A 144,179-nucleotide genomic window follows, 5' to 3' on the forward strand; every position below is an offset into this window, starting at 1 on the left:
CTCAGTCTGGCTTGGCAGATCATCATGTGAAATGGATCAATCTCACCACCTGGTTCCTCCCAAGTGCAGGTGCTGGGGACTTTCCCAGATTGACAATGTCAAGATCCCACCCTCCTGTGATGAGGATCCCAAGATTCCTCAACTATTAGAAAAGGTGAGGGCCCACAGGAAATGGCTTCAATGGTGCAGAAACTGGTGGGTTTCACTTCTGCTGGGAGATTTGAGGGCCAGGACGGGCAGCTGATGAAAGGGTAGAACCAGCAGGTGAGAAGCACGGCAGTAACTGACTCCTCAGCAGAGGTGACGACAGTGCTGCTCGGAGGACCCAGCTGGCGACGGCAGGGCCTAACATGCCCTGCTTCTGGGCAGCCTCTCGCTGCTGACTTTGCTCCTCTCCACATCTTTGCTTCCATCTCAGACTACTGATCTCTTCCAAAACCAACTCTTGCCTGAGTCACCGGGGACTAGTCTCCCTGTGAGCCGATTGGCCATGGCCTTTCTAGTATGCTAAGTCACAAACCTGACACTCTGCTTTCTCAGGGACTCCTCTTTGGGTCCTCCAAATCCCTTCTCTCCATAAAGCCGTATTTATACTTGGCTTTCAAGCTGAAAAACTAAACATGACTTTTTGTTGTTGGTTTTGTATTCTTGCTATAAAAACGTCACTTTTAAATTTTTCTTTTATCCTTTGTGTGTGTGTTTGTGTATGCGCACACACATGCTGGGGTAGGCAAGTGCTCTGCCACTGAGCTATGTCCCCCACCTCATGAACACACTAGTCAGTCTGGCTGACTAGGGAGTAGATGACATACAAGGAAGTGTTTAAAATAAAAGGCACAAGTATTAGTTTTTCAAGCTGTTTTCTTCCTACCCATAATCAAATGATTATAAATACAAAATGCTAGGGCTTCTAGTTGGGTTGGACACAGAATTCTCAGAGTTCAAGAGCTACAGAGAGGAAAACCACCAACTTAGAGGCAGGGACAACAGGGAGACCTTGCAGAGGAGGTGACATATAAGCTGGGTATGGAAAGGATAGGCAAAACTTTCCAGAGAAACAGGGATGTAGGGAGAGCATTCAAAGCAGCGTCCATGGCTGAAAGAACATGGATCAAAATAGGAGGTTAATTATGTACCAAGAACGGCGTTAATAAGTACTTTTAAATTATTAATTTAACCATAAAAACCACTTTGACAGCCACATTTTTAACACAATGAAAATGAGGTATAGAGGCCAGGCATGATGGTGCACACTTACAACCCCAGAGACTCAGGAGACTGAGGAAGGAGAACAGCAAGTTTGAGGCCAGCCTGGGCAATTTAGTGAGATCCTATCTCAAAATAAAATAAAGGACTGGGGATGTAGTTTAGTGACAGAGTGTCCCTGGGTTCAACCCCAGTACTTCTAAATACATACATATAGGGTTGGGGCTGTAGCTCAGGGGCAGAGCACTTGCCTAGCATGTGTGAGGTATTGGGTTCAACCCTTAGCACCACATAAAAATAAAACAAATGAAATAAAGACATGCTGTCCATTTACAACTAAATTTAAACATATATATATATATATATATATATATATATATATATATATACACACACACACATACATACACACACACACACACACACACACACACACAGAGACAGACAGACATAAATCCCATGCAGCCCGTCTTGAGGCCCCGAGAGTAGCTTTGTATGGCTGGTGGGAGATTCTGCTGAAGAAGAGAGCAGGAGAAACACCTCAGAGGTGTGTATGACATCTAGAGAGGACAGGCAGGCTCCTGATAGCAGAAGAGAATTAGGAAAAACTCTTAATAGATAGAAGATGCAATTAAGAAGATTAGGGATGGGAGAGGCAGGGTCAGAGGCAGAAACCAATCATCAGGAGGCTGTTGAAACAGCCTAGATGAGAAGTGACCAGGCCTGAAGCATAATGGCAGTTGGAACAGATGGGTTCCAGGAAGGTTATGTGGGTAGGATGTTATGAAAGATGTCCTCAAAGATGTCCACATTGTAATCTCCAGAACCTGTGCATGCCACTTTACATGATAAAAGGAACCTTGCAAATGTGACTAAGAATCCTGAGATGAGGAGATTATTTAGATTTTCTGAGTGGGCCCAATGTAATCCCAAGGGTCCTCAATAGAGAGGCAAGAAATCAGACCAAGTAGGAGAAGGAAGGGGACAACAGAAGCGAAGCTGTAGAGAAGTAAAGAGATGTCGCTTCAAGCAGGGAGCGCAGGCAGCCTCCAGCCGTTGGAAGGGACAAGCTGTAGATTTTGCTCTGGACCTCCAGAAGGAACCAGCCCTCCTGACACCTTGATTTGAGCCCCATAAAATTCATTTCAGGTTTCTAGCCATCACAACTGTAAAATAATAAATAAATTCATGTTGTCCTAAGCCACAAAATTGTTGTTACATCAGCAATAGGAAACTAATACAGGGCTGAGGTTGTGGCTCAGCAGTAGAGCACTCGCCTAGCACGTGCAAGGCCTTGGGTTCGATCCTCAGCTCCACATAAAAATAAATAAATATTGTGTTCAACTACAACTAAAAAATGAATATTAAAAGAGAGAGAAACTAATACAGGGGACTGGGGCTGTGGTTCATGTGAGGCACTGGGTTCAATCCTCAGCACCACATGAAAATAAATAAATAAAAGGCATTGTGTTCATCTACAACCAAAATTTAAAAAAAAAAAAAACTAATATAGATGGTTAAAATTTTATGACCATGTAGTTATAAAATAAAGAAAGGAAGGGATCACAATAAGAATGGAGGATGATGGCCAGGATTTTGGCTTGGGTAATGGGGCCAGAGTGAGACCATTATCATCAGGACTGGGAATAGTGAGGAAGGGGAAGTTTGGGGAAAATAGGAGGATGGTGTGTTCATTCTTGGACTTACCAAGTTTGAAATGTCCATGGAACATCCAAGAGAAGAGTTGGGAACCCAGGATGGAGCCCAGATGCCACAGGAGTACACAGGCTCCAGTATGAAAACTGTTGAGATGCCTTTATGGCCAGGGACACACACAGGTGGCCTTTGTGGGGCCCAAAGTCTCTCCTCAATGCAGTAGTAGAGCACTTAAGCCCCAGTACCAGCCCCCTCCTCACACATTTCCTTCTTTAGCCGTGGGTAGAAAACCAATTCCATATAGTAGAAGTCAAACTGACCCTTCCAAGGAGGAACCTTGTGTTTCACCAGCAGCCTTACGCCTGCCAGGGCCGACAGGGCAGCCCATACAGCTCTCTCAATTGCTCCTGAAGAGCCACCCTGGCCCACTGGTCCCTATAAAACACCTGTTAGCGTACAAGCCAATTTAACTCAAGCCATACTGTGGACAGCACCAAGGTGTTTCTGACACAACAGATGCCTCAGCAGCATCTCTCATGGGTCAAACTGAGCATCCAAACACAGAATACAAAGTGCATGGGGTAAAAGCTACACATCATTTTTTTAAAAAAAGAAGGGTGGCAGGGTTGGGGGTGGGGGGAAGCCTGCTCATCATGCAGAATAGGTGGAAGCTAAGGCCTGAGAGGAGATGAGATCATTCAGGAAGGGCCTGTGGCCTACAAGGAGAGGTGACCAGAGAAACTGATTTTGACAGGGTAGGCAAAGTAAGGGAAGGGGCACCCCTGACTTTCTCATCATTATATTTCAAGGGCTGACACACAGTAGAAACTCACGGGATATTTGATGAGTGAATTAACATGTCATCTGTAAAATATTAAAAAGGAATGAGAATGTGGGAAATGTGTCAATTGCACATGTCAAAAACAAAAATAAAAAAACAGATACATGTTTATTATCCAAATAATTCAGCATATGTGTGAAACTGGATTCTACTCAGGGCTCAAAATGCAAACAATGTGAGTGTAAGGTTGTCCCAGGAAAATGATGGTCAGACCAGTAAATGAAATAAGTGCAAATTTAATTATCTTAAAGATACCCTTATAGACCCATAAAACTAGAAATAAAAAAATAACCAGCCCAAGTAGGCCAGGCTGTGGAACGTGAGGGCAACACCAGCCCCAGGGGACAGCAACATGACGGTGGAGGACAGGAGTTGTACATGTACCCCTGACTTTCTCATCATGTGTGTATACCTAGAATAAGGGTCCTGAGGTTGCCCATAAAAGAAATCCACTTAGGCAAAATTTTTTTTTTTTTTTTTTTTTAAGGAAACAGAGGTATCTCAGAAGGCCAAGGAAGCACACTAGGCCTCAGGAGTGTCAGAAATGAGGAACTGGACGGTCAACAGGAAGCTCTTTATCTAGTTCTCTTTCTTTGTCTGGCCTTCACTCCTACATCTGCTTTGTTTCTCCTTCCTTGCAGATCACTCTTCTCTGTTCTGCAGGGCACCCATTCATCCGACAAATGTTCATTTGGTGTATGCCCAAACATGGTTGTTATATTTCTGTATTCAAGTGTGCCCAGTTAAGGCTGAGTTGCAGTTTGCAACTGGGAGAAGTCTGTTGGTCCTCTGCTACTTTAAGATGCTAGGACCTGGGGGTCTGGGGCAGTTGATTCCTCTAAGGAGGGTTACACTAATTCTGATCCCTTTTTCCACAGGAAGATCCTTCATTTCTATGTAAATGCATGAAAATAATAAGCAAAACTGGGGAGAGGGCACCCTAAGGTAGAGAAACAACATTCAGCCCTCCGAAACGTCTAAGCTCCAGGCTCTGATTCCAGCCAGAACATCCTGTTAAGCTTTTTCTTGCTTCCAAGTTCCATCCACATCCTTATTACACCTTTTTAAATTTTTTAATTTGCATATTTGTTTTGCAGTGCTGAGGCCTTGTGCATGCTCTGCAAGTGTCCTACCACTGAGCTACACCCCCAGACCTCCTTATTACAGTTCTTTTTTTTTTTTTCATTTTCCAAATAGAAGCCAGACTCATCTTTTAACATGCAAATCCAATCATATTCTCCTGCTAGGCAAACACACAAACCAAAAAATTCTTCAACTCCTTCCATTGCAATTAGAATAAAATCCAAAATCCAACAAGCGCTACAGGATCTGTCCACTAGCTACTTCTTTGACTTTGGCTTTTACAAATGTACCCGCTCAGTCAAACTGCTGGAGCCACACGGGCCTCCTCTCTAGTCCTTGACTATGCCAAGGTCATTCCCACCTCAGTGCCGTCACACTTGCTGTTCCCTCTTTTCCTTACCATGGTATGGCTGATGCCTCAATGCTTCAGGTGATGCCATCTCCTTAGAGGGTCTTCCCTGACCCTCCCATCTGAAGGGGCAACACTGTCCCCGCCCAACAAATCTATCCTGTGCTGTTTTTTACTTCGTTTGTTTATTTGCATGTTCTTCCTCTCTCCCTATCAGCACATCAACTTCATTTAAGCATGGACCTGGCCTGTCTTCACTCTTTGATACTTTCCCAGCAACAGAACAGAGTCTGGTACTTAAGAGAGAGAGAGAGAAAGAATGAACTAGAATGACTGCCTGAACAATTATGCTTCCATGTGACACAAGTTAGTACAACTCAGCACTTCAGAGCAGGCTTCTAACTCCCACCTGTGTGAACCTGCACACAGTGTTCAGCTTATCTCTTTCATTCTCGCCATATGCAAAACTGGGAGGATATGAGTACTCATCCATGGTATTGTTATGATCGAATGAGTTCACCCACAGAAAGAGCTAGGAAATGATTTGCCATAGAATAAGCACTTGACAGATGTCTTCGCTTTTATTATTCATTATTAATCAAGAGTCCATTCATTTTTGAATTCTTAAAATTTTAATTGTCCTGCTCTCCACAACTCCTATCTTATTTTCACCTGTTTATCAGTTTCCTGTGTTCTGGGAGACCATCTGAAGTTCATTTTCTTTACTAAATTGATCTGCTATGTCCAACCTGGCATTCATTGCTTCTCTACAGGTTTTACTTCAGCAACCACATCTTTAATCTCCTCCTAATCCTTCATTATCTCAGATTTTTCTGTTCACAGGATTGTTGGTTCTAAATTTATTATGAGCCATTTTGGAACTCCATTGAAACATCAGTCAGGTATCACCTACATTTTCATCTGTTCCTGTAGCAGGTCTTTTTTGGAGGTAGGCAGCCCCTCCAAATCTAGAGGTAAAGTATTCTCTTTGGATTTCTTACTTATCTAGGTTACACCTACAGTGGTCAATCCTCTTGGTTTATCCCTTCTGAGGGTTTTTCCAGAACATGGACTTTCTGTGCTCAAACCAGAAAAATCTCAGGCAAAATGTGACGAGTTGGTCTCCCGACCTTCACCTGTAGATAGCATCAAGAAAAGCTTGGTTACCAGGCATCGTGGTGCACACCTATAATCTCAGCTACTCAGGAGACTGAAGCAGAAGGATCAAAAGTTTAAAGCTAGCTTCAGCAGTTCAGCAAGGCCCCAAGCAGCTTTATGAGACCCTGTCTCAAAATTAAACAAAAACAAAATGGCTGGGGATGTGGCCCAATGGTTAAGTCCCCCTGGGTTTAATCCCTGGTACCAAAGATAGATAGATAGATAGATAGATAGATAGATAGATAGATAGATAGATAGATAGATAGATAGATAGATAGATAAACAGATAGATAATAAAAAGGGCTGAGGATGTAGCTCAGTAGTAGAGTACCCCTGGGTTCAATGCTCTGTATGGGGCAGGGGGCGGGGAATAGAACTGCTCTGTCATACTGAGACAGGTCCTCCAAATCTTTCCAAGGAAGAAACTATTTCTGGTAGTTAGAATACTAGCTCCTTCCAAAAGGCATTTAAACATGTGAAGAAGTTCTCTCAGAAGTAAAGGAAAAAAATCTTCCTTCAACCCTAAGCCTCCCTCTAGCAAACCACCCTCTGCTTCCTTCAAATAGACACTGTCACCACTTTCCTCCCTTTCACTCCTCAAACCATTTCCATTTTGTAACCCTCAACTGAATCTTCTCTAACCAAGACTACCCTTGTCCTCCCCACCAAAATCCAATGGATATTTCTCATTCCTTATCATAATATGGCCTCTCTCCAATTTCTTCCCTGTTGTCTACTCCCTTTTCAAAGCTTTTTGAGATGTTGTGTCTATGTTCCTCAAGGTTCTGCTCTGAACTATTTCTCTTCTCACTACACCCCCTGCTCAAGTGACCTCATCTTCCACAGATTCAAATACCTTCAATGCTGATGACTTAGAGATCCTATCTCCAACCCAGAATGCAATCTGGGCTCAACCCAAATGTCCAGTTCCTTACTATATTTTCCATTAGGATTCTCTGAAGACACCTCAATTTCAGTAAGTTCCCAAATGAACTCATCTTTAGCTTAAACCCACTCTTCCTCCAGAGTTCTCATTTTTACCAAATGATGTGGCTCTATCCCCTCAACTGCTCAAGTTAGAAACCTGAGCCTCATTTTTGACCCCTTCCTTTCCTTTACCACCATTTCATCAAGTCCTGTAAATTTACCTGCTAAATAATTTAACTATTCTGTCTCTAGCCAATCCATTCTCCCCATTGCACAGAATGATCATACCAGTAAACCCATCTGATACTGTTATTTCATTAATAGTTTGCAGGGTGCTCTGTGGCCTGGTCCCTGCACACCTTTCCAGTCTTTGTTTCCTAATGCTCTCCTACCTGGCACACTCCCATTATTCCTGCTCATATTTTCTTAGATAAATTTCCTTGAGAAAGCCTTCCCAGGCTCCTCTGGACACTCAGGTAAAATCAAGTATGTTCCCTGAACACCTTGATGATAGCATTTATCATCACCACCAAAAGCATGGAAAGCTTGAACTCTTTAAGGACAGGACTTAATCATTGACCTTAGCACTTCAAATGGTGAAAAGCAAGCATTTATTAAGTCTGCAGAGTACATTAACAAACAGATGTTCCTAATTATAAAGCTCTTATCTGTTTATTAGATTAGGCTCCCCAAATCCTCTACTTGCCTTCATGTTATTCCAGTTCAAATTACCATGCACCTCAAAAAAAAACACTACTTCAGTTGGTTGCTCATTCAAAACAGCTAGAAGCAGCCCAATACAGGAGAAAGAACACTCCTCCTAAACCAGGAGACCAAGTTCCAGTCACAGCTCTGCTACTATTTGTGCTGCTGCAAATCACTTAGCCTCTCTGGGACTCATTTTCTTCATGTGATGTTATATAAAGTGGCTAATCTAGTTAGGGATTCTCAAGTGTGTCCCACAGGGGAGGAGACTCAATCAGAGGGACCCGAGGACTGTGTAGCCCAAAGACCCCAAGCTGCTCTAATTTGATCTGTATTATACAGTAGTTTTATTTGGGGAAAGAAAAAAGGGAATCCATACATAAAATAAGTTTGAAAACAGCTGAACCAGATAATCACTGAATTCTCCTTTACACACTGACATTAAAAATACGGTGAGTCATGAATGTCATTAATAAGGTTGTTTCTGAAATGCACCTGAGGATTCTGATTGCAAGCCAGACCCAATGGCATGCACCCATAGTCCCAGCTACTCTGGAGGCTTAGGCAGGAGGATCGCTTGAGCCCAGGAGTTCAAGACCAGCCAGGGTATTATGGCAAGACCTCATCTCAATTTAAAAAAAAAAAAAGATTCTGACAGCAGAAGTTTGAAGAGGGTGGGCTGGCTCTTTCATTTGCCCATTTGCCATCATGAACTGACTGGTTCCCAGGCAACTCCAATCTCATTATGCAGATCTAGCAGGACAGAGACTCCCCCCCCCCACAGATAATACTTACATAAAACCTAGATCCCACAAACCCCTTGAAATTAATAAGGAAGCTCAAGCAGAAGACACAGGCCTAAAGGTTTTCCTTTAAGTCTTTTGTTAAGGCAGCCCATCACCCCAGATCTGGTAACTTCGTGTGACCCTTGCCTCACACCTGATCATGCACCATCTCAGTGACTTTGTGAAATTGGTTCCTTCCTTCAGAGGGCAAGTACTTAGGAGTTAGCATGAGTTACTAAAGACTGTAGTCAGAATACCTGGCTCTCTTGAACTGCAGCTCACTCTGAGTGACTATGTTGGACATCAACATTTGGTTTACTGGGCATCCATCTCATCCCCACCTGTTTCTGTAAAGCTGTTTGTTCCCGACCCCATTCTGGTCATACAGGGAGTTGCCATGTTCTAGAAAGTGGGCTTGCCTGCATCATCCAAGGGCAGATAATAGAATTCATCTCTACCAGTCTTTCCCTGGGATTGTTTAATCTGGTCCTCAGGTCTGCCTCTTTGCAGTAGGGAAAAGCTATGAGAAGCCAAGTGTAGAAGTTTCCAATGACCAGCTGAAGAAATCTGGTTTGCACAGAGAGAAAAATGAAGTCAGCATGCAGAGAAGAGAACCAGGGCAGAGACAGTGCTGGCAGTGTCAAGTCCTTGGTGGCAATTGTTCCCAAGGCCCAGCTGCACCCCCTGCCTTTCGGGGGGGCTCAAATATTTGACTCTTCCTTGGATACCGTGAGCCAATAAATCCTCCTTTATACCTAAATTAGTTCAAACTGCCTTCTTTCTGGTCCCTTACAACTGAAATAATATGAACCCTATGGTAAATCACTTAAATACTAGGAGTCTTGTTTCTTCATTTGTACAAATTACTTCAAAGGTTTTTGGCAAGGATTCATGAGATCTGTAACTTTGTAAAAACCCTGCTAAGCTACAAACCTGTAAGGGGTAATTATTGCAGATATCTGACAATGAAGAGGATGGCAAGTGCTACCTAAATAGGGTTTGGAATTATCTCTTTTTTAAATATTTTTTTAGTTGTAGATGGATCCCGACAGCTGGCTGGGCTGACTAGATGAGCTGGGTTTAAAGGAGCTGGCAGCAGCAATAACTAAGAAAACAACGAAGAAACCACGCAACACACGAACATGAGTTTCAAGGGTGGGATTGCTCTGCAACCCCAAGGGTCAGCTCCATGCTGGGCAGTGCTGGAAAAAGCAAGAGAGAAAGCGTACCCAGAACTCCCCTATTTATTGGGGAAAAGACATTCAATAGAATATTCAACCCCAATAAGGCAAGGGATAGGGTTTTGAAAGGTGGAGCCTAGCTTGATGATGTCTTGTGGTCAGCAGATTGATTGACATCTTGGCAAGTCAGACCCATCTCAGGTGCTGTGTGGGATCACAGGCAGAGGGAGAGGAAAGGCACACTTGCGACACATAGGCCAATCAGTGCACAACACCAGACCATTCCTCTCATATGCTCAAATGCACATAGCTCACACACACAGCCCATGGATGGCTCGTGACAGATGGACACAATACCTTTATTTTATTTAAGAGGATTGATTCCAGGGCCTCCCACTTGCTAGGCAAGTGCTCTACCACTGAGCTACAACCCCAGTCCCTGGACTTATCTTAAGCTCAACCCTGCTATAGAAAAACAAGTGACCTGCTACCTCACAGGCAACAACTTCACAGAAGATCTGCAATTTATCTATCTGCTTGCCCACCCCTCTTGCCAATCCATACACCCTTCTTCTGAGAATCACTCCACCTCCACGCCATCTATTTGGTTTCCATGGACACTGCCCTGTCTTTTCAGGAATCCATCTCAGCCTGGTTGATAGGCCTCACAGTAAGCACTAGACCCAGGCTGAGCTAATGGATCCTTTTCCTGGGACTTTTTTTTTTTTTTTGCCATGCGGTAAACCAGGCATGGTAGTGCATGCCTGTAATCCCAGAGGTTTGGGAGGCTGAGGCAGAAGGATTATAATTTCAAAGACAGCCTCAGAAACTTAGCAAGACCCTGTCTCTAAATAAAATATTAAAAAGGGCTAGGGATGTGGCTCAGTGGTTAAGTACCCCTGGATTCAATTCCCAGGACTGCCCCCTCCCCTACCCCACAAAGGAAAAATACATGGTAATTACACAAAAGAAAAAAATTACCATTTTTTAAAAAACTGGTAGTGGAGATTGAATCTAGGGGCACTCTACCACTGAGCTACATTCCCAGCTCTTTTAATTTTTTTTTTTTTTAACCTTCAGAAAGGGTCTCATTAGGTTGCCCAGGCTGGACTTGAACTTGCCATCCTCCTGCCTCAGCCTCTTGAGTTGCCGGGATTGCAGGTGTGCACCACTACACCTGGTCTTGGTAATCATCATACTATTTTCTGTTTCCATGAATTTGAAACTCTAGATACTTTATATAAGTGGAATCATACCATATTTGTCTGTGACTAGCTAATTTCATTTGACAGAATGTCCTCAAAGTGCATCCATGTTGCTGCATGTGTCAGAATTTCCTTCCTTCCTAAGGCTGAATATTCCATCATATGTACATACTACATTGTATGTATCCATTTATCCCTTAAGGGCCACTTGGGCCACTTCTATTCCTTGGGTATTATGAATGCTGCTATAAAAACAGGTGTATAAATATCTCTGTGAGATCCTGCTTCCTGTTCTTTCAGATATGCACCCAGAAAAGGGATTGCTAGATCATATAGCAATTATGATTTTAATTTTTTGAGGAACTGCCATACTGTTTTCCACAGCAGCTGTAGCATTTCACATTCTCACCAACAATGCACAGGGTTGTTCCATTTCTCCACCTCTTTGCCAACACTTGTTATTGTCTGTATATATATATATATATATATATATATATATATATATAGTAACCATTCTAATGGGTATTAAGGTGTATTGGGGCTTTGGGATTTGAACTAGAGAAAGCCTAGCACAACCTCTCTCCATCTGTCAAAGCTGTAAAAAGTGAACCTTGGGTGCTACTGGCAACCCTGCCTCTGCCTGGAAAGAGAGGCTGTTGGTAGTGAGAGGAAGGTGAGATGATTTGGAGATAATCGAGAAGATGTTTACACAGACAAGTTGTGTTTGGGAACTAGTTGCTTTTCTGTCCTTGAGTTTGATGAGACACCTCAGTGAACTGATTATAAATTCCCTTTTTTACTTAAACTAGTTTAAGTTGGGCTTGTTTCATTGTAATCATGAGTCTTTAAAATAAACATAGTAGTAGAGCAGTTAGTTCTTTAGAAATCTTTTTTGATTTTTCTTTCCTTAATTCCTTCTTAGAAGTAGATGGGGTGTGACTAATTCGTACATTTTTTAAAACCCTACAGGTATAACCCTTGGGCAAGAGGATCACAAGACTGAAGCCAGTTCTGGCAACTTAGTGAGACCCTGTCTCAAAATAAAAAGGACTAGGAAAGTAGCTCAGTGGCAAAGCGCCCCGGGGTTCAATCCATAGTACCCCAAACACACAAAACCCCTATAGGGATGTCCTTGGAGAAGCAGAGTGTAGTGGGTAGAGCACTGGGTTTGAAGTCAGCCTACATTGGCTTCAAATTCTAGTTCAACAAATGTAACTGCATGTGAACTAACTTGATTGTAATAATAATTTCATAATGTATAGGTATATCAAATCATCATATTATATGCCTTAAAATATATAAATTATTTGTCAACTATAACTAAACAGACCTGGAAAAAATGTAAAAACTGGCTTAAAGTGAAAAACAAAACACACACATGAAGTTCACTGAGTGCCTTTGAAATAGCAGGCACTGGCGAGTGCCAAGGATAAAGCAATGAACAAGGGACAAAAATCCCAGCCCTCCCTGAGCTGTCTGTCCAGAACAGAAGGACTATTTGCATGTCTACTCTATCCCTGCCAGGTTAAGCTCTCTATGTTTACACCTTTATAAGAGTTGCAATAATAAATTGCCTGGTCTGTTTAAGGAAACATCATAAGGTCTGCATTTGCTTAACATACAATGGTGAACACAAGCAAGCACTCCAGTGAAGAGCAGCCATGTTTAGCAGCAGTGTAATGCAGGATGCAGCCTCAAGTAGCTACCTCGTGTCCACTGTGTTTCACACTAGTCTTAGAGCATAATTCACATCCTGGTAGAATTTACTATCCAATGGGAGCAAGAGACAGTTAAAGGTGATATGTGGGCAAAACAGGGAGGTGGAACACAAACTTTGGAGCCACCTAGTTTCCCACCCAGCTTGCCCTTATCTACTCTACTCAATTTCCTCAGCTGTAAAGTAGAGCTATTAATAACAATGACAACACTATCAGAGGGCTGCTGAAAAGACTAAACAAGGCAGTATATGTAAAAATACTTATGACAGTGCTTGGCATGAAGTGATATATAAGCACTTGCTAATATTAATACTGCTACAGATCACATAGGAAGGAAAAACTAAGCCTCCTGGGAGGAGCCAAGGAAGTTTCTCTAAACAGAGGACATAAGACCCAGGTCTTGAAGGATGTGGAGTTTACTACTCTTCAAGTAGGGAAAAGGGCATTTCAGGTAAAGAAAACAATTCAAGCTAGTAGGCTGACCCATGGAAGAAATCCTATGTATTCAAAAGAAGAAACAAACATAACCATACAGTTGAAGAGTAGCTGGGTGGCAGACACACACCAAGGCTCCAGTTTTAGCTATTACTAGTCAGTATAAGTCAGAGCTTGCAGATTTTTTTCCCCCTGAGGTGCTAGGGATTGAACCCAGGGCCTTGTGCATGCAAGGCAAGCACTCTACCAACTGAGCTATATCCCCAGCCCTGATAGTATGATTTTAAAGAATTGACAACAAACCATAAACCAACACTTCCACAGTATTGACAAATTTTCCCCAATGAAGCAAATAAATCCAATTTATACCAATTGACTACTGGGCACCACAGTGCCAATCCAATATACTATTTACAAAAGGAACTCAGCTGGGCATGGTGGCACACACCCTATAATCTCAGTAAGGTAGGAGGATTACAAGTTGGAGGCCAGCCTCAGCAATTTAGCAAGAGTGTCACAAAATAAAAATTAAAAGGGAGTGGGGATGTAGTTCAGTGGTACAGCACCCCTGGATTTGAAAGAAAAAGGAAGGAAGGAAGGAAGGAAGGGAGGAAGGGAGGGAGGGAGGGAGGGAGGGGAACTTAATGATATGATATCCCCTGGAATGCAGATAACTCCATTTTACACATGAGAAAACTGAGGCTGCTTATATAATTTCCGAAAGGTTACACAGATAGTATGTTGAATAGGAAAGTATTCAGCTGCAATTACAAATTGTGGGGTTTTCCCCCTATAAAAAGTCTGGATGGGAGGCTGAAGGAGGAGGGTGGCAAATTCTGAAACAGTTTCAGCAACTTATCGAAACCCTGTATCAAAATGAAGGAGAAAAAAAAAAAAAAAGGCTGGGGATGTAGCTGAGTGGTAGTCTCCCTGGGCTCAATCCCCAGTACCAAAGGAGGAACAAAAATGTCTGGAAGTGGGCAGGTAGTCATTAGTTCAATTATTTCACAAGGTTACCAAAACACTTTCCATCATTCCTCCCCACCATCTTTTCTTTTTTAATTTTTTTGGGGATGGGGGTCTCACCATATTGCTCAAGCTGCACTTGAACTTTGATTCTCCTGTCTCAGCCTCCCCAGTAGCTGTGATTAGAGGCATGAGTCACTGCACACTGTGTCCAGCTCCTCCTCACCACCTTTAGCATATTCGCCACTGACCCTATATAGTCTCACATTCCTGGTAATGCTTCCCGCCCCGCCTCCCCCCATTCTTGCCTTAAAGTACCACCAGCTAGGATTTTGTCAAGCTTTACTTTCTGAAATATTTCAGAGGTCAGTGCATACGACTCACGAATTTCACAGATGGCAAAATAGAGATCTGCCCCTAGCAAATTAACAGAGCTAATTAGTAAAATGAGGTTGGAATTCAGTGTTCTTTCCACAATACCAATTTAGTTGTCCACCAAAATCTGTTCTCCCATTCTTTTTTGGCACATGGCTGGAGTCCATTTCTCAGCCTCCCTGGCAGATAGGCGTGGCCATATGACTAAGCTCTTGCCAATAGAAAGTGAGCAGACCTGGGAGTGTTACTGCAGGGTCTGAGCCTTCAGGTGAGGGTTGTGCCTCCAGCTCTTGCCTCGTCCCTGCTCCCTTTCCCCTTCCCACTTTCTGGGACAAATGATGCCAGCTTCAAGCACACAGATGAGGACAATGCTCCAGAGGATGGAGAAGCAACATGATACTGTGTCCCTGAATGACCATCTGGAGCAGAGCTGCCCCACTGACCTGGAGTGCTCTCTTCAGAAAGGCTAACTCCCCAGAGCTGTTATATGAGAAAGAATCAAACGCATTGTTCTTTAAGCTACCATATTGTTTGTTACAGCAGCTTAGTCTCTTACCTAACCAATACAACCTTGTACTTTTCTTTGTACACATGGAGAATAGCTTTACAAATGACCAGTTAGCCAACATTTTAGAAAATAGTTCTAACTACCAAAGTAGGTGATAATCAAATAATGAAATTTCTGCATGTGGCTACTACACTAAGACTTCTTCCTGGGTAAATAGTATTTAATGACTGAATCAGAGCACTTAGAGACCCACTTAGCTTTTATGCTTTCAGGAAATTAATTCAACAAATATTTTAATTATTCTCGGTGCTAAGGACATAGTCACTGGATTCATAAGCTTGTTTTCATGTCTCTGTTATTGCTGTTGGTTTTTAATGTTGTGTGGTTTGTTTTTGAGTTTTTATTTTGTTTTTGCAGTGCTAGGGATCAAACCCAAGGCATTACATATGCTAGGCAAGCACTCTACCACCGAGCTATATCCCCACTGCTTTGGTGATTGTGTGTGTGTGTGCATGTGTGTGTGTGCATGCGTGCATGCACATGCACATGTTTTAAATAGAAAAATTATTTTTGTTGAATGTAAAACTGAGGTTAAGAGTATAAATAATTTTTTAAAAAGAGTACAAATAATTGCTGAGAGCTACAAAGGATCAAACTGTGTATCTAGGCTATCAGCAAACCCTTTTCTTACTCAAGCCTAAAAATTAAGCAAAGTGTTTTAACTAAGACTCCAACCGGCTGGGGCTAGGGTTGTAGCTCAATGGTGGAGCACTTGCCTAGCATGTGTGAGGCACTAGGTTTGATCCTCAGCACCATATAAAAATAAATAAAGGTACTGTGTCAATCTACAACTAAAAAGAATATTAAAAAAAAAAAAGAATCCAACTGGCCAAGTAAGTGACAAATGCCTTAATCCCAGCTACTTGGGAGGCTGAGGCAGGAGGATCACAAGTTTGAGGCTAGCTTCAGCAATTTAGCTTTAGCAAGACCCTGTTTCAAAATTGAGAATAAATAAATAAAAAGGGCTGGGGATGTAGCTCAGTGGCAAAGCACCCCTGTGTTTAATCCCCAGTATATATTAAAAAAAAAAAGAACCCAACTCTTTCAAAGTATTTCTTAACTGCTTAAAACAACACTGTATAAACTGTAAGTACACAAAGCCTAAATCAAGATTTTTTTTACTGGTAGAAGCAGATGAACCTAATAGCTCATTCAGTGTTGGAATTAGTTACCAAAGCCATTTAGATAACACTCCTGGTGGACTGAAGACTAGGTACCTAAACTTAAGGAATCTGTTCATCTGGGGATTAGCTAAGGCAGATGGCACAAACGGGTGTTCCTCATCCTCACTCCAGCTGAGCAAAGAGCCCAATGTGAGATTTAATACTCCTTCCCAGATATCCAATGAGATTTGGTAAGAGATTTTGTAGTTGAGTGAAAAGGTGAGTAAAGGTCTGTCCTGGTTTTACCACAACTTGCTTTGTGACTGTGGTACATCCATGTTTGGGGCCTCAATTTCCCACTCTGTACAAGAAGAGGCTAAGGATTCTTTAACCTCTACATTGGTGATAATCACAAGACAGAAAAATGACTTTCCTTCCTACACTCCTCAGCAAAGCTATTTAGAGGGCAGAGGGGAAACCTATTTAAGGTAATGCCACACACCTGGACACTCAGCAGATTTCTTAGTGTTCTGCCTACCCCAGGTCCTTTGCTACTGGTGAAGGAATTCCTTTTTGCCAAACTTAACAGTTTCTAAGAATATACACAGTAGGCTTAACCGCGATGTCTTGAACTTAGCAGACCAGAGAATAAACTTGTTCTTTGGGGTTTTTTGTTTGTTTTTTACCAGAGATTGAACTCACGGGCACTCAACCACTGAGCCACATCCCTAGCCCTATTTTGAATTTTATTTAGAGACAGAGTCTAAATGTTTAGCAGATGCTTCATAAATATTAAGCATTTTGGTTTTTTGTCTTCTTCTTTGGGGGGTGGAGATAAAAACATTCCTGAATTCCAACTGTCAAAGAGATAGTGATGAAGTTATTGCTCTAGGTATTTCAGATGGAAGGATTAAAGGCTTTTTGGGGCAAGATTATTAAAACTAGTTTTTCCTGCTTGTCCATTGAGTCTTTTTTTTAAGCTTGAAAACTTATTTAGCAACTTGAGAAGAGTATTTCAGAAACTAAGCTTCCTCCCTCGAAACAGCTAGCTTAACACAAGACTTAACAGCTAGTGTCTTCAGTCTCACCTCAATTCCAGCTCTACTGCTTGCTAGCTGCACTCCTTTGCTGTCCTTGGTCTCCAACTGGTTCACAGCAATGGACAGCCTCTCTCACCCAGGGCTTTGGTGGGAAGATAATGTATCTCAAGTGCTTGGCTCACAAGAAGCACTCATCTTAGCACCCAGTGAGATGTGGCTTCCTACCCTGCTAGCACCCTAACAAACGAGAACAGGATGGGTTGGGGTATAAGGACAGTTTCTTCTCTGACCAGAGAATAAACTTGTTCTTTGGAGTTTTTGTTTGTTCGATTTTTTTTACCAGAGATTGTACTCAGGGGCACTCAACCACTGAGCCACATCCCTAGCCCTATTTTGAATTTTATTTAGAGACAGGGTCTCACTGAGTTGTTTAGCACCTCCAATTGCTGAGGCTGGCTTTGAACTCACAATCCTCCTGCCCCAGTCTGCTGAGCCGCTGGGATTATAGGTTTGCACCACCGCACCCAGAAAATAAATTTACTCTTGAGAATCAAATCAGTGAAAGGTAGTGAGGCTCTGAAATTCAGCACTTACTGATAAAAGGTCCAAAAGGTCCATCAAGTTATATAGTTCTTTCACTCTACCTTCTCTTCTATGCACAGATGACACATTTACCAAAAATTTCTTAAGATCCAGCAGAAATGGTCCTCCTTCTACGACTTCTTCATTTTCCCTCTAAACCAAAATTCTAGTTTTTATAGCTTTTGATTACTCTTTCCTAGACTAGTGGCTTATGTGTATGTACAATATTTACAAGATTTCTGAAAGCAAGAACCACATCTCATCTCTATATTCCCTCAAGGCTAGTCCAGGGCCTCTTACATAACAGATTCTGAACAAGTTATGAAGGGAAGAGTTATTGCTTATTGAATGCAGAGTTCCTGTCTGAAATGAAAAGGTTTTGGAATAGCAGTGGTGATTGCCAAAATAATGTGATGTATAATGCTGCTGACTTGTATGTCTAAAAATGCTTAATTTTCTGTTACAAATAAGTAAATATTTATATAATACTGTTGGCAGCTCAATAACTCCAGAAAGAGCACTTCAACTTGAAATAACAAATCTTCAATAAAAGACCTTCTCTGGATATCTTCCATGAGTAAGTGCTTAACAGATATCTGCTACATAAGTCTATGAATAATGTCAAATTTGAGAAAAAGTTTATCAAATTGATAACAGCATATTGTGTATGAAATGGATGCAGGCTTACATTTTTTTTTTTTAATATCAAAGAGGATTTCGTAAACTTTATTTGGCTTTCAATTAAAACAGAGATTTCTAACTCAACAAGAACACAACAATTATAGCAATTATCACACAGTAGTAGCTCAAAGAATTTCAAAGTCTTTAGTCTTCAAGTTCCAGGTAACAACATCAGTTTGATTCCCTCCTTCACTGTGGAATTCTAAGAACTTGTCTGGTTCACTTAATCATCTTACTGGGGATGGTCCTTTCCTGCCATCCACTCAAATCCAGAATTCCTGATTTGTGGCACACAATATCTCAGTCACCTACAGAAGCATCTGGAAATTAGAAATTTTATCCAGCATCAGGGATTAAAAAAAAAAAAAAAACAAAACTTCTTTTAAAAGATGTAATGAATCCTGGTGTTCACCACTAAAAAGATCCTCAAGTATAAAAATGTATAATCTGTGCTTCTTTTTAAAATAAAATCTTTTAAGGTTCAAAGAAAAAAAATTCCTACCCTGACACAACAGCCACACAAGGAGCTGAAAGACCTGCTGTTTCCATTACAGACAACATGAGACTTTTAAACCACACCACTTAATGAAAGAAAATGGTGAGGCTTTCTAAACAGTACTCCTCAGCCCAGATGTGGAGACAGGCACAGCCCTCCATCCTCAACTGTATTCCCACCACCTTTGCAAAGGCCACTGAACATGTCTCTTAAATGCTGGATTTCAGCTCTTCATCATTCTGCTGTGAGAATCCCTTCTCTTTAAATTCTTTGTCACAGTCTGGGGAAATACTCTGGCCTTCTGTGGTATTGACAGCATCTGAGTCCAATCTTCTTCTTTTCTTCAGTTGGTGCAAATGGGATTTGGATTTTATATGTGCTGATAAGACAAAGCCAAACAAACAAAAGCCTCATTAGGACATTTTAGAATTAATCCTAAAAGCAATTCAACTACATAATTTTTATTTTTAATAATAAATGACAGGATTGACAAATAAACTAGTATACCTGCTTAGCATTTTTTAAAGGAAAAATAATTTATATGGCCAGCTAGCTTACCAAGTCAGAAAGAACTTCCATGTATCAAGTGCTAGGTGCATCATATCACTAACCCTCACAACAATATTGCTTTTTAAAATTTTATTTTATTATTTTTGGGGATACTAGAGATTGAACCCAGGAGCACTTTACCACTGAGCTACAACCCTGGTCCTTTTTATTTTGTCTCAATAAGTTGCCAAGACTGACCTTGAACTTGGGAACCTCCTGCCTTAGCCTCCCAAGTCACCAGGATTACAGCAACCTTGCCCAGATCTTGTGCTCATTTTACATAGAGGGAAACTGAAGTTCAGAGAGGTCTCACAATTTGTCCAAAGTCACACAGCAGGTAAACTCTTTTGCTAGACCTCATTTTCCAGAATCAGATCTCTATGGTATGGGGCTTCCTGTTACAAATACATTTCAACTCACAAGGCTAGAAATCCAAATCTTTGTCTATGCCTCACGCGCTGTAGCACCAAACATATCAGGTGCCTCTCTCCCACTCCTGCCCAGCTCTCACACATTGTCCCTCTTGGTCTGATATCCTTAGTCCTGGATCAAATAAGCCATTTGAAGGACTAACCCACAAGGCTTCCATTCTGTGAGCATACAATGCTCCAGAGAGATAGTAAGGGGGTGCTGTCTCTGACCACCTCTTCTTTGAGTCCAGCAGCGAAGCTGAGCACACACTGTGGTGCTATTGCTGACCTCTCACCCTAGGACAGTTCTCACCTTCTGACTAACGCATATAGTCTCATTTTTCCTATCCTGTTTTTCTTCAAGAAAATGTCTCCTGGAAATGCTTAAAGTGAGGGACGACTTGATAAATTTATTTTATGCATAGTAAAAAAACTTTATCCTTAAGGGCTTAGAAAAATGTATAAGTAAAAAAGAGGTTAGAAGTCAAAGAACAGTTTTTTGGGGGAGAAAAGTCAGCTTTGTTCTCCAGCTAGAGCCTAAGGCTAAATCTGGGCTCTGGACTGGCTCTCCATGGCAGCAGGAGATGGGAGCAAGGACTTGACAGATGGCACTATAGAAGGGCTTACACAGCTAAGCTCACAAAGGCTCACAAATGTTGCTTCTCTGAGGCTCCCCCTGAATGACATTCGACAAATCGAACCACTAAGTTTCCTTTATGAAACAATCAGACACTCTCTTTCCCTTCCCCTTTCATCATTATAAACCAACGACAATCAAGGCTTCTTCTGCTGGCTAGGCAATCACAGCCATCCCCAGTCTCTGACAATGGAGTTCATTTTGCCAGTTACCAGTTAATAGACCTAATCATTCTATTGGTTGATATGAGGAGAAAAATCTACTTCTCTAAGAATCTAAGCAAAGCAGTATTCTGAACAGAAGGATTCCAGCCACTGGGTAAACTATAAGCCCCACTGTGCCTAAAAGAAGCTAGCCTTACATGTTTCTAGATTCAAAGCTTGGGGATGAATCCCCTAAGCTTTGACTAGATGACTACAGAAATTCACAGGAGAGTGATATGGAGGTGGAAGGTGATTATGGTGGGGCAAATCTAAGTTCTAAAGCAGAGATGCAGAGCCTTAGGGCAGGTAGCCTGGGGGTGGTGGTGTGCACTACCTTCTTCCTTCTTTATACACACTGTTAGTTTCTGTTCCGTCTTTCATCACAGTTGAGCCATTCCCACTAGCTCAACAAATTACCTTGAAAAGTACTGAAGAGATAACTATTTCTGAGGAATGTGCTCCAGAGAAGTAACTGCACTTCTGCTCCCTCCCAGCTATGCTTCTGCTTCTTCAGGTTCCTGGAGGAGGTGACTTGATTCCCTTACAATCATGTCACCCCCACTGAGTTCTAAACATGAAAGGCCAAGAAATTTCTCTCAGGCAGGATTTTGAAGTCAAAGGAGCTCTAGAAAGTTAACTGCAGATCTCTGAGTAGAAATTACCTATTCCAGCTAGAGCTGGAGGGTGTAAAATATGCCTTTACATTTCAGAATGCAGAGACAACTCCCCAGATTGGGAAAGTTTCCAAGGAATTTTAAGCACAGGCTCTTAGAGGAATCTGGCTTTCCCTTTACAAATAAGCAGACTCCAGCATTCAACCTACCAAAGACCTAAATTTTAAGGAAGGCAAGGTAACACACCCTTACATATTTCTCCATGCCTTTCCCACACTCTACCTGCCCATTCACGGTCCCCAATGATGATTCGATCACAGAGATCACACATATGGTAACTTCTCTTGTTCTCAGTTTCATTGAATGGCATCTTCATTGGAGCAACTGCAGGCTTGTGACCCTAAAATCAAGGAGGCAGAGAAGGGGAGAACAATCAATTCAGAGATTTGGGTATAGTTCTCTGATATTAAGGGAATGGGATTTTCCCAAGTTTCCTTTTTTCACATCCAGTGGAGCAGGTAGGCTGTGAACAAATTTTATCAACAGCCTTTCTATTTTTTGATACAGGGGATTGAACCCAGGGGTGCTTAACCACTGAGTCACATCCCCAGCCCTTTTTATTTTTAATTTTGAGACAGGGTCTTGCTAAATTTCTTAGGGCCTCACTAAGTTGCTGAGGGTGGCTTTGAACTTGTAATCTTCCTGCCTCAGCCTCCTGAGCTGCTGGGATTACGGGCGTGCACCACTGTGTCCACCTAGCAATAATCTTTCTAAATGTGAAAGTAGAAACACAATGACCAGGGATCTAAAAGCAGCCAGCCCTATCTGCTTTATTCCCTGAAAAAAGAGGTGTGTTCCCCCAACATAGTAACAAAAATATCAGTGAAGGAAAATTACAATAAACTGTTCCATGATTAATAATCACCTGAATAAAACTTTGCACTATATCAAGAGCAGGCTCCAGAACAGATTCCTTCCACTTTGAGATATCAGACACCTCTAGGCCATATACTGGAGGGACACTGGGACCAGGTCCTAAAGATGACAAAGAAAAGTTGTGAGAGGTCATCCTCCAAGACCCAATCCATTCTGTCCTAGGACTCTACAACCCTCAAGAGTAACACACAGGGCCAAAGAAATAAACATTCTGTCCAAACTACTCATCCTTATAAATATTAACCACAATCCAAGAAAGACCTATAAGGTTGGTGTTTTTGTTTTGTTTTATTGTTTTGTGTACTAGAGATTGAACCCAGGAGTGCTTTACCACTAAGCTACATCCCCAACACTTTTTATTTTTTTTAATTTTGAGACAGGGTCTCATTAAGTTTTTGAAACTGGTCTCAAACTTGTAATCCCTTGCCTCAGCCTCCCAAGTCACTAGGATTACAGGTGTGCCACACCTGGCAAGATCTTGAAAGTTAACTAGTCTGCAGCTAGTAAGTCTGGTTACATATCCAGAGACTCAGGTGCAGAATCTAGCTAATCAGTAAAGAAATCAAAATGGAGTAACAGCTCTAGTGAACACTGTATGGGCTACATCATAAAGACAGCACATAATAGAAGGAAATAAAGAGCTTTACATGTCTGAGTTCCATGTCATCTTACAATTATGGCACTCTGTGGCAAGAGAGTTCTCACCTTTCTTTGGGAGCGGACATTAGTCTCAGGGAAGACATATCCCTCTAGTAGCCTAGCATTCATGAAAATCCTTGATAGCATGCTGATGACCATGGGCTGGGAACAATAGTATGAGCCAAGAAGCTGCAGAATCTGGGAACTACAAACATGTCCTGGAATTAATCTAGATGACTCCCTTCTTTTAAGAGCCTATTCTAGAGGCGTATTCAAGAAATTCCCACTGGTAAATACTTCTGAATGGAGATGTGGCTGAAGATAGCAAGGAGTATAGCTGCAGGCATTTCACCCAAGAGCCATCCATGTAGCAGGACTTTAGTCACTGTTTGCTGGTAGCTTCCTCAGTCTACAGACAAACTAAATTGCTTTCTGCAGGTAGGTGAAGTCAGTTGACTAAAGGCAAAGAGCATCACCCCAAGGACAAAAAACATCAAAGGCATCAGAATGCCAACGTCTGGCAGGTGCTGGCCTTTTGATTGTGCCAACCACAAATAAGATTCTTTACAAACTAGACTGGGCTGCACCTGCCACCACACGGAAAGGTGAGACTGGGAGGGTGCAGGCGGCACCCACAGTACACCTGGCCTTGGCTAAGCTTTGCACCTGTTTCCAGGCCACTCTACATTTTCCTTTCTCCTCTAAGTCCTTTGTTGGGCTTCTGTGCCCTGTCTAAGCACCTTTCAACAAGTTCTCGGCTCCCAGCTGCTATTTCTGGCTTGGGTCCAAGGCCAAGCTGGGGTGGGGAAGTCCCTCTGGCTCCTTGCCAGAACCATATCCCAGCAGACCAACCCTGACCAATCACACGTGGGTCCTGACTTACAGAGCAGCTGTGCCTTTCACTCTAGCACTAGGACTGTGCTGGCACATACACGAATGAGGAACAGGCATATGACACACTGTGCTATCAACCCCTCCCCTCAGGGATAAGGGAGTGACTCTGGCTTTACCACAGGAGGAAGTTCCAAATTATTACAAACAAGCCTTTTGTTACTCTTATTGTCAGACTTGGGAAGAGAAACTGCACTTGAAATTTGCAGTACTAAACTTAAACTTTAAATGACACAAAGACTTCTCCTCTATCATGACATGCAGGTAAAGAAGGATATGTAGAAGACAGCAATCCAGTGGTCTACAACATGGATCAAGGTGTTTTATGTGTTCACAGAATACACACTAAGAAGCAGGGGTGAAGGTTTCAGTGGGCCTTTCCTGTAACTGAAAGCAAAAGTCAACTGGCAAATAGTAAATAAAGGATGAATCAATAGTATATTTAAAAAGTATCCACAGATAAAAATGGAGTTTCACTTAAATTAATCTCCTTTTAGCTCAAAAGTACACAATTTCTTACCAAGGCCCAATACTAATGTTGTCTAGCTAACAGTATAACTAAAAGAAACAAGAGTGTAGATTTTAAAGTCAGTCCTGCATTCAATATCTACTACTAGAGGATTTGAGGCAAGTTATTTAACTTCTTCAGGACTTCATTTTCTCATCTGTAAAAACCCCTACTTTTGAAAGTTCAATAATACATGTACATCACCAAGTTCAGTGCCAAAGACACAGTACAGAGTCAATGAATGAGAATTTTCTTCCTCTTAATTTAAGAGTTCTGCTCTACTAAAGTTTCAATTGAAACAACTTAAGCACCATGTCTGACTATAAAGAAGAGGCTGGAATAAGTGGTAAAGGTTTTGTCCCCACCCCATACTAGAGATTGAATCCAGGAACACTTCACCATTGAACTATATCCTCAGCCCTTTTAAAAACAGTTTTTTTTTTTTTGAGACAGGTCTTGCTAAGCTGCCAAGGCTGGCTTCAAACTTGCAATCCTCTTGCATCAGTCTCCTGAGTAGCTGGATCACCGGTGGGCATCACCACACCCAGCAAGGCTTACTCATAATCATCTGGCCCAAGAACCATTTTAATTAGGAAAGCTCTTAACAGAATTCTGATTGCTCTTCAGGTGCAAAACTAAAGCTAAAATCAGCACCAAACACCAACTCTGCCAAAGAAGTTGCTGTCTTATACCTATTTGCAGCCAGTACCATCTGGTGAAGGGATAAAGAATACTCCTCAATGGAAACATATTATTTTTTTCCTGAGGTGTCACAAAAAAAAAATCCCTGAACAATCATTTATGTAATACATACTCTCCTAGGTCAGGTCCCAAATCTTAGAACAGGTCTGAAACTAAATTTCACTTTCTGGGTGCTCAGAGTATACATATATTCTATTAAAAATGTGGGCCCAGAGAATAAAGTTAAACATGAGACTTACTGCTCAAAAACCGGTTTTTAACCCATCGGTTTTGCTTCCGGGCATATCTCTTAGTTACTTGTTTCAGAGCCTCAATACCTGAAAGATATGGTAGGTACAGAAACATTTAGGTAAGTATATCTTTCCCCACCAAAAGGCAGGCCCTCCCAGCCCAGCAGCAGAGAAAATCAGCACAAAGTTAGCTTTGAAGGATGATAATCTCAATTCTGAGCTGAAGGTAATTTGGGACTCTTCTAGCCTCAGCTCTTGCTCAGACCATACCAGCAGGGTATTCTGTCACCCAAGGATGTCCAAGACTAGTTAGATGGAGGAATTCACACCTTTCTTTAGAAGCTGGTTACTAGTCTCTGGTGTGCATTTTCCCTCAGTGATCAGGTACTCGTGAAATTCCTTGAAGCCAATTGATTGGAAGATACCATGTTGATAGTCCTGGCTGGGAACAGGAGAGCATCAGCAGATGAGCCATTGCCTCTGAAAGCTAGCAGGGGCCTTGGAGATGATCTAGTTGAGCCATTTCATTTCATTTCATAGGAAATTGAGATCCTGAATAGTTCCTGACACTGAAATTCTACCTTCCCCTCCCCACTGTCTCCCAAATTACTTCCTTGTATAGTAACTCCTTTGAATGTCTGAAAGATGAGAAAATTGCAACTGTAACAAGTACACCAAACCTCCTTTCAAAAAAACTTGCCAATGCCAAGGACAAAGGCTAAGAAACAAGTAGATCCAAAACCAGTATTACATCTATGGTCTTTCAACCACAGACAAGGGATAGAGAGTAAATCAGAGTAATAGCTAAATCCTCACCAATTTTCTGAAATGTTCTTCTGATTATAGCGTCTGTGAAAATCTCTTAGTTCCTCCAAGAGCCCAGCAGTAAGCATGTCATCCACTCTCTTATCCAAGCGCTCATCTAGAACTTGAATCAAATTAGCCCATGAACCAGCAACACATTGCAGGTACCTACTGTACGCTTACATGATGAATGAACAAGCTGTTATGAAGAAGAAAATGTGTTCAAATGGAAGAAAGAATTCAGACTTCAAAGATTTTATAATAATTCATGTAATATTTACTCACACTTCAACAACTCCAAATAAAAATAAAATAGCCAGAATGAATCACATATCTTCTCATTATATAAACCCAAAGCATAAAATTATAGATATTATGAAGGATAAATATTATTGTATGAAATTTATATTCATTTTTTTTAGAAGCAGGCAGCTGAGGGTCCCCTGGTTTACCTTTATTAATTTTGGTCATTGTATTTGCTCATCTAACTTCATATTACTTTCCATTAAGAACCTCCCAGATGACTAGAGAATATCAACCTAAGTAAATAAACCAATCCCCCAAAACCAAAGGCTGAATGTTTTCTCTGACATGCAAATGCTAATTTCACAGTAAGTGGAGTGGGGGGAGAATAAAAGTACTTTGGATTAGTAAAGGGAGATGAAGGGAAGGGGGGCAGAATGGAAATAGAAAAGACAATAGACTGAATCAGACATTACTATCCTATGTGCATATATGATTACATGACGAATGTAATTCTACAACATGTATAAGCAGAAAAATGAGAAGTCAAAATACAAAATATATTCCACTATCATGTATAACTAATTAGAACAAATTTTTAAAATATTTTTTAAAAATTAAAAAAAAAAAAAAAAGGAATCCCCCAGATGACACCCTGGATAAGAATGCAGAACTTTAATACAAAATCATCCTAGGTATATCTTGAACTGAGACAAATAAAGGAGTAAGGAATGAGAGGTCATAATCATTCAGATATGGTAGCCAATAACAGGTTTATTATGAATCAAATACTATTATTTTATGATGAATTATAGCACAGGCTTTTATTTACAAAAATGTCATTATTAAAAATTATCTTTTTCTATAAACTCAAAACTGAGAATAATTTAACAACAAATTTTCACCATTTCAGTTATGCTCTTCTAAATCTCTATCATTGCTAGTTCTTGGCTTGTAATAATAATAACCTTTCTTCTTCCCAAAAAATTTTCATTTATTGAGGACTTACCATGTGTACCAAGGCACATTCTGGGAACTTTGTATGTACTTTACTTATATACTCACTTATTTTGCAGTGTTGGGGACCAAACAAGCACCCTACCACTGAGCCATGCCCTCCCACAACTTTATATGTATTAATTCATATAATCCTCAATGGTGCTATAAGATATAAATATCTCCATTTTATAAGAGAACTGGGGCTCAGAAAGGTAAACCAACTTGTCTTAAAAACTCACATAGGTAGAAGGTGACAGAGCAAGAATCTGAAATGAGACAGTGTGCCTCATAGCCTGTGCTATTAATTACTATGTAACACTACCTATCCACATAATAATCTCATCTTCCGAGTCCTAGCTCATCAGCTACCTTTACAAATTGATCCCTGACTTCCCCTAGAAGAATGCGCATCATCCCTCCTCTGTGGTTCCACAGCACTCTTGAGTGTCTCTCTTATTTATCTCTGAAACCCAAGTACTATACAGAATATATGGGTACACGACACTTCACTGATGCTTACTGAATGTTTGCTGGATGAATAAGTTACTACAATCACAGGGCATTATTATACTTTAGCAAGAAAAACACATCAGGCAAGCTAACTATCATATTATCCATTTTTTTAGGCCTACTACTTCTAGAATAATTAGAATTCCAGTCTCCAGTCAACCCTGAGGTTAGACCTTCTTCCAGAGGAAGCTTCCTTCTTCTTTTTCTCCTTTGGAACTTCCCTGGTTGGCAGTTTATTTCCTCCTCCACCCATCCCCTCCTTTCTCACACTGGCATCTTATCCTAGTACCAATGCTGCCCTTTCCTGCCTTTGTAAACAGACAATTAGAAGAAGGGCATTGCATCTAAGTCAAAGAATTCAATCCCAGCACACATTAATAATGATAATAAACTTAGTGGCTAACACTAGTTTAGTGCTTATTATGAGCCATTCGTAGTTCCAAGCATTTTATATACTATACAGTAACTTAGTTCTACCTCAGATAGTCTCTAGGACAAAGGGTTTTACCTGTTTGGTCAGCATAAAGCCAAAGGATGCAAGGGTTAGGAAACTTTAGAGGACCTCCAAGAGGACCACCACCTTCCTCTGCATGTTGCCGATGAAGAAATTCACTATGAGAGATTCCTGTTTCTTCAAACACTTGCAAGCTCCTAAAGTTGTTTCAAAGGAGATGAGGGAACCCATAAGAACAATTAGGAAATATTCATTCTCAAGTGAAACAAGGAGAAAACCTGTATATAATAGAAAGCCTCACTTTCATTTGCACTGCATAAGTCCCCCAAAACAAGGTCCAAAGTTACTCTATTCCTATAGCTATGTAGAAAGAATTCTAAAGAAAATTCTAGGTAAATGAAAAATAATACTAATTTTCTACACATGCATTCTAAAATCAGTAAATAGGTTCAGAAACTATAGGTTTCTTCTACAAAAATAGAATGGGACTCACTTTCATGTGAGCAGTAAAAGAGCTTATTTGGGACAGTTTGAACAAGCTAACAAGTCTGGTCTCGCTGGAGTGCCTTTCCCACAGTATAAAAGTATGCTGTATATCCAGCTCATCAACTTTCTTCTTAAATATGTCTAAAATTAATGAGGAATGCTCCTGGCTAATCCAGTACTCTATTAGCACAAAGATCATTGAAGAAATCCACTTCAGTCTGGATCTACTATATTATGCAGCACAGGTAACTGAACTCCCAAATCTAGACTCCACCACTCTGGGTGATTGCAATTTATCAGCTTGAAAGTGATCCTTCCCTTCCTGACCCAATTCCACTTCCTGAAACCCAAACACAAGAGTAAAGACCCCTTGTCTTTCAGTATTAATGGTCAAAGAGGATCTATAAGAGAAAAAAAAAAATGTAACAGAGGGCTGGAGAGGAGCTCAGTGGTAGAGCCCTTGTCTGGCATGCACAAGGCCCTGAGTTTAATCCCAGAACACATAAAAAAATCAAAATGTAAAGAATACCACAATTATCTAGAGTTTAGACTATAAACTCAACCCTAAAGAAAAATAAAAAGTCCTTCAGACAAGTGTAATGGAGCATGCCTATAATCCCAGCTACTCGGAGACTAAGGCAGAAGTACTGCAGATTCAAGTCCAGCCTGGGCAACTTAAACCATCTCAAAGGGTTAGGTGTGAAGCTAGCCCAGTGATAAAGCACTTTCTAGCATGTATGAGGGCTTGGGTTCAATCCTTATTACTGCCAAACAAACAAACAAACAAAAAATCTGTCCTCCAATCCTCTCTAGAGGATAGACACTTATCTGGGCACAGTGGCACATACCTATAACTCTGGCAATCAGGAAGCTGAAGCAGGAAAATAGCAAGTCTGAGGCCAGCCTAGGCAACTCAGCAAAGCCCTATCTCAAAATAAAAAAATTAAAAGGGCTCAAGGTGTAAGTCAGTGGCCAAGCATCACTGGGGTTAATCCCTGGTACCACAAAAAAATAAAAACAAAAATAAACAAAGGAGAGATTCTAGAACTCTTCTTGGAAATTAGTAACCCCTAATATGGCACAACTCTCATTTCATTACTTGTTTACAGGCAGCAAATATAGAGAGGTGATAAGAAAGAAAAAACTGATTAGCCAAGGGGAGAATAATAAAAATCAAACTCATGTCATAAAAGAATAAAAAAAGAATATAAAAATGAATGTTTACCTTTGTGTTACTGAGTTTTATAAAAATTGAAAGATTTCTATTAAAATGCTTAAAATACAATGTTTGGATACTGCAAAGTATAAACTTGATTAATCTAGAACATGGCATTCTTATCAGGGTGATACTGCTTTCAAAGGGGTAAATAAAGCAAGAGCGGTGACCCACACCTGTAATCCCAGCAGTTTGGGAGGCTGAGACAGGAGAATCGCGAATTCAAAGCCAGCCCCAGCAAAGGGAGGTTCTAAGCAACTCAGTGAGACCCTATCTCTAAATAAAATACAAAATAGGGCTGGGAATGTGGATCAATGGTTGAATGCCCCTGAGTTGAATCCCTGGTACCAATTTTAAAAGGCAGTGGGGGAGGTAAGTAAAACTTACAATGGTATGTGCCCCTCCAAAGGACAACCCTACCTGAAAAGACCTTATTATTTGTGCGTGTATGGTGTGGGGGTACTCACAATTGAACCCAGGGATACTCTACCATCAAGGTATATCCCTAGTCCTTTTTAAAGTTGCCTTGGGATTGTAGGCATGCACCATCACACCCAGCTTCAAGACCTTATTTTTAGTGTAAAGTTTCTTTCAGGTGGGAGGGGAGGAGTTTACAATTAGGAAAAAAGTTCTAAAAAGGTTTCTGGGGGGCAGAATAATGAAAAAAGGATTAAAAAACACTGATCTAGAAAAATCATTTGAGTGGAAAACTTTATAACCCCCATCAACACCAAAACAATATCAATATAATATTTAATCTGTATAACTACCCAAATAGTATAGTAAGTCCTTCACTAGATGTTTCACTCTGTCAGATGTGGTAATCACTACCAACACTGCAGAAAAACAAAGCTAACAGATGAGGCTGCAATTCCAAATAACCTAAGAAAACATGACCTTATGAGTTCATTCACTACCTCTGTTCCCTGCAAAAGAAAGTCTCCATGTACAAAGGTGAGCTGAGCTATGAGACAGTTTATAAAATCCACCTCCCACTGGGAAAGCTGCTGAGGCAGAATTCAGCATTGCACAATCAATTATGAAACCCAAATCACAATGTAAACGGACTGCATGCCAGAAAAAATTTATATGAAAACTGTTATACAAGCAAAGATCAAATAGAAAATGAAGCAAGATTACATAGGCCCTAGGGGGAAATGATACTGTACTATGCATTTAAAACGTAACAACAAAGCAGGGTGCAAGTATTTATTGAGGGAGTTGGGCTGAGGCAGGAACTCAGGGCCTCCTAAACTGCTGAGCTGGAACAACACATCAATCTCCCCTAACTGCTATTACCAAGCCTCTCTGTCACCTAGGCAAACTGAACATCTTACTACCCTTCAACTCTAAAAGAATTCCAGGGCAGCAGGCCCAGTCTTTCTTACCTGGCCACTTTGCGCTTGTCATGTGGGTGTAACTTGGCAGCCATTTCTGGGTCTACCTGGCTTAGGCGTTTGTGGAGTACATAACCATCCTCCTTTTCAAGCTCCACTTTTCGGTCAACCCTTTTCTCAGTGCCCATCTCTTGGGACTATTAAATGAAGGTTTAGAGTAAATTTAATCAACAATTCAATAAACATTGAGATAGCATATATGCCAGGCACTTTACTCAGTGTTAGGAATACAGAATAGAGATGAGTCAGATCTTACCATACGGTGAGAGAGAGAGATCATAAACCCAAAATTCCAATAGCTATGGTAAGTGCTGTGAGACCACAGCAAACAAAGAGGAAGGAGGGCTTACTGTGTAGGGAAATACTCATCTACCCTTGCTTTCTTGGCATAAGCACAAACAGATACCAGAGCTACCACATCTATTTTAATATCCAGGAATCTAGCCCAAACAGCAGACTAGAATTGCCATCACATTACCATATGTAAAGTCTCACCCTACACAGTAGCATCTCCACAAGAAAGGTCAGTGTTAGACATCTCTCAGTCACAGATACTGTGTTGCCAGCCAGGAAATGCTGAATCAGACTAATGGACTGTTAACTTACATGGAGATGCTAATTAATCCACAGAAGAACATTTTTCCCACCCATAGTCCTTGCCCTTAGGTCAGCTTGAGGAGCACACTTCCAATATAAAGGTAGCATTTGCTTCAGAATATTAAGTAGGAAAATTACAGTTGTTGAGTACAAGAAATAAGCAAGAGTCAACTTTCTTCCCACTAAAACTAGCTGAGGAACTCATTTCCTCAGTGAGTTACAAGTGAACTAAACATACCTTGGTATTAACAAGAACTTTCCAGAGCAGAGACTCAATGTAATAATTGGTTCCTCCCACGACAATAGGAATTTTGTCTCGAGCAAATATATCTTCAATGTGAACATTAAGAAAGACATCATGATATTTAATATTAAGAAGAGAATCCTGCCAGGTGCAGTGCACACCTGTAATTCTAGTTACTGGGAGGCTGAGGCAGAAGGATTGCAAGTTCAAGACCAGCCTTGGCAACTTAGCAAAGACCTGTCTCAAAACGAAAAATAAAAAGGACTGGGGATGTAGCTCAGTGGTTGAATATACCTGGGTTCAATCCCCAGTACTGTTTGAAAAAAGAGAGAAGTCTGACTCACTTGGTAAAGGGAGTATTAGCAAGAAAGCATATTTGTCTGCAGAGGTAGAAACCAAAATGAATTGATACCAGCCTGGAACATTTCCGGTAAGTTCAGAATAATTTCCAATTAGCTCTGGAGGTACTTGCATAAACCAGATACAAATGCATGATGGTAATTCCTTCCAGTTCTCTTTCCTTCCACTTTATAGTGGAACCTGCTCAGGAAGCCACCAAGGTGACATTCAGTGTGAGACTTTTGCCTTCTAAGAAAAAATATAACCTGGTTTCTGGTTTCTCTAAGCCATAGTTCTTAGCATGTTTTTACTATTATGTGATAGCAATGAACATTTTAGCCACTCGAGACCTCATCAGATAAACTGAAACAAATAGACAGACATCAACCTTCAGATTCCAGTTCTTGGGCAAGTTTTCAACATTGAACTTCAGGTTTCCCCTCTGTAAAGTCCTCATGAGTTCTTATGAACATATATAATAATATACGTATATAAAGCTGCTACAATGCCTGAAAAATAGTAAGCAGTCAAATTACATTAGTCATTATTGTTTTTATATCCCTGCTACTTTGGATTCTTTTAAAAATTTCTGTTGAACAGATAATTATCTGCTTTAACAGATTCTGAGAATTATTATTCTGAGAATAAATTATTCTGAAAATAATATAATAAAAAATAGACTTTTAGTATCCAGATAAGGAATCACGTACACATTGCTTCCCTTTTCTAGCCAATTGTGGGCACAGAAATAGATAATCTCTTTTTACAGAAGCCAACTAATCCTTAAAATGTTGGGGAGGCAAGGCACAGTAGCACACACCTAAAATCCCAGCAATTTGGGAGGATGAAGCAAAAGGACTGCAAGTTCAATACCAGCCTCAGCAACTTGGCAAGATCCTATCTCAAAAATAAAAAGGGCTGGGGGCATAGCTCAGTGGAAGAGGACACCTGGGTTCAATTTCTAGTAAAGGAAAAAAAGAGGGATGGGGAGAGGGAAAGAGAGGGGGAGGTGGGGAAAGAGAGACAGAGACAGAGATAGACTGACAGGAAGACAGACAGATATTGGGGTGAGCTGGGATGGAGTGGGAAGAAAGATTATCAATCAAGGATCACAAGGAAAAAAAACACTATTTATTTTATTTTTATTTTTTTGCAGTGCTGGAGATCAAGTCCAGGGCCTCACACATGTTAGGCAAGCACTCTACCATCAAGCTATACCCCAACCCTTTATTTTTCTAAAAAGAAAAACAAATTCTCTATTCTCCCTTTAAGTATAGGGAACATATAATTACAGAGTAAAGGCAGGGGCAGTAGTCCACACCTGTAATCCCAGCTACAAAAGGCTGAGGCAGGAGGATTAAAAGTTCAAGGCCAGCCTCAGCAACTTATTGAGACCATGTCTCAAAAAATAAAAAGAGCTGGTGATGTACCTCAATGGTAAAGCACCCCTGGGTTCAATCCCTAGTACTACTATTACTACTACTACTACTACTACTACTACTATTACTACTACTACTACTACTACTACTACTACTACCAACAACAACAAAAATAACGGAGTAAAATAAAACTTCAATTATATAATATATAAGGGAAAGGGAACAAAGAAAAGAAAGGGAGAAACTGATGAGACTCCAGAAGGAGAGAGAACAGAAAAGAAAGAAGGAGATGTAATTGAAAGTATTAGGTGGGAAAAGGGTTAACTTGTCTGCCTAAGTCATGCATGAAACTACTGTAATTTGGACAAAACTCTTCTCTCAGGGCCTCGGAACATTCACCTGTCAAATTGAGAAGGCTGACTGAAGATAGAGGTAGAATACCTGCCTAGGACCTGTCTGGATCCCCAGCACATCAAAAAAAGAAGACTGACCAAATGGAATATTACTCAGCAATAAAAGAAAATAAAATCATGGCATTTGCAGGTAAATGAATGGAGCTGGAGAAGATAATGCTAAGTAAAGTTAGCCAATCCCCAAAAAAACAAATGCCAAATGTTTTTTCTGGTATAAAGTGACTGACTCATAATAGGGTAGGGAGGGGGAACATGGGAGGAATAGATAAACTCTAGATAGGGCAGAGGGGTGGGAGGGGATGGGAGGGGGCAGGGGGTTAGCAATGATGGTGAAAGGTGATGAACATCATTATCCAAAGTACATGTATGAAGACATGAATTGGTGTGAATTATATACAGAGATATGAAAAATTGTGCTCTGTATGTGTAATAAGAATTGTAATGGATTCCACTGTCATGTATTTAAAAAAGAAAATCAATTAAAAAAAAAAAAAGACTGACTGAGCCAGAGGGTTGTAGGTTGGGGTAGCTTCCAGCTATTCAGGAGGCTGAGGCCAAGAGGATCACTTGAGCCCAAGAGTTGAGGCTAGTCTGGGCAACACAATGAGACCCTATCACAAACAAAACCAAAAGACTGACTTTTTTCAAGGTACTTTCAGTCTAATGTTCTGAATTGAGGCATTTACCAAAATTCATAAATCTAGCCTAAAAGTGATCTAATGAAGTCTTCACCTGTTGGTTCTAAGTCCTTTAAAAATCTTAATTAGCTCTTCATTTTGTTATCAGTTCTTTCTGAAAAAACCAAACTGTCTTATAGCAAAAACTTACATTTGGTAATGTATTAATTTGTAACCAGCTTTCATGTACATTATCTCATCTGATATAATAGCCTTGTGAAGTAGGTAGAGCAGGAATTATTATCTGCATTCTAATCTCTGCCCATTTGATTGGCAAAAAAAAAAAATTGCCTCATTATTTGATTTGCATGCCCCTGGTTAACAGCAAAGGTAAACCTTTTTCATGTTTATCACTATTTGTATTTCTTCCTTTGTGAATTTTATATATATATATATATATATATATATATATATATATATAAATGATGGGAATTAAAATATGTATATTATAACCTTTTCTGTGTTACAATTATTTTCCCCTAGGTTTACAGTCTGTTCTTTTTTTCTTTTTTGTACCAGGGATTGAACCCATGGGCACTTTACTGCTGAGCCACATCCCCAGCCCTTTTTATTTTGAGACAAGATCTCACTAAGTTGCCTAGGACGTTGCTAAATTGCTAAGGCTGGCTTTGAATTTACAGTCCTCCTGCCTCAATCTCCCAAACTGCTGGGATTACAGGCATGCACCACCATGCCTGGCGTGATCTGTTTTTAAATTATGTTTGTAGTGAGCTATTTTCCTTCTTTTTGAACTATAAAATATTCCATACATACAAAAGAATATATGTAACACATATAAATTATGAAGTCTAGTAATAAAACACTGACAAACCCAATGTAAGAAATGGAGTACTCCCAATTCCTTTGAAGTCTCCTATATATTCATTCCCATCCCAACCTCTACTTCTCTCAAAGGGAATCAACATTTTGAATTGCTCTGTTTTTTTAGTTTGTTTTTCATCATCCCTCACTTTTCTTATATTAGTACCGGTATGTATGTATTCCTGATATGTATGTATTGGTTAATTTGCTTATTTTGTAACCTTTATAGTATCATGCAATGACAGAAAGAGACATGTATCCTTCTGTGATTTCCACATTTATATTGTTTCTGAGATTCTTTCATGTTGATTGATATATGTAGCTGCAATTTATTAAATTTCACTCTTTTAAAGTACGTAGCTCATATGAGTGAGTAAAGCAAATTTTATACATTCTTCTATAAATGGGAATTTGGGTATTTATTGTTTTTGCTATTAAGTGCAATACTGATATAATAAAATTTACCAAATACCTTCTGATATACTTGTGTCAAGAGTTTTTCAAGGGCATACACCTATATGTCTGGTTGATATACATTCTCATTAATACAAAGGTTTAATTCACATATTTAAACTAGCTATTTTCTTTTTAATGTATCAACGAAGCCCTTCCCTTCTTTTAAATCATTTAACTACTCAAATCAATTGTATATATTCCCATTTGTTTCAAAGTTTCATCATAAATACCTACATTTAACTTGAAAATTTATCTGGAACTTATTATATCACATGTAAAGCACCACATGTAATGAGGACCTGACTTGTTTTGTGGTACTGGGGATTGAATTCAGGGGTGCCCTAGCACTGAACTATGTCCCAAGCCTATTTATCTATTTATTCATATATTTATGTATTTTCCGGTACTGGGGATTGAACCCAAGGTATCTTAACACTGAACTACATCTCCAACTCTTCCTTTTGAGACAAGGTCTGGCTAAGTTGCCCATACTAGCCTTGAACTTGCAATCCTCCTGCCTCAGCTTCCTGAGTAGCTGGGATTACAGGTGTGAGCCTCCATGCCCAGCTAGGACATGACTTTATTTTTTTCCAAAACAATTAATTTCCAGGAACAATTATTAACTACCTCATTATTTCTTTATTGTTCTGAAATGACACCTTGATTGTAAGATAAATATATACATTCATTTGAATCTGCAAACGGATTTTCTATTCTGTGGCATAAATTTATCTAGTATTATATAAATTCCATGCTATTATAATTATTATGCTTTTCTAATATGATTTAATATCTGACAGTTCAAATGTTAAAAGCAGTCTTGTTTTAAAATATAGTCTCCTCATATTTTTTTTCAAAATTTTCTGTTTTATCCAGAACTATTTTTTTCCAGTCCTCCCCTACTCCATAATCTCTTTGAAATTTTAATTTTCACCTCATTATAATACAAAATTAATTTATAATTTTGTATCCCCACTTAAAGGGTATACAAAAACTAAAGCTCGTGGGAGTTAAGTAAACTTCACCCAATAAAGTTCAGGCAGTCAAAAGAGGTAGTTTTAGAACTAGAACATACATTTTCTGATTCCTAAATCAGTGTTCTTGTCATTAAAACAATTTTTCTCAAATTTTAATATACTAATTCTTATTAAGAGTTACCTGGACCTCTTTATAATGCAAATACTGATATAGTAGGTATAGAATAAAACCAAAGATTCCGCATTTCTAACCATTTCCAAATGGATGCTGATGGTACAGTCTAAGGATAAGACTCTGAGGAGCAATAGCACTTTATCTTTCAATCCATACAGATCTGTGACATTAACTACTGATAGTGAGGTCTTGGGTGTGCCTGCTTGGAAGAAACTGCCACCAAAAGAAAAGCTCTTTCTTGGCTTAGACTTCTTTGCACCCTCCAAGCCTAGCAGATGTCTTTCCTTAAGGATATCAGAGCAGTTGCTTTGTTCCTGAAGTCCACCACTGTGTAATTGGTCACAAGAGGATCCACGAAGCTGATCATATGGTGCTGGCAGATTCTCTGCTCTTGGGCAGAAACCTTGTTGGTGATGATATCTAGCCCTTCATAGACCTAAGGGAAAGAAAATTAATGTGAGAAAGTCATCTGCCTTCATAAAACGCACGTTTAATGGGTGGGAATGGTTATCTATTCCTCCCTCCAGATGAACAGCTGACTGACCCAAAGTACCAGGTCTACCCTGTATCTAAGAGCACAGTCATATCCACAAAGCCTAAGTCAATGAAAGAAGAAAACAGAGCATTAGTTTTCTTATCAAATAGTAGTTGTTAGCTCAGACTTAAAGATAAAAAGGATATGTAAATTAGTGACCAAGTAAGAACTGATTCTGCAAGATTGGAAAAAAAGGTTCTCCTTAGGTATAAGAGCGGAGATTTACTGAGAGGCTGACAGGAACCCAAGAACATAATATAAATTGTAATGTGTCTCCATAGGACTTAAGTATCCCATTTTTGAACATAAGTTTAAAAGACACTAAAATTTTCAACCATTTAAAAAAAAGAAAAAAGAGATTCTCTGCTGGGTGTGGTGGCACACGCCTGTAAGCCCAGCAACTTGGGAGGCTGAGGCAGTTGGAACATGAGTTCAAATCCAGCCTCAGCAACTTAGTGAGGCCCAAAGCAACTTAGTATGACACTATCACAAAATAAAATATAAAAGGGCTGGGAATATGACTCAAATATTAAGCACCCCTGGATTCAATCCCTGGTACAAAAAAAGAAATAGGTTTTCTAAGCCTAAACTTTATACATTTAAAAATGAGTGGGTTGCCAGGCATACTGGCTCATGGGAGGATCATCAAGTTCAAAGCTAGCCTCAGCAACTTAGCAAGGCCCTGAGCTAGGGATGTGGCTCAGGGGATAAGTGCCCCTGGGGGTTCAATCCTGGTACCAAAAGAAAAAGAAGGAGAGAAGGGAAGAAGAGGGGAGGGGAGGGAGAAAGAAGGAAGAGAGAAAGAAAGAAAACAGAATCGAGTAGGTTGTTTTATTTATTCTATTTACCACAAGCCTCCAGAAAGGTAACATTTTCATTGTTCATAATTCTAACTTCAGGATGCTCAGATATTTTTTGGATTTATTAAATGGCTCTAAAAAGTCTTTGGAATTTGTATAAGATTGGTTCCATTTTGTAGAGAAGTGGCCTATCTACAAAGATACATAATAAAATATACACATATAGGGGCTAGAGTTGTAGCTCAGCAGTAGAGTGCTTGCCTAGCATGTGTAAGGCATTGGATTCAATTCTCAGCAACACATATAAATAAGTAAATAAAAGTCGACCAACAACTAAAAAACATTTAAAATATATATATGTACATGTATATACTTTAAAGTCAGAACCCCTAAGACTACTGTACTCTTGTGGAAACATTGTGATCTATCCAAATTACTGCTTCAGGGGGTCAGTGCATACAGTCTAAATACTCAAAGGCAATATCCTGTCTGTAAGCTCTTGATCTGCCAATTCAACTAAAAAGTTCAAGTGTACTTTGTCTAAATGCAAGGTCTCTGATGGAGAACAGATCTGAAAATACTAGTTTGAAAACAGGAATGAATGCTTAGGGATTAAATGTTCTCTCTGTAATCACTGATTCTATGTGGAGCACTGAATGAACAAATAATAAGTTCCACAGAGCCCACAAAGATGTTAAAAGCATTTTTTATCTCACGTTTCCCTTTACTTACATGGGTGTCAAATAAGTGTAGTACAGTGTTATGGTTAGGAGGAAGAACCCTGGCGCCAGGCTGCCTCAGATCAATTTCTAGCTCTGCCATTTACTAGTTATTTGTTCCTGGAGTACTCAGTTACTAACATCTTTGAACCTCAATCCCTCATCAGTAAAATGGAGATAATAATATCTATATCATAGGATTGCTGTGAGGATTAAATAAATTAATTCATGTAAAATGCACTTAGTTTTTGCCTGGTACACTGTAAGTACTATGAGAGGGTCATTATATTAACTACCTGTATTACTATCACTCACTCCATTACTACTATCACAATAATAACAGGAGAAAGGGAGATACTTTTAGTGTCATTATTTAACACTATGACGCCTGTGCACTCTTAGTTACTAAGGTTACTTAACCAGCCATGATATAAGCTATCTTCAAGGTAGTAAAACTGTGAAATAGTAAAATGGCACATAGAAAAACAAACAAAAGGTCTGGGGATGTGGCTTAAGCAGTAGCGCGCTCGCCTGGCATGCGTGCGGCCCGGGTTCAATCCTCAGCACCACATACAAACAAAAAAGATGTTTTGTCTGCCGAAAACTAAAAAAATAAATATTAAAAAATTCTAAAAAGAAAAAAAAAGAAAAACAAACAAAAGGGCTGGGGTTGTGGCTCAGTGGTAGAGCACTCATCTGGCTTGTGCGAGGCCCTGGTTCGATCCTCAGCACCACATAAATAAATAAATAGATAGATAGATAGATAGATAAATAAAATAAAGGCATTGTGTCCAACTACATCTAAAAAAATAAATATTAAAAAAAAAAAAGAAAAACAAACAAAAAACAACCAGTCCTAGAAGAAGTATCAGCTGACTTTTTCTCTCATTCAACCTATGCCTGATAATAGAACTGCATTCTTACATGAGAGAACTGCATTCTTACATGTGACGGACTCTTAAATCATAGGGTATTGTTTTCTGCCTATTTGAACAGGAAAGATGTCCTTCTGTCACTATAAAGTGTTGTAGGGTGTATTACACACCAGTGTCTTCCACTGTGCAAATTAAAAAAAAAACAAAGGGGGAAAAAGTTAATAATTGTGTTCTCCCTCTCTCTTCTCCCACAGTGGTTGGCTCTGCTGTGGCTCAGACTTCCACATGATACAATGTTAAAGAGCTTACACAGCAACAACTCGATTTTGCCAACAGAGGATTTCTAATGCTGGTAAGAATGTCACAGTTAAAAGGACTCTCATTTTTCATACTAAGATTAATGTTAAGGAAACATATAGTTACAAATGTTCAATTACCCATCTCTCCAAAATGGTAAACTAACTATAAACATCTCTATAGCACATTCTACCAGAGACCCAAGATAACTAGCTAAACTATCATCTTGTGATCTGCCTTTAGGTATATTTTTTAAAGGCTCTTAAAATGTTGAGTCTAGCCAGGCATAGTGGAGCATGCCTTTCATCCCAGTGATATAAGAGGCTGAGGCAGGAGGATTACAAGTTCAAGGCCAGCCTAAGCAATTTAGCAAGACACTGTCTCAGCTAGATGTGGTGGCGCGCACCTGTAATCCCACCCTGTAATCAGGAGGCAGAAGGATTGCAAGTTCAAAGCCAGCCTCAACCTAGCAAGGCCCTGAGCAACTCAGCAAGACCCTGTCTCTAAATAAAATATTAAAAGGGCAGAGGATATGCTCAGTGGTTGAGTGCCCCTGGGTTCAATCCCCAGTTCCAAAAACAAATTTAAAAAGACCCCATCTCAAAATAAAAAACTAAAAATGCTGAAGATGTACCTCAGTGGTAAAGTACCCCTGGGTTAAATCCCCAGCAAAAACAAAAAAAGACACTGAGTTTAAACATACACACACATACTAGTAATTCTAACAGAAGGCGATCCCAGAATTAGGCTTTTTTTGTTACTAATTGAAGTGGCCTGTTACACTGTTTAGAGTACATAGAAATGCCAACAAATAACAGGGGGAAAAAAGAGAGTACTAAGGATTTAAAGAAAGAAGAGTATAAGCTCTTTTTTTTTTTTTAATTTTTGATGAAATTTTATTTTTATTCCTTTATTTATATGTGGTGCTGAGAATTGAACCCAGTGCCTCACACATATAAGTCTTCTACCACCAAGCCACAACCCCAGCCCTTACTCTTAAAAGTTAAAAATTTTAAAACTGTAACTCATATAATAAAAAAAAACTTTATTACTAAAGTAAATTGCCATCATTAAGTGATGTTTAACTCTTTGTTTCCTCAACACCAGATTAAAAGGGATAGGACATAAAGATATGCGTAATACTGACGAGATATCTGATGATGAAGAATTATTGTTACCAGGCACAGTGATGAACACCTATAATACCAGCTACTTGGGAGGCTAAGGCAGAAGGATCACAAGTTCAAGGCCAGCCTCAGCAATTTGGCCAGACCCTTTCCCAAAGTAAGAAATTAACAGGGTTAAGGGGTATAACTCAGTTAAGAGTGCTTGTCTAACATAAGCAACATAATTAAATTAAAAGGAGCTACATTAAAAGACGTAGCGCAGTAACTCCCAGTAAAATAGCATATAGGGGGAAAAAAGGAAAGAAAAAGAATTATTATTAATTTTTAGGTATAATATGGTCCTATGGTTATATATATCCTTAACTTTAAAGGACTCATGCATGATGAGTGTAGAGCTCCCCAGAACTGCAAAATGTAAATAGAGTCCTTAACTTTTAGAGGTATATAGCATATTAAAGAATATATAAAGCCAAGCTCAGTGCACATGCCTATGACACCAGCTACTCATTCAGGGACTGAGTCAGGAGAATCGCAATTTCAAGTGAGCCTACATAATTTAGCAAGATCCTGACTCAAAACAAAATTAAAAAGGCTGAGGATACACCTCAGTGGTAGAACACTTCTTTAACATGTTTGAAGCCTTGGGTCTAATCCCCAATACCACTTTTAAAAAAATGGGAATGTATAAAAATGAAAATACAGTCATGGGCTGGAGCTGTAGCTCAGTGGCAGAATACTTACCTAGCACGAGAGACACTGGGTTTGATCCTTAGCACTGCATAAAAATAAATAAATAAAATAAAAGCATGCTGTCCCTCTACAATAAAAAATAAAATAAAAATACAGTCACATACCACTTAAACTCTGAGAAATGTATTGTCAGGAGATTTCATCTTTGTGGAAACATCAGAGAATATACTTGCACAACTATGATGGCTACACTGTCACTGGGCAATATAATCTTGTGCCATTACTGTCAAAAACCTAAACATAATTATGTGACTAGGGATGTGCACTCCAAGAATGGGGAGAGGAAAGCAACTAAAACTGAATAAGATTAGCCAAATGTTCCTAATTACTGAAGCTAGGTGATGGCTATGTAGAAGTTCAACCTAATATTTGCTCTGTTTTTTTTTTTTTTTTTTTAAATGTGTTGGGAAATTTTCACAACAAAAAGTTTCTTTAAAAAGTCTTGACCCAAGGGCTGGGGCTGTAGCTCAGTGGTAGAGTGCTTGCCTAGCATGTGTGAGGCACTGGGTTCGATCCTCAGCACCACATAAAAGTGAATAAATAAAAGATATTATGTCCACCTACAATTTTAAAAAAGTCTTGAGCCAGGTGTGATGGCACATGCCTGTAATCCCAGCAGCTAAGGAGGCTGAGGCAGGAGGATCACAAGTTCAAAGTTAGCCTCAACAACTTAGAAGCCCTAAGCAACTTAGTGAAGCCCTAAGCAACTTAGGGAAACCCTGTCTCAAAATAAAATAAAAAACCAGCTGGGGATGTGGCTCAGTAGTTAAGCACCTTTGGATTTAATCCCCAGTACACCCCCCCAAAAAAATCTTAGATGTGTTCATCATGATGTCTATCTGATAAATTCAATGGGGTTGGGGGTATAGCTCAGTGGTAGAGTGCTTGTCTAAAATGAACAAAGCTTGGTTTAATCTCCGGCACCACAAGATATAAAAAGTGGGTGGGGAAGAAAAAAATAGAAATAACAAATGTTGACAAGAATGCAGAGAAATCAGAATCCTTGTATACTGATGCTGGGAATTTACAATGGTGCAGCTCTCAGAATGGGGTAGAAGCCTCCTGAGCTTCCAAGCTCTGGGCTAGCTCCCTATGGGCAGGCTCCAATGCTGGCTGGCTCTGCAGGTTGTAGCCGACATGAATGCCCAGATGGCCTCTAGGCTGATCCTGCTGATCCTCCTGCTGTAGCTGCTGGCTGGAAATAAAGCCACCTCAAATCCAAACACCACCAGAACTCTAGGGATCCAGAGATCATGCAAGAAGAAAGGAAAAAGTATTTTGAAGGAAGATATCAACACATCATGAAGTCTCCTATCTGGCTAACAACCCATTTGACAACCAATTCAACAACCAAAGTAATAGCTAGTACCACTGATGAATCTACCACTTAGTCTTTCACTCAATAACACATTCAACCAACTACCCAGCTCCCACAGAACCTACTCGACCCACTACAGGGATTCTGCCCCAGGCCAAGCACACTCACTGTTCTGATTTGGACAGTCATTAAGCAGAACCCATACTGAGGGAAGCTTTGATAAATTCTTCCTTAAACTCTACCATGCCTTCTCAGAGATGATAAAGGCTGAAAACAACACAGCCTTTTCCCCATTCAACATCATAAGCCTCCTTTCCCAGGTGCTCCTTGAGGCTGGGGACAGCATCAAGAGAAGCCTGGAGAGTATCCTCTCCTACAAGTAGTTCTCCTGTGTCCACCAGGCCCTGAAGGCCTTCATATCCAAAGGTATCACCTCAGCCTCTCAGTACTATAGCACAGACCAGGCCATAGGAGATACCTCTGTGAACACCTCTCAGGGTCTGTATGGCAGCAGCTGGAGATTCCTCAACAAGGAAAGCAATGCCATCCCCCCTGGGTGGCTGAGAACACCAACCACAAGATCAGTCAGCTGCTAGGCGTCCGGCCTACAGACAACAGCCTTGTCCTTCTCAATGCTGCCTACATGAGAGCTAAGTAGAAGGAAAAACAAATAAACAAAACAAGATCAAAAAGATAGAAGGAGTCCTTTCACTTAAAAACCTGTGATTAAAGTGCCCAGGAAGAGTAGCAAGAAGTATCCTGTGGTCCATTTCACTGATGTGAAATCAAAGGAGGCTCATGATGTTGAATGGGTTAGAAAGCAGCTCTCCCACAACCTGAGTTTTGTGATCCTGCTTCCCCAGAAGATGAAACACCACCTCCAAGAAAGAGAACAATCTCTCAGCCTCACTGTCTTCGAACTCATCATGAAGAAGAAGGAGTTATCTAAGTTCCTCCGACTTTCCTTAAGACCTTCATAAAAGTGAACAGCAGCTAGAACATGCTGTCAATCATGAAGAAAACTACAATCCTTTGACTTGACTTATGATCTTGACCAGTGCAAGCTGACAGAGGACTGAGATCTTCAGATGTCTGTGCTGGAGCTGACGAAGACAGGTATAGAGGCAGCTATGGTCTCTGTCATCTCTGATCTTTGAGATTCAACATCCCTTCTTCTTCCTGCTGTAGGAATCAGCAACACAAGTTCCCTGTAGTTATGGAGCTGGTCCATGACCCCAGGGCTTAAGATCTGCAGGGGTCTAAGTTAAGGCAAGTCCTGCCACCCAACCCTTAGCTCTCCCAGTTACAGCTCTGCTACTTTCTTCCTGGACTTGCCCCCATCCACTTTCTACCTCAAGTATCCTCTCATCCACCTAAAGGGCTCCCACAGGGTCTGGCAAAGGGACTTGCACCCATCTGACCTTCCCCCTAGCTCTGTCATGTTCTCCAACCCCACCACCCCACCACCTTTTTTTTTTTTTTGCAATTTTCTCTAGTTCAAATTCATCAGTCTACAAATAAAACCTAGGGGAGTAGGACATGATAGCACATGCCTATAATCCCAGAGACTCATGACGCTGAGACCAGAGGACTGCAATTGAGGCCAGCCTCAGCAACTTAGTGAGGTCCAAAACAACTTACTAAGACCCTGTGTAAAATAAACAATAATAAATAAAAAGGACCAGGCATGTAGCTCAGTAGTTAAGCACCCCTGCATCAGTCCCTAGTACCAAAACAAAAAACAAAAAGCCTAGCAGACCACAAAAAATAAAATAGTGTAGACACTATGAAAAATATGGCAGTTCCTCAAAACACAAAAAATAAAATTACCATGACACAGAATATGGTAATTCTTTTGGCATAAACCCAAAAGAACTGAAAGCAGGATGTTGAACAGATATTTATACATCTCTCCCCCGCTGTCCTGCCCTTCATGAGGATTGAACCCAGGATCTCGAGCTTGCTAGGGAAGCATTCTACCACAGAGCTACACTCCCCAACCCACACATCCATTTTTATAACAGCATATTCACAACAGCCAAAAGGTGGAAGTAATCCAAGTATCATCAACAGATAAATGGACAAAGAAAGTGTGCTATATATCCATATAATGGAATATTATTCAGCCTTAAAAAGGACAGGAAATTATGATGCATGCTACAACACAATTGAACCTCAAAGTCATTATTGCTATGTGAACTAAGCCAGTCACGAAAAGACAGTTAATATGAGGTACCAAGAATATGGTTCCACTTATATGAAGTACAGACGGTGGTCAAATTCATTGAGACAGAAAGTGATGGTTAGCTGGGCAAGGTGATGCAGGCTGTAATCACAGCAGCTTGGGAAGCTGAGGTGGTGCAGGCTATAATCCCAGCAGTTTGGGAAGCTGAGGCAGGTAGATCGTGAGTTTAAAGCCAGCCTCAGCAATGGCAAGGCACTAAGCAACTCAGTGAGACCTGTCTTTAAATAAAATACAAAGAAGGGCTAGGGATGTGGCTCAGTAGTTCAGTGCCCCTGAGTTCAATCCCTGGTACCCTCCCCCCACCACCACCAAAAAAAAAAAAAAAGAAAGTGATGGTTAGTGGGGACTTGAGGGAGGGAAAAATGGAGATTATTGTTTAACAGATACAGAATTTCAGTTTGGGAAGATGAAAAAATACTGGAGATGGAAGGTAGTAATGGTCATACATAGATGTGAATGTACTTGATGGTTAAAAAAAATGGTAAAATTTAGTTTATGTATACATTTTTACCTTTTGTGTGTGTGTGTGTGTGTGTGTGTGTGTGATGGGAATTGAACCCTGGGCCTTACACATGCTAAGCACACGCACTACCACCAAGCTACACTATACCTCCAACCCTATGTATATTTGATCACAATAAAAAAGAGTTGGATGAGGGCTGGGGATGTGGCTCAAGTGGTAACACACTCACCTGGCATGCGCAGGTCGCTGGGTTCAATCCTCAGCACCACATAAAAATAAAATAAAGATTTTGTGTCCACCAAAAACTAAAAAAAAAAAAATATATTAAAAAATTCTCTCTCTCTCTCTCTCTTAAAAAAAAAAAAGAGTTGGATGATAGCTTTTAGGCACAAGGTAAAACCTGTGCATATTAACTATAAAATAAAATTTTCAAAATTACTGGGAGCTGATAATGCTCTATTTCTTAAAGTGGGTGTTCTTACACAGGTTTTTTCTCTTTTTGATAATTATTGCACTATAGTTATAAATTATGCATTTTAATAGGTATACATTATTTATCAACTCAAATCATACTGCATAGTTAAAAATCAAAACACAGAAATATGATACATATTTATATCAAAGATAAATATCTAAACAAAGCTAGAAACCATTTAATTTTGCAAATGTCTCATTTGGTTCAGGTTTAGGTAATACTCATATTGTAAATATCATACTCATGCTTGGAATTTTATTACCTGCCTAGAATACTGTTCTACCCAGTCAGCCTAGTTTGCAGCTGAATGCCTCATATGTCCCCTTTTATACAACTTCAATCATAGTTTCAGTGTTCTGCCTGTGAAATAGCCTGGTGTTGGGAAAAGCTAAAATGATCTGTACTATTTTTCAAAGGCAGCATGCTACTGTTCCATATCCCCCTCTTCCAGAGGACATCTATGACTGTGTACACAGAAATGATTGTGAATAAACTGGGTGTGGTGGTGCACACCTATAATTCCAGTGACTCAGGAGGCTGAGGCAGAAGGAGTGCATATTCAAAGGAGACCTTAAAAAAAAAAAAAAAAAAAGGCAGCCTTAGCAATTGAGGGAGGCCTAAATAAATAAATAAATAAAAGAAATTACTGTGAATAAATGCTTCACTCAGCACAATATATTTTGATAATATTAAGGGACCTCTGGTTTCTTTCTGAGGCCTGACAGCTGAAATATTCTGAAAAATTAGTGGTTTAACTCACCTAGCCAACTATCTAACACAGTTGACTTATCTCAGCAAACATTTACTAAGAGTCTATGATGTGCAAGGTACTCCTTAGGATGCAAGGCATGAGCTAGGTGCGATGGTACACGCATGTAATCCCAGCAGCTCAGAAGGCTAAGACAGGAGGATCACAAGTTCGAAGCCAGCCTCAGCAACAGCAAGGTGCTAAGCAACTCAAAGACCCTATTTCTCTTTTTTTTTTTAATTTTTATTTATTTTTTTTAGTCATAGATAACAGTAGAATGCATTTTGATATATAATACATACATGGAATGTATATACATCAATCATATTGCAAAGACCCTATTTCTAAATAAAATACAAAATAGGGCTAGGGATGTGGCTCGGTGGTTGAGTACCCCTGAGTTCAATTCCTGGTTCCCCCCCCCAAAAAAAAGATGTAAGGCATACAAAAAAGATTTAAAAAGAGCTCTCGTCTTCAAGGAATCCAAGCTGGCAAAAGACACAGATAACTGAAATAAAGGGAGGTGATATAAAAGTTTATAAGTGAGAGAGATCAAAGTTTGTGTAGTCTTCTCAAAAAATCATAACCATTAAACATTTAATGTTCTAGGCATCAAACAGGGAAATAAACCCTGTGCTGAGAGTTTATTTCAAGACTCAAAAAATTGTGGGAAAAGAGCACAAGGCTGAAATAATGTTAACTCTCCAAATCAACAGAGCTCAAGCACCCAGAGGAGCTAACGAAGGCTAGAGAAACCTATAACAGAGACCAGGAAAACCAGCAGAAGCTAGGAGTGGTGGCTCTCAACTGGAAGTGATTTTATCTACCTACACACATTTGGTAATGTATGGAAACATTTTTGGTTTGGGTCCCACAATTGTGGGAGTGGGAGTACTACCAACATCTAACAGGTAAAGGTCAAGGATGCTGCTAAACATCCTACAATGTAACAACCCCCACCTCTTCAACAAAGAATTATCTGGGCCCAAAATGTCAATAGTCCTGAAACTGAGAAGTCCTGTCTAATGAAATTCCACTTGGAGAGACTCCCCATAATCTTTAGGTGTATAGCCAAAGACGTCACCTATTTAAAGCTCCAACCCTTTAAGGCTGCCATGCTATAAGGTGGCCCTAATGAGTATGCTAATCAGCAGTGTCTTGGACTCAGGGCAGAACCAGCAGTGATGCCTCAATAGCAGCTGTCCACAAGCAAGAAAAAAAGACTGCCCCTAACTGGGTTCCTTCACTCCAAGTTATTTTCCCCTTTTTTACTTCATTTCCTCCCCATTCCAAATTAGATCCTAAAGTCCTTCAATCACTTTCTTATCTCTACAGATTACACCCCTTGAAAACCACATCCTTGGATTTATGGATCAATATAATCATCTACCTTCTCTGCTTGTTGCCCCCTATCATTCCATGGATATCTCACTCAATGAAATCAGTAATGAACCATGACTGCCAAATGTAACACTTGTCAACCAAGTTCTCAAAAACAAGTAATAGAAAAAAGATAACCTGATAACTTTGTCTTCATAAATCAATCTCCTGAGGCTTCAGTGGCACCATTCTCTGGAGGATTTCTTCTTATTTCACTAGACCTTCCTCAGTCTCTTCTACTGAAGCCAACCACTAATCTATTAGTAATGTCTGTCATGGCAACAATACTGAGAAATGGCAGTCTTTATGGCATCCACCTGCCATTTTTTATATAAACTTACTCTACAACCATTTTTGTGCTGATAACTAGGTTGTGGATGTGGATTTCAGGAGTTATCTCTTGTGATACCTAACCTAGATGTTGTCGTAATCAATGAAAGCTGTATAGTATGATGAAGAAGTTAACAGTAAGGACTCTGGAGCTGGACTGCCCAGATTTAGGTCCTGGCTCCACCACTTAATAGCTATGTAACCTTTGGCAAGTTACTTAACTTCTCTGTGCCCAGATTGCAACAGTCAAGCTCACAATAGATATACCAGCAAATCGGGAGTTTATTTATTTATTTATTTATTTATTTATTTATTTATTTATTTATTTTTGAGAGAGAGAGAGAATTTTAATATTTATTTTTTAGTTTTTGGCGAACACAACATCTTTGTTTGTATGTGGTGCTCAGGATTGAATCCGGGCTGCACGCATGCCAGGCGAGCGCGCTACCGCTTGAGCCACATCCCCAGCCCCCAAATCAGGAGTTTAAAAGAACAGTCTTCAAGGCTATAAAATTGAGATAATACACCAGGAAGTGGGAGGTTGAGAAGTTAGCTCAGCCTTCTGAGATCATACAATCAGCTGAAATACCAATGACAGGATCCCTCATTTATATAGTGAGATAATATTAACTCTAGCCTCAAAGTATTATTGTGATGATTAAATGTTTAATATATGCAAAGCATATGGAATAAGGCCTTCCCCTAGAGGCAGCCAATAGTGTTATTTAGTTAGCTAGCTATCATTATCATCTTCACCACCATGTCATATAATCATTACCTCAAACAGGCACCTGAAACCTAAAGTGTTCAAAACTGAATTTATTATCTTCTCATCCATACTTAGATAAATCACCTAGATAACCAAAAATTTTGAAGCACTCTTTTTTAATAATTTTTTTTAATATTTGTTTTTTAGTTATCGGTGGACACAACATCTTTGTTTGTACGTGGTGCTGAGGATCGAACCCGGGCCACACGCATGCCAGGCGAGCGCGCTACTGCTTGAGCTACATCCCCAGCCCCTTGAAGCACTCTTAGTATCTCTTTCTTCCCATGTTTTCCATCTATCTCCACTTCTGTCCACACTAGTTCCTAAAACCATGTATTATCTCAAAAATCCACCATCATCACATTTCCCACTGCCATTACATCAACTAGAGTCTTCAAAATTTCTCAAACAGATTAGTCTATCAGTTTCCTTACTGATCTTCCTACCTTTAGGGTATAACTTCTCCAACTTATTATATCCAAACTGCATCTTTCTAAAATGAAAATCGGATCCCATCCAGCCCCAAATGCTTTAGCATCACTTGTCTTTTTTTTTTTTTAACTAATTTTTTAGTTGTCAATTGACTTTTATTTTTTACTTATTTATATTTGGTGCTAAGAATCAAACCCAGTGCCTCACAATTGCTAAGCAAGCACTCCACTACTGAGCTACAATATCAGTCCCTAGCATCACTTCTTTTTGAAAGCTGTCCCTAAGATCTCTTCCCATCTTCTCCCTATCTTTGCTATCCTCTGTTTCTACAGCACCCTGCAGTTTCTTTTTTGACGGAACTTTCTGTATATGACTTTACAAAAGTTCTATCTTCCCCACAAGACTACAAATTCTAAGGGAAGAAATTATACATGTACCTCTAGCCCCAGCACATCTAAGAAAAATATTCAATGACTACTCCGTGTATGAAGTATAGACTGCTAGGTTCTATCCTTTCACATCCTTATTGAAACTCAGATACATTAGGAAATCTACCCAAAGTCACACAGGTAGTTAGTGACAAACTGTGAATCCATGTCTTCTGACCTCACAGTGTTCTTTTCCCACCTTGTTGCTAGTTCCTGTTCCAAATGAATCAGCTTTATGACTTTGGGAAATCACTTTCTATCCTGGAACCTCAAGTTTTTCATATTCAACATTACTTCTAGTTCTAACAGTCCATGCTTCAGGGGGAAAAAAAGAAAAGTTTGGGCATAGATGGGTGAAAGGGAAAAAAATTCCTTTAAAGGAATTTAGTTAAATTCAATTAAAGAAATGTTGAAGAGCAGGGAAAAGGTTGATCTCCTAGCTAACTTTGCTTTCTTAAAAGAAAAACTTTTTTTTTTTAAAAAATTACAACTTTATTTAGTTAGAAAGAATGAATCAGCTGCAGGAACTTCATGGGCAATTATGCCTTTTAGTTTTGCTCAGCAAAAATTCAACTGCAAACCTGCTGAATAAACTTGACAGATTAAGATGCTCAGAAAGCAGGAGAACTTCTCTACCTGCCCTGCTAAGTTTGTGTGGTGAGAGGAATGGTTTGAAATGTATAGTGTAGATCATGGTTTTTAGTCTTCCTCTCGGTGTATCTCTTTAAGAGAAAAGAGGCTAGAATCATATAAGGTCATACTTTTCAAACTGAGAAGTGCATAATATATGTGATGCACTCTTCTAGACCACTTTACTAAGTGATAAAAAAAATTTTGAGTCATTTTTACATCTAAATATAAAGAGATTAAGGCAGAGAATACAACATTGGCACATACTTTTAAGATAAAACATGAGAAACTTTGCAATACCAAGCCTCCACGGTGGCTGCTTAGAAATCTGCATGCAAAGACTAGAGAAGTATGGCTTTAAGGAAATTCAGAGGTCACCCATTCAATTCAGTCACTTGTCACTTTATACTTGAGAAGGCTGTGGTTCAGAGAGTGCCCTAGCCATATATAATTGGCCAGTAGTAAAGAACACACTCAATCCTGGATGATCTGCCTATACCCCAATTGTTTCTGCTGCCTCTTCCCAGAAGAATTTTTACCTCTCTTTGAGGCTGGTCTGTTTCTTTGCTTGAAGTAATGAATTCATACTAAAGTGAAACAAAATTTCAGAAATCAAAGAGAAAACAAGCTGAACCCTTTCCAGGTTCTCAAAAGCAATTATGAGAGAAGGTGAAAAATATATTCACAGACAATGCCACCGTGACTGATACAGATACAGAAACAAAGGACTCAGTTTGAGAAAATAAAGCTCATAATAAAGTTGCCATTCTGTGGCCATCTTTAGGGCCTTAAAATGGGCCCATTTTTGATAATTTTGGCGATATGTTACCTTAAGATACCTATAATAAAGTATGTTATCTGACGTGCTTCATTATTTGCATGTGTATATCTAAGTTGAGAATGCCATCTAGTATAAAGGTACCACACTGTCTGGTTTCAAATTTTGGACCTACTACCCAGCTGAATAAATACCCAGGTTAAATATCTAGTTTGCTTTGCCTCAAGTTTCCTTATCTGTAAAATGGGGATAACAAGAGCATCTACACTGCTTATTAGTTATTACGAGGATCAGAGTTAATACATTTAAAATGTTTAGAGCAGTGCCAAGCAGATAAGCTTAATCCTTGGCTCCTGGAAGTGAGACCTCTGGCTAAGTTGGGTTTGAAGAAAAGAACCATAAAACACTAAACTAGGTATGGTGGCAGTTACTTGGGACATTGTACCAGAAGGATTGCAAGTTCAAAGCCAGTTGGTGCAACTTAGTGAGTCCCTTTTTCAAAATTAAAAATAAAAAGGACTGGGAATGGAGCTCCAGCAGTGGAGTGCCCCTGGCTTCAATCACCAGTACTGGGGAAAAAAAAAAAAAACAGTTGAAAGACCCACAGTTCCTGACTTAATCCCATGAGTTTCTCCACCCTAACATATCCAAAGAGGAAACAAATCCCCTTCCCAAAAGTCAGTGATTTGTTCAAGTTTATTTATATAAATACACACACATACACACACACACACATATATAGTGAGTTATATAACTCACACACATATAGTGAGTTAGTAGCAAAGTTGAGACTTAAACCCTGTTCTCCCAGTAAATAAAAGTGTCTACCAGCCAGGCACGATAGTGTAGGCCTGTAATCCCAGCGGCTCAGGAGGCTAAAACTAGAGGATTGTAAATTCAAAGCCAGCCTCAGTAACATCGAGGTGCTAAGTAACTCAGTGAGACCCTGTCTCTAAATAAAATACAAAATAGGGCTGGGGATGTGGCTCAGTGGTTGAGTACCCTTGAGTTTTTTTGGTCCAGGTACCAAAAAAAATAAAGTGTCTACCAGGCTGAATGAAGACCTTAAAGACTAAATTTAGAGAGATACTGACATCTGAAGATAGACATTAATTAGCATTTAATGTTAATCAATAGATATTTAATGACTGCTGTAAGCCTATGTATCAGTATTTTTAATACTCTCTGGGTAATTCTAATGGGCAGCAAGGGTTCATAACCACTGTTAGAAATACTGTGCTAGGCAGTGAGATGTAAATGAGACAACAGAAAAAAGGGGTGGGGGGGTGTGCATGGAAGTGAGCACATGCAAGACAAGGAAACTGAGTAGCTAACAAAAGGAATACAGACCTAAACCTGGACAATGCAGGACCTCAAACTTATCTCCAAGTATGTACAGGGCACTCCAAGAAAGAGCAACAGGCACAGAAGTCAAGGAAGACCTAAGTATATGTTCACTAACACTAGAGAAATCATGACTTCATTATTCAATCTGTAAATTCCAATAGCTCAAAGGATTATAGATTTCAGACATCTTTATTTTATTTTTTTTTAAAGAGAGAGAGAGAGAGAACTTTTTAATATTTATTTTTTAGTCATCAGCGGACACAACATCTTTGTTTGACACAACATCTTTGTTTGTACGTGGTGCTGAGGATCAAACCCGGGCCGCACGCATGCCAGGCGAGCGCGCTACCGCTTGAGCCACATCCCCAGCCCAGACATGATTCTTTATAAAAGAATGGTAAACTGGGCACTGTGACACACACCTATAATCCCAGCTACTCCAGAGAGTGAGGCAAGAGGATGACAAGTTCAAGGTAGCCTGGACAATTTAGTGAAATCCTGTCTCAAAATAAAAAGGACAAGGAATATAGCTCAGCAGTAGAGTGCCCTGGGTTCAATCCCCAGTATCATAAAAATCAATCAATCAACACTAAAACTAAAAAAGCATGCAAGGATATATAAATTTAAGCCAGGCACAGTGGTGCATGCCTATAATCTCAGCAGTTTGAGAGGCTGTGGCAGGATCACAAGTTCAAAGCCAGTAATTTAGAAAGACCCTTAGCAACTTAGTGAGACCCTGTCTCAAAATAAAAATTTAAAAAGGAATGATGATGTGGCTCAAGGGTAAAACTTTCCAGGGTTCAATCCATAGTACAGAAAAAAAAGAGAGAGAAAGAAACCTAATTGTTTACCAGAATGAAAAAGATGGGTAACATACAAAATTTTAAGAGTGAAGGGAACAAACTTTCTTGAAAGCAGTATGTCAATATGTATCAAAATGTAAAGACAAACAACCCAATTTAAAAACAGAGCAAAGGACCTGAATAGATAGTTTTCCAAAGACACAAATGGCCAACAAACACACCATCATTCATCATCATGGAAATAAAAATCAAAACCACAATTAGATACCACCTTCATACCCACTAGGCTGGCTATAATTAAAAAAAAAAAAAAAGTATTGGAGAAGATATGGAGATACTGGTACCCTAATACACTACTGGTGGGAATGTAAAATGGGGTAGCCACTGTGGAAAACAGGCAGTTCCTCGAAATTAAACACAGAATTACATGATCCAGCAATTCCATTCCTAAATAAAATTCCATTCCTAAATAAATTCCATCCAAAATAATTAAAAGAAATAAAACTGAAAATAAGTAATCAAACAAATTCAGACTTATGTATGCTCACAGCAGCCCTTTTTGCTTGTTTTTTATGCTGGGGATTGAAACCAGGCCCTTGCATACCTGAGACAAGTACTCTGCCATTGAGCTACATCCCCATCCCAGCAGCACATTTACAACAGCTTAAAAGTGCTAATGTCCATCAAGAGATAAACCAATTGTGATCTACACATATAATATTACTCAACCATAAAAAGGAATAAAGTATTGACTATATACTACAACTAATGTAAGTGAAAGAAATCAGATACAAAAGGTTACATATTGTATGATCCTATTAATATATAAACTCAGATTAGATTATAGAGAAAAAAGCAGATTGGTGATTGCCGGGAATTGAGGGAAAACTGAAATGAGAATAACTGCTTAATGGGTATGGAATTTTCTTTTCAGGATGAGGAAAATGTTTTGCAACCCGACACAAGTATTGACTATATAATGTTGTGATTATGCCACTGCATTGTTCATTTTAAAGAGATCGATGTTATGTGGAATTTAATCTCAATAAGCAAAATAACAAAATAAATATATCCTCTGGGGCTGGGATATGGCTCAGAGATAAAAGAGCTTTCCTGGCATACATGAAGCACTGAGTTCAATCCCCAACATTCACCAAAATAAGAAACACACACACACACACACACACACACCATAGAACTGTATAAAACTGGTTGTGGTGGTGCTCACCTGCAATCTCAGCCACTTGGAAGGATGAGACAGGAGGATCATAAATTTGAGGCCAATTTGGACAATATAGTGAGACCCTGACTCAAAACAAAATTTAAAAAGGAGTAGGACTATAGCTTAGTGGTATAGCACTACTGGATTCAAATCCCAGTGTGTGTGTGTGTGGGGGGGGGGGGGGGCTTACACAACAAAGAGTACACTTTCCTTAAATGCAAATTTCAAAATAATAGGAATGTCTGGAGAACCAAGGATAGACTACAGACTGCAACAAATGAATCTAACTGTATTAAAAATGTCAGACATAACTTCACTGTTGGGGGTAAGGGGGCAAAAAAAAAAGGAGCTGACCTAAGTAACTTCGTAAACAATGTTATTACTTGATACTATAAGGCTAAAAAAAAAAAAAATGTACACACTGTACTTTAGTTGGTGAATCCCTTTCTCACAGAAGTAACCACTGAAACTACTTTTCAGGTTACATAAATAAGTAAATATATAAAACAAAAGCCAGATTCTTGTTCTCAAAGAAAGAAATCACAAATAAGCAGAGAAGCCTAGAATGAACCCTGTTGTTCTGGATTAGTGTGAGAGATACTGATATAAATTAATGCTTACTTTTATATACAGATAGATACAGAAATATAAATATAAATATATATATATATATATATATATATACATACATACATACATGAATTAGTGTACACATATATATTTCTTAATTCTTCCAACTGAGGGACAAGAAATATCTTATAGTGCCAGAGAGCAAGCAAGATGGAACAATTTCAGAAGAGAGAGAGAGAGAGAGAGAGAGAGAGAGAACAAGCAAGCAAATAAAAATAACAGGCTGGGGGTAGGAGTGTAGTTCCTAGTGGAGTGCTTGCCTAGCATGCCAAGGGCCTGGGTCTGATTCTCAGCACCACCAAATAATTTATCATCTATATATTTTACATATAGCAATCACATGCATATATAAACACAGTACTAGATTATAAATCAAACAATAAATAAATATCCACAATGATATGTTAAGTAAATGGTATAAATAGAAGAGAAAGGACAAGTCTTTTTTTTTGGGGGGGGGGGGAATTGAACCCAGAGGCACTTTACAACTGAGCCATAACTGCACCCCTTTTTATTTTGAGACTGAGTCTTGCTAAATTGCTGAGGCTGGCCTCAAACTTGCAATCCTCCTGCCTCAGCCTCTAGAGTATTATTATTTATGCATTACAGGCATAAACCACTACACCCAGCAGGACAAGTCTTCTTTAAAGAATTTCAATTACTAAAGAGAAGGAATAAGGAAAATTACTATAGCAATTACGACAGGAAAGATTTGCTGATGAATGCTAAAATCAGTGTGAACAACTTAAGGAGAAATGGGATATTTGCATAACCTCTAAGTACCTCCCCTGAAATACATATTAATTACTGCGGTGTTTTTAATGTGTCCACAAATTCTTTATATTCCTCCCTTCAGGAAGTCAGGCTTAATTCTCCCATTCAGTGTAGAACAAACTTGGCAACTCATTTCTAGTAAATGAATACTACCATATTATGAAAATTGAAAGGCAAAATAGCATGCAAAAGGAAAAAAGAAATAAAAACATGAGTTTACAGTGGAGAAACCTGGCAGCCACACACAATCTTAACTAAATGATCAAGGTTAGCATCACCATAATGATACCATGCAGTGAGATATGTTGCAATGACAAAGGTACTTCATTTCTTTGTTTTCCCCAAATCTATAATGCCTATCTAATCCTGAGAAACAAAACCCCAAATAAAGGACATCTAAAAAAGAGCTGGCCATTACCTTTCAAAAGTATCAAGGAAAGTCAGGCAGATATGTAATTCAATCACACCTGCAATTCCAGCTACTCGGGAGGCTGAGGCAGGAAGACTACAAGTTTAAGACCAGCCTGGACAAGTTAGTAAGAACCTGCCTCAAAAAATAAAAAGGGGCCGAGCTTGGTGGTGCACACCTATAAACCCAGCACTCGAAGCAGGAGGATCCCAAGTTCAAAGCCAGTCTCAGCAAAAACAAGGCACTAAGCAATTCAGTGAGACCCTTTCTCTAAATAAAATACAAAACAGGGCTGGGGATGTGGCTCAGTGGTCAAGTGCCCTTGAGTTCAATCCCCAGTACTAGGGGGAAAAAAGTATCAAGGACGTGAAAGACAAGGAAAGACTAAAATACTGCCCAAGATTGGAGATAAGGACACATGATGACTAGATGCAATACGGAATCCCAAGTTGGATCCATAACAGAAAAGGGACATTGGTGGAAAACTGGTAAAATCCAAGTCTACAGTTTAGTTAACAGTATCATATCTATGTCAATTTCCTAGTTTTTATAAACATACCATGATAATGTAAGATGTTAATGTTAGGACAAGCTAGATAGAGAGTATAGAAGAGGGGCTGGGGATGTGGCTCAAGCAGTAGTGCGCTTGCCTGTCATGCGTGCGGCCCGGGTTCGATCCTCAGCACCACATACAAACAAAGATGTTGTGTCTGCCGAGAACTAAAAAAATAAATAAATATTAAAAATTAAAAAAAAAAAAGAGTATAGAAGAACTTTGTGTACCATCTTTAAAACTCTTGTGTAAATCTACAGTTATTTCAAAATTTTAAAACTAGTAATAATGCAGAACGTTGTTTCTCAACCTCAGTACTATTGCTATTTTGAGACAGATAATTCTTTGTTGTGGGGGGCTGTCTTATGCCCAGCAGGATGTTTAGCAATGTCGTTTGCCTTTACCCACTGAAAGCCAGGAATCTACCTGGTCTCAGTTATTACAACCAAAAATGTTTCCAGCAATTGCCAAATGTTCCTTGGAAGGCAAAACTGCTCCAGATTGAGACCTCTAATATAGAGTTATATACATTAACAAAAAATCCATAACATTATTAAAAAAAAAAAAAAAGCAGTGTGTAAACTAGGAGTGGTGGTGGCATGCTTGTAATCCTAGCAACTCAGGAGGCTGAGGCAGAAGATCAGAAGTTCAAGGCCAGCCTCAGCAACTTAGCTAAGACCCTGTCTCAAAATAAAAAATAAAAAGGTCTTATAATATGACTCAGCAGTTAAGTGCCCCTTGGTTCCATCCCAGTACAAAAAAAAAAAAAAAGATAAAATACTTTTTTAAAAGGGGGCTAGTAAAGGGCCCCTGGGGTCAATCCTAGCAAGGGAGGGGGAGTAGATAGTCACCCCTGGATGCAGAGACTATATTTTCTTTGTACTTTTCTCATTTGGAAATTTTTTTCAATAAGCATGTCTCATTTTTTTTCCAAACACAAAAAAGGCTTTGTTCTTATCTTTTGTTTTCCCCCAAATGCTTCCAATTCAATAACTATTGGTTTGTTTTGAAAATGTCAAAATGGTTACCTCTTCTCTCCAGCCACAGCCTAACTCCAGTCCCTCTGATCTAGGCTAATGTAACAGAATGCTGAACTGTTTTTCTTTCTTTAACCCATCTCTACCCAGCCACTGGAGTTAACTTTGTAAAATAGATTTACAACTGCTTCCCTGTTTAAAACCCCAGACTTCATGGCATAGCTTTTAGGGACCTCAACAATCTGTGACCAGGACCTGTATTTTTAGTTTCATCTCCTATGACTATCTCTCAAGTATTCCGAATAGTTGCTGGCCATTCCTTGAAAACATACAAAAGAACCCTTCCTCCACTTTGTTGCTGTTATTTTTGTCAGGAATATTCTTCCTTTTTCTGTGCCTGATAAAATGTACAAAGTGCTATGGAGAAAAAGAATGGGGTGGGAGACAAATGTGTAAACAAACAGGAGGAGCTGAAGGGACAATATAGAACAGCACAAGGTAAGAATTCAAGAAAGTAATTTTTGGTAGGATAAAATAATAATAGTGCCTATCTCAAAAGGTTGTGGTAAGGATATTAAAACATGTAACATACGTAACACATATCAAACTTTCAGAACAGTGCCTAATATATATATGTTATTTTTTTCATCCTTATTCTTTTCTTTCTTTTTTTTTGGAATAGCGATTGAACGGGGGGGGGGGGGGGGGGGGTGCTTTACCACTGAGATACATGTCCTTTTTTTTTTTTTTTTAATTTTTAATCTGAGACAAGGTCTCGCTAAGTTGCTGAGATCTCAGTAAATTGCTAAGGCTGGCCTCAAACTTTCAATCTTTCTGCCTTAGTTTCCTGAAAGGCCAGGATTACAGACATATGCCACACACCCACCTTCAGTATTATTATTTTCATCATTCATTGTGCAGTAGTGGAGGCTTCCCCTCTAGCTGCCACAATGGGATGAAGCAGTAAGGCACCTACTCAGAAGCAGGGCCCCAAAGGTAAGAATTGTGGCAAACAGAATCCTGTTCTGATTTAAATCTATCTCAAGAATTGAACAGATGACATGAGAACCCAATTCATTTATATCACATTAGCACATACATGAATTCTATATACATCCCAAGTAACTTTAACCTTTCAAATATATATTTCTTTTGGAAGGGAAGTTGCTTCAACACCCCACCCCAGGCACTGCAGCATTAGGGCAGCACCTCATCAAAGGAATCTGAATTTGCAAGCCTTGTTTGTGCTCTCCTGTGGTTTCCCATTTGGCCAGTAGTCACTTCCCTTTCCTTATATAACATGGAAAGTCTGACTTCAGAGTTCTCCCATTAGCTGCAAAAAAAGTGATCATATATGTACAGCCTACCCAGTTTAACACTGTAGCCAAAAAAACTAAATTTACTTACAATGGAGGTGAATCAAAGAACCTAGAAAACATCATTCACACATATATTGCACAAGAGACAAAAGCCTTCAGATTTCCCTCTCAGCCTCTTGTCAGTCTCAGTCCTTTTTAAAACACTGCTCTGCCAATTGTGGCAAAAGCCTCTGGATAGGCCCCATCTCTCCTGGCCAATAGGTCTCTGCACCTTTTATTTCATGTCCTATTAAACTACTATGATCCACCATCCCATCTCCCCTTTCACATCCCTCCCCCATGCATCCCAAATCGCCCTTGAGTACTATCAGACAGACATTCCTTTACTACAAAACACTATTCCTAAACTATGTCCCAAAGCAGACAAAAAAGAACACAGAGTTCCACATCTGTTAGATGACACATACCCTGCTTACTAGTCAGACTGCCAAAAATCATTTGCTTCTCCTCTTGTAAGTTTAGGCAAACACAAAGGGAACTGTGCTCCTATGTCTGACTACTGCTTCTCCACAGGGCTTGAAGAATTAAAGCATCAGAAATACTTCCTCTCTATAAACCCAAACGGAACACTTTGTTTATTTTCTCTCAGCATATAGTCGGTAGTCTGTATTTCCAGGCAGTCACTGTACATGTTTGGCAAGTGCCTTCAAGTTTCTCAGTATAAAGTTTCATCCAGTCACTGAAGGCAAAGCATTGTACCTTGAATTTACATGCCAAGGAGATGACTCAGACTGAAAAGAAGACCTTCAGTATCATCTTTCTGCAATATATCAGACTCTACAAATGAGTTAGAAGACCCAGATCCAATTCCCAGGTGTGCGAGTCTTTTACAGTATGATCTCTAGTCAGCTCTTTAATCTTTCTGTACCTCAGTTTTTCCATCCTGGAAAACAGGGATTATATTACCAGTCTCTACTTGAATTCAAACTCTCACTACTGAATGAGAATAGTCATGTTCCTATAATTTGCAAAACAACCAGGGTTTGGAAAAAACAGAAAATTAAGTACAAAGGTTTCTCACTTGTCAGTTTGGCTGTGCAGAAATCCACAGTAGAACCCAACAGGAGTCCCTAATTGTGTAATTCCTCAGAAAGCAATTCTGACACTCCATTCCACAAATTACATGCAGAATAGTGAGAAGACAGAGGCAAGGCAGGACCTTCAGTCGCTAGGTAGCTATAGATACAAGTCACTATATTTCTGGCTCCAAGACAAAATTACTGCTCTAGACCCTTAACCACTGTATTATGGTTTTACCTCACAGAGCTACTTCAATACCTAAAGCACCTACTTATTCAGTGTTTACAAAAGCAAGTACTTTTCACTGCATTCATAGAATATTTGTCCTCTTGTGACTGGTGTATTTCATGTAGAATATTTCATGGTATATCCACATTCTACCATTAATCCAATTTCCATAATTTTCAAAGTTCAATAAAATTTTCTTAAGTTTTTCCCTCCAGACCACCTTTCCTGGTGGAGTCCTATGCACATGCACACTGTCCACTTTCCTCTTGCCTTTTGCTTAATGTGAAAAGAAGATCTTTCTGTGTTTTGATTTTAGTTTTGCTCAGGTTTTTTTGTGTGTGTGTGTTTGTTTGTTCATTTGTTTATCTGTTTTTGTGGTGCTGCAGATTAAGTTCAACTAAACTGTTGAGGTTGGCCTTGAATTTGTGATCCTCCTGCCTCAGCCTGCCACATTGCTGGAATTACAGGCCTATGGCACCATGCCCCATTAGACCGTTTTAACTGTTGCGTTAATCTTAATTAGGCAGAAGGCCATAAGATTATTGTTTGATTTTCTGTAGCATCTCCTATGTAAAAATGATTTCACTTCTAATTTTTTAAATCCCTGATCTTGATGCTGGGAATGTAGCTCAGTGATAGAGCAGTTGCCTACCATGCCTGAGACCCAGGGTTCAATCCCCAGAGCAGAAAAAATAAAAAATAAATTCCCATTCTTGGCTTTGTAAGTGGATAATTATAATAGTCTTCTTTTCCTCCCCTTGAGTTTTTCTAAATTGTTTTTGAGAGCCAAAATTTAAACTATTGCCTACTATAATTCTAAATGTATATAGAAGAAATATTTAGGGCAATCATCTTATAAACAAGGGTAGCTAAGAACCATATATGGAAGTAAAGTTTCCACACTTCACTCAAACTAGTAAAAAAACATGATACCAAACTATGACAATTATACTACCTAGAGGGGTCATTAAAAGGCTTTATAAAGAGCCAGGTGCAGTGGCAAATCCCTGTAATCCCATTGTTTCAGGAGACTGAGACAGGAGTTCAAAGCCAGCCTCAGCAGAAGCAAGGCACTAAGCAACTCAGTGAGACCCTGTCTCTAAATAAAATACAAAATAGGGCTGGGGATGTGGTTCAGTGGTCAAGTGCCCCTGAGTTCAATCCCCAGTAACCTACTCTCAAAATCAAGATGAATTAATATAAACTATAAAAAAATGTTTAATTTTCAGGAATGTAAAAAATACAGAAATAAAAAGAGAACAGAAAAATGAATAAAATGGCAGACCTAAGCCCAAACACAGAATAATTACATTACTATGAATGTTATTAATATACCAATTAAAAGACAACAATGGGTAGAACATGACCTAACCATTACCGTCTACAAGAAACTCACTTGAAACATTATGCTTAAGCACACTGAAAATAAAATAGGAAAATAATATTTTCTTAAATGTATGCACCACATTTTATTTATACATCTTTGGTAGAAGCATGAATTGCCTCCATCTTTTGGCTACTGTGAATAATGCTGCTATGAACATGAATGTACAAATAAATATCTGTTCTGGACATACATATGCCAACCACTCTCCCTGGAAAGAAAATGAGCTGTAGGGGGTTGCCTTGGAATGACCCTACAGTCAAGGTAGGACAAAGGGATGAAGGTATGACATGCAAGACAATTGAAAATTTAGGGCAGCGTTTTACAACTTTTTTTGTTTTTCCTCACTGAGACACTTCTGAATATGAAAGTCTGGGCAGCATGTTGAAAGGGATACTAAAATGTAAATATTAGCCAGTCATTGCAGCACAGGCCTATAATCCCAGCTACCTGGGATGCTAAGGTAGGAGGATGGTAAATTTAAGGCTAGCCTTAGCAACTCAGCCAAACCCTGTCTCAAAATAAAAAATAAAAAGGACTGGAGATGTGGCTCAATGGTAAAGCACTTGCCTATCATGGGCAAGGCCTTGGAAAAAAGAAGAAGAAGAAAAAAAAAAAGAATGTCATTTTTCAGGCTGGGTTATATAGCTCTGTGATAGAGCACTTGCCTAGCATTAGTTGTATATCATCAAGGAAAAGTTGCTAGAGGCCTTGCTCACTGAACAGTAGTCCATGTAATTTAGACACTTTATGTCTCATATGGCTTGCCCTTGAAACACACACACACACACACACACACACACAGAATGGCATTTTGTTCACATTTGCCAAATATATTCCAAATGAACCTCAAGTCACTGAAAAGCAGCATATAATTTCATTGGCTAAAAAACAAGCAGAGCAGCACTACTCTAACAGGGGGAGGATGGTGAGCAAAGACAGAAATGAAGAATTGTGCATACCCACAAAGAATGGCACATGGATAATTCATTTCATTATTTCAACTTAAAAGTAAAAATAAAGGCAAAATTTTTTAGTAGGGATCAAGAGAAAATATTATGAATATCCACGGTATAATCAAAATTAAACACAATCTATAAACAGTTCAGAAAGTTCAACAGTCTTCATTGTTTTTCATATATTAATTAATCCTCATAGCATCCGAAGGATGAAAGAAATTTAACTCTCATATTCCAGTTACAACCACAGAAAGAACTTGAATGTATTAAAATTATAAAATGTACCCTTTTAATAAAATATTTCACCAAACATTAAAGATCTACCATATCATCAGCACTACGTGAGGCATAAAGTATTCCACCAACCAGCCTATTTTACTGTGAGCAAGGCCTCTGCAACTTTACCCTTAGGCACACAGCTTTGAGTAAAGAAACATTCTGAGTATGCAATAGCTATTACAGAGTTATACGCAACCCTCATTACCAGAACCCAATAAATTACTTAAAAATAGATGTAAAGCCGGCCACAATAGCACATGCCTATAGTCCTAACTACTCAGGAGTCTGAGGCATGAGGATCACAAGCTTGAGGTCAGTCTCAACAACTTAGCAAGATCCTGTCTCAAAAAACAAAAGAGGTTAGGGTCATATATAGATAGAGATATTAGATACATAGATATCTCAATGGTAGCATGCCCCTGGGTTCAATTCCTAGTACTGCAAAAATAAATAAATAAAATACAAAGGGCTAGGGATACTACTCATAGGTAGAAAGTCCCTTGGTTTAATCCCCAGTACCAAAATAAAATAAAATAAAATAGATGTAAAATTAAGCTGATTTATTAAGAACACTTTTTTCCCCCTTTTTGGTACTGGGGATTGAACCACTTGACTACTGAACCACATCCCTAGTCCTTTTCATTTTTCTGTTTTGAGCCAGGGTCTTGCTAAGTTGCTTAGGGCCTTACTAAATTGCTGAGGCTGGTCTCAAACTTGCAGTCCTCCTGTCTCAGCCTCCTAAATTGCTGGAATTACAGGCAAGTGCCACAGCACCTGGTGAGAATACTTTTGACTGGGAATTCTGGTGGTATAGGAAAGGTGACATCTCAGAAAAGTAGGCACAAGCCACACTGTTATGTAAGAACAGAGGTTCTATCAGGCAGAGATAACAAGTGCAAGAGTCCTGAAGTGGGTTTTTGTCTAGAGCATTCTCCAAATATCCACTAACTAGACTTCCCCTTAGATGCAAAATCTTCCTGATCTCCAAGTTCACCATTCTCCCAGGCGTCCAAATCTGAATCCTGAACTACACTGTACCCATTTTTCTCGTCCTTCCTCAATCAATGACCAACTGATATCAGTAAAATAATAACATGATATTACCTTCAAAACATTACATCTTTCTTTTCTCCTCCATCCCTATTAACACCACACCAACTCAGAATATAGAAATTATAGAATGGAAGAATTGGAATGGTCCTTAGATATCATTTGTGTAACTCCATCTTACTAAAGTCCATATTAATCAAGTCTCCAAAGTATCAGGTCATAGAGCCAGGCCTGGTGGCACACACATGTAATCCCAGCAGCTTAGAAGGCTCAGACAGGAGGATGAGTTCAAAGCCAGCCTTAGCAACAGTGAGGTGCTAAGCAACTCAGTGAGATTCTGTCCTTAAATAAAATACAAAATAGGACAGGGGATGTGGTTCAATGGTTGAGAACCCCTGAGTTCAAACCCCAGTACAAAAAAAAAAAAAAGTATTAGGTCTTAGATCTATTATTAATACCATTCTTCGATTCAATACATATTTTGCTCACAAATGCATGCTCCTTACATACTGCCTTCATCATGTTACTCATCTCACACCATAATATCTATGATACCAAGCTATTTAACAGTCTCTTTACTATATATTCTTTGACCATTTCATCTTTTAACTTTTCTTTCTTTTTTTTTTTTTTAGTTGTAGATGACACTATACCTTCATTTTATTTATTTATTTTTATGTAGTGCTGAGTATTGAGCCTAGTGCCTCACATGTGCACGGCAAGCACTCTACCCCCAGCCCTCATCTTTTTTTTTTTTTTTTGGGGGGGGAGGGGGCTGGGGATTGAACCAAGGGGCTTGTGCATGTGAGGCAAAAGCACTCTACCAACTGAGCTATATCCCTAGCGCCAACCCTCACCTTTTAACTCTTGTGTTCCTTCCTTTGATATGTCTTTTCTTCTTTTTTACCTATCCAAACCTGACCTATATCTCAAGCCCATTTTTAGAGAGCTTTCCATGACTATGCCAACCTTCAATGATTTCACCCTTCTCCTTCTCATGATTTTGATAATATTTAATAGTTTATCATCAAATCTAGTACTTTCAGTCTCACTTCCCCCAATCCTGTCCACCTTGCAAAGCACCATAAATGTCTCTGTTCAAACACTTACTAGCTCTAACCATATTTCATGTATATACAGATGTCTAATCTGTATATACATGACTCCTTAAGTACGGATTATGGCTTTGTCTCTGATCTTGCAGAAAGCAGTAGCTACCATATTTTTAACTCTTACTTCATACCATATAGTGTATTAAGTGCTTCACATACTTTATCTCATTTAATCATCACAATAATGTTGTTACTATTTTCCTACTTTATAGAAGAAACAAAGGCACACGGAAGTTAGGTTAAAGTTGCATATCTTGGAAAAGACAGAGCTGGAATTTTAGCTAAATTCTGTCTCCCAAAGCTGGCACAAAGCCAAATGCAAACCTTTTGAATTATCCTTTCATTTCGTGTGTGCTAATGGTCTTGTCACCCCAAATGAGCTAATAAGGTAGAATTCATGCTAAAGGGCTTATAGAGTGAAATGAGGAAAAGAATTGCCATTCCTGTTAAGTACTCATTGGAGGCTAGGTTCAGTGGCAGGCACTTCATGTTCAACATCTCAATTACTGTGAATATGCAGAACTGTAAATTCTCTTGAACAAACAATTGTTGTAATTGCTCCACTAGATTCACCCAAATGTCACACACTTTCAATCAAGCACAAATGCTCCCACCTGAGATGAATAAGATACCCCCTCCCAGCTGAAAGAAGAGGGAAAGATCCCTCAAGTCACTCAGCCAACAGGGTTGAGAACTTCAGCTTTACCACATATGTGGCCTTCTTCTGGGCAGACCATCCTGTTCTTAATTCAAACATTCATGATCTCATTTACTAAACATTTCCCCACTGTGAAGTGGATAACATTTCCTCTACACTATAAGGTCCAAATAAAGGGCATTGGTAATCAGAAGTCACATGGCCAATGCAGATTCTATACTCGAATCCAGGTCTCCTGCTTGCTATATTCCATCATGCCAGAAGAAGCTCACAGGACGCATCTAATTTTTCCTGGTCTCACTGGGTTAAAGTTAGAATTACAGCAAAAGCTCTTCAATAATTTTAATTTAAAAAGATATTCATTGCACGCCTAAATGTCAACCTTGTAGGTTCAAATATCATCTCCTCCATTTATTTGCAGTGTGACACGGAGCAAGTCGTTTCACCTCCCCCCAACACCCTCATCTGTAAATGGAGAGATGATCATAGTCTGTACCAAACTACAGTGTCGTAATTGTGTAGGCATACGGTTGACACCTAGTAAGTATGGTTTCCCTTCACCTAGCCCCTATGGTACACAAGCCTCAAGTTTACCCACTACCGCCACGCGACAGGACGTCCACTCCAAAGGCCTGCGCGCGGCCCTCAGCGTTCCCAGACCCGGGGCCAGACGCACTGCCATACCTGCATGGAGTCAGCGCTGACGATCTCTCCACCAAGCCGCTGGCCTAGCTGCAATGCCAGGGTGGACTTGCCAGTGCCGGTAGCCCCGAGAATCACTACCAGAGGTAATGTTCGTTGCAAGCCCCGAAGCCCAGGGCCCACAGGAACAGCTCGTGCAGCCGCCATCGCCGCCATCTTGGAGGTATTTGCGCATGCGCCGGACACTGTCTCCATGGCAACAGTCAATGCGCCGGCGCGTATCTCAGGCTCTAAAGGAAGGATGCTGAGACAGAAGGGCGCTACAGGACAAAGGTCTCAATTTAGGAGGCTCACGTGGGATTGCCATAAGCTAGCTGGCATCAGAACCTCACCTGCCTGCTCTCTTAAAACGGGGAAGACAGCCCCATCTAAAATAGAGGCATCCCTATTATTTCTTATTTCACGGCACCCAATTTTTTTCTTCATAGCACTAATTAGAATATATAACTATATATTGGCCTCTTGGTTATTTTCTGACTTATACTTCCGGCTGTAAATTCCACAATGGCAAAAGAAAGTCCTGCCTAGGCTATTGCTGTATCTCCAGGGCCTGGAAGCAGGAGTTGGTAGCGAATGAACACCCAATAATTGTTAAATGGACAGAAAAAATGACTTGCCTATTTAGTGCTGGCGCTAGTGAGCTTAAAGGTATGCCATTCTCCAGAATCAGGTCTGCCCAGTTCTCAGACAAGGGCGGCTGCTCTACTGTTTTCATTCTGCAGTACAACGTCAGATGCAATCAGAAACCAGGACAAAACTTTCCATCCCCTTGGCCAAAGGATGCAAGAGATAAGATGAGAACAGAAAAGCAAACTAATGAACAACAACCCACAATATTAGAAGAGGAAATGGAAGGACAGCAGAAAGGATAAAATAGTAACAACCCTCAGATTAAATTGTGGGTGGGAAAAATTAGAACCAAACAGGACCAAAATTCAAGAGATTCCACACACCCTTTTATGAAATTACTTTGGAATCAGATGAACCTGTGACCTCCATACACTTCACTCCGTGCCCCCCTTCTGAGTATTGAGCCTCCCAGATGCTCTACCATTGAGCTACACACCCAGCCCCTAACTTCACCTCTTAACCTCAGTATTCTTCCAGAAGTGCCATAAGGAGAAAATTAAATAATGTCTGAAAAGTCTCTGCTACAATGCCCCAGGGCATAACAACCACCATTTGTTGAACACTTATTAGTATTATAATTTTTACATCCCATCTGCCTCCCTAAAGAGATAAGAGCAATCTAAGGGCAGAGAAATTTTTGGTAATGTATAAAAGTGCCTAAAAACCTATTGTGATAATCCCTCTTTAGCCAAGTTAAGAGTTTTGGGGATGGAGATTTCTATCAGTGTTAAATCAGTGCTGGGGATGTCCTACATATGCAAGGTCCTGAGTTTTATCCCCAACACTACCAAAAAATAGTTACAATTTGTTTTTCCCGATTATTGGTTCTGCCTAGCTCTCAGGTCAAACCTTGTACCAAAGGAGTGACCCCTGGAAATTTAGAGCATATCATGGGCCTGCCTCAAATGACTGTCAATATATTTCTCAATCACTTGAAATTCTTTTGGCATAATGGCCACTCTTGCAGTCCCTGCCTGACCCTTGTAGCCTCCTATGTTTTGAGGAGGAATACCAGTTTCCAGTTCTAGGTCCCCAGTACTTCTTTTTCTCAATCCAGACTGCTTTATCAAAAGCCATGTTCTCTCCAATTTGTGATACCCGCCTGGGGCTGGATTTAAAATGGAGATGTGTGGCCACATATTGGCAGACACTCTCATATGATGGTTGTTAACTGTAGAGTCTTTGCTTGGATACTTTCAGAGGGTATGGTTACCATGACAACCACCAGAAAGATGGCAGACCAGAGCTTGATGGACATAAGGAAAAAGGAGATTGATTTCATGATGACAATCTGATGATGACAGAATATGCTCATTCACAGATGGAATAACACTGTCCAAGTCATGACCAGGTGACTGTTACTAGAGAGGGGGGGAAAAAAGAGGGGGGGGTGGAATTTACCACCAAGAGACCAGAAAAGGAAGAGGCTGGTTACCAAGGCAACTAGAGAGAAAGGAATGAAAAAAATAGGGCTTCACCACAGCAGTAGAAAATTACTTCTAGCCAAGCAACACAGGACTGTTGCTATAGAAACAAGGAGAACAGGGATCCTGTAGACCATGGGGAGAATTATCACTGAAATGCTGAGCAGGAAAGACTCCTAAATCAGAATGAAGTCTGTGATCCAAAACAAATGAGGAGAAGTGAGAAAAACATAGTACCATTTCCATTCATTGCGTTTCTACAAGTCAAGCTAAAAGGAAATAGGAATGTATTTTTATAAATACGTTATGCTGTTTTATTTGTACCTTTACTTGTCTCCTAAATGATCTTCTGAACTCTAAATTACACTAAAAACAGATTCTGAAAGATAATCTGTAACTTGAAATTCTAATCAGAGACATTAAGTTTAAGGAAAAATTAGGAAATTGAAGGCTATGACCAGAAGTTTATAAGTATTTCTAAAACAACAACATAAAAACCCTCGAGTGGGAAGCTTTACAAGGTAATAAGAAGACAAAAGAAGGCAAAAGGAGTAAGGAAAACAATTTGTACCATGTCTAGGTACTGGTCTTGACTATTCTCCTTCTTACATGAGGCCAGATGGGACGTAGATCACTCTCTTCTGAAAGGAGTCTCAGGAGGAAAGAGAATCTGTCACTTAAAATATAGGTATATATCTAAAAGAAAGCTATAGAAGCCCATCTCCAACATATTTCATACATTACCGATTATTGTGGGCAAAGAAATCTTAGTTTGTTGGTGCTGTTGTGTTTTGCAGTACTGGGTATCAAGCCCAGGGCCTCGCATATGCTAGACAGGTGCTCTACTACTGAGCTAAACCCCCAGCCCCAAAAATCTGGTTTTAAAGGCAAAAATGCCAAGATTATAAGAGCATATTTAAAAGGCAGGAAAGAGAGGTGTTGGGAATACTCAAATTAGTTGGAAGGTAATTGAACCCAGGGGCACTTAACCACTGAGCCACATTCCCAGTCATTTTTAATACTTTGTATTTCAATACAGGATCTCATTAAGTTGCTTAGAACCTCACTGAGTTGCTGAGACTGACTTTGGACTTGGGATCCTCCTGCTTCGGCCTCCCAAGCCACTGGAATTACAGGCATGTACCACTGCGCCCAGTGTCAGCCACCTAATTTTCATCCCCTGTGTGTGTGTGTATTATATCCTCAGAGCAGGCATATAGTCAGGCTGGGTCCTTCTGCACCTACCTCACCTTCCTTGAGAAATTGAGAGCAGTATGTGGGGTGGAATAGACATAAGAATATGGTAGAAAAGGAGAAAGAAAAGAAGAAAGTGGGGGCAGAGGTAGGGAGAAAAGTCTGGGTGATGAATTCATAGTGTTTATTATATTTTCTTTTCTCTGCATACTTTAAATAAATTTATTTTTAGCCAAGTGTGGTGGTACACACCTGTAACCTCAGTGATTCAGGAGGCTGAGGCAAGAGGATCGCAAGTTAGAGGTGAGCATGGACAACTTAGTGAGATCCTGTCTCAAAATAAAAACAATAAGAAGAAGAAGGAGAAGGAGAAGGAGAAGGAGAAGGAGAAGAAGAAAGGCTGGATATGTAACTCAGAGATAGAATGCCCTTGGGTTCAATCCCCAGTACCATAAATAAATAAATAAATGTTATTATTTTATTTTTAGAAAAAGAAGCGTGTAGGGGGAAGGCAAAAGGTGAAGCCATTAGAATAGAAGGTTGATTTATAGCAGATCACCTGGGAAGTTTGAACATTTAAGATGGAATTATAGAGGATGCTGTGGCATTCAAAACAGAAAGAAAAATATGCCGTGGGAGGCCTAAAGCATCTATCTCCATGGTAAGAAAGAAAAGATGGGTCAATATAAACCCTAACTTTTTTTAATATTTATTTTTTAGTTTTAGGTGAACACAATATCTTTATTTTATTTTTATGTGGTGCTGAGGATCGAACCCAATGTCTCACACATGCTAGGCGAGAGTGCTACTACTTGAGCCATATCCCCAGCCCACTTTTTTATTTTTTAACACAACTTTTTGATACAACTCAAGATGCCCTTATAGCCCAGACTTTATGATAGTTAGGTACCCCAAAGAAAAAAAATTTCCTGTGGGAGATAGTTCACAATGAACTTGATGCCTATATTTGACTCACAGGGCTTCCATAACAAATTATCATGCACAAAGTGACTTAAAACAGAAACTTATTTTCTTGTCGTTCTGGAGGCTAGACATCTGAAATCAAGCTGTCTGTTCCCAGGGCTCTGTTCCCAATGTTCCCTCTAGGGAAGAATCCTTTGCATCTTTCTGCTCTTGATAGCTACCAGCAATTCTTGACGTTCCTTGGTTTGGTTTGTGACGCTCCCCATTTCTATCCTCTCTTCACGTGGCCATTTTCCCTCTGTGTGTATTTTCTTTTTAATGTAATATAGATATGGGGGTTTAAAATATTTTATTTAGATGTTGACGGACCTTTTTTATTATTCATTTATTTATATGCAGTGCTGAGAATCAAACCCAGTGCCTCTCACATGCTAGGCAAGTGCCGTACCACTGAGCCACAACTACAGTCCCTCTATATGTATTTTTGTCTGAACTACTTCTCCTTGGGACAATAGTCATTGGATTAGGGTTTACTTCACCCTTATACATTATGTCCTCATTTTAACTTGATTACACCTGCAAAGACCCTATTTACACATAAGGTCACATTAACAGGTTCTGACAGTACACAAATTCTGGCCAGAGTATGGTGGGCATTATTCCCCCCAGTACAGTGCCTGTGAATAATCATAATATCTTACATTGTTTTAACGAATTGCTATTTCCATTGGCGATTGGCCAGTTCAAACGTGGGACATCAAAATTTTTGAAAATAAGTAAGGAGAAGAAAGAGAGTAGAGTTCCCTTTTTAAGTTCCAGTTCTAATTTCATGACTCCTTCAAGCTCTCTCCTTTTCTCTGGTGACTTCTCAATCTGGATTTTATTTATTTATTTTTTCTGGCAGTACTAGGGATTGAACCAAGGACGTACCAGGGATGCTCTACCATGAGCTATGTCCCCAGCCCTTTTTATTTTCTATTTTGAGACAAGGTCTCTGGCTAAATTTCCCACAGTGGCTTCAAACTTGTGATCCTCTTGCTTCAGCCTCCAGAGTCACTGGGATTATAGGCATGAACCACTGTGCCCAGGCCAGATCCTTACTCATCTTTATATCTTAAGTCTCAAGGTGATGTTTTTCATTAAAATCCCTTTCTAAAGCTCCAAAGTCACACTTCCAACTTTCTGTTGGTTGATTCAGTTTGGATGACCCCATCACCTCAATCTCATTGTATTCCAAACCACAATCAGTTTTTTCCCCCAACTTCCTTATTTCACAAAATTGCAAGAGGATGCTTGCTTCTGAAAGGATTCCCTTAAAAACCTGGCGCAGCCCTCATTTTGTAAAAATATCAGACTACCCAGCTAGCAAATCAGACTATACCAGATTCCTCCCCCCTCCCCAAGATTGATACATCATTCCCAACTGCTCCTTGCCATCGCTGTTCCTACAATTTAAGACATTCTCCTCCTCAGGACATCCTCCTCCTCTTCACTTAGCCAAATCTTAGCTGTACTTCTAGTCTGAGTAATCTCCAATAGGAGTTTTCCTAATGATTCCAGCAAATGAAGTTTTCTTTCCCCTCTTAGCTGTAATCCTTGTTTGACACATACATTCCCTCTTTTGTAATCATCTTTATATATATACCTTTATTTTATTTATTTATTTTATGTGGTGCTGAGGCTTGAACCCATGCTAGGCAAGTGCTCTACCACTGAGCCACAACCCCAGCTCCCTCTGTTGTAATCACCTTTGCAAGCTCATAAACTTTTAGAGGGAAGAAACTATAACCTCATTTATCATTGCAGGCACCAATCTACACACTTATACCAATTTTCCTCTAAGTGTGGCCTCATGAGTCCATTACCCTGCTGGCCTGTTAGCAGTACAAATTCCTGGCCCTGACCTACTGCAGCAGACTCTTGGGGGTGCATAGACACACTCTATGTGTCTATGTTGAGCATCACTGCCTTAACAAGATTTGCTTTGAGTACTTACTAACTGGATGGAGGCAGTTGGCTCCACCAGTGTGTAATGAAGAGCAATGGAGAGTCTGTGTGTTCAACACATTACAGACACACAGCCTCTGCCCACCATGGGCTAGGGACACTGGAGACCAGAGGCTCAAGTCCCTGTCCTCCCTTCCTTCTCTATCTCAATCTCCCTAACCTGGTTACTGCTTCCCTTATGATTTGCCACGCCTTGAGGTATCAATGTGTGTATCCATTTGCTTTAAATTCTCCTTCTGGGAAGATTTCTTGTTTTGACAATTCTTTCTGTCCATCACTTTAATCTGTATTCTAGGTGTGACTTGTTAACATGGTTTAAAGAAGACTAATCATTTGCTGAGCACTTACCATTGCTCACAGCAACTCAACAGAGCAGGTCCTATTATTTATACCTATTTCATAGATGAGAAAACTGGAGCTGAACAAGGTTAATAACTTGCCCAAAGTCATGCAGCTAGAAAACTGCACAGTCAAGACTTGGAACTGAGATCAATTGGGTGTGGGTGACCACTTAACCATACTGTTTCCGGCAAGTTTAAAGGCAATCCAGGCACATACTGGACCCCTGGCACTGAGGTTAATCGTTTAATAACACGCCTGATTAGAGACTTTAAGAACATGTTTACATTTCCTTGCCAAGGGACTGGTAACATTAATACAATTGATCTCTTTGGTGTGAGTAGTTCTAAATAAATAGACATTAACAAAAGCAGCCCACTGGGTTTACAGTAGAAATACCCACACACCAAGGAAGATTTAGCTGGCACATTTAGATACCTTCCTCTTCCTCCCCAGTCACCCAGTCATCAATCGTCTCCCAACTGGTTTTTTCTTTTTTGTTTTTTCTTCTTTCTTTCCTCCCTCCCTCCCTCCCTGCTTGCTTGCTTCCTCCCTACTGGTGATTGAACCCAGGGGTACTTAACCACTGAAACAAATTCCCAGTCCCTCCACTTTTTTAAAAAAATATATATACTTTCTAGTTGTAGGTGGACCCAATATCTTTATTTTATTTTTACTTGGTGCTGAGGATCAAATCCAGTGCCTCATGTGTGCTACAACCCCTGCCCCTACCAGTCCTTTTTGTTTTTTGAGACATTGTCTTGCAAAGTTGTTTAGGACCATGCTAAATTGCTGAGACTGTTCTCAAACTTGTGATTTTTCTGCCTCACCTCCCGAATCATTGACATTATAGGCATGAACCACCACATACACATTCAACTGTTTATTTCTTTCCTAGAAAGGAACATCTGTCACTCCTAACACCTACCAGATCAATAAAGGTATCCTCATCCTCTTTTCCCCTTCTAAAGTGAATATTCTGGAATATCCTGACCTTAGAAGCATTTCAGACAAATTCAGCTCATCTAAGATAGTTTAGTTTGTCTCAGTTCCCCCAAAACAATTGCCATTAGAGACAGAATTAAAAAGGCACCTTAGGGGGTCCTTCCAGTGTCAAAGGAGTGAATTGATCAGGGAGTTGAAGAGGGCTCCAAAGGTGGGAAGTGAAGTCAGTGCCTTAGTGCTGGTCTGTATATGTTTTGTGCCCAGCTGTTTTATAATCCACAAAAAGAGAAGAAATATTGCAGTGAATGAAGATTCCTCTGCATTTTAGCATTGCTTTTTCTATTGTAGTTGGTTTTTGAATGAGGATGACAATGGAAGAGATGAAGAGTGAAACTGAGACCACTTCTATGTTTCTATGCACCTCTATGCAGTCATGTATCCTGTATTCAATGAGCTAGAAAGAGTAAATTTGTCTACAGCTCAGACACTGAGAGCTGCTTTCATTAAGGCTGAAAAAGAAAATCCAGGTCTCACACAAGACATCATTATGAAAATTTTAGAGAGAAAAAGTGTAGAAGTTAATTTCACAGAGTCCCTTCTTCGAATGGCAGCTGATGATATAGAAGAGTATATGACTGAGCAACCAGAGCCAGAATTCCAGGATCTAAATGAAAAGGCATGAACACTTAAACAGATTCTCAGTAAGATCCCAGATGAGATCAATGACAGAGTGAGGTTTCTGCAGACAATCAAGGATATAGCAATAAAAGAACTTCTTGATACAGTGAATAATGTCTTCAAGAAATATCAATACCAAAACAGCAGGGCACTTGAACCAAAAATAAAGAATTTGTAAAGTACTCCAAAAGTTTCAGCGATACTCTGAAAACGTATTTTAAAGATGGCAAGGCAATAAATATGTTCATAAGTGCCAACCGACTAATTCATCAAACCAACTTGATACTTCAGACCTTCAAAACTGAAAGTTGAATATGGTGAGAGATGTACTTCTCAGTGGCAGTGTTAAACTGCCTTAATCTGTAAATTAAAGTTTGTATAAATTATCAGTCCCTCCTGAAGGGATCTAATCCAGGATGTTGAATGGGATTATCGCCATTTTACACCATATTTTTGTAAAACGTAGTTTAATCATAATCTCACACTGAAGATTTTGCATCACTTTTCGTATTATCATTATTTAAAGAATTATAAGCCAAAAGAATTTATGCCTTAATGTGTCATTATATAACATTCCTTAAAAGAATTGTAAATAGTGGTGTTTGTTTCTGACATTTTAACTTCAAAGCGATATGCTGCAAGATAATGTATTTAACAATATTTGGTGGCAAATATTCAATAAATAGTTTGCATCTGTTTAAAAAAAAAGAAGGCACCTTAGTCTTTTATTGGCTAATAGAGAGGATGGCCTCTCTTTCCCATATCAAGTATGACTGCTCAGCCACTCCTTATTGGCTACATGCCAAGTTGGGCATGTAGTCCCTTAGGTGTACTATTCAGAGACCAACCTAATTTGTAGAAATTGTTCACTGAAGCCCAGGAATAAACTCCTGGCTATTTTCAGACAAAGATAGAGGTAGGAGTCTGTAAAAATGAGCTAGGAAGGAGCTTAAAATACTTCACATTCCAGAAACACTCTCCTTTCCCCCCAGGAGATGGCTTTATTCCCAATCATTTCTCAGCAGAGTTGACTCAAAAGGAGCAGAAACTTGGAGCCAGGCAGCTGGTACTAGCTGTGTGGGCTTAGACAAATGGTTTAAATATCTGAGCTTCAGTTTGCTTATCTGTGAAATGGGGCTGACACAACTGGCTCACTAGTTATTTTAAGGATTAAGATATGCAAACAACTGGCATCAGTGCCTGTCCCCAAGGGTCTCTGCCATTTTATTGAATGCCCGTGAATTCTGTGGAGGTCCAGTAAAGGGAGAAAGTCTTACAAATTAGTAGTCTCTTGATAAAAGGCCTTGAGCTGGGAATATAACTCAGTGGTGAATACTCACTTTGAATGTGCAAAATGCAAAGCCCTGAATTCAATCCCCATTAAAAAAAAAAAAAAAAAAAAAGGAAGATAAATGGCCTTAAAAAAGGAGGATAGGGCTGGGAGTGTAACTCAGTGGTAGCATGCTCTGGGTTCAATCTCTAGCACTGAAAAAAAAAAAAATTAACAAATTGGGAGTTTTAAGAAAAGTTTTCCACTATTCTAAGTCTATTTTTATAAAACATCCACTTCAGTTCTCAGTTTGTGAGTAGGGGTAGTGTGGGGTCAAGTGGAAAGTTTACCTGATAAGAGACTGAGCAGCTTGGGATCCAGATTTGACTATGATACTTGAAGCAGAAAACTCCTTGAGTATGAGAGTTCCATATGGCAGATATTGCTTACTTACCAGGTTGTGGTGAGGGGTACCTTATAAATATGAGGAATGAGAGTAGCTTCTTGACCCTAGGAGTTAAGATAAGTAATACCAACCTGGGTCCCAGCTATAAGGTGGGATTAGTAGAGGCCAAGAGGCCTCTCACCTTAATGCTGGTGACCTTTCCAAACAGCAAATTTTTTGTTTTGTTTTGTTTTGATTTTCAGTCCTAGAGGGGGCCTCTTTGGAGCAAAACTATCCAAACCCTGCAACAAATGCTACATAGTAGCTGGCATAGAACATTTGCTCTACTTCATCCCAATAGGTGGCAGGCGCAATGACCCCAAAGACAGTTCCAGCAAGTAGTTTAAAGTGATAGAATTCCATGTTTACTTCCTCCACACACCCTATGCTGACCAAGCAAGCTGATAATTATAATGTAGTGGCTGAGACCTCTGGCTCTGGAGATAGGCAGAGCTGCATTCAAACCCCAACATGCTCATTTAGTATAACTGTGTGACCTTGGTTAGTTTTGTTTACTCCCAAGACCTCAGTTTGCTCATCTTTAGTCCTGGCAACTCTTGGTGGGGCATAATGTGAAAGAGTGAGCAGAATACTTAGACATAGGCAGTGCCCCATGAGGAAAAGTCAGTGATCATTTCTCCCATGTAGCATTTACAGCAAGTTTATGAAAAATATGGGCAAGAAAGAAAGCCTTCATTTTCCTGTCATTCATAGAGGAAGAAAAAAGTCATGTCGCAATGAAAATTCTGAGTTACTGAAAAGATCTCATCAAAAGGTCATCAGTCCCATCCAAGCATCTTGGAAGGCTGAGGCAGGAGAATTACAAATTTGAGGCTAGCTTGGGCAATTTAAGGAGATCCTGTCTCAAAATAAAAAGGACCCGAGCTAGCCAGGCGCAGAGGCACATGCCTATAATCAGAGCAGATTGGGAGGCTGAAGCAGGAGTATGGCAAGTTTAAAGCCAACCTCAGCAACTTAGCAAGGCCCTCAGCAACTTAATGAGACCCTGTTTCAAAATAAAAAAATTTTAAAAAGCTGAGGATGTAGCTCAGTGGTTAAGTGTCCCACCCCTGAGTTCAATCCCCAGTACCAAAAACAAACAAAAAAAGGGCCTCAGGGGTGGGGTTGTGGCTCAGTGGTACAACACTGGCCTAGCACCACATATAAATAGATAAATAAATAAAATAAAGGCCCATCAACAACAAAAAAATATATATTAAAAAGGCGGGGGGGGGCTAAGTAAGATATATCTCAATGGTAAAGCAAGGCCTATCATATGCAAGGCCCTATCATATGCAAGGCCCTGTGTTCAATCCCCCATACTGGAAAAAAGTAAAAACATAAAGAATATAAGGCTTTATAGTTCAGAAAACAGTTGGAAGTCTACTTCATTTGAAATCTACAACCACTATGTGAAAATAGCATTTATTCCCATTTCAAAGATAAAGAAACTAGCATTCAGCAAGGCGAAGATAAGAGGCCACAGCAGTGGTGGTGCTGGGATTTCAAGCCTACTTTACAAATTCAGCACTCTTTACAATTCACAAGAGAATTTTGTTTTCACCAAGTACTGAGCCTACATTGTTTAGACACGTCTGAAATGGCATTTTAGGAACCCAGAGTGGAATGACCAGGTTAGCAACATGATTGGAGAAATGCAGCCATCTGGATCACTTGTGGCTACCCTGAAATAGCTTTTCTTGATTCAGGAGGACTGGCATTGCATAAGCTGCCACAACTCAAACATATTTGAGAAATCTTTTATTAGAAGATGTCCCAGAAGGCAACAGTTTAAAATCAGGCAATCAGTAATCACAACTAAATACAAAATTTCAGGTAAACTTGCCTTTCAAAATAAAATCAGACCCTTGCAACAGAATTGCCCAGGAGGTTTTTTTTTTTTTTTTTTCCTTGTACAAAAACAGTTAACACCACTTTGCAAAATGCATACAAAAATACAGTATAAAAAAAAAAAAAAAGACTCACCCCAGCATAATACCCAGCAGCAGCTTATAAAACACAAGCCATCAAGGTGAGACATTAGTAACCTACTCCCCTCCCCACCTGTCCTCCTAAGACAATTCCAGAAGTCAGCTGGCTCCTGAAAATCCTGCTCCACAAGGTAGAGTGGCTAGTTCCAAAATTTCCACTGGGATTCTGAGGCCAGGAAGCAAACTCAGAAAGAAACCATTGTGGACAGTGGGTTTGGAAATAGCAGCTGGTTTTACAGAGCCTCAAACTGTGCTTTCCTTCCCCCCTCCCCAATTCCAAACCCAGAGCCAGAAGGCACCTGCTGTCCTGGGCAGCAGAGAGGCTGATCCTTCTTCCAGGACAGGCTTAGGGGTTCCTGTGCTTGCCCACATGACATTTGCTGGGTTGGGTGTCTTTCCCAGATTGGAGGCTGCACCTGGATTCCACTTAGAGCTAGAGAGTCCAGCTGGGGCAAAGTCCATTATGGTTGGTTAAACAGAGCTCCTGCAGGCGCTTTTAAGATCCATCAAGAAATAAGTCCACCTTCTGGAGCACTGGATGAGTCCTAATGGCTCTCAGAACCTCAGTAAGGCCCAGATTCTGGGAAAAGGATCTGACTCATGTCAGACTAGCAGGGAACCAGGTTGGTGGCTACAGAGCCAGCAAGCTCCTTGGAGTTGCATGAGAAGGACAGGTTTGCACAGTTCCAGTAGAACTTCAAACGGAGTCAAGGATTGAGATGAGAGGCAGGTAGGTAGAAAGAGGAAGAGTTACAGAGTGCTTCCTTCTGAGGTGCCTTATACCTGCCTTGAGAAAAGATCCCATGATGGGCCTCAAATGCCCCTTGGAAAACACCTGGGCAGGGAACAAGTTCATGGGCCAGGACTCCAAGCCTTTCCCAGGCCCCAAGCCAGGATCCATTTTCCTGTTTCTTGGAGGAAATATTTTGACCTGTGGGAAAGGGTACTGTAGAGCCCATTGCATAACAAAAGCAGAATGAGTAAAAAAAAAGTCCTTTAAGTAAGGACAGAAAGGTCCCTCCTTCAGAGGAGAGGGTCCAAAGGGCTCTAAGACAAAGAATCTGAGGCCAAGCTTTTTAAATGTTCTCAAGGTCGCAGCATTCAGAGTAAGTAGAGAGGTGTCCCCTAACATCATAATATAAACTAAAGGTTTGCACTCTTTAGGTACTGTAAAGTGTCTGACAGTGAGGTAATGGTCCATGTTGTTCAAGTCTGTGAGCTTGCCTTCACCCAAGACAGCTCGTGTGTCTCCTGGAAAAAGGAGCCTCAGGGAGAGCATCCAGGCCCAGCTGTCCTTGCATCACCCCCAGAGACACCAGCAGGAGCATCCTTTCCTAGCCTAAAGCTCCTGCAGAGTGTGAGATTTCATGCAGGCTGGACCCCCCCACCCCCAACATCCACCACCTGTTGCATAGCATCTGTCAGCCTTTTCTTCAGAGCTAGTGAGCTAGGCAGACCCCAAGGCTCCTCAGTCAGCTGCCTACTGAGAAGCCAAAGGCGCCAGAGAGGACACAGCACTCCCATGAGTCAGGAAAGAGGGAGAGCTGTTTCAAAGTTTCCAAGAATGCAAGCCCTTATTGTGTGTGCACTGGCTGCAATGCATTCTGGGATCTACTGTTCAGACTGTCCCACCGTAACCAAAATGTGCAAATTACTAAAGGGGAAAGGGAGGTTAAAAAATACACTGTCTTTGTAAGACAGAAGAGTCAGGCTTTTTGGTCAGTTAGTAGCCACTGAGGTACGCAATTCTTTTCTGCAGTTGCTGCTGCCGGCACCGGAGCTGCCTTTTCTCTGTAGCCATCCTCTTCTCAGCGCCCACCAGGGCTTGCAAGTATTCCAAGGCCTTGCTCAGGATCACTACTTTGGGGGCCTTAGAGCAGCTGGCCAGGGTGGGTACCTGGTCCCTCAGGGCTAAGAACCTAGAGCGGAGGTCATTCCGTCTTTTGCGCTCCAAGAAATTATGGTTCTTCCTCTTGGTCACATCCTCAGTATCAGAACTGACAGGTTTGGGGTGGCAGGACTGAGGAGTCTCACTTTCCACAGGCGGGGGACTCACAATCTCTTCATCCTCTTCATCCTCCTTCTCCTCAGGGGCTTCTCTCTCCAGAGTCTCTTCTTGGGGACCCCTCTCTGGAACCTCTTCTTGGGAGCAACTTTCTGGAGGAAAACGGGCAGCATAGTTGTGCTGTTGCTGATGGATGGAGATGTGGAAGTGTTTCATGCAGGGATCCAAAGGATCTGCTCTCACCGTGATGGTGACTGGCTTCCGTATACCCAGAGACTGTCTCTTCTCCACTGTCACAACATCAATTTCTTCACTCTCTGTCCAAGAGGAGAGATCAAGAAAAGAAATACATCCCATGAGAAACATACGTAGATCCTACAGCTTTAGCTCTCTATGCTGGGACTTAGGAAGATAGATGACATTTTCCCAATTTAGATATCTAGAAATTGAAGTGAGGAGAAAGACAGCTGATTCATGGGGGTAAGGGCAGAGTGAAGGAAAGGAGGGGAAATAAGCAAGAAGAAAAATATTCTCCAATTTCCTTTTGCAAAGCAAGGCTTAGATAAGAACAAAAGGCAGACCCAAGCCAAAAGCCCCCAGTCTGCAAAGGCTCTCCCCTCCCCCACTGAGAGGATAGAGAGAAAGAGCTACCAGCCTGGGACAAAGTTTAGCTATAAAGATCTTCCCCAGTCGGGCTCTTTCATGCCCCATCAGAATTGTAAATGAGGGGTCTGTGGGCAGAGCTGCCCTTTGTTCCTGCCCAGCACAGCCTGCACTTGGGAATTGTTACTTTTCACAAGTTATAAATCCTATTATTCCCCCACCTCTCTATTCTGCCATCTTTTCAGTTGAAGATTCAGAGAGGGAGAGCAACAACTATCCCTCCTCACCCACAGAGGGGAGGGAAAGGTTTTCCCTTAGGAGTATTTTGCTCCTGGGTTCAATGGGTTTCTAAGTCATCCATCATTAATAGGTCCCCTACCCCACCCCCTTTTCTGGACTAGAAGAGAGTTGGAATCATAATCACAGGTCGGGAAAAGCTGCAGGAACTTCACAAAGATAGCGACCATTTCCAAGCAACCTGCATCAGAGGGAGAGAATGTGCAGCAGCAGAATGACCCAGATACCCTGACAAAATACCAGGTATCTGGAGACACCTGATGTATCCTTATCCTTCCCTGGCTAGAAGGTCTGTTAGATTAACCCAACCAAGGGAGAGACAATTGGGGGGGAAACCCTTCTGCTCTCCACATTTTGCAGACCCCACACAGAAGGCCACCTTAATGCATTCCCATCCGACAACAGAAGAGCTCCGTTCTCAGCCTCTTTTGCATATCAGGAAGCTTGAGCCCCTTTGTCAGGAAGGCTTCCATTGTGTGGACAATCGCATTATTTCTCCATTAATAAAACCTGACCATTCAGCCTTCCTGGCCCCAAAGCCTGTGATTGGCTGGCTAGGCTGTGTTTGGAATGCTGTTTTACCCAGCCCCTAACTCCTATTGGCTGAGCTCTGCCGTCAATCACACTCCCCGCCCCCCCTCATTGTTTGCAATCTGTTGCATTTTGTTCTAGGCCATGTGGCCTGAGAGTGAACCAGGAGCCCAGAAACAGGTTCGGGTTAAAGGGCAGGTCAGAAAATGATTTAGGAGGTTTCCCTACATCCCAAACCTTCAATTTCAAACCTCATGGCTGGGATGCCTCTATCTAAAAAAGAAAAAAAATGTAATAAACAATACTCCTTTTCAGAGAGTAGCACCTTATTCTACCCAGTAAAAGCCCTCAGTAGGACAATCAAGTACAAGTACAACCCCCTCATTTGCAAAAAGAGAAACTGAGGTCCGGATCACGAAGTTCACATATCACCTTTGTAATGTTCTGGATCTCAAAATTAGCCTTCTAAAACAATACTCTTTCCACTTTACCACTCCACCAGTCTTTGTAGAGATACGTCTTTATTGATCTCAAGATTCTCATTCCAGACATTAAATAAACACAACCTCTTGGGTGTAACAAGAAAGCAGGTTAAAAATGACCTTAATGCAGGTTAAAAATGACCTTTTGGGGGGTGACTTTTAATTTTTCTTGTTATCTTCATTTTCTTCCTTAAGGGTATGACAATTTCCATGCCCTATTCCCTAATTCCCTCTCAAATGTTCACATAAAAGTTATTCTTAAAAGCTACAGTGAGTTTTCTCTGTCCTGATTTACGTAGGTGTGCAGGCTAGCCTCAATCTACACCCTACAAAAGCGTCTTTCCACTATTTCTCATAGATACAAGTGTCTAAGAGGTTGGGATAAGAATCTGGTGGCATAGGATGCTCTGGTCTGCCCTCATCAAAGTTTGCACTTGCATCAAGGATGGGGGAGGAGTGACTGGAGCTTTAGGACCATGATCCCAGTACAAAGCCCAGAGGGTTGGCACAAAGTAGGACCAGTGAACATTTATTGAATGCAAGAGAGTAGTTGAAGCCCACAGGTATACTGAAAAGGAACTAGAATACCTTTCTATCTTAGACCAAAGCAGCAGGCACAGTGTAGACCTTCTCAGATAAGTGATCATCTAATCATCAAGGAAGTGGTGCCTGACTGGGATGGAGGGTGAGGAAAAGAAGTTGGCTGGATGGCAGGAAGCTGGGCCTCATTTCTAGTAATTTCCTATCTCCCAGCCTCATTTTTTCCATCCCTTAACAGGGAACCTTCATTTCTCCCCTGTCTCACGGGGTGATGATGAAAATGCACAAGTGGTAAGGAGTGGGAGGTGCAGGGGGAGGGCATTATTGGCATTTTAACGTAAAGCAGGCAGGAGATCTAGGTTTTTAACAGAATGAAGGCTTTGCTTTGTACAAAAAGCTCCTCAGTTTCTTCTCTCCCAAGGGGAGTGTGAGTTTCCCAAGGATATCAGGGGAAACAAACAAACAAAAAAAAGCGTCAAGCTTGGAGTGACTCTAAAAGGACCCCTTCCAACCTCCCACGGACAGAAATCCCCTACAGTCCAACCCGAGTATTGTCCTCTCTAAGCGCCAACCCTCACCATGTCTCCCTTGTCCCCCGGGGCTCCAATCATCATCGGAGGGACGCTGGCTCCCTCCCCACTTCTCCAAACTGTTTACCAACACACCCACGTGCCAGACAGACACTGCTAGGGGCTATACAGGGAGCTTCAGGCAGAAAAGGGGGAGGCCACGGAGAAGGACTGAGAAAAGCCAGTGCCTGACCTTAGTGGTAGAGCTTTGGTCACCTATGGGGCGCCCCCCTCTTAGATGGCCCCGGGCGGTCCTTACCCGAGTCGCTTGGGCTCTCGGACCCAGAGCAGGCCTGAGTCTTGGGTTCGCCCAGCTGACAGGGGGTGGCGGGCGCCGGGTTGCCGGCTTCAAGGCTGGGAGTGCAGTCCGGGGTGGCGGGCGCCTTGGGCGGGTTCCCCCGGGGTGCGCCGGGGGTGAGCCGGTCGCTCACCGCTCTCTCCAGCCTTTCCCGGGCAGAGAAGCCGCTCCACATGCAGTCACGGCGGATGATGGAAGCGTAGTTCCTTCCCCAAGCTTTAGAGTGACCCCGAGATTCCGCCTCGTCCCCAGCGCCCCCTCCGGGCCACGGCTCCGGGGGGCCAATCCCAGGGTCTGGGTCGCCGGCGCCGGGACCAGAGCCCCAGGGCGGCGACGTGGGGGGCGACGGCACCAGCTCGAATTTCTTCCAGATGTCCTCGCTGGGCGCCGTGGAGCGGTAGAAATCCTCCCCGCAGTCATAGTCGTAGAAATAGTGCTGGTACGAGTCGAAGTCCATGTCCGCTCCCTGTGGGAGGGAAGGGGGGACGTGCTGACTGAGGTGCTGGCGGAGGAAAGAGGCAACCCGGGTCCCTCCGCACAGGCGGCTGCGGGGCTCTCGTCCTTTCCCAACCCACCGAATTACAGCCCGCCCGCGCCCTGCCCTCGCGTCCCGGGAAGCCTGGCCCTGGGTCAGAGTGCCAAGGGAAGACGATCACAACGCCGCGGACCAGGCTACAGGGAGCGAGTTCAAAGCAAACTTTGCCAGCGCCGCCCGTAGCGCAGCTCCCAGGGCCCGGCGAGGTCCGGCGGGGGCGCGCTGTATCCAGAAGACAGCCTGCAGCCTGCCCGTTCCCCCAGGATCCGCGCCCGTGCCGGGGCCACCCGCAGCCTCACCTCGCTCCCGCCGCCCGCCACCTGGAGCGGACCGGCTCCCCGCCGGCTCGGGGCAGCCCGGCAGCCCGCACACACACACATGCGCGCCACCGAGCGCGCGGCCCGCACTCACGAGCGCGCCCCGCGCTCGCGCGTTCCCCGCCTCGCCTGCGCACGGCGGCTCGGACGCTCCCGGGATCGGCGCGGGAGCGCGAGCTGCAGGCGCATTGTTTCCCGGCTGCCTTATATCTCGTCGCGCGCTCTGGGCTCCGGGACCGGGAGGTGGGTCCTAAGGGACAAGCTCCGCCCCCGATCCGCCCCTCTCCCGCCAGTCGACAGGTGGGGACATCCCCACCTCCTGGCTGCATTCCCTGGCTCTATTCTACGCCTTGTAGCTTCCAAATAAATTGCACGCTGGGGAGAGCAGAGCTGGAGGCGAGGTGATGCAGCCCCGGGGTCGCCTGGTAGAGCAGCGAATCCTTAGATTCGCTCACGGATCTCGGCTGGCCGAATAAGCCGCTCCCGGCCTCTTTGGGCTGGGAATAAGGCTACTCTTCGCCTTGACCCCACTAGCCTTTTCCCCCAGGCGTACCCCGCTGGGTTCAGGTGCGTCCTACCAGCGGGATGGCTGAGGGGAAAGGGGGGTTGGGGGAGCAAAGGCAACTGCACTTCCACCACGCCACCTGGCGGCACGCATACACGAATTGGGTCTGCTTCTTCACCCGTTAACTCATTTCTTTAGCTTGGTGGCCCAAACCCAAACGGCAGTGAAGGGAAGTAGTGGGGATTCTGGGCTTTGGAACCTGCAACGTAATATTCTTCTTCTTCTCCTTCTCCTTCTCCTTCTTCTTCTTCTTTTTTTTTTTTTTTTTTTTTTGTACCAGGGATTGAACCCAGTGACGCCTAACCACTGAGCCACATCCCAGACCTTTTTATATTTTAGTTAGAGACAGGATCTCACTAAATTGCCTAGGCCTCGCTAAATTGCTGAGGCTGGCCTTGAATTTGCGATCCTCCTGCCTTCTCAGGCTCCCAAGCCGCTGGGATTACAGGCATGAGCCACCGCGTTGGGCTGCAACGTAACCTAGGTTATGATTTCACCTGTAAAATGAGGGGATGGTAATACCTCACAGGGTACTTAGGAAGGTTTAAGAAGATACAATACCTAAGGAAGGGGACTGCACCAGGAGGGAGGCTAGTAGCACTGGCTTAATCCCCTCATCCCCTGCGACATTTTTCCTTCAGGGAAAGGTCAGGGCTTACACCCCTCACCTTCCCTCAAAAACAAAACAAAATAAGCAAACAAAAAACACTGCATTGAACCTTTTCTAGTAGAAAAAATAGAAATAGAAAACAGAATGAGGCAGGAGGATCGCAAGTTTAAAGCCAGCATCAGCAATTTAGCGAGGCCCTAAGCAATTTAGCAAGACCCTATCTCAAAGTAAAAAATATGAAGAACTGAAAATGTGGTTCAATGTTTAAGTGCCCTGAGTTCAATCCCCGGTGCAACGGAGTTGGTGCTATCTGGAAGTCCAGAAACTTCCTTCAAATCCTTGCTTAGCCACTTGCTGTTTAAAGCTTTGCCCCCATTTTTGACCAAGATGATGAACATAAAATTCCTTTGTGTGATGGACACGTAATTCCTTAGTGTTTGCCATCTTGGTACCCTATGTCTTGAGATTTAAGCCAATAAATCTAAGGATAGTAGCCAATACATATAGAATCCTCTACCTGGCACTAATGTGGTTGTGTGCCTTTCTTTGCCTGCTTGCATGCTCTCCCTCCCTTTCCTTCCCACTCTGTGGTTTAATAACACCAAATTACTCACATTGGCATGCCAGCAGGCTGGAGAAGAGGACTTTCAGGTGTGAGTTGATGTATGAGTTGGGAAGAGAAGGCAGGGAAGATTACACCCTCTGTTTGGAGTTCTTGGGTCTAAGGTGCATGTGGAACATCCTAAAGACAGGAATCCTTACTTACTCTGTAATCTCTGCACCTAGAAGGGTTTCTTGCAGATATTTATGAATTGACTTACTGAATTACCCAGCCAATCAGATTTTATTGAAACAGCTTATATGCCCTGCTCTGTGCTGAACTGGAAAGCCCAGAAAATGGGGTGTGTGTGTGTGTGTGTGTGTGTGTGAGAGAGAGAGAGAGAGAGAGAGAGAGAGAGAGAGAGAGAGAGAGAGAGAGAAGATGGACACAATACCTTTATTTTATTTATTTTTTATGTGATGCTGAGTATTGAACCCAGTGCCTCACATGTGCTAGGCAAGAACTCTACCAGTAAGCTACAACCCCAGCTCCCGGAAAATGTTCTTAAATTTGGTTACAGCCTCAGAAAGAAGGATTGGACTGTCTTTTGGTGACTTGCTTTCTGGTTCAGAGGTGTCTGGAATGGGTTTGATATCAGTAAAAGTTCTTGGTTATAAAAGAGAGAAACCAACCTTACCTACATTTAAGCAGAAAACTGCTTTATTGAGAGAATTTGTGGTATAAAATTCATGGGAGGCTTGGAATCTATGCTTGGAGAATGGATATTCTTTACACTGGAGCCCCTACTCAGCAACCCTTCCTCATTCTCGTAGATGATATCTAGAGGCAATGAGGACAGGGATAAATGTCAGTCTTGTTCACTATCATAATCCCAGAGCTTAGAACAGAACCTAGTATATCATGCATGGGTGTTTAGTAAATATGTTGCCTATTTGACTGAACACAAACTTATAATACTTTAGCATAGAGATGTGCCAGTTTGTCTGGTGGAGACAATAACACTCTGGCCCGGTCTAGACAATAGCCTGATTAAAGGTATTAATGTAGTGCCAGGCACAGTGGCATGCAACTATAATCCTAGCTACTGAAGGGGCTAAGGAGACTTGAGCCCAGGAGTTGGAGGCTAGCCTGAGCAATATAGTTCACTCCATCTCAAAAAAAAAAAAAAAAAAAAAAAAGTATTAATATCACTAAAGAAAGTGCCAGTCAGGAGGGAGTGGGTAGCCAAAAAAGCCAGAGATCAGGGAGAGTTGCCAAGGTAATCATTCACAGTTTCCATCATAGCACTCTCTGGGGACAAAAATGCTGGTCTAGGAAGAGGGGAGATGGAGGCATCATTCTTTGAAGCCACCCAGTTCATCCCCCACTTCACTCATGCTCTGGATCACCAAGCAACCCTTCTGATAAACCATTCTGTTCCCCATGTAGATCCGCCCACAGGGAGTGAATGCACTCAGCAGTGAACAGGAAGATCCAGTCTGCTTCAAAGCCCTGCTTCCCCTTATAAATTAATGAATTGGCATCTTATTTGAAATATCAGTCTCATGAGCCTGGTTAATGTGTGTCTGTTCCATAGAGATGCTGCTGCTTTTAGGACTAACAACTGTGGTTTCTGAGCTAATGTCTGGACCCAGAATGGTGATAAATTCACCACGGTAACAAATGCTACTCTAGGGATATCCAATTTAGCTGCAATCTTTAAAATTTCCTTTATTTTTCTTAAAACTTTTTTTTGTCTATAGAGGCATTTTATTTGTATTATCTATTAAATCCCTGGAAACAGAATCCCAGGATTTTCCCTCCTGTATGTTTTTGAGTTGTTTCTTTGTGGTCTGTGATGCCAGCTGACGTTGTCAGTATAATGAAACCAAACTGACAGGAGGGAGCAGATTTTTCTGCCATTTTTCAAGACCTTTGCACATCAAATCTGGGGATGGTCTCTCCACACTTGTTTAGCCTGCCTGTGAGGCTCACAACAATTTTCCCAGCTCCACAGTCATCAATAATTTCAAATTAGCAATGTATCTTTTATTTTGCATTATATTCAGAAATTGGAAAATGACTTGGGAGCACAGTCTAATATCATCCTGGCATTTTCCTGGCACAATGGTGCACACCTATAATCCTAGCCACTTGGAAGGCTGAGGCAGGAGGATCGAAAATTTGAGGCCAACCTGGGCAATTTGTCAAGATCCTGTCTCAATTTAAAAAATAAAAAGTTTCAGGAATATAGCTCAGTGATAGAGTGCCCCTGGGTTTAATTCCTAAGGCAAACAAAACAAAAACCATCCAAACCCTGGCATTTGCCTCTTTTCTTCAGCATTTTCTTTTTGGTATGGGGGATTGAACTCAGGAATACTTGACCCCTGAGCCACATCCCCATCCCTGTTTTGTATTTTATTTACAAACAGGGTGTCACTGAGTTGCTTAGCGCCTCGCCATTGCTGAGGCCAGCTTTGAATTTGCGATTCTCCTGTCTCAACCTCTGGGTCTGCTGGAATTACAGGTGTGCACCACCTCGCCAGGATTTTTCTCAACATTTTCAATCTTATTGAGAACATTATCTAGGATATTCATGTGCACATATGCACCATTAGGTAGCATAGAAAGATGACAGAAAAGAAAGAGCTATAACATATCTTTAATCTTTTTTTTTTTCCAGTGCTGGGGATTGAACTCAGAGTCTCATGCATGCTAGGCAAGCGATCTACCACAAAGCTACATCCCCAGGCCCCTAAAACATATTTTTAATCACAATAATACATGTGCATAGTTTTTAAAAATATCAACTAGACTTATGACAACATTAAAAAAAAAATCTTGGGCTGGAACTGTAGCTCAGTGGTAGAGTGCTTGCCTAGCTAGTGTAAGGCACTGGGTTTGATTCTCAGTACCACATAAAAATAAATAAAATAAAGGTATTGAGACCCTGTCTCTAAATAAGAAATAAAAAAGGTCTGGGTGGTTAAGGACCTCTGGGTTCAATCCCTAGTACCAAAAGAAAAAACAAGTATAAGTAAGGAAATGTAGTATACTTGTAAACTACAACTAAAAAATATATATATTAAAAACAACAACTCAGTCTTCTGTCCTGCCTTTGCTACTTCTGATTCCTGCTCCCAAAAGCTGTTTTATTTTTTCCTAACACTTTCCATATTTTGAGCAACACAGATAATCTTTTTTAAAATTTCTATTGATATCCTACAATAAAAGAAGATAGCTCTTATACTTCCCTTCTCTCCCTCCATACTTGGTCTTCTCTTATTCTTCCAGTAGAATTATAATTCAATTTTTCTTTTCTTTTTTTGGTACTAGGCATTGAACTTAGATTGAACTTAGGGACACTTTACCATTTAGCTACATCCCCAGCTCTTTTTATTTATTTATTTTTTTTATTTTGAGACAGGGTCTACTTAAGTTGCTTAGGGCCTCACTAATTAATTTTTAAGTGAATAAATATTTTCAAATGCTCATAGTATTTTGATTTTATAAGTATACTATGACTATATTTCCTTACTTATACTTGTTTTTTCTTTTGGTACTAGGGATTGAACCCAGAGGTGCTTAACCACCTATACCTTTTTTGTTTCTTATTTAGAGACAGGGTCTCAATGAGTTGCTTAGGATCTCGCTAAGTTCCTGAGTCTGGCTTTGAACTCAAGATCCTCCTGCTTCAGCCTCCCGAGGTGCTGGAATTACAGGCTTTCACCACCACACCTGGTCTTTACTTACACGTTTTTATCAGAGTTAAATTGTCTCATTTTTCTTTTGCTTTGTCTCTATTATGAATTTAATCCTACTCATTCCCACCAGAGCTAAAGGGAGCACTCCATATGGTAAAACAAACCAGAAAATTAATCTACCAGTTTTTTTTTTTTCCCCTTGGAATCATTCTTCTTGGAAATTTTTGTCTTCCTGTTCCAATCTGAACTTATTGGTCTGTTGACCTGCTTCACAATTGTCATCTTGTCACTTCCCATCAACATGATCCTGGAAATTCCCTCTACTTCTCTTTTGTGTTGTATCCCCTGTTTTCTGGAGTTCATCTTTTTCTGTTTTTGAGTTACTTACCTACTTTGGTGGCATGCATTCTCTACATCTACCTGAGAAAAAGTGCTCGGAAAGTAAAATGTTTGAAACTTGCATTTTTGAAATTGTCTTTATTGTACCCTCACTTTTTGTTGATAATTTGGGTATGAAATACTAGAATAGAAATTATTTCGCCTAAGAATTTTATGGATATTGCTGTTCTTTTTCCTAGTAACCAGTTATTATTGAGAAGATTGACTTCATTTGCTCTACAAACCCTTGTATGTGACCTATTTTTCTTTCTGGAAGCCTTTAGGGCTTATTCTTTGCCCTTGGCATTCTGAATTTTTTTCAATGATGTGCTTTGGTGTAGGTTTGTTGTAATAAAGAATTTAACTGCCCTTTGTCTCCAGTTCCTAGGAAATAGCCTCTAAATCCTTGGTCTTTCCCCAAGTATTAGGAGTGTCTTCATTATTCATGGTGGGCACTCTGATGGTTTATGCTAATAAAGTGACTCAAGGTGGGCCCATAAGTAGTTTAAGACCACTCTTGATGGGGGCTAACCATGCTAGAAGACCAATCATTAGACTAGCAGGTTTTGGCTTTGTGCCATGTGATATCAGTCTGACCTCAGAGCTGGGTGCGGGAGATTGAGTTCAATCATGTCTATGAGAGGAGTACAATAAAAACTCTGGATACTGAAGCTCAGCTGAGCTTTCCTGGATAATAATACTTTGTATTTCACATCAATATGCCAGAAGGATGATTTCATGGGAAGAGAACACTGAAAGCTTTGCAGTTGGGATGCTCCAAGACCTTGCCCTATGTGTCTCTTTTGGGGGTTCATTCTGATTTGTATTGTTTTTGCTAAAATAAAATGGTAACCACTTTCCGGGGTATAGTACTTGCCTGAGTTTTGTAAAGTGTTCTAGTGAATTATTGAAACTGAGGGGGTAATGGGAAGCCCTAAACTGGTCAGAAGTCTTGGAAATCCCTGAGCTTGTAGCTGTTGTCTAAGTAAGGATGAGATAGAACAGAAAGAAATTAAAAATAGGAAGAAAGGAGACAAAAGAAAGGGCAAGGAAAACACAACTTTAATCTAAAAGCCTTGTGTTCCAAATACTTTTCCTCCCCAAGCCAGTTTTGTCTCTCAGACTTGTCCCTCTACAACTCATTTCTTCTTCCAGACCTGTCACTCCCAAATTGCTGGGAAATCTACAAATCTTCATTCATAATTTTAGTGTTACTGGAAATTCATTCACTTATGATAATTACCTTGTGCACTGTTAATTAGCCTATGTAATAAATAGATTAAGCAAAGACACACACACACACACACACACACACACACACACACCTATTAGGGATTGAACTCAGGGACACTCAATCACTGAGTCACATCCCGAAACCTTTTTGTATTTTATTTTAGAGACAGGGTCTCACTGAGTTCCTTAGGACCTCGTTAAGTTGCTGAGACTGGCTTTGAACTCCAGATCCTCCTGCCTCAGTCTCCCGAGCCACTGGGTTTACAGGCATGCGCCACCACACTTGGCAAGACAGATATATTTTAAAGAATCTACTATAATCTAGGGTACTTTCCAATGTGATCAGATAATGAGACTATGTCAACCTAAGGATCCTGAAAATTGCCAGACCACCATAAATCATCTTGTGAACACCAGACTGATACAATCCCCATATACTTTCCCATGCCACCCCCTCACCAGGTTCCCTTTAAAAGAAGAAACTGAGGACCCCAAAAGTGCATCTCACACTTGAGGTGGATGGCCCAGATTCTCTCTCGAGTCTTTCTTTTCTTTCCTAAATAAATCTCTCTCTGTGCCTCTGACTGACTCATCCTTAAATTCATTTCTGCAATTCCATTTATCCTGAATTGAGGTTCCCCTCTTCAGGAACCCCTTGGATCTCCTCCTCCAGACACAAGGACGGCCTTGTGAAGACTGTGCTATTAGGTTAAGTTCAGCTTAACTCCAGATAGTCTCAGAATTGCATTGCATCATCCTTTTGCATTCTTTGCCTTAAGCCTTTAATTCTGGAAATCCATTTACTCTATAACTATTTCTTCAAAAATTTTCCCTAGGCATTTTATTCCCACCCTCTCTTTCTGAAACTCCCCCTTCTCTCATCTCTCTCTACCTGTGTATTTTGTTAGACTTTCTAGGAGAGTTTCTCAACTTCCAATCCTATTGCCTTAAAAATTTTTTTGCCTGTTGTATTTTTTAGTATTTAGAACTTTTTGTTGTTGATATTCCATATTTATAGCTTTCTGTTCTTTTTCTGTGAACACAATGGTTTGCCCTTTTTCCCCCTGAGGCTATTAATAGTTTCTATGTTAATTATAATTTTTTTTCTTTTTTTGTACTGGGGACTTAACCCAGAGGTTTTACCACTAAGCTACATTCCCAGCTTAGAGAATTTTTATTTTTTATAATGAGACAGGGTCTCACTGAGTTGTTGAACTTATGATCCTTCTGCCTCAGCCTACCCAGTCACTGGGATTACAGGTATGTGCCATTGCTCCCAGCTGTTAGTTATAAATTTTGAAAGTTTTCCTTGCTTCCTTTTTTCTTTGTTTCCACTGAATTCTCCCCTATGTGTTTGGCACTGTGTTTTTGTTAGAAGCCTACATCAAATGTGTGATCATCCTTGCTGTCCGTTTTTATTTATACTAGAGATTGAGGCATTAAAAACTGAGCAGAATGCAGTGATGCTAACCTGTAATCCCAGCAACTCAGGAGGCTGAGTCAGGAGAAAGACAAATTCTGGGCCAGATTGCCTCAAAATAAAAAAATAAATAAAAAGGACTAGGGATGTGGCCCAGTAGGAAAGAGTCCCTGAGTCCCTAGTAGGGTGTGTGTGTGTGTGTGTGTGTGTGTGTGTTAAGGGAGGAGCTAACTGAAAGGTCCATATGCTTGTGTTTGGGGTGGAGGGTGTTAATTATTGAGCTTCACTACAGGACTACTAGGCAGGTACAGGGCAGTCTCACCAGGGGACTCTTAGCTCTCAATGCCTGCATGTCTTTCCGTTTTCCTATAGAGGTGTCCTCTACCCTACCAGGGCAAGATTATAAGCTTGCCAGTCTTCTGGGAGCCAGGAGGAGAAAGAGGATGAGGGGATCTTATAGTTCAGCAAATCCCCCCGGAGCTCAGTACAGTCTGTCACTCCTACTCTCAGCTGCACCTGGCATTTCCAAATCCAGAGTGTCTCAATTCAGACTATTTCCTGCCAGGTGGGTAGAGCCAGTCACCTGGCTACAAAGGTCAAGGGGGGAGACTTAGGAGACTAACTCCTTATACTTTCACCCATTCTGCTCCTTTTGGATGCTTCCTACAGACCTGCCTTCAGAGGTCGTCAGTGCTTCTGAGCTGTGCTTGGGTTCAGATGTAGTAATGGACTTGCTTCTTTTTTTTTTTAAATTTTTTTATAAAAATTTTTTCTTGTAGTTGTAGATGGACAGAATGCCTTTATTTTATTTGTTTATTTTTATATGATGCTGAGGGTTGAACCCAGTGCCTCATGCATGCTAGGCAAGAGCTCTACCAGTGAGCCACAGTCCCAGCCCATGGACTTGTTTCTTGTTGACACTTTTCTCTTCTCACCATTCCCACCATAAGTAGTTACAATTTCTTCTTTCTCTCACCTTTTGCTAATTCGTCTAGTCCTTATCTGCCTGCTTTCCAGCTTGGCAAGCTTTGTGGTCCTCTCTCAGTCGCTGTTGTTTTTTCTCTTTTTCTTTTTAAGTTGAGAAAAATTAATATGATTTTTTTTTTAAATGAGACAGGGTCTTGCTATGTTGCCCAGGCTGGACTCTGGGCTCAAGTGATCCTCCTGTCTCAGCCTCCTAAGAAGCTGGGACTATAGGTGTGCACCACTGTGGCTGGCTTACCCTTTTTAAAAGCTGAGATAAAATTCACGTGACATATCATGCACTCTTGTAACCATTTAAAGTGCAATTCAGTACATAAGGTTAAGCACAGTCACTACTATAAATCTAGAACATTTTCATCAGCCCAAAAAAAGAAACACTGTACCCTGGCAACTACTTATCTCCGTTGCTCTGTGTCATAGCTTTCCCTTTGTATTTGTTGTCTTTCACTAAGCATGTTTCCAAAGTTCATCCATGTTTAGGCATGATTCAGTATGTCATTCCTTTTTATGAATGAATAATATTCACTGTATGGATTTATCACATATTGTTTATCCATTTACCAATCAACTGACGCTTGGATTATTCCCATTTTTTGGCTATTATGAATAATGCTGATGTCAACATTAGTCTATATAAAGTTTTTTGAGGGAGGTGTTGAGAATTGACCCAAGGCCTTGCATGCTACCACTCCCAGCCCCTAGTGTACAAGTTTTTTTTTTTTTTTTTATGTTTATTTACTTTTAGTTGTAGTTGGACACAATATCTTTATTTTATTTATTTATTTTTATATGGTGCTGAGGATAGAACCCAAGGCCTCACACGTGCTAGGCAAGTGCTCTACTGCTGAGCCACAACCCCAGCCCCCTAGTGTACAAGTTTTATTTGAATATATGTCTTTGATTCTCTTGAGGATATACATAGCAGAATTTCTGAGTCATATGGCAACTGTTTTTCACAGTGGCTGCAATATTTCATATTCACACCAGAAATGTGGAAAGGTTCCAATTTCTTCACATCCTTGCCAATGTTTGTTATTTTCAGGTTGGTTACTATTATTACTACTATAGCCATCTTTATTTGGTATTAATTGATATCTCATTGTGATTTTGGTTTGCAATTCTCTAACAACTAATAATGCTGAACATCTTTCCTATTTTTTGGTGGTGCTGGAGATTGAACCCATGGTCTCATGTGCTCTAGGCAAGTACTCTACTGCTGAATTATATCTCCAGCCCATTATCTTTTCATGTACTTATTGGACATTAATATATCTTCTTTGGAGAAATGACTATTCAAATACTTTGCTCATTTTAAAATTGGGTCATCTTTTTGTTGTTGAATTGTAAGAGTTTATTATAGTCTGGCTACTAGACCCTTACATTTTCTCCCATTCTTTGAATTGTCTTTTCACTTTATTATTAGTGTCCTTGGATGTGCAAAAGATTTTAATTTTAGTGAAATCCAACTTATCTATTTTTTGAAAGCTTACCTATATTTATTATTCTTTAAGCAGAAAGTAACTTGGGAACTATATCTCCATTCCCAAAACTTGCTGAGTTACTTTTCAAATGACTTTATAACTCAACTATTTTTTTCTTCATTACTTGTGAGTTTTGGTGTTATAGCTGAGAATCCATCACCAAATCTAAGGTCGTGGACTTACCCCTATGTTTTCTTCTAAAAGTTTTATAGGTTCAGCTCTTATGTTTAGGTCTTCAATCCATTTGAGTTAATTTTCATTATGGTATGAGGTATTGGCCCAACTTCTATTTCTTCTTGTTTGTGTGAGTTTAGACTTTCTCCCCCAGTACTGGGCCTGGCACACATTTTAGCAAGTGTTCCACCACTGAGCTACATCCTCAGACCATTTTAAAATTTTATTTTGAGACAGGGTCTTACTAAGTTGTCTAGGCTGGCTTCGAATTTGCCATCCTCCTGAGTCAACCTCCTGAATATTGTGTGCCACCACACCCAGCTTAAACTCCCCCCATCCTTATCCATTTGCTGTTATTTGAATGGAATTTCAGGCGTGAATGAAAATAAATACATGTGATCAATCCTCATATTTAGTCAGAAATCTGTTCTTTTTTTCAAACTGCAACAATTCTTACTTTCATTAGGCAGATTCCTGAGCCATGTGGTCTGAGAAGGCTTTCTGGAGGAGGGAAATTTGATCTAAGCCTTAAAAATGTCTAGGATTCCAGTAGAAGTAAAGACAAGAAGGTAGGAGAGGGTGAGAAGGGAGAGTTGGGGGTTGGGGGAAGGGCTCTGCAGTCAGCACCAGAAGAATTTAAATAAAGTCTGGTTTCTCATCCTATATCCGTGGCTCTGGTTCACCTGCTTGCATTTCACTGCAAAGCAGTCCTTTCTTTAGGTTCTGAGAACTTTGTACCTCCTTCTGTAGTCAATCCAAAGATGAGGCCAGGCCCAGAGAAAGAAAAGCAGCTTTCAATAACAAGGAGAAGAGTTGAATAGAAAACTTCCCTGTTTGCGAGCTGTAAACTAAACTGGCTTATACAGACCCTCAGTTTTCTCATCTGTAAAGTAGTTCAGCCTATCCAGAAGCACTACTGAAGAATTAAATTAAACTATTTGCAATGTGTTTAGCACAGTGCCTGGCCCAGAGGAGAGTTTCTAAGAAGTCAGGTTTTTTTGTTTTTGTGTTCTCTCTCTCTCTCTCTCTCTCTCTCTCTCTCTCTCTCTCTCAAATATTTTTAGTTGTCAATGGATCTTTATTTTATTTATTTATATTCAGTGCTGAGACTTGAACCCAGTGCCTTACATATGCTAAGCCAGCACTCTACCACTAATCCACAACCCCAGCCTCAATTTTTTTTCCTCCTCTTTCTTGGGAGATTTAAGGTAAACAGTCTCCTGGAGTTTTTTTATTTGTTTGTTTGTTTTTGTACTGAGAATTGAATGGGGGGAGGGGCTCAACCACTAAGCCACATCCTCAGCCCTTTTTATGTTTTTATTAGCGACAAGGTCTCACTAAGTTGCTTAGGGCCTACATAAGTTGCTGAGGCTGGCTTTGAACTCAGATCCTCCTGCCTCCACCTCCCAAGCCACTGAGATTCTAGGCATGCACCACCATGCCTCTCTAGTAGAGTTCTAACCAAAACTGAATTCCTGGCTAAGGAGCTAGGACTGAAGCTGGAAGCAGGAAATTGCAGGAGGTTTGTGAGGAAAGACTGACACAGATGTACCTGTGCTTTGGAAGAAGCATTTCCAGAAGAGTCCAGGTGTAATGCAGAAGGGAGTGTCCTGAACCCCATCTGATGGGCTCCATTTTCTGCTTTGTGTCCAATACATAAATAATTGCCGTCAGAGTTTCCCCAGTGGGCTATGAGGTTTTGTTTTTTTTAATATTTATTTTTTAGTTATAGTTGGACACAATTATTTTATTTTATTTATTTATTTTTATATGGTGCTGAGGATCAAACCCAGGGCTTTGCACATGCTAGACAAGCACTTTACTGCGGAGCCACAACCCCAGCCCCTGGGCTATGAGTTTTGTGAAAGCTTAATCCCTAACACAAACTTGTGCTTACAGTTTGCCTTTTTAATGGGGGTGTTACTGAGCCACATTCCCAGCCTTATTTTGTATTTTATTTAGAGACAGGTCTCACTGAGTTGCTTAGTGCCTTGCTTTTGCTGAGGCTGGCTTTGAACTCACTATCTTGCCTCAGCCTCCCAAGCCACTGGGTTTACTGGCATGTGCTACCACGCCCATCTCCAGTTTGCCTTTTTAAAGAGAGACCCAATTTCAGGGTGGAAAAGGGCTAATATCACCAGCCTGAGGTGCCGTATGGGGGGGTGAGATGGGTTTTTGAGAAGCTTTGGAGATTTTGGTAATGAATGAAGTCCAGTAGGGCCTTTTGGCACTGTCCCTCACAGACACATAATTCCAAGTGCCTAGTGCCTGAGAATTATATATATATATATATATATATTAGAGGTTGAACCCAGAGATGCTCAAACTACTAAACCACTTTCCCAGCCCTTTTTTATTTCAAGACAGGGTCTTACTAATTTGTTTAGGGTCTTGCTAAATTGCTGAGACTGGCTTTGAACTTGCAATTCTCCTTCCTCAACCTCCTGAGCCAGGTGGAGGTGGGGATTACAGATGTGTGCCACTATGCTCAGTGCCTGGGAACAACTGTGAAACTGTAAGGACTCTCCTTAAGAAACTCTTGCCATGAGTGATGACAAACGCAGTCCACTCTGCTGAGTGCTGGGCTCTGATACAGGTAGAGGAAGAGAATCACCTGGAAATGACTTTTTTTGTCCACTAGAGGGAAACACAGGCTAGAGAGATTGGGAGCCCAGGAGACCTGAGGTTGAGGAAAGAAACCAAGGAGCTAAGTCCCTAGGACTTGAGTGACCTAGGGTTAGTGCTGTCCTGGAGTTGGCTTGTATCAGCTTGGTGGGAGCTAGTTGTTGCATTATTAGAAATCATGTTGTTAAACATGATCATTAAAAATTAAATAATATATGGGGATAGGGTTGTAGTCAGTGGTAAAGCACTTGCCTAGCATGTGTGAGACCTTGGGTTTGAGTCTCAGCACCACATATAAATATAATAAAAGCCCATTTACAAGTGAAATAAATAAATATATATATATATATATATATATATATATATATATATATACACATATACATATATATATATATATACATATATATATATTAGGTTATGTAAACTTACACTTAAAACAACTAGATTAAAAACAGACTCCAAACTCATCATTTCCTAATTGTTTTACTATACGATATGTATCTGTTATGATGGAAGTACTACATAATGCTATGCATTCAGCTTTGATAGCTTAAAGTTGGCTATGCATGATATTTACTCCATGGAAACCCACAGATACTACAAATCAGGGCTCCCTACCCTCCACCCCCACCCCCAGTTATTAAACACTGCCTAAGCCTTTCCCACATCAGGTGTTGTGCAGAGGTCATGTACTTTTGTTCCAAAGATCTGACCAGAGACACTCAGAGATGTCTGTGTGGAAGGAGCACCCCATTTCTGCAGGCAGTGGCTATTGGGGGGGTCCCATTGCAGAAGGCTGGCCCTGCTCAGGCTTTGTGACAGCTGCTCCCTCCACCTAAAATCCTCTTGTGCTTCAGTGCTCAGGCATGCCTTTCTACTTGACTAGCAAGGAAGTGAGTTTCTAGCTCTTGCAGCACTAGAACATGTTCTCCCATCAGAAAGGGAGCTTGCTGGGGATTGGAGAAACCCCCGCCTAGATCTGTATCCCCAGGCCTGGCTCAAGTCCCTGGGGCTAAATACTGGAGCAGTTACACAGAATACTGCAGAATAAGAAGACATGGAAGTGAGATCAGGGATGTACCACGCCTTAGCTGTGTGACCTGAGAAAAGCACTTAACCAGTCTGGAGAAATAGGGAGAATACTACTCATTCTGCCTGGCTGATTAAATGAGATGATTCATGCAAAGCTCTCTGTGTTTCTGTCACCTAGAAGGTGTTCCCTGATGCAGAAGCTCTTCTTATCATCTTTGTGGAGAAATGGGGATGCTGAATTAAACCAGCTCTGAGTGCCTGACTACCCTAACACTATGTGTCAAGGAGGAAGATAGGTCATAGGTGGGACCCGGTAGGAAGGACGAGGAGGTAACGACTCCTTGCTGGCACCTTTGGAAGATATGCGCCAGTCACACAGCCAGGAAGTAGGCCCTGGGACTGGACACCAGCCTTCTGGCCAGGATTTTGCTCAAAGTTCCGTGCCTGGCAAGGGACGCCCTTTCCCTTACCACCCCCCTCCCCCTCACATCGGCCGGGCCTGGGAGTGGGAGGGCCGGCAGCCGGGTCTGCAGTGCAGGAAGCAGCGGTCCAGGCTGTCCAAGAGCCTCAAAGCAGCGGAAGGGAGGGAGCAGCCGGCACCTGCATTGTGCGAGCCCCGCTCCCCGCCGAGCAGCCAAGGACCCCCAGGAGCACGTTCTTGGCTCCTGCGACAGGCCAGGCCTGTGGCTCTCAGGCAGGCATTAACTGGACAAGAAGAGAGCTGTATTTTAATTAATTCGTGTATTCACTCGTTTAGGTACCCATCGGTTATTAAGCTGTGGCAGGAGTTAGTGCACAAAAGCAGGATTTCAGGGATCTTCACAGTTCGTGGCTCTGTGCAGACTGCGGGGTTGGAATCTTGGCTTCTCCACTTGACTCGTCATGTAGCCTGGGCAAATTACTTAACCACTCTGGGCCTTAGCTGGTGAGTGCTGGATTAAATGAGTGGAGGTAGCTCCCCTTCTTGGTGGAGTGGTGGATTAAATGAATTTTATGCGAAGCACTTAGAAATATGTCAGCAGCTAGTAAGCATTAGTTAAATGCAGGATTTTTAAATATATATATAATTTTTACTATTACAAAAGACCATTTTAGGAGCAGAGGGATGAATTAGAGGGGCCTAAATTTGCAAACTAGAGGACTTAACAGCGGTTTTAAAAATTCTTCAAATTGATTACCAACATTTAAAAGTTGCACAACTTCATCTGAAACTCAGATTTTGGCTTCTTTTTAGAAGACTGAAGATCTGAAAGACTTGTGTTTTAAAAGCTGTTGTTGGGGGGCTGGGATGTGGCTCAAGCGGTAGCGCGCTCGCCTGGCATGCGTGTGGCCCGGGTTCGATCCTCAGCACCACATACAAACAAAGATGTTGTGTCAGCCAAATACTAAAAAATAAATATTAAAAAAAATTCTCTCTCTCTCTACCTCTATCTCTCTCACTCTCTCTTTAAAAAAAAAAAAAAAAGCTGTTGTTGGTGTTATGCTAGAGGCAGTCTCTCTCTTTTTTTATATTGTATTTTTATATGCACTTTGCAAAGTGGTTTTTAGTTGGTGAAAAAAATTCTTGGGCAATCCCCCTGTTGCAAGGGTCCAAAAGGCAAATTTATTTTAAAAGGCAGGGTTTTTTTTTTTTTTTTTGGTTGGGATTCTCAATTGGCTGATTTTTAAAATGTTGCCTTCTGGGACATCTTCTAATGAAAAATTTCATAAATGTGTCAGAATGGGCACATATGCTGCCACTGGAGTCCCCTAGAACCAAGGAAAAAAATCTATAGGCCTGAGTTAGCACAAAAGGGCTAGAGGCCAGAAGGAGTTAGTAACAGGGTGGAAGAAGTGGTGATCTCATGTGGAAGTGGCATGACAAAAACAGGTGACAGGTGATTAGAAAGTAGGATCTGCCTGGATGCCAGGCTGAGAGAGAAGACAAGGCTGATTTTGGTTTTCTGTCCTGGGAGAAGGAGTGAGAGGTGGACCCATTTACTAACCTGAGGGTCCTGAGAAGAGTGTGCTTTTAGATGTATAGAGTATGAGAGTCTAGATCGGCCATGAGAGTCTAGGTCACCCATAGGTGGGGCTCTGGTGCTCAGGAGAGGGATCTGGGCTTTGGGCTCTGATACTCATGAAAGGATTTCAGATTCATCATTGATAAGACATGGGATGGGATGGGATGGAGTTGGCTGGGGTAAGGCAGGGCTTGGGAAGTTGTAAAATCACCCCTGCAATGTGTGCCAAGGGCTAGGCTTCTGACAGATTTTGCAGATCCATTTATATTTAAGGGATTATGTTCATGGGGAGTTCAAAGGATGTTAAAAGAGAAGAAGAGGATGAAAGATTGCTGGGTCCAGCTCCTCCTCAAGTGGCCTTAGCTTCCATCCTGTAAGACTCCACCTCTCCCCAGTATGTCACCACAGGTGGACTGAGAAACAGGCAAGGAGGAGGGAATCTGATTGGAGCTTACTGTAGCCAGATAAAGGGTGAAGTGGGGCAAGATCCTAGGCAAGCCAGGACTTCTAAGTGTCCTTTAGTAGCTCTTTCCTGCCCTCTAGGGCCACTTGGTGGGCCCCCAGGCACTGCTGGGAAGGAAAGCTCAGAGAAAGGGCCCTATTGGGCCCCACTGGCTGGAAAGAGAGCAAATAGGACGCCCAAGACATTCTTCTCAGTTGTTGGGAGAATGAAGTTGGAAGGCCTGAGGTTCCCAGGGCTGCCATGCTGATGCCTCAGACTGTCCTAGGTGGGATGCCAGGATGGCTGCAGGCCTGGCTAGAGAGTCTTACCCCTGGCGGCCAGGAGGTACTGAGATCATCATTGAGGAAGGTCAGCATCTTGGCTTAGAAGCTAGGGATCTGGCATACCAATTTGTTATGTGCCCGACACCCTCATACATATTTTATCTTATTCTCATGAAAATCCTATGGAGGAGGGGGCTGGGGTTGTGGCTCAGTGATAGAGTGCTTGCCTAACATGCACCAGGCACTGGGTTTGATCCTCAGAACCACATAAATGTAAAATAAAGATATTATATCGACCTACAACTTAAGAATAAACATTTAAAAATAATCCTATGGAAGCAACACAATTTCCTCCATTCTAAAGAAGAAGAAACTGAGGCTCAGAGAGCAGAAGGCACATAAGGATTCACAGATGGTGAGAAGTAGAGTTGGGAGGACAAACCTGGAGCTCTGGCTCTGTCCTTTAGGTTTCTCCTGAGGTAGCCCCACTTTGGCAATGATCACTCAGCCTGCCTGCCTGGGCTCTACCCAGATCTTGCTGTCTTTTACTCTCTCTTTCACATTCCGCCTCTGAACAGTCAACAAATCATGTCAGTCCTACCCCTTGCATCTGACCCCTTCCCCCCTTGCCTGGGTCACTCTCCCTTTGTGTTTCCTGCCCTGGCTATGACATCAGCCTCCTCTCTGGTCTCCCCACCTCCAGTGCCTACTCCACATCAGCAGCCAGAGGGCTCTTTTACAACAGAAGTCTGATCCTGTCACTGTCCTTTTTAACTCCTCTCAATAATATCCCCTTGCCCTCTGGATAAAGTTCAAATTCCTGAGCAGGCCACCAGATTCTGTGGTGACCAGATTCTCATGGCCAACCTCAGCAAGTCATGCCCATTGCCCTGCTACACACTGTAGCCAGACAGTAAGTTTGCCCACCCTCCTCTAAATAGGCCCTAGCCTGGGCTTTCTTGCCACTGGGACTTTGCTTTCACCACCAGCTCTGCCCATCATACTTTCTTACCTACCTTTGCCACCTGAAACTCCCTCTGCCTGATATCTGGACAAACATCAGTTCATCTGGCCACCCTTTAAGCCTAGCTCCATGGACGGCCCTTTTGCCAGAGCCTAATGGCCTTAGATTAAAGTGTTTTGTGTGGGGCTAGGGCTGTAGCTCAGTGGTAGAGCTCTTGCCTAGCACACATGAGACACTGGGTTTGATCCTTAGCACTGCATAAAAATAAATAAATAAACAAACAAATAAATAAATAAATAGTATTGTGTCCATCTACAATTTTAAAAATTTAAAAAGTGCTTTGTGTGCCTCTGTTTCCCCTATGCAGTGTGAACTACTGTGTCCCACCCTTTCTGCCCAGCCCTGTAGCTGACTTACTGGAGAATTCTGTACATGTGTGGTGGGAGCGCCTTCCTCTATCCCCACCCTTTTCCTCCTGGCTCTGGGTCTGGGTTCAGCCCCTTGTCCTGGCCTGGATCTGCTCCAGCACTGGTGGCAGCTCTAAGTCTAGTTCCTGGTTCAGCTCTAACTCTGATTCTAGTTCTGACCTGCCTTAAGCTTTAGCGCTAGCTCCTGGTCTGTTCAGTATCCTAGACTAATATGGGCTTAGCCTATGGCACTAGGACCAAATTCACGACCAGTCCAACTGTTTCCCTCTCTCTGATCCTCAGTTTTACTTTTGACAGAAGTTTCCTGTCTCCATGCTTCCAATCAGAGGGAGGAAGGAAAAGAGGGAGAAACCTATGACAGAGGCCCAGACAGCCTGGAACTATCACCCCTGCCTGGAGCCACCTTGCTGCAGCATCCAATCCCACCTCAGGGCACTCATCAGTGCTACGGGAACCAAGAGTCCTGAGTTCAAAGCAAGACCCTCCCATTGACTGTCTATGAGGCTTTGAGCACCTCTTTGGGCCTGTTCTCTCGTTTTATAAAATGGGGATAACAGTTGATGTGAGATCAACATGAAACAAGACTGCATGGCTCTGAATGCAATGCCTAGCACAAAGGCAACTATCAAGGGGACGTTTCCTCTTCACCCTTTCCAAGTCCATTGAGTCAGCTCCTGTAAGTGCCCTGATTACCTCACACTGCCTGTTGCATAAGGGCTTCTCCTGCCACCATGACATTGGTGGGCCTGGCACAACTTTGCTTCCAGTTTGTAGGTCTAGGGCATTTTGGGCACTGGGGACAGAGCTGAGGTATTGTACTAAATTCTCTGTCCAGAACTCCCTGTGCCTGATATCTGGACAAACATCATCAGTTCATGGGGCAGTGGGGAAAAGGTCAGCCTCCCTTCTTTGCTGTGGGATAAGCAAATATATTAGGGTTGAGGTGATGGGGTGCTTTCTTTTCTACTCCAACTGCCTCGCTAAGTCTCTGTTCTATTTCAGAAGGCAAATGTTCCTATGGATAAGAACCCTCAGGGAGGTTGGAGTTTTGGCTAAATGGTAGATCACTTGCCTCTTATGCGTGAGGCATTGGGTTCGATCCTCAGCATCACATAAAAACAAATAGATAAAATAAAGATATTATGTCCATCTACAACTAAAAAAAATTAAAATAAAAAGAAAATAAAAAAGAACCCTCAGGGACCCTGTTCCCTGTTTCTCAGACATCAATGGAGGTCTGGGTGTGATGACCTACTGGAGAATTCTGAGTGGGTGGCTATGGATGGACATGTGTAAGGCATACATATGGCATGGTAGATTGTGAGTACAGGCATATTAGAACACCATGTGCATACTGTATATATGTCTGCAGGCAACATCAACAGTAGGATATTTGGGTCTCTGTGATGTGCATAGTAGGAGGGCTTTGTATGTAGCATGTATGTGTTGTGACTTTTGTGTGAGAACGACTGTATGTGTATAGACAGACGAGGCACTGGGTATGTGGTATAAGCAATTTATGTTGTGGGTCTGTATGTGATATGTGTCTTGTGGGGGTGGGCAGGGGGGCACTGTGAACTGAAGAGCTCTGTTAGGCAGTGGGCAGGTGCTGGAGCATTTGGGATTCCTTGCTGAACTCCAATGTGGCCTGTACCAAGGTCATTATTCACTTGCTGCAGGAACAGATAAGGACAGTGGGGGCTGAGCTGAGATCAAGGGATTGAGGTAATTTCTCCAGAGAGCAAGATGCCCCACACCCAGCTGGTTGCCCTGCCCTGATGTCTGCGAGCACATCAGGGGAATAAACACAACCTTTGGAAGTCCTGCAATGTGTCTGGGGAGGAGGCCTCACAGCTGGAAGTTCGTGTGGGTTCAGTACCCCACAAATGCCCTGCCAGTGACCAGCAGCTGAGGCTACTGGGGCTGATGGCCTTGCAGTCACTGCCCGGTCCTAGGTTCTTACCTCAGCACTCTAGTCCAGCTGCACAGCTTCCAGAGCCTCCTTGCCAAGGGGATTTGGCCCAGCTGCAAATCCACATCCCCCAGAACACAAGGCCTGTAAGAGGGGAGAGTTTAGGGACTTCTAGGGCCAAGCTGCACCCAGGTTGCTGATCTCTAAAGGAACATGATTTAGAATTAAACTTTAAATAGTGTGATCCTGTCTACCTCCTGCTACACCTGGAGACACACTACGTGCTGCAGAAACCCTGGACCACATGCATTGCCAACAATGCCCTCTGCAGCCTGCTATACAAACACTCCTTTCTACCTGGCTAATTCGGGTCATCTCTCAAAATTCAAGTTAAGTGTCAGCTTATCAAGATGGTTTCTGAGGCTGAAAAATGCTCATTATTGGCTAATATCCATTATCTGGCTTGGTCTTAGTAGCAGAGTTCTGATTTTTAGGTGCACCTATGATTGGCCTGGCATAAAAAGCATATTTTCCAGAATTCCTTGTAGTTAGGTGTGGCTATGTGACTAAGTGCTAGCCAACAGTTTGTAGGCAGAAGTGTTTTGTACAACTTCCAGAAGCTGTTTTTAAAACTGATTTTAAAGAGAAAGTGTGCCATTTTTCACCCTTTTCTGGAATGCAGATGTGATGATTAGAGTTTGAACAATTCTTTGGGACAATGAGGTAGACACAGTATATTAAGGATGGCAAAGAATGGTAAAGTAATAAGATGGAAAGCATAAGGAGCTCTGATGATCATGGATCCATCATCTAGACTAGTAATTTTCAGCTATAATGACATCCACAACCAAATCTGGGCCTGATATACTTTCCCTGGATTAACTTTTCTCTGGTCCCTTCAGTTCTCTCTGAAAATGTACTATAATTCTAATTGCTTGTTATATCTGCTCACTAGACTGACCTCCCAAGGACAGGGTTTATGTCCTCTTACAAACACAATACTTAAAAATAAAAAAATGTTACTTATGAATAAAAAAATGAAATACACATTTAGGTATCCAGATATGGATGAAACTATAGATTTGGGGTTATTAGTATAAATGTCATTAAAGTAGTGGGAAAGGATGGGGTGAAGAGAAAAGAGAACTAAAAGAGGAGGCCCCCTGAATTTGATATCATTTAAGTTTAAGTTTATCAGAAAAAGTTCTAGGATAAGGCTGAAAATAAAACAAACACAAACCTCAGCCAGCTGGCAAGGACCAGCAAGGATTGCAGAACAGAGGAGCCCTGAGACCACATCTAATCCCACAGCTTCCTCCAGTCACTGGTAATGGCTTGGGATAGGAGCAGAGAAAGAAATCATTCAGGTTTAACTCAGGATGAGGGTGGGGAAAAGTGTTAGTAAGAGGCATGCCAGCCCCACAGGGGAAAAGACGGAGTGAAACCAGGTGCAGAAGCATATACCTGTAATCCCAAGGAGGTCAAGGCAGAAGGATCACAAGTTTGAGACCAGACTCTGCAACTTGGTAAAGTCCTAGAAAATTTTAGTGAGGTCATGAAAAAATTTTGAGACAGGTCTCATCAGTCTTTTTTAAAAAGGACCCAGATGTATTTCAGTGGTAAAGTGCCCTTTGGTTCAATCCCCAGAACTAAAAAAAAAAAAAAAAATTAAAAAATGGTGTGAAATTAGGAGGGCTGCTAGGCTGGGAAAAGATGGTTGAAGGATGGGAAGACCTGATGGGGTTGGAAAACAGGTGATGTAGGAGGGAATCAGATGTGAGCAAGCTGAGAATTTGACTTTTGACTATTTTTAAGGGTATAACTAGGTTACACCGTGCCTAGGATAAAATTAAGTTCACCAAATAGTACTTTTTTTGGCTTGGTAGGATCTCAGATTCCTCCAGGAGAGCACCTAGAATCCCAAGGGCTTCTTCCAGATGCACAGAGAACTAGTTCATGAGGTTCCTCCTTATTTCCCTCTCCCACTCAAGACTTCAGTGGAGCTAGCCCTTGTCAATGCCAATACCCACCCAGGGCACTGCCACTGTCAAAGCTCATGGGGGGCCTGATGTGGCTGCTGGTACCCCCTGTCTGCACTGAGACCACCACTGCCCAAAGTCAAGAACACTCATGTTGAGGGAAGCAGTGGTCAAGGGCTCAGGAGATCTAGGTTTTCATTCTGGCTCTGAATAGTTCATTAGTGCTGCGACCTTCAGCAAGTTCATTAACTTCCCTCAGCTTCAGTTTCCTAAACTGCAGAGAGGAGGATAACAAGATTATCCTTGTCATTGGGTGGTTGTGAAGTTCAAATGAGAAAATGCACACAAACCCCTTAACATGACCTGGAGGTAGAGTGAGTGGGTAACAAATGGTGGTGATTCTTGACTTTTGTTATTATAGACCTTGCATTCATTAACTCATTTAACAAACAAATTCTAGGCATTCTCTCACATATGTCCAGTGCATCAGCCAAAATATATTTCCTGATATTTCCCAACACTTTACATGTTCCCTCAACCCCCAGTGGCTTTACACAGGCAGTTTGCTCTTTCTGGATTGCCCTTCAACCCACTGATGGCTGGCAAACTTGAAATTTGAGCCTCAATTAATGGCTGATCTTCTCAAGGAACTTGCCCTCAGGCTGAGGATGTAGCTCAGGGGTAGAATGCTTATCTAGCATATGTGAGTTGCTGGTTCAATTCCTGGCACCAAAATAAATAAATTAAATAAAAATCAAGGGCTGGGGATGTGGCTCAAGCGGTAGCATGCTCGCCTGGCATGCGTGCGGCCCGGGTTAGATCCTCAGCACCACATACAAACAAAGATGTTGTGTCTGCCAAAAACTAAAAAATAAATGTTGAAAGTTCTCTCTCTCTCTCTCTCCCTCCCCCCCCCTCACTCTCTCTTAAAAATAAATAAATAAATAAAGGTAAACTTATTAAAAAAAAAAAAATCAAGACACTTGCCCGGACATTCCAACCTGGGTCAGATGCCTCCTCTGAGTTCCCATATGGTGAGGGCTATCTCATTGCACAACTCTGGAATAAGGACCAATCATATGGACTCCCAGCATTGTACAACGTGGCAACTTTGCCCATTATCTTTCCGGGCTCCCTCTATCAGAGTTTTTATCACACTCCTACTGTAATGATTTATTTACCTGTTTACCCTCTCAGACTCTGAACTCCTTGAGGACTCTGGCTGACACACAGTCAGGGTGCAGTGAATGCTGGCTTGAGTGGAGGGATACTGAGGCTCCTAGGCTGGCTGGGGGGACAGAATGAACCACCATGAAATGTGTCAAAAAGTAAGCATCACCAGAGGTTCACAGCCCTGGAACTTTTTGAAGACAAACAGACCTGCAAGGGGCAATTCAGTAGTCAGTGGGTGACTGGAACAAGGACAAAAGAATGAGATACTTGGAAAGCCAAAGGCCGCATACTTCTGGAATGCTCTACTTAGCATTCCAGCCTCCTATCCCACAATTTGCACCTGGTCTAAAATGAAGGAAGTAATTGGTTTAAAGGTCTTACAGGGGGACCACTCTGGGCTGATTTTCTTTGCCAGGCCTATTTTTATATGCATGGTCCAGGGGTACAGCATGGAAGTAGGCGGATGTAATGAGAGGCTCTCACTCTGCTCTAAAATATAGTTTGAGGAACAGAGGCTTAGCTCAGTTTTAGAGCACTTCCCTAGTATATGCAAGGCCCTGAGTTCAATCCCCAACACTGGGGAAAAGAGAAAAAAAAAATTCTTTTTTGAGCATTAGTGCTACCATAGGCAGGGAACAGATTAGAGGGCCTTTAGAAAAGGCCTCTCTTCCTCGGTATGGATTTAAATATTGCTGCTGAGAATAAACACTTTTGTAGGTGTGTGTGTGTGTGTGTGTGTGTGTATGTGTGTTCTGCTTTTAACCACCCCACCATCATCCCCATTTACTTCAAAAGTCCAAGTCAGAACAATGAGGAGGAGGCATAGCTTGTCACTTCTCATTGATATAAAGACTCTAAAGGGACAAGATTTCAAGAATCAAAATGGCCATACCTCCCCCAGGCTGTTGGCTGAAGCCTGTTTCCCTCTGTCCTCTTGCTATTCTAGACTAAGTATTTAGACTTTGGAAAACATTAGACTGTTTCTTATCCTGTTGATCCTATCCCAGGTGGCTTATCTGGATGAGGTGTCCTGCAAACCTGATGGAGGTTTTCCCTGTAGGGAGGTGAAAAGGTGGTTTCTTTCTGGGTGTTTAGGGAAAAAGGATCTGAGACAGGGGAATAAAGTTAGGAACAAAGTTAGGAACAAAGTGAACTCATAAGGGGACATCCTGTGAAATAGTTTAACAAATTTTGATGGTCTCTCCCCTTGGGTAGTTATGTGACAGGTACAATTTGGAATTATTTCTTCTAGTTGTATTTCCCTACAGGAATTCCTGCTCTTCAGTGAAGTTCACCACATTCACTGGACCTCAGGAGAGAGACTAAGAAGGAGGTTAGCTTGTCCCAGGCCATATTTGGGTAGATGGATTTGTAGGAAAAAGCATCAGGCCCTGCTCAAAACCAACAGTGTGAGGAATCCTGCTGGGCAGGAGGCCCTGGAGCAGATGTGGGAGAGAGGAAGGGGACCTTGAAGGGAACAAAATATGGAGTGGTCCTTTGGAGGAGAGGAAGCAGTCAGGGTAAGTGATGTGGATCCAGCAGAGGTTCAGGTTCTTCTGGAGATGGAGAGCTTCAAGTCCCAGGGTAGGACAAAGTCTCAGAGAAGGAATTAGGGTGAAGGTAAGGGTGAGCATCCCTTTGATGCAGTCCCAGGCCCTGGGTGCTGCCTCCCTCTGACCATGTCCCATAAGAAGCCAGGCTATAGGCTGTGCCTAGGCTTCCTTGCTCTTCTCTGTTTAGTGGAAAGGTCCTGATAACATGCAGGATGGCCTCTGGCTACCTGAGGATACTCCCAAGTGTCACCTGCCCTACCCTTCACCTCCCACTTGTTCTTAGTGACCAAGGAAATCCTTGGGCAGCTCAAGGAACCTACTACCTTTCCTAGGGCCTGCTCTCCTAGGAGGGAGCAATGTTGAGAGTCTCCAGGAAGACAAGTAGGGTGAAGAGAAGCTCCAGAAGCTGTGACTCTCCTCTGTGATACCTTTCCCACTCCCATCCAACATAAGCCCAGAGTCCTGAGTTCAGAGAAGACAGCTTACTGGTTAAGGTTTAGAACCCAGCTCAGCTCAAAAGCTTAGATTCAGACACCAGAGCTCAAAGCCATTTCAGTGCATATAACACAGTCTAGAACTTAGAACTCAGAGCCCAGAACAGCCCAATCCTAGTCCAGGTTCAGAGCCCAGAACCCAGACAGAACTCAGAGCACAACTCAGTACAGGCCCAAAGTCCAGCCTATGTCAAAGAAAAGAGTCAAATCTTAGAGTCAAGCCCAGACTTAAAGCCCAGCTCATAGAGTCAGGGACCAGAATTCAGATCAAAGTGAAGCCCAAAATCTAGACCCAGGACAGCCCAGAGTCCAGCTCAGAACCCAACCCAAAGCCTAGAACTTAACACTTAGCTCCAGAACTCAAAATCCAGTTTAACAGTCAGTGTGGCCTAGAACTCTATATCCAGCCCAGAGCTTCGTAGTTCCTTGTTGTTCTTTCTAGAGTTAGCCCCAAAAGAATAGGCCAAGGCTACAAGCTGAAGAGAGGGAATTTCAGATCCCATCCCTTCTAGCAGGAGAAGACAAGGAGCTGATGTTTGGGGAAGGGGAAGAGGGGTAGGATAGATGGTATTCCTACTCTTATTTTGGAGGATCCATAATGGGGTTCAGAAACCAGGCAAAATGTCTTGGGGTTTTCTCTGCTACAGCTGCCCGTCAGAATCCCAGTGGGACAGGAAGCAGAATCCTTCTGCTATTAACTTGCTGTGTGGGCTTGGGTAAATCCTTTCCCTTCTTTGGTTTCATTGCACCCAGAAAGGATATTAGGTTATCCTTTATTTAGACTTATAGACCCAGAAACAGAGGAAAGGACTATTACAAATAGTCTCTCCATCCATTTATTCTTTTTTTTTTTTTTTAATAATTTTTAGTAGTTGATGGACCTTTATTTATTTGTATGTGGTGCTGAGAAACGAACCCAGTGCATCACACATCCTAGGCAAGCGCACTACCACTGAGCCACAACCCTAGCTCCATCCATTTATTCTTTAATCCATCATTTATTAAATAAAACAATTTGTTCAATAAAAATAATTTGTTCAATAAATGATTTTAAACGGGGGGATAAAATGGTCAGGTTTTTTTGTTTGTTTGTTTGTTTGTTTTTTTTGTACCAGGGATTGAACTCAGGGGCACTTGACTACTGAACCAAATCCAAGCCCTATTTTTTGTATTTTATTTAGAGATAGGGTCTCACTGAGTTGTTTAGTGCCTCGGGTTTTGCTGAGGCTGGCTTTGAACTCTCGATCTTCCTGCCTCAGCCTCCTGAGCTGCTGGGATTACTGGCATGAGCCACCACACTCGGCCAGATTTGGTTTTTCGAAAATTCACCTGTGATTGGATCAGAGGGGACCAGTGAGGGATCAACTCTGAAGATGACAAATGGCAATGTCTTCTTTAGAAAACGCAGATGTAGTCATTTCACTGCTCTGCTCAGTCCCTTCCATGGCTCCCACCCTCTTCAGGAGGAGGGTGCAAGGCTTCCTTCCATCTCAACCTCACAGTGCTGATTCTTATCCAGCAAAAGCCCCGCCAGCCCAAGCTGCTCGCTGGTCTGGGGCACACCAACCTCCATCACACCTGCATGCCTATGGTGCTCCCTTTGCCTCACACACCCTTGTCTATCTCAGGAACTCCTACTTACCTGATACGGCCCGGCTCCATCATCACCTCCTCTATGAAGCCTTCTTAGACCTCTGCCCCTCAAACAGAATTTGGTGTTCTCAATTCTGCTTACTTGTTGAATCTCAGAACATAGCAAGAAATTTGTTTTCTCGGTATCTGTTAATCAAAGGCATACATCCTGCCAATCAGGGAAAAGATTAAAAAAAAAAAAAAGAAAGAAACTATCACCTGTTTTGTACATACACATCCTCTCATCAGATCATCAGGATAACACCATAAGGCATTGCTACAGATCAGATAGATGATGCTCAGAGAAGTTGTGACTTGCCCAAAGTCACACAGATAGCCAGAGACAGAACTGGATTCAGACTTGACAAGGTGGACTCTAGTTCCCAGCTATGCCATTATCTCTTGCTCTCGATCAGCACGAGATCACAGCATAATCATGAGAAGCTGGAGGTGCTGACTTGACATAGTGGGGGTGGAAAGCAGATTTCATACAGCACTGGGTTGCCTGATATTCTTTCATGTGTGTGTTCAGATGGATAAAAAGGAAGCCCAAAGTGGAGACAGGACTCTAGGAGGTATCCAAGAAGATCTGCACCTGTTGAACTGACCCATGAGACTCTTCAACTCTGAGATGGTCAAGGCCAGCAGGCTAAGGCATGGCCTCCTTGCAGGAACATAGTATGAGCAGGAGGAGGGCACAGTTTTGGCCAGCTACGAAAAGAGAGGCATTACTCAGACATCAGTCTCTGTCCTCTCCACCAAGGTCAGGCTCTGTCTTTACTCTTGCTCAAGGATCTTCTATGATGTAAAGGTCCCTGAGGCCACCTAGTAGCGTGGTTGAGCCACTAGGCCTTCTTACATGCTGTCCCATGGCCTCAGAAGCGTAGCTCTTCGAGCCAAAGCTGACATCATCCAGCTTCTTCCACTTGGTCATTCTTACATCTTCTCAGCACAGAGTAAGGGCTCTTTCTTTCTTCTGGGGAAAAGGACCTTAAACTTGAAAAAGGCTAGGACTTAAAGACCCTGAGACACTGATTGGTGACAGGCAGTGTGTGTGGAGGAGTACCAGCTGTCCCAAAGAATCTCTGAGCACTCTCCATACCCCTCATCTCTGAGAGAACTGAGGCTCAGAGGTCAGGCCCATCACCCAGCTCAAAGCCAGCAAAGGAGGCCTCTCTGTGGCATGGTCTATAGACTCCTGAGAGACGGATCAGTCCTGAGGCCTCTCCTGCTTCACAATTACCCAATCAATATGATCTAGACAGGAACTGGCAGCCTCAAGTGACTTGAAGGGCCCTCAAAGAACCTCTCTTGGGACCCTTCTGCCCTACCTCCTCCCAAAAGGGCAAACAAAGAGACAAGATGGGGAATAGGCCAAGGCATTGCCATCACAGCAGCTATTCCAGGAAGCCCTTGCTCTGGGCCTGCACAACCCTAATTTCTTCAACTTGGCTATTCTCTTGGAGCACCACCACCCTGGATGAAAAAATTTGCTAGTGGCTGCTGAGACACTCATGTTTCAAAGTATGGGCTTGGCCCCTTTTCTATAGAAGTCAGGGTAGTAGTTCTGCCAGGTAGTGACTGGAAAGATCTTACCACTGGATAACAGATTGAAAGCTACTCCACCCAGCAACTATGGCAATCCATCAACAACTTTCACTCAGCAACAATATCCTAGCATCAACTCTGCAACAGCTCCACCTGGTAATCCTGCCCTGGCATCAGCCCACTGTACCATCTTGAGTCGCCAGACATATATCTAGCCCCTAATCATTTATAAGCAAATTTTCTTACCTCTGGCCTGAATGGTCTTACTTGATGAATTTTTGCCCAAACAATGATAATGATAACAATAAACATTTTTAAGTGCTTACTTCATGTCAAGCACACTGAGTGCTCCACTTAATTCTCATGCCAACCCTAGAAGATAGGTACAATTATTATCCCCATTTGGCAGATGGGGAAACTGAGGCTGAAAGAGATTCATTATTTGCCCAAGAGTAAAATGCAATGATAAAGACGAGGTCTGAAGCCAGGTAATCGTCTCTGGGATCTTTGCACTTAACACTGCTTCTCTGCCTTCCAGGAAGCTCATGAGGCCCAGTAGCCTCCCGGGTGGCCCTCTGAAGAGTATGCTAGAGTATGTAAAGGAGGATACTAGGTGGGACTTCATGCCCTGTGAGGGAGCAGACAGGTGGAGAGCAAGCAGGGGAGCTCTTCAGTTCGCTTGTCCTTGGCTGTGAGGCTGGACTAGGCCCAGAAAGTGTGGTCCCACCACAGAGTGGGGAGCTGTTTGCCTCTCAGGGAGAAGCCCTTGTTTTCGCTGCTGTCCTAGATGGAGAAAATGTTGCTGCACAGAATGGGCCCAGGTTTCTGCTCCAGGCTCTTGAAGCTAACCAAGCTACAGAGGATGCCATCTGCCTGCTATAGACTAGAGCCTCAACAAAGTCCCTTGGGCTCCAGGCCTGACGGTATGGGGGTAAGCAGGTGGGAAGGAAAATGTCCAATGGGCCCAATGTGTCAAATGGTCAGGATTGTAGGCACCTGAAAGACAACCACGAAGCTCATCATAAGAAAAAGGGGGCCGTAAAATAGGTTTGTAAAATATAATCCCTGCTTCTCTTCTCTTAGTTTTAGGTTTATCATCTACAGAATGGGACCAGTCCCCAGTGGTGTTTTAAGGAGTAAACATGATGATCTACATAAGGCAAAAGTACTTAGTACAATGCTGGCCCAGCATACAGTGGGTGCTTGATAACTGAGAGTTATTGAATTAACTGTGCCCTGATTTAGTAAATGGTGAATGAGTATTTCTAGTGGTGTGTACGGGGCTCTATTCTGACCAAGAATATGGAAGGTGGAGTTGAAGTTGCAAGGGGCAGCCTGGATCTAAATTTGGAGTGAGAAAACACTGGGCAATAGAGCCAGCCTTCAAAACAGTTTCCACAGCTTGGGATAAGCAAGATGACATTGTTCTGCTGTGAACTTGACGATATTACACAAAGCAGAGGATGGGGGAGAGACCTAACTTGACCCCAGCTCCGGTGAAAAGGATCTGAATGATTTAGTTGACCACAACCTGATGGGAACTAATCATGGGAGAGAAAGGCTCTGAAGCCCAGCAGTCTTAGGCTGCATTAACAATGTGTCGTGTCCAGACTGGGGGAAATAATAGGCCTATTGTGCTGGCCTAGTCAGGCCATATCTGGAATCTTGCGTTGCTACACTGACAGACTGGAATCAGGCCAGGAGGGGGACCAGGCCAGCCTCAGCTCCCAGGCACTAGTGTTAAATGCTTCCTGTGCATTTTCTTGTTCCATCCCCTAAGCAATCCTATTAGGTCCTGTTAAAGTCCCCACCTTACACACTGGGAGGTTAATTGAGTTATCCAGGATCAACCACACATCTAGTGCATGGAGGAAACTGAGGCTTTTCCAAATGGGCACCTCTTGTGCTTGCACCTGAGATATGAACATTCATTCACTTCACACATATTTGTTAATGTCCTACAAAGAGCCAGGGGCATCAAACTATTTAGTGGGATATAGAAGTGGAAAAGATGTAGTTCCTACCTTCAAGGAGATCATGATCTGGCAGTGGAATCCAGATCACTTGTGAAATGATGTGATTCTAAGGGAATGGAGATTTTTAGGGCACAAGGGTTCATAGAGTCCACCGTGGACATCTCAAGCCCAGAGAAGGAATGGGAGACAGAACAGTGTCATAGGGCTCTTGGTGGAGTTGTGGGGGCCTGTGCATGCCCTTTTCATGGTATTCAAGTGTTTCACTTCCACTCACTTTTGCTCAACAGTGACCAAGAACTGCATGCCCAACTGGGGTCTCTAGGACACACAAAGGAGCTTAGTGTGGCCATCCTGGAATCTTATCTCTCCTCCCTGCAACCAGAGATTTAAAGAAAGAAAGGGAAAACACAAATAAACCAAACAGCCTGATAAAAATAACTACATGAACATGGGTGAGTGGCCTTTGAGAGTCCAGCAGTCCCTTCACTAATCAGAACTGGCCTCCACCAGGTATCCTGAGTACCTGGAAAGTGAATGGGCATCTGTGCCAGGCTTCTGTACTAGATAATGTCCTCCCATCTTGTTTCAAGGGCCAGACTGCTCTACACTTTCTTTCTGAAAACCTATCCCGATAGTTTCAAGCCAGAGTGTCTTTATAGCTTTTAATCTCCCAAGGTTTCTTGTTGGGGAGGCACATGTACCCCATTCAGCCTTCTGTAATTATGCTAAAAGGGACAGAATAGGGTTATTAAGAGCAAAGACTACGAATCAGACAAAACCTTCCAGGCCCGGCTCTGCCACATAACAGCTGTTCCCCTTTTTTGAATCTCCCTTTCCTCGGCTGTAAAATGGGGTTAATAATAGTACCACCCTCATATGGTGGTTGTGAGGGCCGAATGAGATCATGTTAAGCTTGGAGGAAGCTATCCATAAAAGGCCGCTGTTACCTTACTAGACTCTATAGCTAGGGAGCTCCCTGCCAGCAGGGGCAGACACCAGGTTGCCTCATTTTTCTGTCCCTTCACGAAGGTCCCCATGATGCCAAAGTCAGGAAGAAGAAATGGTCGATCTCTGGGAACTAAAAGAGGGACATCGGTAGGGAAAGGGACAGCCTAAATCCTTCAAGTCTGAGGGAGAGAGAGAGAGACGCGATCTCACTTCCGATTTTAAAAGGGGCAGTGGACCTCCAAGCCCCTACCTTTCCTAGGTCTGGAGGTTAGAAGTTATGGGTTGGCTGCTCGACTCAGGGAGAACTCACTCTGGGGAACCTCGGGCAGGTCACTTTCAGCCTTGGGCCTCAGTTTTCTCGGGCGTGCCAGGTGGGTCCCGCAGACTTCCCTAGGTTATGAGGACAGCGCGCAGCCGGATGCCGGTTCCGGGGCTTTGAGAACGTGGCTCAGTGGCAAGGCGCCGCCGGGCGGGAGGGGCTGGCGGGAGGGCCGGCAGGCGCGGGGATTGGCTGGAGGTGGGGCAGCGGGGCTCAGGGATTGGCCGGATCTGAAAGGGCAGGGCCGAACGTTTAAGAGGCGCGGAGGGGGCGTGCAGGGAGTGCTTCCCTCGCCTGCCTGTGGGTTTACTAGGTGGCCCGAGGAGCAGAGGAGCATCCCGGCGTGCCGGTCCCAGACGGCGTGGCCCGCGGGTCATGGCCAAAGGAGAGGGCGCCGAGAGCGGCTCCGCGGCGGGGCTGCTGCCCACCGGCATTCTCCAAGCGGGTGAACGCCCGGCCCAGGTGAAGGTGAGGGCCCAGTACCCCGAGTGGGAGGGAGGCAAGAGGTGGTGGGCAGGCCAAGACGGGATGCGGGGGCGTCGGAGGTTAGGCCTGATTCTGGGAAACAAGGGATTATCTGGGGCCAGGCGGGCCTAGAATTAGGAGACGCTGGGGGAGCCCCGAAACCAGGTAATGCCCCGGGCCAGAACGTGATGGAGAGGATCTGTAGGCACCGGCGCCCACTTTTGCCTAAACACTTTCCTTGTCGGCGGAGGGCCCTGCTGACAGCTTCTTGTGGTGCCGGGCTCTGCTTAGCCGGTTTTGGTTCTTCTGTGCCGAGCGGCTCGGATTTTCCGCCCTAAAAGTTAGAGAGACCCCAGAAACCTGGAAATCCCCCCAAGGGGATTCATTGGTTCCTCATTCACCCCCACCTCCCCCCCACCCCCACCCGCCTACTCTCGCGCCTCAACTCAACTAACTCGGGCCACTCAAGTTCATTCATAAGAACAAGGGCTCTGCTCTTAAAGGAGCCGCATTCCTCTGGCTGAGTGTGGGGGTTCGCGCATAGTGCTCTGCGTCAGTCTCATCATCCATCCGTCCCAGCCCCTGCCCTATGGACTTATTTAACGACCGAATAAAACCAGGCTGTCCCAGGAACGGATGTTAGGCAATAAATATCTGCTTGGGAGGTGACTGCCTTTTCTTTTAAATTTTATTAGCTGATCCTTGGAAGGAACTGAGTGAGCAATTATGCTGTTACCATGTATGAGTAATCTCTACTTTCCCTGGGCAACCCCAACCTCCGTAGTTCCCCACCCAGAGAGGGCCTACTTCTGCACCTAGAGGCCTTTCCGCCACTCTCCGAGGTCCCCTAGGAGCAGGAGGCTAGGACCACTCCTGAGTTTGCCTGAAGCTCTGGTTGCCTACAGGGACCAGGGACGCTCTGGGACAGATGGAAGGAACAGCTGTGCCTGCAGCCAGCTGGGATGGGCCCCTAGGGCTCTCACTCAGTAGGCAGGTGGATCCTGGCCTCAGCCAGAGTGGGAGCCTGGGCTGGGCTCAGGCAGCTCTTGGCAGCAAGAGGATTTTCAGGTTGTGGCAGCTGATGTTGGGTGGGGACAGGTTTGCTGATGGAACATGCTCCCCCTCTGTAACTTGGGAAGGAACAGTGGCTGAGGCCTGGGGGAAGAGGGGAGGGAGTAGCTATTTAGAGATAATGGGCTGATAGATTTCCTCAGACTGGGGTGGAAGGGGGCGGGAAACTTAGGGGCGACTTCTTCAGGAATATGAATGACTTTTTTCCCCAGGTTCCCAAGAATAAAGAATACCTTTCTCTTCTTATGGGAAGTGGAATCTCCTTGGTGGGAACAGGGCAAGGCAGAGTTGTTCCTCCTGGCAGAGCTGGCTGGAGGAAAGGTCCTGCCTCTAGGATGAGGCCAGGAACTTGAGCCTTTTCATTTTTCCTCCTCTTCCCAGAAGGAGCCAAAGAAGAAGAAGCAGTTGTCCATTTGCAACAAACTTTGCTACGCTGTTGGGGGGGCCCCCTACCAGGTGACGGGCTGTGCTCTAGGGTTCTTCCTGCAGATCTACCTATTGGACGTGGCTCAGGTGAGTGGCCTGAGCCCTCTAAGGCTCCTCCAGCATCCTGAGGTGGGAAAAGTTCGGCACCCTGAGTAGGACCAGTTAGTTTTCCCCATCTGTGAACTGGGACTAAAAATTCCTACTTTGCTGTCTCTCAGAGTCACAGTGAATGAGAAATAAGTCTTTAGAAAGTATCAAGGAGGGGAGTCTATCTGCCCCAGAATAGCTGGCAACTCCTCCTTGCCTGGCAAGAGCAATAGAGCTTGGAGGGGTAGGCGGTGGTGTGAGGGAGAATGGAACCCGCTGGTGACGCTGTTCTTAGAAGAGACTGGCACACCATGTCCCTGGCTGGAAGAAAGTCAGCTGGCTTGGCTCAGGGGCCAGTGGATGTTGCCAGGCTTGTGGAGATGTATATCCCACCTTCACCTGAGGAGCAGAGACATGTCATTGGCAGTGGGACCCTCACGTGCTGGGCTAAGTTAGAATTCCCCAGTGCACAGGGGCTTTGATTAAGAGGAATTCTCAGGGTGAAGCAGAGCTACTCTGTGCTTTGAGAAGCCTTGGCCAGCAGCCTGGCATCCCGAGAATTCACCCTGTCTGGATGGGAAAGTGGGAGGCTAAATAGCCATGGCTACCAGGGATCCTGCACTGGGTGTCTTTCTATGTAGCATCTGACTTGGCAAACATAGTGTCTGGGTTGTATCCATTTTCAGGTAAGAAATACTGAGCCCCAGAAAGGACAAATGATTTCACTCAGCAGATAGTTTTTGAGCAACACCCATGCACTAGGCCCTAATTGAGGTGCAAATATGAGAAACTTGTAGTTGAAGTATAAAAATGTAGTAAGTGTTAGAGCTTGGGGGTCAGATTGGAGAGACTACGGTATGCAAGAGGCTTCCAGCTTCCCAGACCAATAACTTGATGGTTGAGTAGGAGTCCAAGGAATCTGCGTTTAAATTCTGTTTGGGGACAGAGGGATAGCTTGAATAGGTAGAGATGGGCCACCTTTTAAAAAGCTTCTATAGGGCTGGGGTTGTGGCTCAGCGGTAGAGTGCTCACCTAGCATATGCGAGGTCCTGGGTTCGATCTTTAGTACCACATAAATAAATAGAATAAAGCTATTGTGTCCAGCTACTAAAAAATAAATATTAAAAAAATAAAATTAAATAAAAAGCTTCTATAGACTCCTTCCTCATCCAAGATAGAGCTTGACCCTCTACAATAGAGATAGTAACTCCCATTATACAGATGGAAAAACTGAGATCCACTGTGTATACCCAGTGAATGTTAATTCTGATTTCAGGTGGTCAGAGTCTCAGGGATGTGAAAGGGAGGGAAGGAAATGATTTTGGATTCATTCTACTTGATAGGAGTATTTTCAAGGGCAGCAAAGGGGAGGAAATAGATCCAGGAAAGCTTCTAAGGGAGTACACAGAGCTACTGTTATCAGAGAAATGCTATTGTCATTTTTTTCCCCTGGGGATGGAACCCAGGGCTTCACACATGCTAGGCAAGTAATCTACCATTGAGTTATACCCCCAGGTCCACTATTGTCATTATTAATAAGGAAAATGAAGATGTTGAAGGTGCATATGGGAGCAGCATAGGGGCTTAAGGCCTGGCTGAGGCAGGGAGGGAGTCCCTGTTTTGCAGTTAGGACTGAGGCGAATCAAAGAATGACGGAGTTGTCTCTTTCCCTCTTCCCCCTTCCAGGTGAACCCTTTCCCTGCTTCCATCATCCTGTTCGTGGGTCGAGCCTGGGATGCCTTCACTGATCCTCTGGTGGGCTTCTGCATTAGCAAATCTTCTTGGACCCGCCTAGGCCGCCTCATGCCCTGGTGAGTGGAAGAGGCTCCTTCGAGGTAGCAGAAGACGAATCTTCTGGCATATTTCCCTTGGTCCTTTCATCTCTTGTCACAGGCTGGGGGGTGAGGAGAAGGAATGATATAAAAGTGGTGTTGAAACCCATTTGAGGCTTCAGCTACCCCATACACGGCCACTGAAATGCCTAGCCTGTTCATTCCCAGACTAGGCAAAGTACCAGGCATGGCAGCTTCCCTCAGCCCAGGCTGGAATTCTGACTTCTCCCACTCAGTCACTTCCATAGTGGCAGAGCTACTGCTCTAGAACAGTTGAGCTAGCCTGCCTGGGTTTGAATCCCAACTTCGCTACTTAACAGTTGTGCAATCTTGAGCAGGTGAACATCTCTGAGCCTCAAGTTTCTTCATCTGTAAAATGGGGATAAGGAACTTCTCACAGGGTTGTGGTGAGGGCTAAATGGTTTTTAATGTGTAAAGCACTCAGCAGACTACCTGGCACATATTAAGTGATATGTAACTTGGCCCTCCTTCAGGGTGGCTCCTTGTGAGGCAGGGGTTGAGGGCTATATTGGAATGGGGTAGCAGATCCATAACCTCTGGTGCTTTGGATGATATGAACTACTTTTTCCCTTGGTATAAAGCCTGTACTACTCAAACTCAGGCTGTGGAGCAAGGTGGGAGGAGGCGGTTGCCATAGATCAGACAGCGAGGGAGACATACAAGACAAGGCCAAGCCGGGGCTCTGGTTCCCTCCAGGACATCCTGCTTCAGGGCGTGGGGGGGGCATACCCCTTTCATCTCCAGCCCATCCAAGCTCAAGTGGGCGCCTTCCTGCCCCAGGGGCGCCCATACCTGGTCTCCGGCCTTCAAAGCTCTTCCCACAGCCCCTGCATCCCCACAGCTTCCTTTCCCACGAGGCCCCCCACCCACTCAATCCTGCCAACCCCTGGCAAAAGCCCAGGTTGGAGCCTTTGATCCTGACTTCAGGGTAGAGGGCAGGATGGCCTGTCTTACCTGAGCAGGCTGCTCGGGGCTCCCCAATCGCCAGCCGTGAGACTTGGCCTTGCGCCCATCTCCTGGCAGCCAGTGGAAGGCGGGGCCCTGCTGCCACATCGCCTCATGAGGCTCAGCCAATGAGAGGAAGCTGCTAGGCCAGGCTGCCCGGACCGAAGCACAGAAACTGCAGGGTTTACTCCCAGTCACATTGGGTTCCTCGGGCAGGGCAGCGCTGTTCTATTCATCTGCTTATGAGCCAAGGATGGCATGTCAAGGAAGGCTCCTAGGGAGCCCTTGCTCTCTAAGGAGACACGTGGATTTGGGATGGTTAGAGGAGGCGGAGCACCCAGAGGACCCACCCTATAGGAGGCAGGATCTGAGGCCTTGCTGGGCAGATATGCAGCCAGCTTGGAAAAGTCACTGGGGGCCCTATAGGTTGCTTTCTGCTTTAGCAGGTGTCTTTGTGCATGTTTGAATGCAAACTCAAAGGTCTGCAGCACCCCTTTCTTTTCAGTGTAGGAAGAAGCAGGGTGTGTAAACTGTAGGACTTCCTCTCCTTCCAAGCCTGGGGGCAGCCCTCCTCTAAACCTGTACTTAAATCCTCTTCTTCAAACCAGACAGACTTTGAGGTTTACTTTCCCTGGAGTTGCCAAGGCACCCTATTAGAGACAGGTGTCAGCAGGGACATGTGGAAAGGCCAAGATGCAGCAGGCTGGACCTCTGGTGCACTTTTAAGCCCCCTGGTCATGGCCTGTACTACTTCTCCCAAGGCGGCTCCTGCTAGCTTCCCTCATGTGATCACTGTACACAATGTCCCAAGAACTGCTCTACATTTTCATGCCAACTTATTTTAAGTCTCAAGACTACTTCAACCCTATGAAGTAGAACCTAAGTCCTTCCCATGGCTCCTAAGATGTCCAATTTCCTCTCTGAGCTTATCTCCTAATTTCATCTCCCTTGCTCACTGAACTCTAGCGCTCACTGTTCCTCAATCTTATCAGGCACGTTCCTGCCTGAGGACCTTTGCACTGATTTTCCCTTGTCCAGCCCAGCTTTGCCTCAGATGCCTGCAAGGCTCACTCCCTAGTTCTATTCAGTCCACATAGTCATTGCCTTCTCAGTGGGACCTGTGCTGTCTACGTGTTGTGAAATGCACCCCCATTCTTACTTCTAATTCTCTGTAGTCTGCTTTACTTTTTTTTTGGGGGGGGGTATTGGAAGTTGAACACAGGGCTACTCAACCACTGAGCCACTCTCCACCTCTGTTTTGAATTTTAGTTAGAGACAGGGTCTTGCTTAGTTGCCTAGGGCCTCACTAAATTGCTAAGGCTGGCTTTGAACTCTCCATCTTCCTGCCTCAGCCTCCCAAGCCACTGGGATTTCAAGGGTGCACCACTACACCTGGCTGCTTTACTCTTTTCTCCTTATCTCTTATCACCTTCTATCATGTTTTTAAAAACTGTGAGAAAATATATGCAACATAACATCATCATTAATCATTACAACTATTTTTAAGTATAAAGTGACATTAAGTTTACATTCACATCTTGGTTAGCTATCACCACCTCCACCTCCAGTTCTTTTTATCTTCTTAGATAGAAACTCTGTACCCATTACAATAATCTCCATTCTGCCTTTCTCCTAGCTCCTGCTAACTCTCATTCCATTTTCTGTCTCTATAAAGTTGGCTTACCTTACATAAGTTAAATTATACAATAGTCGCCTTTTTGCAACTGGCTTATTTCACTTAGTTTAATGTCCTTAGAGTTCATCCATTTTATAGTATATATCAGAATTTCATTTCTTTTGAAGGCTGAATTTTATATATATATATATGAAATTTTAATTTTGTGGGTTTTTGTTGTTGTTGTTGATCAACTACAATCATAAGGGCATTTTTGGGGAGGAGGAGTACTGGAGATTGAACCCAAGAATGCTCTACCACTGAGCTATCTCTAGCCATTTTTATTTTTTATTTTGAGACAGGGTCTCCCTAAGTTGCTGAGGCTGGCCTCAAACTTGTGATCCTCCTGCCTCAATCTTTTGAATAGCTAGAATTACAGACATGTATCACTGTGCCTATCAGGACAATGTTTTCTTTCTTTCTTTCTTTTTTAATATTTTTGTTCACTAATATATCCTGAGCAATTAGAATAGCACCTGGTACATAATTGGCACTTATTAAGTATTCAGGTAAATGTTCGACGTAAGGCATGTGCTATTTTTTTATTCTCATTTTACACATGAGGAAATGAGTCTCATAGAGGTTAAATAACTAACCCAAGACTAAGGTTTTTTGTTGTTGTTGTTGTTGTTTTTGTTTGTTGTTTGTTTGGTATTAAGGATTGAATCCAGGGGCACTTAACCACTTAGCCACATCACCAGCCCTTTTTAATTTTTATTCTGGGATAGGGTCTCGTTAAGTTAGGGCTTAGGGCATTGTAAGGCTGCTGAGGCTGGCCTTGGACTTGCAATCCTCCCCCCTCAGCAGCTCAAGATGCTGGGATTATAGTTATTTGCCACCAGGCTTGGATATCCAAGACTAAGTTTTTATAGTTAATTGGTAAAACCAGAGTTGAGTCCCAGAAGTGAGACTTCTAAGATCTTTCTCTTAACCTTTGTACTCTGCTCCCTTTCTATGCTGATGCTGTGAAGTCAATCCATCCTGAAGTCTAAGGTGACATATGGGTAGGACTCACGTGTACATGTATACTTATGTCATGAGGTCCATTCCTCCCAGGTGGCTCCTTCATATTCTTTCACCCGGAGTTGGCTTCTCCCACCCCACCCCACCCCAGCTTCCCTGTGTGTACAGACGATACATGTACACATGTAAAAACACACATTTGCTGGGGTTGCTCCTTTTCCCTGCCCTGAAGTCTTGGTCTCATTGCAGTCCAGGGGCCCCATTCCATTCTGCGCTTACTGTCTTGGCCTTCAGCCTCTTCCCAGAGGCTGGGTAGGTGGGTTTAGCGGGAGGAACTTCCTTCCCAGCAGGTACCTACAGAACCTGACTCCTGGGGTTCTGGCCTCCAGCCTCCACTTAGACCCTCCCCTTCCTCAGGATCATCTTCTCCACACCCCTGGCCATCATCACCTACTTCCTCATCTGGTTTGTGCCTGACTTCCCACAGGGCCAAGAGCTTTGGTACCTGCTTTTCTATTGCCTCTTTGAGACTCTAGTCACGGTGAGTTGTGCCCCTGGGGACCTGGGTGAGGGCAGTCCCTAGGTTCCACATTTGTCCATCTGTCTGACTGGCCAAGGGCCTCTCTTTCATGCCAGTGTTTCCACGTTCCCTACTCAGCCCTCACCATGTTCATCAGCACTGAGCAGAGCGAGAGGGACTCTGCCACTGCCTATCGTAAGTGTCTCCTCAGCCCACCTGACCCCACCTGGGGATCCCTGGCCTCTGTACTCCTAGACCCTTCCTTGCATGTCCAGGCTGTTGTTCTGCTCTTGGGCATGGGTGTGAAGCCATCTTTTTTGTTTGTTTGTTTATTGTGGTTCTCGGAATTGAACCCAGGGCCTCATACATGCTAAGCAGATGCTGTATCACTGAGCTATATCCCCACCCCACGAAACCATGTTGAAAACAATTCAGTCCCCTTATTGCTCAGGTGAGACCCAGAAAGACGCAAGGACTAACCTAAGGTCACACAGAGCAGGCCATGAATATAGGCCAAGGTGCCATCTGCCCTGCCCCTTGGATCCACCATACCTGGATCTCGATGTCCCATCTGTCTGACCTTCCTCTCTGGGCCCACAAGCCATGAGGCCCTCCAAAAGACTCTTTTCACTGCCCAGGGATGACTGTGGAGGTGCTGGGCACAGTGCTGGGCACGGCGATCCAGGGGCAAATTGTGGGCCAAGCAAATGCACCTTGTCTCCAGTACCTCAATGGCTCTGCAGTGGCTTCAGAAAGTGCCAATCGCACATACAGCACCACCTCACTCAGAGAAACGGTGAGACCCCTGGCATGGCAGGGTTTGGGGAAGATGGGGGACAGTGAGATGCTTTGTAGTCATCCTAAAATTAGTAATAATAGTTAGTATTTATTAATTGTTGGGCATTTGATATACATAATTATGACTATGCCCAAAATGCTGATAAGGAAAATGAAGCTTAGAGAGAGAGGCTGAACAATTTGCCTACGGTTGTAGAATTGGTGATTGCAGAGATTTGGGAAGATTTGAACTGTGGGCTCTCAGCTTTCTTTGCCCAGAGCCTGACTTCTTAACATTTTGTACTTTCAAACTTTGCCCAGTCATGGAGAGCAATAGCAGGCCCAGGATGCTTCTCCTGTTTCACAGATGGAGACAGTGAGGCACCCAGAGGAAAAGGGACTGGCCCAAGATCATTGAATGGGGCTGCTGGAATGAGATTAGACTGACAGTCTCTGTATGTCGTCTTCACCCCTTTATAGCAAAATGCATACCTGCTGGCAGCAGGGGTCATTGCCTCTATTTATGTCATCTGTGCTGTCATCCTGACCCTGGGCGTACGGGAGCAGAGAGGTAAGAGGGTCCCAGCTGGGAAGAGGTTCAGGCCCCAGCGCAGAGTGGCTATGTCATTCTGGCTGGCACTCAGGCTTTGGGAGGGTTCTCTGCTTCCTCCTCACTGTCCCCTCTGGTCCCCAGAACCCTATGAGACCCAGCAGGCTGAGCCGATGTCCTTTTTCCGGGGCCTCCGCCAGGTCATGAGCCATGGGCCATATATCAAGCTCATTGCTGGCTTCCTCTTTACCTCTCTGGCTTTCATGGTGAGTGGGGCCTGATGTGCTTAGCCTGAAAGGGGGGTGCAATGGGAGTGGGGTTGGAGAGGACGCAGGATGTGATGAAGCTGATGGACTGATGGAATGAGGAGGGCATGGACTGAGGTTTGTGGGGTGTGGGAAATGACTTGGGGAGGCTCAGCCCCATTGTTACTTCCTTCCTTGCATTTCCTTGCCCTGCCCCGCCCCATTCCTCAGCTGGTGGAGGGGAACTTTGCCTTGTTTTGCACCTACACCTTGGGCTTCCGCAATGAATTCCAGAACCTACTGCTGGCCATCATGGTGAGTGCAGGGCTTGAGGCGGGGCAGGCAGCCTGGGCTGACATGGCTTAGGCTGTGTGGGATAGTTCTTTGGATAGTCAGAAGATGTTTTCAGACTGGTCCATGGTCAGAAAGGGGTGAGGGAAACTTCTTGGAATATTCATTTGGAGCTGACCTACAGTTGCTTAGGCAGGAGTTTGCAGTTGGGTATTTAGAGAGCACAACAAAAGCAAAGGTATAGAGGTCAAGAGCTCTGTAACTTTGTGCTTAGAGGTGTGAGAAGGCAGGAGAAGGACCTCCTTCAGCTCCCCAGGAGCCGTTAGGCATGCCTGTTCACTTTCTCACTGCCTGGATGATGTCATCTAGCTGTTCTTTGGCAGGGCTGGGAACGCCTTTGGGCACCTGGGAAGGGCAGGAGGGGTTCCATGGTTCTAACTTGCCTACCTCACCCACTTTTTCTGTCCACAGCTTTCTGCCACATTTACCATTCCCATCTGGCAGTGGTTCCTAACCCGGTTTGGCAAGAAGACAGCTGTATACGTTGGGATCTCAGTGAGTGGGGCTCTAGGGATAGGACCTAGATTGAGTTGGGGGTTACTGGTGGGGGGCCTCCCAGCTGACTCATCTTATCACACTACCTCCCCTAGTCAGCAGTGCCATTTCTCATCTTGGTGGCCCTTATGGAGAGTAACCTAATCGTCACGTATGTGGTGGCTATCGCAGCCGGCATCAGTGTGGCAGCTGCCTTCCTATTACCCTGGTAGGTGTATTCACATTTAGCTGGGTCTGTTCCCCAGCCTTCTCATTCCAGTTCTGAAGCTCCTTGGGGAAAATTCTCTGGGGGCTTCTCCTAATATAGACCATTCTATGGGTTCAAGTTGGGGTGGATCCATGTCTTAGAGTTGTACAGTTTGTGTACTTGCAAGAGCACCGTCACACGGTGAGAAAAGGAGCTGAAATCTAGCTTGCACTCCATTTTCCAGGCCAAGCATCCAGATTGGGACTCCTTCATCTTGGGGGAAAGAAACCTTATTCACATGAAGGTGCCACAAGCTCCTTGGAGCTGTGGGGTGCCACAAGCTCCTAGAAGGCCACCTCTTCTTATTGACACAGGGGCCATACTGGCTAGCGGGGTCCTGGCAGCTAGTGGTTGGTGGGGTCCTCATGGTTGCCATTACCCACTCTGCACAGGTCCATGTTGCCTGATGTCATTGACGACTTCCACCTGAAGCAGCCTCACTCCCATGGCACTGAGCCCATCTTCTTCTCCTTCTATGTTTTTTTCACCAAGTTTGCCTCTGGAGTCTCACTGGGTATCTCCACCCTCAGTCTCGAGTGAGCGGAGTGGGAACGTGGGGTGGGCAGGGCAAAGCAAAGCCAGACCCCAAAAGCTGCATCTTTACCAATCCCCTGCCCTCTGGGTTCCACAGCTTTGCTGGGTACAAGACACGAGGGTGCTCACAGCCGGCAAGTGTCAAGTTTACACTGAAAATGTTGGTGACCATGGCTCCTATAGTCCTCATCCTGCTGGGCCTGTTGCTCTTCAAGCTGTATCCCATTGATGAGGAGAAGCGGCGGCAGAATAAGAAGGCCCTGCAGGCTCTGCGGTGAGAGAGGAGAGATGCCATTCAGTCTAATCCTCTGTGGCTAAATCCACACTTAATCTCTGTACACCTTTCCTCGACAGCTCCAACACTTAGCTTTGTGCTAGCAGTGCACTGAGTGGCTTTACATTTATTCACTCAACAACTACTCCTAGGTGCCAGCTTTGTTCTAGTTAACAAAACAAAGCCAAATCCTCACCCTTGAGGAGCTTGTGTTTTAGGAGTGTGTGTTCATGATCTCCCAGGTTCTTCCAACAATGTTTGGTGTCCTAGATTTTTATGATTTTCATTGTGCTGATAAAAAACCTAAGACTTAACCAGGAAGAGTGAAGGGCCCAGTGGCTAAGGGGTGGAGCTTGGCTTTGAGCCTCATATATGTCCTGACCACAACCTGTACTCTGCTGCTCTCCTAGCATGCAGGACCTGGAGTTTGACTCAAACCCAGAGGGTAGTATAAAGTGAGTCATTCTGCCTATAAGCCAGCCAGGACCAGAGTATATATCCTGGGGCTTGTGGTGCCCCATGTACAATAAGAATAGCAAATAGAGGAACCAGAAGTTTCTGGGCTGAAAGAGGGAGTAAGCAAACTATCTGTAGTTTCCCTGTGGCTTTTACTATAGGGCCAAGATTGCTGCAGAAAGAGGCAGGTGTCCGTGGGCGTGGGACAAGAGGCTTCCTCCATCCTATCTCTTGTGGCTTTTTCTTGCAGGGATGAAGCCAGCAGCTCAGGCTATTCTGACACAGACTCCACAGAGCTGGCCAGCATCCTCTAGGGCCTGCTGTGTTGCCTGCTAAAAGTCACCATGGAGAGGGTCTGGGTCACCAGGCCACACGAGGACCAGGACCTGCTTGCCCACTCACTGAAAACTGGTCTCCAGATGCCAGAATACGGACTGAAGACTGGAGAGTGAGCAGACCAGGACATCTTACCCACCATGGGGCTGGCCAGTCTGCAGCCTCCGGCCTCCTCTCTGCCCTCCCACAGGGCCAAGCCCTGGGACTGCTACTGTGAATATGCGAAGGACTGATCGGGCCTAGCCCGGAACACTAATGTAGAGATGTTTTATACAGAGACTAATTAATAACTTAATGACCATGTACATAGCAATGTGTGTGTTTGTATATGTCTGTGAGCTATTAATGTTATTAATTTTCATAAAAGCTGAAAAACTGAGATGCCTGTTTCTGTCTGCATCCTTGACCACTCAACAAGCCCTTCTGTGCCAACAGATAGAGAGTACCATAAGCCTCAGGTACCACTGAGTAGGCAGAATGTGTCTGGGGTGCGATGACAGCTTTGGCTAACATTTGCTGAATACTTGCTCAGTGGGGAGGCCATTGTATGCACTTCAGTGGTATGCTCATTTAACCCTCAAAACGGCCAGGTCAAGTCTGCCCCCATTTTAAAAATAAGAAAACAGAGCTTCATCATAGAAGGGGATGTGGCTAACTTCACACAGCCAAGAGCAATCCAACTGGAACTCCATCCCAGCTCTGTGTGACTCCAGGACCTTACCTAGCACTCTTTACTCCCCTGTGTCTGATGATGACCAAAGGACTGGCAGACAAATGGTTGGTCTCTGTGTGCCTGAGCCTGCGAGACTGACTGTGCTGGTATAGACTGTGACTGAGGCCCTGAAGACCTGTCATTCTTCTCCCACATTATTATCACCAGTGTTGAAGGGGGGAGGATGGACCTGGCTAGGGGTAAGTGTCAGATAAGGAAGGGTCCTGCCTCTGGTGGGGAGCAGGGGGATAGGGAAGGCTTACTTGTAGCACTTATCCCATTTCTTTGGTGTGAATACTCATACCATAGCCAATTCAAGTTACCCAAAGTTGTACCATCTTGCCAAATTTCTGAACATTTACCAGTTGGCTTCTACAAGCTGGTAGGATTGCTCAGCACACCACTGGCTCTCACACACATAGGCCAAGTTCCAAAATGACAGGGAAATAAAGCTGGCAGGATCAGGAGTAACCAGTTCAACCTCATTATTTCACAGATAGCATTTCTGCTTTGTGGGCTTCATTTATTTGAGACTCTTCAGGCTTGGTTTTTGCCTTGAATGTGGGGTTCCATTGTTGCTGATGAAGTTTTGCCAAGTTGCTTTTATAAATTCCATGAAGGATTACTAACAGGCACTGTTATGTGTTCACAAATATTAATTCAGTTGGTCTCCACAACTTCCCTATAAGGAAGTTACTATTATTATGCTCATTTTACAGATAAGGAAATGCTGACACAAGGAAGTTAAGTAACTTGCCCAAGATCACCAGACAGTGGTGGTAAGAGGATAAGTTGATACTTCAGTCCAGGCTGATTGACAGTATGGCCTGTGCCCTTAACCACTACTTGGGCTGTTACATGAGATAACAGTTTGGCCCCCACCAGTCTAGTTCTAGTACTTTTGTAGCTGCATCTCTGGTCAGAGGCTGTCTGGGCAAGGCAGGAACCTAGGGCTGGCTGGCCTCTGTAGCTAGAATACTGAATGACTGAGCTTATAGAGGTTCTTTCACACTACCACCTTCCTCCACTCTATCAATAACCACCAAGTTCTGTCTTTAAATATGATTTCAGGTGCTAAATGTTTTCTCTGATATAAGGAGGCTGACTCATAGTGGGATAGGGAGGGGGAGCATGGGAGGAATAAATGAATTCTAGATAGGGCAGAGGGGTAGGAGGAAAAGGGAAGGGGCAGAGGATTAGCAAGGATGGTGGTATGTGATAGACATCATCATCCAAAGTACATGTATGAAGACACGAATTGGTGTCAACATACTTTATATACAACCAGAAATATGAAAAATTTTGCTGTATACATGTAATAAGAATTTTAATGCATTACAATGTCATTTATTTTAAAAAAATCAATAAAAAAATAAATATGATTTCAGGGCTGGGGATGTAGCTCAGTGAGAGACAGCTTTGCTTAGCATGTGCAAAGCCCTGGGTACTATTTGCAGCACCAAAATACTGTTATTATTACTACTAATAATAATAATGATAATAATAATAATAACAAATAAATTTTCTAAATCACACAAGCTCATCTTCTCTCACCTGGACATGTGTACCAGCATCCCAACTGGTATTTGTCTACTCATATTCCCTCTGCAAATTATCCTAGGCAACTGAGTAGCTCTCCTGTGCTGAAAGGGAATCTCATTTGTTTTCAGGATAGAATCCAAGAGCCCTGCTGATGTCCCCAGCCCCAGATCTAGATGGAGCCCTTCTTCCAGCTTACTTGCCTTGCCCTGGATATACTTCTGTCTCAGCTCCACCAAGCAGACACTCCTCCAACACATCTTGCCCTCAGAAAGCCTCTCTGAAGTGGTTCCTGCCACTCTGCCCCTTGGGCCAACTCTGAGAGTGAGTCCAAGCCTCCCTCTTCATGGTCTCCCACACTGAGCCCAGGACCAAACATGGCAGGGTGGGATGGACATGTGGAGCTGAACGAATGTGAGCCAACTGGAGAGGGCTTTGTCTGTGAGCCAGACCAAATTCCTACTGACCCAGTAGGATATTCTGTCTGAATCTCAGTCTCCCCAAATGTTCTATGGAGATTTAGGTTGAAAACCCTTCCTATCTTTCATGCCCACAGGAAATTGCTCTCCTATTTGAAGGTTCCTGATGAGTTCTTGGGAGATGAGTTGTAGTGGGGCAGATGAGGACAAGGAAAAGCAATCTGGAATCCCAGAAATCCCCAGGGTCACTGGCTACACTAAGCCCCTTATAGACCGCTCATACTTACTCATCCTTTGGGAGAAATGCCATCTTGACTTCATCTACACTTGGATTCTGTAAAACCACAGCTAAATTCTGTCTCTCCTCACTGCATCCAGGCTTTCAATCATGCCAACTACACTCCCATCAACACCTCTGCTGAGGACCAGGTGTGGATTTGGTGCCACCTACTGGAAGAAAGGAGCAAGACCTTAATATTGTGAAGAAATTCCAGATTGTCAATGACCTAGAATATTATTCCATTGATATTTACAAGTCTACTATATATCAGGAACCTGCTAGCCTCTGAAAACAGTAGTGAATAATATAGAGTTTATATTCTCTGGGGGATCAATGACAAATAAATAACCATTAACAGATAAATTTACAATTTCAGATTATAAAAACACGATGAAAGAAATAAGAGGGGTGTTGTGATAAAGGAACTGAGAAAATGGGGTTTTCCAGATGTGGTGGTACACACCTGTAATCTCTGCCACTGGGAAGGGTAAGGCAGAAGGATTGCAAGTTCAAGACCAGCCTGGGCAACTTAGACATTGGCTTGAAATTGAAAAAAAAAAAAAAAAGGTGGTGGGTGGATTGTAGAGATGTAGCTCACTGGCAAAGTGCCCTGAGTTCAATTCCAAGTATTGAATAAAATAAAATAGAAAATAAAAAATGTGGCCCCAACTTCTGTGTGGAGAATCCATTAGAGAGGGACAAAAGTTGAGTGGGAGAGAATACTTTTGTCACCCAAAAGTTTCCCATCCAGAGAGTGGGGCCTAACAACCCTGACTCCTTCAAATTAGAATAGGTATGTGTCAATGCTACTTATGCATTAGGATTGTAGGGGTAGAGATATTAATTTATGCAACAAAATACTGTGTGAGCCCCTCCTGTGTGCCAGGCCCTGTTCTAACTGTGGGAGATACAACAGATGAGTTGTAGTGGGGCAGATGAGGACAAGGAAAAGCAATCTGGAATCCCAGAAATCCCCTGGGTCACTGGCTACTTGATGGACTTTGTCCCTGCCTGGAAATACTGAGATTAACTGAGTGAACATTCATATCATGAATGTTCCACGGAAGAGGAAGGAGCTATGAACCTGTGTAACAGAATCAGCTTAGGTTGAGATATCCTGACCTGAGGCTCAAAGAAAGAAGAGGAATCTGCCAGGCAAAGAGAACACAGGAGCAGGAGGGTCTTTCAGAGAGGAGGTCCAGCATCCACTTAAACTCAGAGGCCGGGAAGATGATAGTGGAATCCGGGAATAGAAAGAAGGCCCATGTGACTGAAGCACAAGATGGAGAGGAGGAGATCCAAGAAGAGGCTCAGAATGAAGATAGAAAAGGATAGGCACACATGGCTTTTGGTCCCTGTGACCACTTTGGTCCTTATCCTAAGAGCAGAGGGAAGTAATTAGTAGTTTCAGGTAGGGGAACCATGGTAGAGGAAGAGTTAGAAAGACCATGTTAGCTGTTCCGTAGGGAAAGGGAAAGGATTGAAGGAGGTAAGAGTCTCATTAGCAGGGAGACTAATGAAGAGGCTGTTTATGTAATCTTCCAAGAATGAACACTTATGAAAATACTGCCTGGGGTGTTAGCAGAGATTGAAAGACGAGGGCTGACTTGGCAGCTGGCTGGGCTAGAAATAATTGAGAGGGGGAAAAAGGTGGGGGGAGGAGGAGAGAGAAGAAGGTCATACGTAGATTGTAGATTTCCAATTTGGAAAACAATGAGTGGCACCTCCTCTCAGTAACACAGGAAGCAGGTGAAGCAGGCATGGAGAACAGAACCATTCATTTGCTAGTTGTTTGGGTCATTTTCATATAACTCGGGAAGGAATCATATTTAGAAAGTCCGCTGTCAGGTATAAGGATAAATACTATCACCACTCTGCCATATAACATTCCATTGGCTGATATAAATAGTAGAAGCTGATGCAATTAGATAAGAAACAATTTAAAAAATGGAAAGGAATAGGTAAATTTATCTTTGTTATTGATCTGTTTGTGTTCTAAGAGAACTCAAATGAATCGACTGAAAAACTACTATAAACAACAAAACCCAGTACATAAAAGGGGTATTGCTCTGTGTGATGGTATTCACCTGTAATCCCAGCTACTCAGGGGGCCAAGTCTGGAGAATTGCAAGTTCGAGGTCAGCATGGGTAATTTAGCAAGACCGTGTCTCAAAATTAAAAAATAAAAAGGGTTGGTGATGTAGTTCAGTGATAGAGTCCCTGGATTCAATCCCCAGTACCACCAAAAAAGAAAGAAAGAAGAGAAAATGGGGTATGAAACCAATATACTCAAGGCCCTGGGTACAATGAATAAAATAAAAATAAAAATAAGCCTGGTGCGGTGGTGCATGCTATAATCCCAGCGGCTTGGGAGGCTGAGGCAGGAGGATCACCAGTTCAAAGCCAGTCTCAGCAAAAGTGAGGCACTAAGCAACTCAGTGAGACCCTGTCTCTAAACAAAATACAAAACAGGGCTGGGGATGTGGTTCAGTTGTTGAGTGCCCCTAGTTCAATCCCTGGTACGCCCCCCACCACAAAAAAGAAAAAAAGAAGTTTCCGTCTTTGCAGAATGTTTTTTTGTTCAGTGTTGAGTTAGAAGATATAGTAAAAAGAGTTGACCTCATTTACGCAAGCATAAAGATACGTAGGAGGGGATGGGTATGTGGCTCAAGTGGTAGCGTGCTCGCCTAGCATGCGTGAGCCACTGGGTTTGATTCTCAGCACCACATAAAAATATAAAGATATTGTGTCCACCTACAACTAAAAAATAAATTAAAGAAAAAATGATACCTAGGAAAAGGAAAGACAGCTCTTTGTCAAACCACATGACTTAGTTTTGGTTACAGGTTCCTTGCCAGGACCTCCTATATTTCAGAATTCAGCCAGAGTAGCATCTCTTCTGGAATCTTCTCTGATTCCTCCAATCTGAGATTCTTCTAAACTCCAGTGCAACATATAGTCAATCCTCATTATTCACAGATTCTATATTTGTGAATTTGCCTACTTGCTAAAATTTATTTGTAATCCCAAAATCAATACTTGCAGTAACTTGTGAACATGAACAAAGAAGCAAAAAAATTTGAGTTGTCTGATGTGCATGTTCCCCGCTGAGGTTAAATATACTCTGCCTTCTTTTTTTCACTCCCCAGTATTTTCAAGTGTCCTTTTTGTGGTCTGTGTAGTGCTGTGGTGTTGTCATGAACCAGCTATGCCATTAACACAGACCAAACACATTTGTCTCTTTCCATAATATAAAAATTTATTGAATAGCAATAAATTTATAAGCTACACCACTTTCACTTGTTGCTAGTCACTGAGCACTCACCTGATGGTCATAAACCGGGTAATCATGGGTTCTCTTATTTCAATCTTAACTAGTAATATCTAGTAATAGGAATATCTAGTAATAACTAGCAATGTCTATGACATTCAAGTATCACAATATTTTATATATATACAAAATACTACATATTTTATATACATAAAACACTACAATGTTATAGATATTGATACATATTGATTTATTATTCATATATGTATATATATTCATATATGTGATAAACATACATATATATTTTGTATATAGGTATACATATATATGAAATATTGCATTTTTATATATACATGTTGGGAAAAGTATAAACGGCAGCCATACCCCAGAAAACAAACCCCAACATGGCGCCTAAGCACCTCTTCTTCCTACCTTCTTCTTTTCTGCAGTGGCGCGAAAAGTTCCCGCCCGTGTGAACTCTCCCGCCGGCGCCAATTTCAAATCTCGCTGGCGGGGAACCTTAGCCCCAATGAGAACTAATTCCTGGGCTCCGGAGCTGATATCTGAAAGAACTTGCCAATAAACGGGTTGCCTGCCATTTATCTAAGCCCTACCATCTCCCCCTTAGTTCTATATAAGCACACAGCTTTTTGCAATAAAATTGGAATTCTCCTGGCGAAGTGTCTTTGCGTGGGGAATTCTTTCAATACATATGTTCATATTACATTTTTATACACACGTATGTATATATAAAAGTAATGTTTTATATTTTATATGTTATATATAATACTTAATATTATATATAGTATATGTATATAACAGAAAGGCTAAGAATAGGTTAAGGTAGCCACAAGTTTCAGGAGGTTGAACTGAGAGAAAGGCAAAGAGCAGATACAAATGCAAAAGCCACTATAGGTAGTCAGATAAGATTACCAACAAGCACCAGCTAAGAACTTGTTCAAGGCACAGAGCTGACTGACAAAGGGTGGAACTTATTCTAGACCAGGGTCCAGATGCAGGCAATTTTGAAGTAAGCTACATCAAGAAAGGAGATTGATCTGAGCTGAAGTTGGGGACAAAGAGTCAGAGGTTCAACACCTGCTGATCTTGTGACACATTCACCAGTGGCACAATGATGGGTTAGTGTGTGCCGCTCAAGCAGTCTTGGGGTGCTCCCTTTTTTATGGGTCTCAGGTGAGGGGGCTGTGTCGTTTGGTGTTCTGGTGTGTTTGAAAAGCTCATGGGCCTCGTTTTCCTGTATGGATTTGATATGCCCATATATCCATGTGCATGATTTAATTCAATAAGTTCACAGATGGTCATTTTTATTAGCACAGTTAATTTATTTATCAGTTTGTGCCTTACGGGTTGTGCTAGGCAGATGGTGGTTGTTTACTTGGACAAACAAGGCATAGAATTGTTCTACCTCATCACTTATATTCAAAATGGAGTAAATCATGGCAAATTACTACTTATATAAAATGGAGAGCTCAGAATTAGGCACAGCCTGAATACTACTGTTCTATTCATTGTGGAGTAACTCAAGACAGGACATAAGCCTGCTCTTCACAGGTTTTTGTTTGTTTTTTTCATCTTTATGCTTTTTCCTGGTGATTTTACACATGCCTCTCACCTGCTAGACAAGTGCTCTTACCTCTGAGCTATACTCCCTGCCCAATAAAGCACACACATGAAATAAGGCTATGATTGATCTGTTGACAAAAATGTGATCTTAGGAACCTAACCTTATATTTTACCTATGAGCAATGGTCTATCGTTTGCTTATTCAGTGTTCAAGGTAACTCTATAGAACATAACCATGGTAAATAATGAGAATCAATGGTCCGTGTATATCTCTGTTTTTCTCATGAGACTGTGATCTCCTTAGGGCAAGGCCTGCCTTACATCACAAATCTTTGTGTTTGCAGGATATAACTTGGCGCCTGCACAGTGGAATCATACTTTATGTTGAAGAAAAACAGGGAGGCAGGGAAGAGAGAAGAAAGAAGCAGTGATGGCAGGTACTAAGTCGGGTTTAGAAGTAATTGGACAATAGCCAGAGCCTCTCCCTCTTTCCATACAGGGCAGCTGGGCAGAGCTGGGTGGGGCTCACATCTCTAGGGAAATCAAGGAAGTCCCTGATTACTGTGGCCTGAAGCCCTTTTGGGGTGAGGCCCAAGCCCTAAAGAGGCACAGCCTAGGGTGAGTCGTGATTGCTCATTGCCCAGGAAGTTGCTTTTCCTCAGGCAGAAATCCTGTTGAAACTGGCCTGGGGTGGGTAGAAGAGATTCATGTCCAAGGTGATTCAAAGTGGTATGCGTGGCTTGAGAGTAGTCTTGGATGTCCTCGGGTGATTTAAGGTGACAGAAGTATGGAGGGACTGGACTGTCCACTGTGAATGAGACCTGGAGCATCTTTGACTCATCTGCCACTATAGCCTTGACAGCTGTGCATCCCAGTCCCTTTCCCTTCAGGGTCTCCCATGCAGCCCCAAAGTATGCAATTACTGGAGAGGCCATAGGAACTACCTAAGCCGCCCCCATCTTCAGAGAGCAAGGGAAATTACCTAAGATCACCCAATAAGCCAGAGACAGAAGCTGGATAGAATCTGTGTGTTACCCCCTGCACAGACTTAGTTGTTTTCTCCACCAAATTTTTTGTTTCCCACCAAATTTGTGAGTTATTTCAGGACCAAGATTTTATCTGGTGTCTTCCTCTCCCTCTTCATTTCTATCAAGGCCCAGATTTCGGAGCTGGTTGTCCAACATTCAATGACTTGCAGCAGATGGGCTTAGTGGCCATTTCTGTTAATACAGAAGGACAACACTGGATATGTCTTAATGTGGGATTGGTAGTGTATGTATATGTTTGATTTTTATGAGAAACTGCCAAATAATAACATATGAGTCTTCCAGTAACTTCCCATCCTCAGCAACCTTTGATAATGACAGCTGGCAAAAAAATTTTTTAGTCATTCTGCTAAATGGTGTCTCATTGTGGTTTTAATCTGCATTTCTTTGATGAGACATTATTTAAAGTACTTTTTCATATTTACTGGCCATTAATATATCCTCTTTTCTGAAATGCTTTTTAAAGTCTTTTGCATCACTCTTAAATTGACTATCTTTTATTGATACATAGGGTTTTTTGTATGTTCTGAACATGAGGGTTTTTTAATCAAATTATTTACTTTAATATGTCTATTTGCTTTACTTTCTTTTCTTCTTCTTCTCCTCCTCCTCCTCCTCCTCCTCCTCCTCCTCCTCCTCCTCCTCCTCCTCCTTCTTCTTCTTCTTCTTCTTTTTTAGTTGTAGATGGACACAATACCTTTATTTGTTTATTTTTTTCCTGTGGTGCTAAGGATCCAACCCAGTGCTTCACACAAGCTACACGAGCACCCTATCACTGAGCCCCAGCCCCAGCCCTGCTTTACTTTCTTAATCATGTTTTTTTCTTTTTTTTCCCTTCAGAAGTGGAGATTGAATCCAGGGCCCCACACAAGTGCTCTACCACTGAACTACACTTCCAGCCATTTTTATTTTATTAAATTGATCAGGCTGGGGGCTGGGGTTATGGCTCAGCGGTAGAGCGCTTGCCTAGCATGGGCGGGACCCAGGTTCGATCCTCAGCACCACATAAAAATAAATAAATTGTGTTGTGTCCATCTACACCTAAAAAATAAATATTAAAAAGGAAATAGTTTTAAAAAATTGATCAGGCTGGTTCCAAAGTTGTAATTTCTTTTGCCTCCGTTTCTTGAGTAGCTGGGATTAGAGAAATGTGCCTCCACGCCTGGCTTACAGATAGATACCTTTTGATGATTAGATGTTTTTAGCTTTAATTAAGTCTAATTTTATAGTTTGATTCCCTTTGTGTTCTAATTAAGAAACATTGGACCACAAAGTGAATCCAACCTATCTACTCCAATACAAAAAGTGTTTTCTTATGTTTTATTTTGAAGTTGGCTATTGTAGTTTTTGCATTTAGGTCTCTGATCCACCTCAAATTATTTTTTTTCTCCTTTTCACTATGCTGCGATCAAATCCAGTGCCTCATGTAAGCTAGTCAAGTGCTCTACCACTGAGCTATATCCTCCGCTCATTTTCTAAACCTTTTATCATAAAGAATTTCAAATATACATATAGATGTAGAGGAAACAATACAATGTATTTTCAACTACCTGTACCTACATTCAATATTCAACCATATTTCTCTCAGTTTTAAAATTCATCAATTTATTTTCTTTTTCTTTGCCAAAGTATTGTAAAGTGAATTGTGGGCACCATGTCATTTCACTCCTACATATTAAATATGCATTTCTTAAAAGTATGGGCTATTTTCCTGCATATCCATCATGTCATGATCATACTTACTAGAATTGTACATAGTTCTTAGGTGTCATTTACTAACCAATCTATAATTACTCTTCTCCTAATGTCTCAGATATGTCCTGTTACAGTTGAATTTGTTCGAATTTGGATCCAAAAACGGTATACACATTACATTTTGTTGTGCCCTTTCAATCTATTTCATCTTCAGCAGTTGTTCTTCCCCTTTACTTTTTTTTTTTATTATTATTATTGGTTGTTCAACCCCTTTACTTTTTCATGCCATTGATGTGTTGCAGAACCAGCTCAATTGTCCTATAAAATGGTCCACATTCTAATTTACTCCTTTTTTATAACAAATCCTTGTAACTTGGCCCTTTACTGTCCTGAAATGAAATTCAGAGATAATATAACTACTGTGTTAGTTAGGGCCTGGCAGGAAACAGATGGCACACTCAAAATGAGTTCAATTGAGACCAGCTTAATAAGGGACTATTGCCAAAGATGTGGGCAAAGTTAAGAGAACCCACAAGAAACGATGAAGCACTGGGAGAGTCTCTGCCTACCCTAGGCCCTAAGAGTCAAGATGAGGAAGTGGTGTGTCTTCATTTGGTTGAACATAACTGAAAGCCACTGGGCAAGACAGCTGGTTGATACCATCTTTTATATTGTCTCCTAGGGCAGGAAACAGGGTGCAGAAGAGCAGGTGGATCTGGAGGGGAAAGTGGAGAATATCCCCCACACCAATGTTCACATGTAATTTCAAACAAATAATTTTATTTCCTAAATGTAATATAAAGAGAACCAAGGGAAATTAATATATGCAATATTAATTTGAGCACGTAAAAACTATGAGCAATTTCATCAGAGTTCCTATGTCATCATCAAATGCTTGCAGACATTCCTAGAATCGCTGTGCCTGCCCAAGCTGCACATGCAGACTGATCCAGGAGAAATGGACTGTCACCTCAAATGTAGCAAATAGCCAGTTGCTGATTTTCTGAACAAAGCAAAGCATGCTCTTCCATCGATTACATGGAAGAACTGGTTCTGAAAAATTCAGTTATTAAAACTATACAAAAATACTTAGTATTCATGTACAAAACAGTTAAATTCTAGGTTGAGACAAACAAGAAAGGTTTTTTTTCCCCCCCCACCAAACAAATGTCTGATGGAACATTTTAAAAAATCCTGTGGAGTGGAATGTGGGACAGTTTTTGCTGTGCAGGGTTGTCCTGTGTATTGCAGGATGCCTGGCAGCCCCAGACCCACTCACTGAACCTTGCAACGCTCTCCACCCTAACCATCATGACCATCTCAATCACCCCCTGCCAGAAACAATGTTCTAGCAATCTCCCCCAAATTTCTCTACCAGGTGGATTATATTGATGGAGAACCATTGGCCTAGGGGATCTCCTCTGGTCCCATGGATTTAAATTAAGGATGCTTTCCAAGCTGTTTACTCATCCTCATCCACTGTCCTGAATACACATTCATATATTCAATTTCTACTCAGTGTCTCTATTTAAAACACTAAGTGGAATCTCAAAATGTAAGTTTCAAAACTGAAACCTTAAATCTACTCCTCAACCCATATACCTTCACCCTTCTCCTCTTCCAGATTTATTTTAGTTTGGTGTCACCACGACTGAACATTCAAGGTCACTCTAGGTGAACTGGGCTGGCACAAAATAATCACACAGAGACAGAGAAACACCTTTTTCTTTGGGTCCTGTGACAGCTCCTCTGACATTAGTGGTCCCTGGAAAGAGCAAGGAGCACGTGCTGAACCCTTTTATTGGGAAGAAGCCATTTAAATGAGGCAAGGGTAGGATTACAAAGGAACAGGTGAGTGTAGCTCAACCCCTTTGGGTACCGCCTTCTCCTAGGGCCTAAGTCAAGAGTCAGGGCACTACTGCGCCAGACAACAGTGATCTTTCAGGTCCTGGTGGTGCATCAGGACTTAAAGGTACATGCATTTGGAGTGGCTCCCCATAGTTTAGTAAGTGGTAATTTAGTTCTTCTAGTTGTTCAAGTTAAAAGGATAAGGCACTGGCTGGGGTTGTCTAGCATGGGCAAGGCCCTGGGTTTGAACCTAAGCACCACATAAAAATAAACAAGTAAAATAAATGTATTGTGTCCAACTACAACTAAAAAATAAATAAATAAATAAGGCATTTCCCCCGAGACCTCTCTTTTCCTTATGTCCTATGTCTGATCCATCAGCCAATTCAGTTGGCTCTACTTTCAAAATACATTCCAATCTGATCACTCTTTATCATCACCATCATCCTGATTCAAATACTGTTATTAACCTTCCCTGAACTGTTACAACAACCTCCAAAATGGTCTCCCTCCTTCCACTGTGGTCCTTAGTTTATATGGGCAGCATGGCAATCAGTGTGAAAATTTTAAAAATGAGTGTTGGATCAGAGAAGGCCTGCAGTACTTCCCCATTTCACTTGCAACCAAAGTATTTGCATGACAGCTCAAGCCATTAGTTCATCTCTTTCTCTTAGCTCTCTAAGCTTGATTTTATTATTCTCAATATCTTTTCTACATTATCACTGTCATCATGTTGGTCCAGACCATTATAATTTCTGCATTTCTGATCTGAGAAGGTATGGCAGCCTCCTCCCTCCTCCAAGTCTCCTTGTCTTCCATTTTGATTGCTTAAATCTCTTTTTGACATGGTAGGCATAGAGTCAGGCTTCCTTTCTTTTCTTTTTCTTTTTGGTAGTGCTGGGGGTAGAACCCAAGGCCTCATGAATGCTAGGTG

General features: G+C 42.2%; 3 protein-coding genes, 2 long non-coding RNA genes and 2 pseudogenes across 7 annotated transcripts; 3 read left to right on the forward strand and 4 right to left on the reverse strand.

The window, feature by feature from the left end:
• Window positions 1–18,582: 18,582 nt before the first annotated feature.
• Window positions 18,583–68,308, reverse strand: Trit1 (tRNA isopentenyltransferase 1). 2 transcript variants are annotated; one of them, XM_071617725.1, is made up of 11 exons: window positions 68,135–68,308; window positions 37,861–38,003; window positions 32,324–32,420; window positions 31,480–31,625; window positions 28,444–28,586; window positions 26,196–26,307; window positions 25,709–25,821; window positions 25,389–25,466; window positions 22,399–22,508; window positions 21,756–21,873; window positions 18,583–19,439 (listed from the first exon to the last, which is right to left on the reverse strand). In XM_071617725.1, the coding sequence occupies exons 1-11, from the start codon at window positions 68,306–68,308 to the stop codon at window positions 19,270–19,272; spliced, it is 1,404 nt and encodes a 467-aa protein (XP_071473826.1). In that variant the 3' UTR covers window positions 18,583–19,269. The 2 variants fall into 2 exon arrangements, with proteins under 2 accessions (XP_071473826.1, XP_071473827.1); XM_071617726.1 differs by lacking the exon at window positions 68,135–68,308 and adding an exon at window positions 46,926–46,966.
• LOC114094062 (plasma protease C1 inhibitor pseudogene) lies at window positions 43,808–45,234 on the forward strand (annotated as a pseudogene).
• Window positions 68,309–75,974: 7,666 nt separating the features above from the next.
• LOC114094485 (programmed cell death protein 10 pseudogene) lies at window positions 75,975–76,605 on the forward strand (annotated as a pseudogene).
• A 3,043-nt stretch (window positions 76,606–79,648) lies between these two features.
• On the reverse strand, window positions 79,649–86,239 carry Mycl (MYCL proto-oncogene, bHLH transcription factor). Its single transcript, XM_027937640.2, has 3 exons — window positions 86,159–86,239; window positions 85,286–85,790; window positions 79,649–82,321 (listed from the first exon to the last, which is right to left on the reverse strand). Exons 1-3 carry the CDS (start codon window positions 86,237–86,239, stop codon window positions 81,723–81,725), a joined length of 1,185 nt encoding a protein of 394 aa, XP_027793441.1. The 3' UTR covers window positions 79,649–81,722.
• Window positions 86,240–113,127: 26,888 nt separating this feature from the next.
• Window positions 113,128–118,680, reverse strand: LOC114094471 (uncharacterized). Its single transcript, XR_003583032.2, has 3 exons — window positions 118,513–118,680; window positions 113,801–113,959; window positions 113,128–113,487 (listed from the first exon to the last, which is right to left on the reverse strand). It is a non-coding gene; the product is annotated as an uncharacterized lncRNA (long non-coding RNA).
• A 196-nt stretch (window positions 118,681–118,876) lies between these two features.
• Mfsd2a (MFSD2 lysolipid transporter A, lysophospholipid) lies at window positions 118,877–131,230 on the forward strand. 2 transcript variants are annotated; one of them, XM_027937480.2, is made up of 14 exons: window positions 118,877–119,049; window positions 120,499–120,630; window positions 122,317–122,441; window positions 126,484–126,607; window positions 126,703–126,781; window positions 127,225–127,382; window positions 127,844–127,934; window positions 128,058–128,179; window positions 128,390–128,473; window positions 128,921–129,004; window positions 129,100–129,212; window positions 129,644–129,787; window positions 129,883–130,059; window positions 130,766–131,230. In XM_027937480.2, exons 1-14 carry the CDS (start codon window positions 118,957–118,959, stop codon window positions 130,827–130,829), a joined length of 1,590 nt encoding a protein of 529 aa, XP_027793281.1. In that variant the 5' UTR covers window positions 118,877–118,956; the 3' UTR covers window positions 130,830–131,230. The 2 variants fall into 2 exon arrangements, with proteins under 2 accessions (XP_027793281.1, XP_027793282.1); XM_027937481.3 differs by having other exon boundaries at window positions 118,877–119,043.
• On the reverse strand, window positions 121,872–123,528 carry LOC114094349 (uncharacterized). The gene is made up of 2 exons (XR_003583013.2): window positions 123,438–123,528; window positions 121,872–122,524 (listed from the first exon to the last, which is right to left on the reverse strand). It is a non-coding gene; the product is annotated as an uncharacterized lncRNA (long non-coding RNA).
• Window positions 131,231–144,179: the final 12,949 nt, after the last annotated feature.

The sequence above is a fragment of the Marmota flaviventris genome, chromosome 10 (genome assembly GCF_047511675.1).
Source record: "Marmota flaviventris isolate mMarFla1 chromosome 10, mMarFla1.hap1, whole genome shotgun sequence".
NCBI lineage: Eukaryota > Metazoa > Chordata > Mammalia > Rodentia > Sciuridae > Marmota > Marmota flaviventris.

Bases quoted from the DNA above. Each gene is read 5' to 3' on its own strand.
- Trit1 (XM_071617725.1), bottom strand. From the start codon at position 68,308: ATGGCGGCGATGGCGGCTGCACGAGCTGTTCCTGTGGGCCCTGGGCTT. The intron at 32,421-37,860 runs ATCCTTAAGGAA...TAATGTTCACAT, and splicing joins AACAAAGCAACTGCTCTGAT to TGAAGATATATTTGCTCGAG. The intron at 26,308-28,443 runs GTAAAACCCTTT...ATTTGATTCAAG, and splicing joins GCTTTATGCTGACCAAACAG to TTCTAGATGAGCGCTTGGAT.
- Mycl (XM_027937640.2), bottom strand. From the start codon at position 86,239: ATGTGTGTGTGTGCGGGCTGCCGGGCTGCCCCGAGCCGGCGGGGAGCC. The intron at 85,791-86,158 runs GTGAGGCTGCGG...TCCCTCCCACAG, and splicing joins TGGCGGGCGGCGGGAGCGAG to GGAGCGGACATGGACTTCGA. The intron at 82,322-85,285 runs GTAAGGACCGCC...CCTCTTGGACAG, and splicing joins CGAGAGCCCAAGCGACTCGG to AGAGTGAAGAAATTGATGTT.
- Mfsd2a (XM_027937480.2), top strand. From the start codon at position 118,957: ATGGCCAAAGGAGAGGGCGCCGAGAGCGGCTCCGCGGCGGGGCTGCTG. The intron at 126,782-127,224 runs GTAAGTGTCTCC...TTCACTGCCCAG, and splicing joins GGACTCTGCCACTGCCTATC to GGATGACTGTGGAGGTGCTG. The intron at 127,935-128,057 runs GTAAGAGGGTCC...TCTGGTCCCCAG, and splicing joins GGGCGTACGGGAGCAGAGAG to AACCCTATGAGACCCAGCAG.